This window comes from Mus musculus, chromosome 5, assembly GCF_000001635.26.
Source record: "Mus musculus strain C57BL/6J chromosome 5, GRCm38.p6 C57BL/6J".
Taxonomy (NCBI): Eukaryota; Metazoa; Chordata; class Mammalia; order Rodentia; family Muridae; genus Mus; species Mus musculus.
The window spans coordinates 22472002-22616180 of NC_000071.6; the positions used below are offsets into that span (position 1 = coordinate 22472002).

At 40.7% G+C, this 144179-nt stretch overlaps 1 protein-coding gene, 2 long non-coding RNA genes, 1 other non-coding gene and 3 pseudogenes across 7 annotated transcripts; 2 read left to right on the forward strand and 5 right to left on the reverse strand.

The window, feature by feature from the left end:
* Positions 1-14478: 14478 nt before the first annotated feature.
* Positions 14479-78337, reverse strand: Orc5 (origin recognition complex, subunit 5). 2 transcript variants are annotated; one of them, NM_011959.3, is made up of 14 exons: positions 78191-78337; positions 75923-76015; positions 74397-74597; positions 65521-65595; positions 61762-61873; positions 57154-57284; positions 54534-54582; positions 54362-54452; positions 52815-52867; positions 51515-51627; positions 50390-50437; positions 44703-44813; positions 27975-28087; positions 14479-15216 (listed from the first exon to the last, which is right to left on the reverse strand). In NM_011959.3, the coding sequence occupies exons 1-14, from the start codon at positions 78260-78262 to the stop codon at positions 15171-15173; spliced, it is 1308 nt and encodes a 435-aa protein (NP_036089.1). In that variant the 5' UTR covers positions 78263-78337; the 3' UTR covers positions 14479-15170. The 2 variants fall into 2 exon arrangements, with proteins under 2 accessions (NP_036089.1, XP_006535779.1); XM_006535716.4 differs by having other exon boundaries at positions 14483-15216; positions 74397-74503.
* Gm15421 (predicted gene 15421) lies at positions 56220-57029 on the reverse strand (annotated as a pseudogene). The gene has a single exon (NR_004442.1). The product of NR_004442.1 is annotated as a predicted gene 15421 (transcript).
* Gm22887 lies at positions 62736-62842 on the reverse strand. Its single transcript, XR_003956043.1, has one exon. It is a non-coding gene; the product is annotated as a U6 spliceosomal RNA (small nuclear RNA).
* A 74-nt stretch (positions 78338-78411) lies between the features above and the next one.
* Positions 78412-86170, forward strand: 6030443J06Rik (RIKEN cDNA 6030443J06 gene). Its single transcript, NR_102315.1, has 3 exons — positions 78412-78471; positions 81758-81836; positions 81986-86170. It is a non-coding gene; the product is annotated as an RIKEN cDNA 6030443J06 gene (long non-coding RNA).
* A 464-nt stretch (positions 86171-86634) lies between these two features.
* Positions 86635-117676, reverse strand: Gm42225. Its single transcript, XR_880870.2, has 3 exons — positions 117527-117676; positions 113959-114097; positions 86635-90624 (listed from the first exon to the last, which is right to left on the reverse strand). It is a non-coding gene; the product is annotated as a predicted gene, 42225 (long non-coding RNA).
* Gm9057 (predicted gene 9057) lies at positions 91778-92452 on the forward strand (annotated as a pseudogene). Its single transcript, NR_163852.1, has one exon. The product of NR_163852.1 is annotated as a predicted gene 9057 (transcript).
* Positions 117677-140589: 22913 nt separating the features above from the next.
* Positions 140590-141253, reverse strand: Rpl17-ps5 (ribosomal protein L17, pseudogene 5; annotated as a pseudogene).
* Positions 141254-144179: the final 2926 nt, after the last annotated feature.

A 144179-nucleotide genomic window follows, 5' to 3' on the forward strand; every position in this document is an offset into this window, starting at 1 on the left:
CTGGTTATTTGGTTAAGTCCTAAAACGTTAAGTTGAAAAATCCTCACCCAGTAAAAATAAATACTGCAACACGAAGGACGTGAGAGCCCATGGCACCCTTTAAAACCTCGCCAGAGCAGCAGCGTGGAGCTGAAGGGACCAGCAGGGCTGCAGCTTGAACGGAGGAGCCCATAGACTACAGCACGGGCCACAGCCCCATGGACCAAGGGACATTACCCTGGCCAGCTGCTTGTGACCTCCAAGGAGCCTAGCCGCCACAGCACACGCTCTGTCCCTGGGAAGCACACCATGATTGCAAAACAACTCTGTGTCCAAACAAAATCCCACAAACAAGAAAGCCGCTCTCGTCTGCAGGACACGGGATCCTGCGTGGCTCACAGCGGCAGCTGCCACTTCTCTGGCATGCCATGGCTGCACTGGACACAGGAGAAGGGGTACCAGTCACTGACGCCAGGCTGCTGTGCCACCCTGCAGCCCTCCCCAAGGAAGCAGAGACAAGGATGGCAGCGGGTGCTGCAGCAAGGGCTGCGCTTTATTGTGGGTGATCTGAAGGAACACGATTGGCCAGCAGAAGCTGGGCCTTGCTCTTGGTCCTGGCCACACAGCCCTCAACCACCATACATAAATAGGGACAGACTCTGCATAGATGGCCCCTCAGCCCCAGAGCAGCAGCCCACTGGTAAGGGGCCTTGCGCCCGGCCTGGCACTGAATCCGTCCCAGCGGTGCCGGCCATGGACATCTCCACGCTGGCCAGGCAGCTTCAGTCCAGCTCGATGGGGCTGCTGTCATCCTGGCTCTCTTCCCCCTCTTCCTGCTCTGAGGAGCCCATGAGGCTGCTCAGCAGGTTCCCTAGCAAGCCTCCATAGGAGGATGTCTGCTTTGGCGGCACACCGAAGAAGAGTTGTCCGATCCTGTCGAGGTACTCGTTGTACATGGGGTCCCTCCGCAGGGACGGCTGGTACTGCTCGCACAGCACCGTGAAGACAGCCAGCTGAGCAAAGCCAATCTTAGTACCTACTTATGCTATGTGTTCTCAACTCCTAAATACTTTAAAGACTTCAAGATTCCTTCCCATCTGAACAATGATGTGTGTGTATGTGTGTGTGTGTGTGTGTGTGTGTGTGTGTGTGTGTGTGTGTGTGTGTGTGTGTGTGTGTGTTGGTGTATGTGTGTGTGGCTGAGGTGCTTACGTGTGGCGATCAGAGGTTTACAATGGGTGTCCTCCTTAATTGTTCTCTACCTTACTTTTCCTGAGAGGTCTCTCACTGAACCTGGAACTCACCATTCAGCTAGACTAGTTCTGTAGCAAGTCCTAGATCATCCTGTCTCTGCCTTCCCAGTACAGGGATCACAGGCACACATTGGTTGCCACATCTGGCTTTTATTTGGATGCTAGAAATCAAACTGGGGTCCTGAATGGCAAACACTTATGAGACTGAGTCATCTCCCCAGACTGAAGTTTTGCTTGCATGTCTGCACTGTGTCTAATGGTGAATAAGGCAAATTCCTTGCTGTGTGGAGAAAGCCAAGGAGAGAAATAGCAAATGAATCTTTAGCCTCAGTGCAGACAGGGTGAGAGAAGCTTGGGGGAATGAAATGTTTGAGGCTAGAGACTGAAGAGGGCACAAGAGAGATTAGGAAAGACTTGTGATGCTTGACCTGTCATGTGGAAAGAGCAGGCCCATAGGAAATCTGTGTCCCAGCCTAGGGACAGTGAGCAAATGGGACAGACACAGGAGCTTGTTCATTTTCTGAGTCTCTGAAAGAGCAGAAAGCCAGGGGGAAGAGGCACAGGCAGCAGGTGGAGGATGACAGTAGGAGGTGAGGCAGGAAGACACCTCAGCACAGGGTCTCCGAGACAAGACTCCCTGTCCAACGGGACAAGGTCCCTTTGCATCACTGATATTTCCTTTTTATTAGATATTTTCTTTATTTACATGTCAAATGTTATCCCCTTTCCTGGTTTCCCCTCTGAAAACCCTCTATCTCCTCCCCACCTTGCTCTGCTCACCAAGCCACCCACTCCAGCTTCCTGGTCCTGGCATTTCCCCACACTGGGGCTTAGAGCCTTCACAGGACCAATGGCCTCGCCTCACACTGATGACAGACTAGGCCGTCCTCTGCTACATATGTGGCTGGAGCCATGAGTCCCACCATGTGTATGTACTCTTTGGTTAGTGGTTTAGTCCCAGGGAGCTCTGGAGGCTAGTTCATATTGTTGTTCCTCCTATGGGGCTGCAAACCCCTTCAGCTCCTTGGGTCCTTTCTCTAGCTCCTTCACTGGGGATCCTGTGCTCAGTCCAATGGATGGCTGTGATCATCCACTTCTATATTTGTCAGGCACTGGCAGAGCCTCTCAGGAGACAGCTATATCAGGGTCCTGTCAGCAAGCACTTGTTGGCATCAATAATAGTGTCTGGGTTTGGTAAATGTATATGGGATGGATCCCCAGATGAGGCAGTCTCTGGATGGTCCTTCTTTCAGTCTCTGTTCCACACTTTGTCTCTGTAACTCCTTCCATGGGTATTTTGTTCCCCCTTCTAGGAAGGATCGAAGTATCCACATTTTGGTCTTCCTTCTTGAGTTTCATGTGATTTGTGAACTGTATCTTGGGTATTCTGAGCTTCTGGACTAATATCCACGTATCAGTGAGTGCATACCACATGTGCTCTTTTGTGATTGGGTTACCTCACTCAGGGGATATCCTCCAGATCCATCCATTTGCCTAAGTATTGTCTTGTAATAAAGTGCTTAAGTGGTATAACCTTTATCAACAATTTAAATAATTATAATGCCCCAATTCTAGAAAAAAGTACGAATTCTATAATATTCATTTTTTTTCAGCTGTACCAAAAATTATGATGGATTAGGTAGATGCTTGTACTCGCCTACACTGTACACCAATAAGCTGATACCTTAGTGGCAATGAAAATGTCCACTGTCACTGTGAGTGCCAGGATCTCTACAGTGGTGAGTGGTAGTTGAATTCTAAATGGAAAAGAACAAACATCACATAAGGCCTGAAATAGCCGTATTATTGGGTTAATTATTACGTAGTAAAACCCTCTAAAAGTCAGCTTACATGTGAAACAGGCTTTGGGTTTAGTGTGAAGCTACAAATGACTAGATTTCTATTACTATAATTACTAAATTTCAGGATTTCCAAAGTCCTTGTTGTACACAGGGTAGTCCTCGGTCATGGGAGACTCCCCCGCCTGACATGCTCCCATCAGCTGCAGGAGATAACCACCTCCACATACAGCCACAGTGCCTGGCAGTGACCATAAAAGACACTGGGCTTTGGGTGTCACACAGCCAACACATTTTGTTCTATCCATTATGTGATGATGATAACGTTTTGTTTATACCCTGTGGAATGAAGTAGCCACTATCTATGGGCCACTAGTTAGCACTTGATATGTGGTTAGTAAAACCAAGGAAGTGAAGTTTTCATTTAATGTCCATTACTTGACTTTAGACAACTATAGTAGGTTACATGGATCACATAGACTACTGCAACTTTTCTTATAGCTGCTCACCCTCCTATTTAATTCTATAACTACATTCTTTGATTCTTCTGATGTAATCATGTTTGAGAAACTAACTTATTGGAAAAGTTGGACTTGGGGTGCTGAGTCAAGACTTAATGAGGGCCACATATATACATATAGTACTATATAATAGAGACTGCCCTCCAGGCCCTGCAACAGTTATGTGGTTCAGTTACCCAGAAAACCAGATGCCAGGATAGAGGCACATGTCACTCAAAAGGGGGACTGCAGCTAAGAGAAGAAAGAGCAGTCAGGAAAGTTAGAGGGACAATGAGAGGAATGACACAGAGCAGAGCAAGAGGTGGCTCGAGGTCTCATACAGTAAAATGAGGGGCCCTGGGAGACAGACTTCCAGTTAGGGTGTGTTCCGCATGAAACCTTCGTCTTACTGTTTCTGGGGGACACTCTGCCTGCTGCACACATTGCTCAGTATTACTAGTTCTGGGAAGGTAGCCCAGTGACTTAGAGTGCACTGGTTCTGTTCTTGTCCAGGTTATTGTTCAGGGGTGGAGCCTCTGACAGTCCTAGAGGACACAGCTGCACAGCAAACCCCCTCTTCTAGCCCTTACACCCTTTCTACCCCTTCTTGTGAAGTGATCCCTGAGCCTTAGGTATAGGAGTCATGTTGTAGATATATCAATCAGAGGGAGGGGAGGGAAAATGGTGTAACTATTCTAAAATCTCAAAAAAGGATTTTAAAATTAAATGAGTATCTTTAGATCATGAAAACATCAACAAAAGAATGCAACATTATTCTAGAAAAAGATCCAATTTCAGATCCGATAACCCACGTCGGGTGGTTCACAGCTGCCATAACTCCAGGCTCAGTGGACCAAACATATTCGGCTTCTTTGAGTGACTATACTCAGGTGTACATACCCATCTACAGAAATAGACAGAAACACACACACACACACACACACACACACACACACACACACACACACACACACTCCATGGAGGAGGGGAGAAAGGAGGAGACCAAGACAGAGACCACAGACACAGAGACAGACTGGGTGTCCTTATATACCTTAGGCTGGCCTCAAACTAAGGCTATTTCTGCCTAACCCTTGCAAGTGCTGAGATGAGAGGTGTGTCCCACTTGCACATATGCCTGGCTTGAGAGACAGATCTGGTCATTGGTATCTGTGATGCAAACATCTCTGGATATACTTCGGCTTCCCTTCATTTCACTACTCTTCTCTGCAGAACATCACTGATGGCCATGATTTTCTTTACAGTGCACACAGTGACAACTCCCAAGTCTACCACTGGCTCAGAATTCTGCCAGAAATACCATCTTAAAGACGACTCCCTGTTATAAGGGCAAGTCAAACACAGGGAGAACTGAGACTGAATAATCCCAAGTCGTAAATCATGAAGCCCTATGTCACTTGACAATATCAAATTGCTTTCAGGCCGTTACCAAATATGACTGACTTTTCTAAATAGTCCATACTTTACCCAAGAATTGCTTGCCAAGATTCTGTGTTTTATTTAGGCTACTCTAGGTATAGTGAGAAAAGCAAGTCAGCATCCTCACATAAGCTTCTCACCATTGAGCTGGGTGTACTGTTACTGATGTGAGGTGAAACCCTGAAGGGAAAGAACTAAATGGACTGATTATTACACATTACACTAAAAACTCTACGGCCCTGCCCCACCGACTGTGACAGCCAGTGTGCCCCTGGAGGGTGGCGTGCAAGTTCCCATCACCTGGCACATGTTGTGGCATTTCAGTTCCTGGATCTCCTCCAACCAGTAACAAATATTTAGTAGAACAAGGCTATAAAGACAGTGCCTATAAGTGACATCCCTGAATTCATCAAGGACATGGCTGGATGATCCTGAAAGTAAATTAATCTGTCATACCTAGAAAGACTGATGAGTGCCATTTTCCCCCTAATGTTCTTTGATTATTGTTTTTTTTTTTTAATTGGCTATTTTTTGTTATGGATTCTTCTCTCCTTCATTTTTAATTTCATTGCTGCTGCCCCTGCTTACAATCAGAATTGTCAAGTCACAACTGTTCCATTTATCTTGGGGAGTGTTTACAAGTCACCACTCACTTCATGGAGTGGTGACTTAAACCTCGGCCTCCAAAGCACAGCTCACCATTCAGTATGCTGCTGTTGAAGACTCACTATTTAATCAGTACACTTTCAGATGTATGAATTTTTTTCTTTTTTAATTTTTTATTAGGTATTTTCCTCATTTACATTTTCAATGCTACCCCAAAAGTCCCCCATACCCTCCCCCCATTCCCCTAATCCCACACTTCCACTTTTTGGCCCTGGCGTACCCCTGTACTGGGGCATATAAAGTTTGCATGACCAATGGGCCTCTCTTTCCACTGATGGCCGACTAGGCCATCTTCTACTACATATGCAGCTAGAGACAAGAGTTCTGGGGTACTGGTTAGTTCATATTGTTGTTCCACCTATAGGGTTGCAGATACCTTTAGCTCCTTGGGTACTTTCTCTAGCTCCTCCCTTGGGGGCCCTGTGATCCATCCAATAGCTGACTGTGAGCATCCACTTCTGTGTTTGCTAGGCCCCGACATAGTCTCACAAGAGACAGCTATATCAGGGTCCTTTCAGCAAAATCTTGCAAGTGTATGAAATGGTGTCAGCGTTTGGAGGCCGATTATGGGATGGATCCCTGGATATGGCAGTCTTTACATGGTCCATCCTTTTGTCTCTGCTCCAAACTTTGTCTCTGTAACTCCTTCCATGGGTGTTTTGTTTCCAATTCTAATAAGGGGCAAAGTGTCCACACTTTGGTCTTCGTTCTTCTTGAGTTTCATGTGTTTAGTAAATTGTATCTTATATCTTGGGTATTCTAAGTTTCTGGGCTAATATCCACTTATCAGTGAGTACATATCATTTGAGTTCTTCTGTGATTGGGTTACCTCACTCAGGATGATACCCTCCAGGTCCAACCATTTGCCTAGGAATTTCATAAATTCATTCTTTTTAATAGCTGAGTAGTACTCCATTGTGTATATGTACCACATTTTCTGTATCCATTCCTTTGTTGAGGGGCATCTGGGTTCTTTCCAGTTTCTGGCTATTATAAATAAGGCTGCTATGAACATAGTGGAACATGTGTCTTTCTTACTAGTTGGAACATCTTCTGGATATATGCCCAGGACAGATGTATGAATTTATGAGTTTTTTTTAAATCCATATGGTTTTATCCTAATATACATATCTAACAATTCTACTCATTATATCCATGAATCTACTGAGATATGGCATTCTGGAACTAATTTCCATGTCTTGCCGTGTTCTTAGGAAGTCCATTATGCTTTCTCAGCATTACAGATCACAGGTCTTTACAAGGAGTATGTTACACTGAATGCGGTTTCTTCCAATCTCTGCAAGTATCTAAAAATGAGATTCCCATGACAACTGAACCCCGTGGAGTCTCCACCTGTTGCCCTTGCCTTACTGAGACTGAATCTCAGTTGAGAGTCACTGCAGGCCTCCAGGCTTCAGTTGCAACCCCTTGCCTTAGCCAAGAGCAAGGCCAGACAAAGGAAAGGCACAGGACTGGTTTAAACAGGTCAGTGGTCAGCACTTCCCACATGCTTTCCTGTTTTTATTTTATATATTTTTTAAATAAAGTTTTTTGTTGTTGTTTTGAACCCTGAGCGAGTGGCACTCATGGACTCAGGGGCTGGTTCAATAGCAAGTCAACCACAGAACCACTGCTACAGTTAAGGTTTTGTGAGCCCAGAGTAGAGTAGATAATTGTAAAATGTATAGCTCAACTTCAGTGGCACCATTGTGATCACCACTTATCTCAAGATAACGGATAACTGTGCCACTCCAGAAAGTTGCTGTGTCCCCTTCCAGTCAATACCACCACCACCACCACCACCACCACCACCACCACCACCACGAGGATGACCACAGAATAAAATTCCCAGTTTCTGATTTGTTTATTTCTACATAATGTCTAGGAGGTTTACTTATGTTATATAACTGTCTTATAAGAACATGAGGTTTTAAAATTTATTCTATGAATATTTGGTTGTTTTCAGTTTTGACTATGATGAATGGAGCTGCAATAGACAGTCTTTCTGTGTAAGTGTTGAGGGAAGTATACAGGTAAGCATGCACGTGTGGGCATGTGTGGAGGTAAGATGTTGCCAAAGCTTTCCACCTTACCAGTCCAATCTCTTCCACACAACCTGAAGCACGTGCTCTACTAAGCGTGATTCAAAGAAGGAACAATCACCACACAGAAGCATCTGGATAAGAAAAGAGTTTGACAATAAAAAAACATTCCATGCTAAATCTACTTAGAGGGAAATATTATTTAATGGTAAAATTCAACATGTTTACACTTTCAGAATGGGGAGAATGTAAATACTTAGAAGTAAAGAGCACTTGGCATTGAATTAGCACATTCAATCTGTGAACTCAGTACTCATAAGCCATTCACTTGGGCTGGGCTTGGTGCACACTGATCCATCTGAGAACATGATCCACCCATTTATTCATGGCCACTTTCCCTTTTCTCAGTCCCACAAGGACTATCTGAAATTATAGTATTAGTATTTAATAACTCAATACTTGAACCCCTTATATTTAAAATTAGAATTGTAGATGAGCCCCACCTTCCCATGGAAAAGAATGACCACAGAATATCTTTTCTGCATCAACCTGCACCACCCTCCACCCTTTTCAGCCATTAAGGTACATTTTCCTTACATATTTACATCTAAGCAATGGTAACCCCATGGGTTTATTTCTCCTCTTTGCCTTTCTTCTGAACTTCAAATTTGTTTTGAGTCTCCATTTAGATACTCTGTTAAATCTGTGTGCCATTATAACAAAACACTGAATAGTTACAAATAAATATATTTCTCGCTCTTTGTGGGGCTGAGAAGTCTTAATACCCCAGCAGATGTGGTCTTTGGTGAGGGTTGCTCTCTACTTCCAAGATAGTGTCCTGTGCTGCACCCTCCAAAACAAAGTACTTTTACAATGTCTATACGAGAAGTGACAGAGGTTAAAAGAGATGATGCTATGTCCTCACGAGGTTCAAGGGACAGGAAGTCAAAATGGAGTGGGGAGCTCCCTACTTCACTGTAAGGTCTCTAACCCATTCATGACAACAGAAACCCAACTCTGCATCAGCATGCAGTTAAGTGAATGCATATAACGTACTTTTAGATATTCTACCAAATCCCTACTTCTTGATGGCTCATTCATTCACTGCTGGAAAATCGGTACCCTATTCAGAGCAGTTAATAGCCCACTCGAAGTGTTGCTATTTTAAGAGGAAAGATGTCTTTACGCCTTTCTTATCACATTAGTGATGAGTTTCAACAGGTGAATTTTGGAGGAATTAACCATAGTTGATTTTTCCCTGTCCATATTTAACTCTTTGTTAATCAGTCTTTCTCATTTCAGCTAGAGTCAACTGTCTTTCTAGATAACCAAGCTAAAAACTTAAAGTTACCAATTACCCTTTTCTTCACAATTAACATCCAGTTCTTTAAAAAGTTTCATTGAAATCTCTTTCAAATTATGTCCAGATTCAAACACCTCATCACAACCACTGCTGATACTTTTATCTTAGTCACTATTACTTCTCTGGCTTTCCAGCTTCCGATGGCTCTCGAAAGCATGCAATGATGCTTTGCAAAACCTAAGCGTGATGTATGACTGCTCTGCTCAAGCTCTCTACCTTCAACTCACACAACTGGATCCATACACAATGTCCCACCACCTCACTCAGAACCTGGCTTCTCTGACATGCATTCCCTTTGCTTTCCCTGGAATATCGACATTGATCTTTTTGCATCCCCTCTGTTAGGGAAGGCGGGGGGGGGGGGGGCACCTGGTGATTGTAGCAGGAATCTGCTGCTTCCATCAGTTGCAATATTGAGATGACATACTATTTTATGCTTTTCTATTTTAGCATAGTATGTTCTAGACTTAGCATGTCTACACATTCTTTTATAACCCTTTCATCATGAAGTGTTCTATTTGCTTTCCTTCTATGCAAGGGTGGTCTAGTTACTGCCCATCTGAAAGTGCTGCATGCTCCCAAAGTCCAGCTTCTGTGCTAGCATGCTGGCTCTCCCAGGTCATCACCCAGTCCTAAGAAAGATGAATAAGCACAGGAAACAGCCATGTGATCTAAGACTCTCTAAGGAACTAGGTTTATTTTTCCCTTTTGGGGCCATAAATAAGTAAACAGAGCTTACTAGTTTCTTATCATTACTTCATGAGCTGAAGGGAGTAGGGAGAGAAATAAATAGTGCAGAATTATGATTTCAAAAAGTATAGGTAATTTGCAGTTCTTGAAGAACAGTCACAGCTTCGTCAAACCTTCTATATGGTTTCCCCTAATCATGACATGGATATCGCTTCAAAGACTAACATATCTAAATCATGAAATAACTGCATCTATCTTGGCAGTTTTCTTTCTAATGCAGATCCAAGTAATCACTTCTCACAAGATTCTCAATGGCAACATGTCCAAAACTGAGCCCATAACCTCTACTCCACAGGCTCAGTGGTCCCCAGGAGGCTGTGTTTCAAAGGATGATTCTACCAACCTTACCAGCACCTATTTACAGACCTGCTTCCATCGCTTACGGTGGTACCCTTGCATGTAAAACATGGTGTGGCATGTAGCTGGTATTTAGTTTTTATGCATACATGCCACATTATGGAAACTGCCATATCAGACTTTTGAAAGTGCAATGAAAGATTTCTGTCTCCCAAACCCTAGCAGGTCTTTAATGCCTCTAAAGGCCAGGCTCTCCTCACCATCCCAAAGCTACTGCTATTTACTCAAACAGTTGGAATGCTGTTGAAAAGTCTCGTCATTACTGTGCATCAACATGCAGTTAAATGAATGAATTGATTATAATTTTCCCTGCTCTACCAAATCCCCACTTCTCACACTGTGCTTCATGAATGCACACCACTGCTGGAAAATGAGCACTAACGGTGTATTCAGGGCAGCTAATGGCAAATTTGAACAAAATGTTGCTGTCTTGATAGGAAAGATTTCTTTGAGCTCTACTAAGCATTTTTGAAAGCAAATTGTGTCAGCAGACTGACTGAAATTACATGCAAAATTATCAACACTATTCACACATGCTAGGCAACCATATGTAAAGATGAAACTTTCAAGATGCAGGAGATGGAGATGGATTATCTGCCTCTGTCTAATTGCCTCCAACCCAACATTCTGTTCTTGGGTAACGTGTGAACTACAAACAATTATGGTACACGACAGTGCGAGGCTTCATGTAGCAGTGCAGAAAGTGTCGCAGACTGCACATGTAGCCTTTCCTGTAGTCTACTGTTTTGAAACCTTGCTGGGTGTACGGTGTGATGAAGATGGATTGTTCCTGGGTCTGGTACACTGCCTTTTCTCTGTGTGGCATGAACAGAATGGTGCTTGCTGACCAGATTCTTCTGTTAGTTTCTCACTCACTAGAAAATATTAATTACCTATATGAGCAGTGTATCTGTTGGATATACAGTCATCACACTTGAAGGCAAACAATCAGTCCTAGGTTACCCGCTTCCTGATTTGACCTCTTAGCTAAAGTTTTCACATTCTTACTGGATCCTGAAAAGCAAGGAATGAAGTCTACACATGAAGTAGATAACTCTTCAGTTCTAACAATAAAGACACATGTTACTGTAACCACGAGCAACTCCAATGTTTTAAGAAATAATTTCTTGAGGTACAGGACTCCTTTGTATGAGGACAGGTAACACTAAGGGGAGAAAGGAGACCAGATAAAGCATTATGAATTAAAAAAACAAAACCAAAACCCTCCCAAAACCCATCAACTAAGGAAAAACCCCCCAACCCTCCATAAATACCACTGATTTTGTTTTATATCGTACTTCTAACTGCTGGGCTGGAGTCTGCCCGTAAGTGTGTTTTGTATACTCAATAAGATTTCATTGGAGAAAAATAATTTTTCTTTTGTGAGTGACTATTAATTGGAGATAGTCTCTGGGTTAGGTATGGGGGCTTGTGTCTGCTTCCCCTCACAGTGCTGGAACCCCATCTGTTAAGGCTACATGCATGCTGCCACAGTCTCTGTGACTGCATATATACATCAATCCTGTTGTATCTAGAAGGCCTTGTTTCCTTGGTGTCTTCCATCCCAATTGGCTTTTACAATCTTCCCATCTCTTCTACAGAGTTCCCTAAGCCCTGAAGAGAGGATTTGATGAAGACAACCATTTAGGACCAAGTGTTTGAAGGTCTCTTCTTCTCCGCTGTGGCTGTGTTTCTTCTCATCTATTGCAGGGGGAAGGAAGCTTCTCTAATCACAGGTGTGCAAGCCACTGACCTGATTATGGCAGGATGTCTTTAAAACTCATTGCTACATTCCTTTAACAGAACAATAGTATTTGGTTTTCCCCTACACCCATGGCCTATCTGTTTTACACAAGCAGTGTCAGGCAATGTGTTCCATCTCATGGTCAATTAAATGCAGTCAGAGTGGTCACTCCCATAAGCTTTGTGACACTATTGTACCAGTGTATACTGAAGGCAGGACACCACTGTAGACAAAAGGTTTGTAGCTGGGTTAGTGTTTACATTTTTCCTCTGGTAGCATGCAAGATACCCTCTAATACCATGAATACTAGTCAGTAGAGAGAAGGGCCTTAGGTAGACAACAGCTATACTTCTCTGTTTGGAAGTTCAGGAATACAGCCTTACCATCAGCTTGTGGAAATAACCAATGGTGCTGGCAATAGCCTAGTTGTTTAGAGGTTTCCATGAGGTCTCTTTGGTCAACAACTTGGTTAGTTGTAGCCCCTTCCTAGTACTGGAGGTTTCATTTGGTGTCGAGAGATATCTAGTTGGGGCTTTCTCTCAACTACTATTTGGTGACTAATTCTGATATAGAATGTATATTTTATTCTATTTAGCAACATCCCTAGCCTCTCTGCTCCCTACAAGCGATCCAACTAGACAAACTATCTAGAGAAAATGCTAAATATTTCCTGGCAGGCAAATCTGCCCCACTTGTGGGGGGGGGGGAACTGCTTTAGATAGCAGTTAATTATGTTAACCAACTCCATGAACTAACTATATTCTCCAGTCAGCTTTGCATTACTAGAACTAAATACCTTGAATGGACCAATGAAAAGAAAACAGGCTTATTGTAGCTTACTTTGAGAGTCTGGGCTCAGAGTTCAAGCCATTAGCCTAACTGTTTGGGGAATTTGTGGCTGAGCATCATACTACAGAAGGGCATTTGTGCTGAAGGAAGCTGCTCATTCATGACAACCAAGATGCAAAGACAGAGAAGGCAGCACAGTCCCAGCGTCACCTTCAAGGCCACACTTCCAGTGACCTAACTTCTTCCCACTCTGCTGGAGGTTACAGGTCCCACTACCTTGCAATAGTGCTCCAGGCTGGTGACTAAGCTTTTAATGAAAGCTGTGACACTTATCCCAAGCACAGCAATGAAAAACTAAGAGGTGCAAAAAGGTTAAATAATGTGGTTAGGGCCACAAAGAACAGTGATTTGGCTGTTCTCCCCGACCCCCACTCACAGTTGCCTGACTCCATGTCTTCGGAGCAAGTCCTACCTGCTGCCTTATGGAGACTTGGTCCTTCTATGACTTTCAGGTTTATTGCAGTGTGGCTTGGTATGCCACTGGCCTTTCCAGAGTTGTTGAAAAAGAATGCCCTCATTTATGAAGGCTGGTCATGGGTTGAAATGACAAGGAAGGAAGAGAGGAGGGTGGCCTTTAGCTGTGTGGTCTGGCTCTTGGTAAATTAAGAAATGTGTAAAGTGGAAGATTTACATAAGAAAACCTAAAAGCCCACAGTCACCATTCCCACCTCCACTTCTTTCAGATCAAGGTAGAGTACAAAGTATAAGCTGCCCCCTTAACAGAGATAGCTGCCTTACCAGCTAGCATGATTCTCAGTGTTAGATTTCTTCCTCTAATTGGAGAAATATGTCTTCTAAAGAGAAGATTTAATTTGCAGATGACCCTTGTTAAAATGCTAATATGTATATTAAGCTCTATTAGTCTTCATTTAAATAAATTGATCATATTACTGAGTCATTTAGCAAAGCTATTAGAAAGTAAATTACAAAACAGCAAACTTCTGAAGGCCCACATAGGGCAGGGAAAATGTAATTAGAGTATTGTTGAGGGAAGCTATTTCCAGGGCTAGTAATATGGTGTGATATGGTTCAGGACAGAAAATGTGCTATACAGGAGGCAGGTAACCAGCTGCCCTGAGGAGCAATGGTGTGGACACTAGAAACTCTGCCCCCTTCTCTTCCTATCTTCAGTTTCTCAGCTGCCAATTTCTGGTGTCAGTTTCTACCTCACACTTCAGCCTGAACCATGACTCAGCACCTGTGTAGCAAAACAGTAGGAGCCAAAATCTCATATCCCAGGAGGCACTGCTCCCAACGGCAACCTACAGGCCTGTCTCCTCTCCACAGAGCTCTGCATGTGGAAACCCAAGTGTGATTCTGTCCTGTGCTCAGCTCTTCCTGGGCACTGTCTTCACCAAACATGCTGTGAAGGGCAGGAAGAAACATGCTCACTGGCTGTGGTGCTGGCCTCCTGACTGTAAAGTTCCCATTTTACTCAGGAGACAAAACACAATTTTATTCCTCTTTGTATTCCTTACCTCAAATTAAGAGACAGAAATTAACTTGTTATTTTTGAAGAAGAAAGGGTCAGAAAATCACCACATGAAAAGACTTCGTACCTAGGAATGCTGACTGTGAGAATTTTTCTTCATAAAATGGAATGAAAGAGTAAAATATCTCCAAAATTTAAACTAAATTATAATTAAACTCTTTAAACCCATTCAGTTTTCAAGTATTCAGTGGTAACAGGAAACTATTTAGAAAATATGAACAAGTAAGGTGGTCAGAACCAAAGAACACAGCTAATGTAAGAGGAAGAATTTTATTGTGGCGCTCTCAAAATTCATCAACTCAAAAGAAAAATGGAAGGAAGGAACACAATACGTTGGTGAACTGGGAGTGACCAGTACTGTCAGGTTAGCAAGCAGAGTTAGACATGAAGCTGCTGTGTGCACAATGAACAAGCTGCCAGGTTTTGAGAAAACTAGGTAAGAAGATAAACATACACAGCACATACTTTAGCAACTATGATCTTTTAAAATAGTGGCCTTAGGAAATCTGCTTTGGCAAGAGCCAGCAGAGACTCCTGTGGAGAGGAAGTGAAAAGGCTGGGCAAATAAACAAGGGCTGCTGGCACGTTCAAAGCGCAGGGGATAGTTCATAGAGCAAAACACAGTCCTAAGTAAATGGGTTTCAGGCAATTTCAGTGTTAAGATAACATCATTAAGAGTAGAACAGATTGTGCTCAAACCCTGCTGTTTATAATTAACACGTTGCTTCCAAATACTCCTGGGCCCCTGGTAAACCGTCTTCTGCTCACAGCTACCCAGACCAATCAGAGGGTTTTCATCGGATTCCATGCTGGGCCAGCACCTGTTTGGACAAATCCAATCCAGCCAAAGAACTCCTTTCCCCGGCCAGCTGAGTATTTGGATGAACACAGCTTGGCTTAGTCATTGTCACAGTGTCCATATGGCTTTGAGGCTTGTTTTCACAAGAAATCATACAAGTATTTTATTATGTCAAAGTTCACCATCCTAGAAACAAAAACAGATAGCATGTTAGCCTCCCGTCTCGACTGCTCAGCTCTGAATGACTGCAAAGCAAACTACAACTGGACAATGCTGTCAGATGCACTAGAACTCATTTTGTTTTAAATGTAACTTACAAACACAACTTTTAAACCGTTTTGAGCCATTCATAAAGTACTTAAGACAAACACAAAGTCAGAGCCTCTCAACACTTTGTGTGTGAACTATACGGTACAAAGTTTAGACTTTATTTGAAAACTACTTGCTTTCTGCCTAATAATCAGGATGAAGTAATTAGAGATGCAGAAGTATTTAAATCTTGTTTGCTTCAGAACATTGTTTATCTTCCCAAACACCTGTTTTATCACCACATCATGCACAGCTCATCTGTCCTCATTTGTAGCTTTCATTATCTTCAGTCTTTTAGCAGCGGCTGACCTGTATGCGCATTTCAACTAAATCTGTATGATCCAAGAATATGGTACAACAGACGATGTAGATGTATATTTTTATACTCTGATGGCAGGCATTATAAAATAACAGAGGAAGAGACATATAATTATTTTCCTTTCTCCAAACTCATTCTTCACTATAAATATTCAGACTTGGAGGTTTATTATTTGAATAAATGTTCAAAATAATTAGATATAATGATCTAGCAATAAGTATAAAATTAAAGCCCTAAGTATTCAGTTCTGCAAGAATAATCATCCGCTTGAGAACAGCCTTTTCAAGTCACTAATTGCACATTCTTACTTATTAAACGATCATTAGTATTCTTTTTGTCTATCATTTTGTTATATACTTTCTAAAAAAGTTTCTACACAAATGACTGACAAGCCAAATATTTTTTAAATATATGGCTAGGGAATTATAAAGATTTTGAAACACATTTAAAAATAGCTCCATTTGTGAGATGCTCTGGCTACCGAGATACCCAACAGTGAAGAATACATTTACTATAACAAGTGCCTCCCTGAGAAATACGGAACCTTTCTAAGCAGCAAAACAGTGATCATTTCAATTAAGTCCTCTCAGGCACAAGGCTATAATGTGGCTATAATGTCACAACATGGTCCTTTCACTTACCTCTCAAACCTACTGCCAGTGAAGTCCCTATAGTAATGATCTTAAAATACCTTACAGTTAGTAACCTGACTTATGAATTGTCTTGAGGGAAACCAGAAATAGCAGGCTAGACTTTCTCATCCATGAGGAAGTGGAAAGGTGTATTTGTACAACTCTCTGAATACATTCCCCTGATGGCTTTGAATGGTCAACAAAGTAAAATCGATTTAATGCCTTACTTTTGCTTATTTGTTTGTTTTTGGTTTGGTTTTTTTGTTTTGTCCTTAGTGAAAACAAAAAGTCCTGAAGAAGTTAAAAAAAAAAAAAACCAACAAAAAACAACTAACACCAAACATAGGAGAATTTGTATATTCCAAAGCATATTATTCAATGGACTACTGCATGGGAGGCTAAATAATCAGTGTGACGACACATCTACAAGACTAGGAATGCACAGAGAACAGAGTCAAGAACACACAGGGAGGACACAGAGTCACAGTTTTGTGGCAGTAAACATTGAAAAATGTTTGCCCAAACAAATGAAAACAGATTACTTTGTGATAGGACTCTTTGTCTCAGTAAAAATTTGTGTTATTATGGCATAGTTTATACAACAAAATACTAATAGAATAAATGATATGATTTAAACACCTTAAGCAATTAAAAAAATTCATTTATAGACAATTCACTGTATTCTGTGTGTCTACTTTGTCAGTAAGCCATTCCTAAGAAAGCAAATCATACTATGTAATTTCTTCTTCTGAAAGATTTTTAGGACTGGGTTAAGAGCACACAGTGCTCTTGCAGAGGACCCGGGTTAGAGTTCTAACTCCCACACGTGGCTGGCTCACAACTACCTGTACATCTAGTTTCAGGGACCCATTACCTCTGGCTTCCGCAGTTATGTGCACTCATGTGCATATACCTGCACACAGGCACACACACCTAACTAAACAAAAGATTCATCTGTGGTCCCCACAAAGCCCAGAAGAGGGCGCTGAATCCACTGAAACTGAAGTATGAGCTGCCAGCCTGGCAGGTGATGGGAGCCTGAGCAAGGTCCTCTGCAAGAGCAGCAAATGCTCTTCCCTGCCCATGTGGTGAGATTTCATAGCTCCCCTCCAAAACCCAACAAATCATCAAGCAACAACAAAACCCAACATCTAAGTAACCAGGGAACTGTGTAGAAGATCACTACTTTATGCAGCATTTATCAAGCAAGGTATCCAATTACTTCCATGGTCCCCCCAGCTCTCAACAAACAGGTGACCTGCCAACTGACCCCTTATCTCTTCTGAAACAATTTAGAATTTCAACAGCATGACCACAGTGGCAATGCCAAGTACCAGGGTGCACACAGCACAGTAACTGAGGACAAACAAATCATGTTAAAGAAATCTTTGGTCTATGACAACTGTATACTTGCATTTGCTTCTGCCCTTTGAGTTTAGATGCACATTACACTCGTACACATACAATTTTAAGACTTCTGATAACATGCACATAGCCCAGGGTTCTGTTTCCCATGAAATACAAATTATTTTCTAAAGTAAGCAGCTAGAAAGAAATAGGATAAATACAATGTGAATGACAATTTCTCTAGGAGTAATTCTTTTTGTATCTATGAATATGTGGAAAATATGTACGTATGCAGGCTTGCACGTATATTAGCGCACATGTGCTGGCATGTGCACATGCAAGCTTGACATTGACACTGTGTGTCTCCCTTGATCAGGTTCTACTTTATTTACTGAGACTAAATCTAGTCCTCACCAATCCAGCTAGCCTAGCTAGGCAGCTCCACCCTGACATCATGACCCTGTCTCTCATGTGCTGGGATTACAGGCAGATGCCCCTTCTGCCCCGCCTTAGCCTGGTTCTGTTGTTCTGAACCTTTGTCCTGAAGCTTGCATGGAAATGCTTTACTCACTGAGATGCTGTCTCCCCAGCCCTCCTATGGGGAACTCTTAAATCAGAATTTATAAAAACAGAACTAAACCACATAACATACATTTAAGGGTTTAGTTTTATCTGTATCTTTTTATTTCACCTTGTAAATTCTTTTACTCATAGTAAAGACATTTTTGTCTCATGATTTTATACTTTGTGGCTAGTTTTGAAAATCTGTCTCTTTTGACAACTTTTGCCACTAACAAACTTTATCCTCCAGCCTTGAGGCATCCTGCAGTCTTTCCATCGACTATGGAGAACTGCAAATGCCTGCCTTTTGCCCCACAGTAAGGTCGTTCCATAGTCTCCCCCAGAACTCCTGGTTATATGTTCTCTTCACACTTCTACTCCACATTCTGATTTCTTCTTGGAAGCAGCTTCCTGTCTATAAGTTCTCTATATCTTCAGTCAATCTCCTTTCTCTCATTTGGGCAGTAACTAAAAACATGGCTCTCCCTGAAAAGCACAGTTTTCTCTTCAGTTCTTGCTAATAAAGATTCATCTCTCAAATGTATGTCAGAGAGTTCCGTCAGGTGAGGTTGGTGTCCTTGTGTAAGATCCCTGCCCTTGAGACCCAGCCCCTTCCAGTCACCAGCCTTCTATCTACCTTGTTACCATTTCTTAGTCATTGAATACAGTTAGCATGGAGTTTGGTTTCCTTTGCATCCCAAGACCTGGAATCTCACTATATATGTCATTTCATTCCTAATACTCTAAATAAATATACTCAGTAATATTCTACCTCTCAGAGCTTATCTACTGAGATGTTATTTGTTCCATTTCAAGTATCTGGGACACCTAGAGGACAATTAGACTACAGACCCCTTCATCTTATTCTGATCTACAAATACTGAGTGTTTGTGCTAGGCATGAAATTCTTGGCCCCTGGTGGTTTATCTTCCTTTCTGTCCAGTTCAGACTCCACAGCTCATCACACCAAGAGCTCACTTGCTAGCATCTACTGAGCTCATCTGGCAAAATCCCAGTACTATGTGATTTCAATTATTATTCTCAGCAGCCCTGGTATCTAGCATATGGAATGCTGCTGGAAAAGATCACAAGTCTCACAGACTGATGCCACTGTAAACTCAAGGTCAAGACTTCCAAACCCTCTCAGCATGCTGCTTTTCTTGTGAGCACTGGCTTCCATACCCACAGGCACTGATTCTGATAGGACTCACTGTTCTCAGTAAAAGCTGCTACTGTTTCTGCCTTTGGTAACAATTCTGCCTCTTCCTTAATGGAGAAGAGGGAAGAGATCAGGTGAGAAGTTCCTCACCTTTTTGCTACCAAGGTCAGCACCTGGATCTGCCCCGTTCAGTCTAGGCCCAAGTTCACTGCTGTCTCAACCTGAGTTTGACCAGCTCCTTGCTACATCCCAGGCTTACACAGCACTGCGAATATTTTGTGTTTTAATTTTACTTTGTTTTGTATCATTAACTTTCCTTTGTTTTTCCTCAGCATTTAAGTAGATTCTTATCTTCAAAATAAAAGCTAACCACATAAATGCACACAAGTTGTAGCGATGTCAGACTTGTTTCTGAGTGTCCAAAGACCAGCACTGTGTTTGTATACAACAGGATCATGAATGTTAAATGCATAAAAGAACAAAAGCCAAAGCTGTGCTTGCCGTATCTTCTTTCTTATCAATATCTCTGCAACAGAATGGACTGTGACACCTGCCTACGCCGACCTGCAGGTGCGTGCGTCTCATGCAATCAGGACTCTGATTCCCCTCACTGCTGAGCTTCTTAGTCTATATGCAGCTTCTTAGTCTATATGCAGCTTCTTAGTCTATATGCAGCTTCCTTAGTCTATATGCAGCTTCTTAGTCTATATGCAGCTTCTTAGTCTATATGCAGCTTCCTTAGTCTATATGCAGCTTCTTAGTCTATATGCAGCTTCTTAGTCTATATGCAGCTTCTTAGTCTATATGCAGCTTCCTTAGTCTATATGCAGCTTCTTAGTCTATATGCAGCTTCCTTAGTCTATATGCAGCTTCTTAGTCTATATGCAGCTTCTTAGTCTATATGCAGCTTCTTAGTCTATATGCAGCTTCTTAGTCTATATGCAGCTTCTTAGTCTATATGCAGCTTCCTTAGTCTATATGCAGCTTCTTAGTCTATATGCAGCTTCTTAGTCTATATGCAGCTTCCTTAGTCTATATGCAGCTTCTTAGTCTATATGCAGCTTCTTAGTCTATATGCAGCTTCTTAGTCTATATGCAGCTTCTTAGTCTATATGCAGCTTCTTAGTCTATATGCAGCTTCTTAGTCTATATGCAGCTTCTTAGTCTATATGCAGCTTCTTAGTCTATATGCAGCTTCTTAGTCTATATGCAGCTTCCTTAGTCTATATGCAGCTTCTTAGTCTATATGCAGCTTCCTTAGTCTATATGCAGCTTCTTAGTCTATATGCAGCTTCTTAGTCTATATGCAGCTTCTTAGTCTATATGCAGCTTCTTAGTCTATATGCAGCTTCTTAGTCTATATGCAGCTTCTTAGTCTATATGCAGCTTCTTAGTCTATATGCAGCTTCTTAGTCTATATGCAGCTTCCTTAGTCTATATGCAGCTTCCTTAGTCTATATGCAGCTTCTTAGTCTATATGCAGCTTCCTTAGTCTATATGCAGCTTCTTAGTCTATATGCAGCTTCTTAGTCTATATGCAGCTTCTTAGTCTATATGCAGCTTCTTAGTCTATATGCAGCTTCTTAGTCTATATGCAGCTTCTTAGTCTATATGCAGCTTCTTAGTCTATATGCAGCTTCTTAGTCTATATGCAGCTTCTTAGTCTATATGCAGCTTCTTAGTCTATATGCAGCTTCTTAGTCTATATGCAGCTTCTTAGTCTATATGCAGCTTCCTTAGTCTATATGCAGCTTCTTAGTCTATATGCAGCTTCTTAGTCTATATGCAGCTTCTTAGTCTATATGCAGCTTCTTAGTCTATATGCAGCTTCCTTAGTCTATATGCAGCTTCTTAGTCTATATGCAGCTTCCTTAGTCTATATGCAGCTTCTTAGTCTATATGCAGCTTCTTAGTCTATATGCAGCTTCCTTAGTCTATATGCAGCTTCTTAGTCTATATGCAGCTTCCTTAGTCTATATGCAGCTTCTTAGTCTATATGCAGCTTCTTAGTCTATATGCAGCTTCCTTAGTCTATATGCAGCTTCTTAGTCTATATGCAGCTTCTTAGTCTATATGCAGCTTCTTAGTCTATATGCAGCTTCTTAGTCTATATGCAGCTTCTTAGTCTATATGCAGCTTCTTAGTCTATATGCAGCTTCTTAGTCTATATGCAGCTTCTTAGTCTATATGCAGCTTCTTAGTCTATATGCAGCTTCCTTAGTCTATATGCAGCTTCTTAGTCTATATGCAGCTTCTTAGTCTATATGCAGTTTCCTTAGTCTATATGCAGCTTCTTAGTCTATATGCAGCTTCTTAGTCTATATGCAGCTTCTTAGTCTATATGCAGCTTCTTAGTCTATATGCAGCTTCCTTAGTCTATATGCAGCTTCTTAGTCTATATGCAGCTTCTTAGTCTATATGCAGCTTCTTAGTCTATATGCAGCTTCCTTAGTCTATATGCAGCTTCTTAGTCTATATGCAGCTTCCTTAGTCTATATGCAGCTTCTTAGTCTATATGCAGCTTCTTAGTCTATATGCAGCTTCTTAGTCTATATGCAGCTTCCTTAGTCTATATGCAGCTTCTTAGTCTATATGCAGCTTCTTAGTCTATATGCAGCTTCCTTAGTCTATATGCAGCTTCTTAGTCTATATGCAGCTTCTTAGTCTATATGCAGCTTCTTAGTCTATATGCAGCTTCTTAGTCTATATGCAGCTTCTTAGTCTATATGCAGCTTCTTAGTCTATATGCAGCTTCTTAGTCTATATGCAGCTTCTTAGTCTATATGCAGCTTCTTAGTCTATATGCAGCTTCTTAGTCTATATGCAGCTTCTTAGTCTATATGCAGCTTCCTTAGTCTATATGCAGCTTCTAGTCTATATGCAGCTTCCTTAGTCTATATGCAGCTTCTTAGTCTATATGCAGCTTCTTAGTCTATATGCAGCTTCTTAGTCTATATGCAGCTTCTTAGTCTATATGTAGCTTCTTAGTCTATATGCAGCTTCTTAGTCTATATGCAGCTTCTTAGTCTATATGCAGCTTCTTAGTCTATATGCAGCTTCCTTAGTCTATATGCAGCTTCTTAGTCTATATGCAGCTTCTTAGTCTATATGCAGCTTCCTTAGTCTATATGCAGCTTCTTAGTCTATATGCAGCTTCTTAGTCTATATGCAGCTTCTTAGTCTATATGCAGCTTCTTAGTCTATATGCAGCTTCTTAGTCTATATGCAGCTTCTTAGTCTATATGCAGCTTCTTAGTCTATATGCAGCTTCTTAGTCTATATGCAGCTTCTTAGTCTATATGCAGCTTCTTAGTCTATATGCAGCTTCTTAGTCTATATGCAGCTTCCTTAGTCTATATGCAGCTTCTTAGTCTATATGCAGCTTCTTAGTCTATATGCAGCTTCTTAGTCTATATGCAGCTTCTTAGTCTATATGCAGCTTCCTTAGTCTATATGCAGCTTCTTAGTCTATATGCAGCTTCCTTAGTCTATATGCAGCTTCTTAGTCTATATGCAGCTTCCTTAGTCTATATGCAGCTTCCTTAGTCTATATGCAGCTTCCTTAGTCTATATGCAGCTTCCTTAGTCTATATGCAGCTTCTTAGTCTATATGCAGCTTCCTTAGTCTATATGCAGCTTTCTTAGTCTATATGCAGCTTCTTAGTCTATATGCAGCTTCTTAGTCTATATGCAGCTTCTTAGTCTATATGCAGCTTCTTAGTCTATATGCAGCTTCTTAGTCTATATGCAGCTTCTTAGTCTATATGCAGCTTCTTAGTCTATATGCAGCTTCTTAGTCTATATGCAGCTTCTTAGTCTATATGCAGCTTCCTTAGTCTATATGCAGCTTCTTAGTCTATATGCAGCTTCTTAGTCTATATGCAGCTTCCTTAGTCTATATGCAGCTTCCTTAGTCTATATGCAGCTTCTTAGTCTATATGCAGCTTCCTTAGTCTATATGCAGCTTCTTAGTCTATATGCAGCTTCCTTAGTCTATATGCAGCTTCTTAGTCTATATGCAGCTTCTTAGTCTATATGCAGCTTCTTAGTCTATATGCAGTTTCCTTAGTCTATATGCAGCTTCTTAGTCTATATGCAGCTTCTTAGTCTATATGCAGCTTCCTTAGTCTATATGCAGCTTCTTAGTCTATATGCAGCTTCCTTAGTCTATATGCAGCTTCTTAGTCTATATGCGGCTTCTTAGTCTATATGCAGCTTCTTAGTCTATATGCAGCTTCTTAGTCTATATGCAGCTTCTTAGTCTATATGCAGCTTCTTAGTCTATATGCAGCTTCTTAGTCTATATGCAGCTTCTTAGTCTATATGCAGCTTCTTAGTCTATATGCAGCTTCTTAGTCTATATGCAGCTTCTTAGTCTATATGCAGCTTCTTAGTCTATATGCAGCTTCCTTAGTCTATATGCAGCTTCTTAGTCTATATGCAGCTTCTTAGTCTATATGCAGTTTCCTTAGTCTATATGCAGCTTCTTAGTCTATATGCAGCTTCTTAGTCTATATGCAGCTTCTTAGTCTATATGTAGCTTCTTAGTCTATATGCAGCTTCTTAGTCTATATGCAGCTTCTTAGTCTATATGCAGCTTCTTAGTCTATATGCAGCTTCCTTAGTCTATATGCAGCTTCTTAGTCTATATGCAGCTTCCTTAGTCTATATGCAGCTTCTTAGTCTATATGCAGCTTCCTTAGTCTATATGCAGCTTCTTAGTCTATATGCAGCTTCTTAGTCTATATGCAGCTTCCTTAGTCTATATGCAGCTTCTTAGTCTATATGCAGCTTCTTAGTCTATATGCAGCTTCCTTAGTCTATATGCAGCTTCTTAGTCTATATGCAGCTTCTTAGTCTATATGCAGCTTCCTTAGTCTATATGCAGCTTCTTAGTCTATATGCAGCTTCTTAGTCTATATGCAGCTTCCTTAGTCTATATGCAGCTTCTTAGTCTATATGCAGCTTCTTACTCTATATGCAGCTTCTTAGTCTATATGCAGCTTCTTAGTCTATATGCAGCTTCTTAGTCTATATGCAGCTTCTTAGTCTATATGCAGCTTCTTAGTCTATATGCAGCTTCTTAGTCTATATGCAGCTTCCTTAGTCTATATGCAGCTTCTTAGTCTATATGCAGCTTCTTAGTCTATATGCAGCTTCCTTAGTCTATATGCAGCTTCTTAGTCTATATGCAGCTTCCTTAGTCTATATGCAGCTTCTTAGTCTATATGCAGCTTCTTAGTCTATATGCAGCTTCTTAGTCTATATGCAGCTTCTTAGTCTATATGCAGCTTCCTTAGTCTATATGCAGCTTCTTAGTCTATATGCAGCTTCCTTAGTCTATATGCAGCTTCTTAGTCTATATGCAGCTTCCTTAGTCTATATGCAGCTTCCTTAGTCTATATGCAGCTTCTTAGTCTATATGCAGCTTCCTTAGTCTATATGCAGCTTCTTAGTCTATATGCAGCTTCTTAGTCTATATGCAGCTTCTTAGTCTATATGCAGCTTCCTTAGTCTATATGCAGCTTCTTAGTCTATATGCAGCTTCCTTAGTCTATATGCAGCTTCTTAGTCTATATGCAGCTTCCTTAGTCTATATGCAGCTTCTTAGTCTATATGCAGCTTCTTAGTCTATATGCAGCTTCTTAGTCTATATGCAGCTTCCTTAGTCTATATGCAGCTTCTTAGTCTATATGCAGCTTCTTAGTCTATATGCAGCTTCTTAGTCTATATGCAGCTTCTTAGTCTATATGCAGCTTCTTAGTCTATATGCAGCTTCTTAGTCTATATGCAGCTTCTTAGTCTATATGCAGCTTCTTAGTCTATATGCAGCTTCCTTAGTCTATATGCAGCTTCTTAGTCTATATGCAGCTTCTTAGTCTATATGCAGCTTCTTAGTCTATATGCAGCTTCTTAGTCTATATGCAGCTTCCTTAGTCTATATGCAGCTTCTTAGTCTATATGCAGCTTCTTAGTCTATATGCAGCTTCCTTAGTCTATATGCAGCTTCCTTAGTCTATATGCAGGGGAGAGTTCTACACACATGCAACTCCATATAACTACGTTATTTGCTTAAATTTGACTATGACCTCTTCCCTATGTTTTTTTCTTCAAAAGTAGAATTCTTAATAACTGCACAGTATCTTTCCTAAGAATATACATTATTGATTGATCTAGTAGTTTGTTCTTTAAAACTTTGCTGACTAGCTGTCACTGTTTTGCTCAACTTGACACAAACTAGAGTGATCAAGTGAAAAATACAGACCCCCAGATTAGTCTATAGATAAGGATATAGAGTTGTTTTTGTTTGTTTGTTTGTTTGTTTGTTTTGATTAATGATTGATATGGGTGGGCCCAGCCCACTCTGGTGACCCTAGGCAGATGGTCTTGGTGGTATAAAAAGCAGTACATGAGTCATGAAAAGCAAGCCAGTAGGAAGAGATTCCCATGGTCTCTGCATGACTTTCTACTTCCAGGTTCCTGCCCTGCTTGAGTTCCTAAGTTGGCTTCTCTCAATGGATGGAGTGTGATCAGGAGAGAGAGCCAAATAAGCCCTCTCCTCCCCAAGTTGCATTTGGCCATGATCTCTCTCAGAGCAATAGAAAGCAAATTAGGATAGCCACAGACGCCTCAAAGTAGACCCAGCCACTTCTCTGACAATCATCATAGGGACTTTCTCCTCCTACCATACCTCAATTTCGAGTGAGACTGTGTTCTTCACTCTTTTTCTTGATGTCACCTCCAAAACAAGCCCACATGGTTCCGTCCTACCTAAGGTTTTACTGAACTGGAAAGGACAAGAGTATTTTGACTTATATTTATCAGTGTAAATTGTAAGGTGAATAATTAGAGTTCATCTTCCTAAAACTCAGCCCAGAGGATGGAAAGTGATACAGGAAGTGGTGAGGATAGTGATGATATATCGGAAAAGGCTTCAGAAATACAAGGTCACAGTGAAATATAAGTGGAGAAAAGCTACATGCGAAATGGTGAATGTAAAAACCTAGAAAAGGCTCAAGTGTGAGTCCACAGGACGAAGGCCATATGTATGTAGGAAGATACAGGAGATTTGTGTCTAGGAGACTGAAGCTAATTGTTATAGATCTTTCTGACTGTAGTGAGGAGAGTGGGTTATATTTAGATAAGAGTAGAGACAATCAATTAGGAGGCTACTAAAGAGTGAGAGAACATCACTGAGTGGTAAAGCCACCAATGTGTGATCTACAGAAGGACTACAGACCTCACAGAACAGTGAGTAGACATGGACAGTACGGGAGAAAAGAACAAGGTCACTCTCAAATTCTAGGCCTCTGCAGCACGGCAGACCGCAGTGCTGACCGCTCAAACAGGACCAGGAAGGAAAGATCAGCCTTTCTTTTCTTGTTTATGCGTGAAAACAGATCAGACTTTCTGAATTCAGTCTTGAGTTGGACTATAATGTCTAATAAAGGTCAAAAATATGAAATATGAAAATGAAATGGCCTTTAACAATAATGGGACTTACTAATGGTTGTTGAAGTTGTAGGTATAGCTAAAATTGCTTAGGAGAAAAGTGTATTATGAGAAAAGAAGCTGGGATCAAGCCTCAAGGAACAACTAACTCCGTTTAAAGGTCAGGTAGAGAGAACAGGCTGGCAAATGAACCCCAGCAAAAACAGACAAAGAAACCAAGAGAAAAGCCAGCACCATGGAGTCAGGGTCTCCAGAAGAGGGCTTCAGAACCACTGGGAAAACAAGCAGCTGGGGAGGAGTGCCCTCTGGGGAAGTGGAGGGGGAGGCGTTCTGAACAAAGGCAGGTGAAGAATTCCTTAGGCAGGGAGGGTCCCCATGCCCACTCTACATACACTCAGGCAGGGAGATATAGATGGCCACCCGCAGTAATGGCACTGACAGGGTTCTAAACCAATGGCTTCAGTATTTCTGAATGAAGCATGGAAAGGGGAGCACAGGCGTCAGGATGTATAGTTTACTTACAGTCAGGAATCTAGTAGGCAGGACAGAATGCTATAAACTACACGCTAAACTGTCCTGGCTGGGAGTCTGAAGCAGGGTAATCATCCCTGAGGAGAACAAGGAAAGAGGAGGGGTCATGGGAATGATTTCATGACAGACAGCAAGCAGCCTTGGAGGATCTGCTGCCACTAGAGAGAGGGGTAGTCTAGGCAGTCAGTTAAGGACGTGAGGAAGAGGACTGGGGAAGGTGGTAGCACGTGGGATGGAGAGAGACAGAGCTCAAGCCAGCACCTGCTAGTGTGTGTCATAAGATGTCACGCGAGAGCAGGAGGGCTGATGAGGGAAGAGGATGCCCTTGTGGTGTGGAGTGTCATGTTTCCATACATATGAGCTTTGGTAGCCAATGATCTCTGGAATCCAACCTTCCTATATATAGTACTGCAGTCAATTCATTTCTGTCATCTAACACACTAGCTGCGACTTGTAACTTTACATCATTGATAAACTAGATTAGAGGATGCTACAATGGAACTTATTCAATCTTGGCAGCTAAATGATCTTTTCTTGTTTAAATGACTTTTTATTATATTAGGAAGGATACTTTTAGTTAGCATACAATTTGCATAACTGTGACATTTTACACAATCAGATAATCTACACTTACCGTGCAATAGCTCTGATGAAATCTAGAGAAACTGTGCATTTGTATTTTGGCCCATTAAGTTGATCTTCATGACCAACTATGGTTAACAGCTGTAGAGTCACTAGGGAGGTAATCTAAAAATGAAAGGATATTCTTATGAGAAAATTTAATGAGACTGAATGATACCTTTATTTACTTACAGTGCTATTAATAAAGACATAAATGAATCCATACAAATACAAGTATTGTAAACTCTGTACACCCAAATTTGTATGTGTGTTTGAAAACCTAGCTTAAGAACGATGGGTACTCACTAAAGAGTCCTGGATTGTTAACAGATGATTTAAAATATAACATTTTCTCACATAACCATCATTTGCATGTATACAGGTTCCTATGTTTGTGTGTGTGTGTGTGTGTGTGTGTGTGTGTGTATGTTTAGTACACTTAAGTATACGTGCGTGTGGAGGCCAAAGACAAACTCAGGTGTCATTCCCCAGAAGCCATTTATCTTTTTAATTTTTGAGACAGGGTCTCTCTTCTAAGGACCCAAGGTGTATTTACCACTTTGGCTAGGTTGGTAGGCCAGTGAGCTTCGGGGGTCTGCCTATCTCTGCTTCCCAGGCTCTGAGATCACAAATGGGTGCTATATTTTTGCTTTTAGTGTGTGTGCTAATGACCAAATCCAGGTCTTCATACATGCAAGCACTTTACTAAGTGAGCTAACTCCTGTCCTAAATAGAATGTGAAATGAATGGAAGAGTTAAGACATTCTCCCACGGCAAAGCTAAATTAACTGCAGCCCTGTTTTCCATAGGGATTCACTTCCTAAAATGCTTGAAAGTTTTACAAGCTCCTGGATTATTAAAGGCTGGTCTACTTTGTACTTCTTTTAATGTAAGAGAAAACATTAATTACCTCTTACTTTACCAGCAATTTTTTCCTTATACTTCTTATAACTTCTATTTTCCTATAAATTAAACACTATCTCATATTTAATTAGGTTCTTATATTGCCTATTATTCTTCATCCACCATTTTCACGGACAAACATCACATATGTCTTTAACTGAGCTAGGTTAAAATTTCAAACACATTTTCAGTTATCTAAGCTTATGCTTACAGGACAGTCACAGTGACTGTGCAAAGCTTGGAACAAATAAACCACTTTGAGATCACTTTCAGTTCTACCATTTATAAACCAATCAAGTAAAGCGTGCAAAAACATGATAATATCAGTCAAAGTCATTTCCGAAATATGAGTTTAATGATGATATCAGTTTTTAGGGAGCTAGGGGGCTGTTTTAAGAAAGCTAGTGTTAAACCATTCAAACCTAAACAAAATAATTCATCTAGACTTTGTATACAAAAAGCATAATTTCAGTGCTATTCATTCCACAACGTTGTCATTTGAGAACTAACAGTAACATATGAATACACAGTTCAGGAAAACACCTGTTATATAAAATAGTATAAAAAATACTGATGCTTTAAGAATACTTTGTTAAAAATTTTAAAAATTTCCCAGTTTATTATAAAGTTGCTAGAGTAAAATCAGAATATATCAAAGCACAAAAATAATTTATGGGCTTAATTCTTTAAATCTCAAACACATCAATTTAAAACTCTAAATCAAAACTTTTAGAAAAATGTAAGAAATTATTCCTAATTTTGCATAAATATAAGGACATTTACCCTTTCCATCATCTCATCCTTAATTATCTATTTTTATCCATTAAACTCTCGTGGACTTTCTCTAGAATGTGAACATTCAAAGATTACAACACAGAAAATAATTTTTCTTGTTTAACTTCAAATATTCCTAACAATCCAAGAGAAGCAGGTCTCCATGCTTACAGCTAACTAGCTTGAGGCCGTCAGTGTACACATCAGACATTGCTAGACACAGGAGCTCCCCTGCCTACTCCAGCACACACATAAGACAAAGACAAGATGGTCTTTCTCATCTAGCTCTTCAGGATTCACTGACAAATACGATACCCAAGGAAGAGATACAGAAGAGTCACTTCTGTCATTACACTGCTAGGAGCAGAAGCTGATTCATAGCTTCTCTAGTTTCAGCAAGGAAAGAGAGAAGAGTCTGTAGGTTATAAAGTAACATCTCAGAAGGACTTAATCTTCCTTGGAGAAAAGCTCACTAAACAATGACAAAACATCCTCTACTTGAACATTACAGGCAATCTATTTTTAGTACTTCTAGTTTACAGAAGGCTTGTCATTCAATTGAACTTTGAATTACCCTGAACATATTTCAAAATAAATGTTCAAAAGCTTTACAGGATTTAGAAAAGGATAACCACAGGAGAAGTAACTTCCAGTTCCAATAAGATGGCATAGATTCAGATATCCTGCTTCCCCTGGGAGTAACTAACACAGGGACAACCAAGGAGGCCAGGGAAGGACTGCGGCCAATGCAGGATGCCAGGCCCCGAGGAATAACACAGAGGTAAAAACTTGGAAATTCCTTGTCCAACAATAGAAAGTAAGTCAGGCTTAGCACTGCAGTGCATGAGCCAGCAACACCAGACTTATGGCTAGCCTTTTTCTCCCCATGGACAGAAGACAGTGCTGTGAAAATGAACTGAGAAGTCTGTGTCTGGCAAAACTACCATTTGCAAATTAAGTGGAAATGGACATTCTTAAACAAGAGAAAATTAGAGAATTTGCCACTGGCAAAGAATAGCCAAAAGAAAATTCTTCAAACAAAAGTATAAAAGGAGCAGCAAGCATCAAAAAAGGAAAAGAACAACAGAAAGCAAGTACGTAGAAAAATGCAACACATCCTGTGTCTAATACTTGATTAAAAATTATAGCAGCAGCATATATTTAGGCCAATGCTATTTAGTCAGTGTACATAGCAAGAGAACAGCTTCATATAAAAATCTGCAGACTAAATTCCAGAGTAGATTCATTTATAAAAGTTAAACCAAAAACCTCTACCAACCACCTCTAAACTAAAATACTTGAAAGAATGTATATGTCAAACGGGTTAATGTTTAAAAACCGGTACAGTCACATCACAGAGCACTAAGCAATAAAAACAAAGAAAGGGGCTGGGGAGATTGGTCAGTGGGTAAGTACTTGTTTAACAAGCATAAGGGACCTGAGAGGTGGTTAGGACTCCCTAGCACTCACACAAAAAGCTGGTGTGGCAATATGCACCTGCAATCACAACTCTGGGGAGAGTAAAGACAGGGATCCCAAGAGTGTGATGCTCAGCTAGTCTAGTAAAATGGCAAAAGATCATGCCTCAGAAAATAAGGCAGCGTGACAGAGGAAGACACCCAACACTGACTTCTGCCAGGGACACCTGTCACATCTACACAAAGGTACACGCACCTATACAGGAGCCCACACTATTGATACATGAAAGATGAATCTCAGCTACCACAGACTGGGAAAGACAAGGGAGACTTAAGGGTATAGCTGTCAATGAAAAATCGGTAGATCCTTATAATGATGAAAATGGTTTGTACCTTAATTGGAGGAGAAAATGTCTCTATGGCCAAATGTAGAGATGTATATAAGGATGAATAGATGTAGGGAGAAACACTTGGTGGTCTGTCCTCAGGGTTCTATCCTTAGTACCCAAACCAAACAAACATTTTAAAAATTAGCGGGCCTTGCTGCCCACCCACAAAACAACAACCCCAACAACACCAGTCATATAGCAAATGTGTATGAGAAGTGGGGCAGTTAGAATAAGATCAGCAGACTACATCAATGCCAACTTCCTGACTGGGATACTTTTAGCTGGACCTTGTGCAAAATGTCCCTGCTGAGCGAAGTCAGTGAAGGACACACAGGAAGACAAGGTCTGGAACACCATTTACAACTGTAGGTGAATGTATAATTATCTAGAAAGAAAGTTGAATGAAGAAAATATAAGTGAAACAACAATATGAACTAACCAGTACCCCCAGAGCTTGTGTCTCTAGCTGCATATGTATCAGAAGATGGCCTAGTCGGCCATCAGTGGAAAGAGAGGCCCCTAGGTCTTGTAAACTTTATATGCCTCAGTACAGGGGAATGCCAGGGCCAAGAAGTGGGAGTGGGTGGGTGGGGGAGTGGGTTGGGGAGGGTGTGGGGGACTTGTGGGATAGCATTGGAAATGTAAATGAAGTAAATACCTAATTAAAAAGAAAAAAAGAAAAATAAGTACATAAACGCTCTTCTGTTTCACCAGGGTGCTATGAGGAATAACTAATAAAAATGACATGAATGTAGCCGGGCAGTGGTGGTGCACGCCTTTAATCCCAGCACTCGGGAGGCAGAGGCAGGAGGATTTCTGAGTTCGAGGCCAGCCTGGTCTACAGAATGAGTTCCAGGACAGCCAGGGCCACACAGAGAAACCCTGTCTAAAAAACAAAAAAACAAAAACTGACATGAATGTACTTATATTAGAATGGAAGTGCCATATAAATACTAAATAATAAAAAATCATAAACATACAACAAGGGGTGTGTGCATAGCAAACAAGTATGCTTTTGAAATAACAGACAGTAAATACAACTTTTTTTTAAAGAAAGAAAGAAAGAAAGAAAATATAAACACTGATAAGATATTCAGAGACCCTAAAAACCATTACCTTTATTTCAAAATCTAGGAAGATACAAAAATCTTTCAAAATTAAAGCATGTTGGGACTATATTTATCAAGATTTCTAAAACGTTTGGGTACAATATGGCCTTAGGTGGGAAACAGTGATGTAGCACTGGAGTAGGTTTTTAAGCACATAAGATCTTCCACTTAAAGAACACAATTGGTTATGGTTTTGAAGCCTGCCCTCAAGTAGGGCTTTCAGTCAAACCCTCCATGCAGTGAGTCTACACTGCTTTTCACAACTCTGTCTGAGTCTGGAGCTATGAAACATTATTTATTTATTTATTTATTTATTATATGTAAGTACACTGTAGCTGACTTCAGACACTCCAGAAGAGGGAGCCAGATCTCATTACAGATGGTTGTGAGTCTGGAGCTATGAAACATTATTTATTTATTTATTTATTTATTTATTTATTTATTTATTAATTATATGTAAGTACACTGTAGCTGACTTCAGACACTCCAGAAGAGGGAGCCAGATCTCATTACAGATGGTTGTGAGCCACCATGTGGTTGCTGGGATTTGAACTCCGGACCTTCGGAAGAGCAGTCGGGTGCTCTTACCCACTGAGCCATCTCACTAGCCCCCGAAACATTATTTTTTAATACTACAGGAGGATTATAGTAAACCCAACCTGAGTGTTTCTCCCCCAGTTCTTACCTTTTATTCTATTCTTCAAAATGGCGATTTATTTAAGAGCTATAAAGACCACTTAGATTTTAAGTATATTAATAGAAAAATTTGTAGTGTAAAAATAATTACAAATTATTTTTGAAAAAAAGAAAATTCTGAGGCGACTGCTCCGGGCTAAGACACTTGCTACTCTCAACTCCAAGAAGCATACTGGGAGGTGCACAACAGTTACAGGAACCACATTTGCTCTTCTGGTCTCACTATGCACACTAGCACGCGCGCACACACACACACACACAAAATCAATACAGCTTTAAAAAGGAAAATTTGCACTGGCTCACAGGACATGGAAACCTTAAAAAGCATACCATAAAAGATGTTGAGGTCCCAACCAGCCACCCAAGGCCAACTAGTAAGTCTTAAGTACTTAATGTCTCCATCCAATGAAAAAGAATACAACATACACGCCATCCTGGGGGTTTACTAGAAACACTTTAGAGGTCTTCCATCAAGGCTTCAAGTTACGCATTCCACGTCAGGACTATTTTATACTACTAGTGCTTAGCCAAAACAGTGTCTGACTTTAGGTGCTGCAGACTATAGAAATGGTTTGCTGAGACTACTGGTTACAAAGACACCTTAGTGTTAGCCTGTTTTTCTCTTCTTTTCTCTCTCATCCTCCCTAGAATGAACATTTCATTAGGTACTTTATAATGAACTAGGAGACATATACGAAGATCTCTAACACAAATGGTCAGTATGTAGGCAAATAGATGCTTACTACCCAGATGTCACGATCGTACGCTGTACACATTGAATTATCACACTATATTCCATAAATATGCTGAACTATGTAGTGATTAAAAGTAAAATATTTAACATTAAAACCTGAAGTATATAACCTTTTTCCTTTACTTCCTCATATATTCACAAAGAAAATTTAAAAAATAAAAACCTCTCTATATATATACAATATTTTTGACGTATGTCTTAAATGGGGCCATGCAATCCTTGTTCAGTTCATCTCTGCTGTGTTATTGTGTTCTTTGTTCTCATCCAGGAAGGAGATGAGTTGGTTATTTATATCTTAACAATAGGAGTTCATGTACCACAGTGAAGAGTTTTTTCCTTAATCTGAGAGGCAGTCACTAACAAGCTTCAGCTGGAAATGCTTAATGTAAAAACAGTGTGAACCTGTTCCTGGGCTAATAAACTGTTCTTTCTGCCAACAAAAGGAAATCAATTTACAACTGTAATTAATTTTTAACAGGCTCTTTATTTTTATACCTTTATTGGATGGTATATAGGTCAACTGAATTATGAAATACCCCGTATCCTAATTGTTCTGAAAAACCTTTAAGATCCAAAACATATTATTTAAATAAACCTAATATACGAAGTATCAGTGTGTGAACTCCACACAATTCAGCAAGTGTCATAACTGGTTAGTATCAAAGGTTCTGATAGTTTGTAGCATAAGTTAACTATTCATTTTAGATTTTTAACACATACACAGAGACACACAGTGCACAAGTGTACACACACACACACACACACACACACACACACACGTGCAAAGTAAATGAAGCACTAGAAAGAGAGCAGTTCAGTTTAAAACTGCCACGGCTTTTTTATTTTTACCCTCGAAAAGGAGGAACATGGTCAAATAAGCCAAAAATGGTATGCAATTTATGTGTGTGTGTGTGCGTGCGTGCGTGCGTGCGTGCGTGCGTGCGTGCGTGTGTGTGTGTGTGTGTATGAATGAACTAAAAGAAATGCCTCTAATCCCTGGAAATGGTTGGTAAGCTTTAATAGCTGGGAAGGTCCTAAGAATACATAAGGAGAATGGAAGTCATTCATTTAGGGACACTGCACATGGAAAAGTCTACACATTCAGGAAAGCTGGAGAATACACAGTAAATGGCAGCACTTAGGTGTGCATGCTCCGCCAAGGACACATGATTCTGGAGTAGGGATGGATCTATGAGCAAACGGGGCAAAGTGTGCACTTCCTGAGACATGCCATGAAGGGGACAGACCATGAAGCATAAACGAATTCAACAGTGACAGAACACTGAATGGCAGCAAGACAAAGACAAAGAAACTTAATATGACATCAGAGAGGAAACAGCTTCTTGTGAATGGGGTGGAGAAGAAAAATGGGGGGTCAGACTGAACAGGGACTTACAAGAAAGACTATGTAATGGAGAGGTAGTTCTTTAGATAATGTAACATGTTAAAAAGTATAAGCAGAAAACAACAGCAAACATACAAGAAGAAAGCAACAGGAATCAAATTCAGTTTGTAGGGTTTATGCTGGTGCCTTTGTGTGAGGAGTGTGGTGGCGAGGAGATCAGACAGGAAGCTGGTGTGTCCTAAGAAGTGCCACCAACCACTCAAGGCGCGTGCTCGGAAGCAGAGTAAGGGGTACTGAGCATCTAGGAGAACGCTCATCAGATGTGGTCAGTTAAAAGAAAAACTCAAGTTATTTCTCCATTTGCTAAACTAAAAACTGAAAACATACTCTTACTTTTTTCCCTTTCCAGGGGCACGGACACACACACACACACACACACACACATGCTCAGTAGAGGGTGGATGAAGGAAGAGTGCCAGTTTTACTTTATTTCCTTAATGTGCAAATTTGTTTATTTTTATGACCAGTTTTGAAATATAAGACTGAAACTCCACAGAACGTAAGGAATGGCCAGATTTATCACACCACTGTAAGATATACTCGGGATGTTCAGATCATTTCAAGTTCAGTCACTAATGTGGACGGAGAACTTGAGAAGAAGGGACAGAAACACAGTGTCCACACACAACCCACACCCAAGCAGCATCTGACACCAGGGAATATGAGAGGCAGCTCGGCCTAAGCTCATTCTTAGTCTGAACAATCAGCTTGTTTACCGACCACTCTAAGGATTCAACTGTTTACCAACATGCCGAGGGTCTGAGGCTGAGAGAGCAACTAGTTTCTAAAAGTGACTTGGGCCCAAGAACCTTAATTTTCTATCCAGGAGAAAGGCCAGCAGTACTATGTCTATGAATGTGCTGGTGTGGTAAGTCTATCGATGCCTGGTGTGACCAATCTCCAAAGAAAGAACTCCAATGAGCTGTATGCTAAAATATCACGGGAAACTCCCATAAGGAGCACCAGTTACTCTATCATGTATTTACAAGTATTTGAAAATGTAGCATACATTTCCATAATGGAGATTATCCCTAATCATTTCTCCCAATTCAAACTCCCTTTTCTCTTTTAAAACAATCTAGTTCTAGTCACTCTAGCAATAGTATGGAATCTCTTAGATATGCATGTTATCCTGTGCCCGGAGCATAATGTTAACGAACAATATTAGCATTCCTTAAAACGACAGTAGAGCTAGTGAAAAATCATATATCAACTTCACCATTTCCAATCAAAAGATATCCACATCCTGCTTTAGAACAGCCTTCTGAGGTAAGGAGCCTGCTGCACACTGGTGGGTGGTACAACAGTAATATGCCCACGCCACGGGTAGAAGGAGAGTTGAGAATCTCATCTGCTGCACTAGCGGAGGCTGAGCATCCTAAGTGGTGGCTCTCTTAGCTGCCAGAGAAGGGCCAGCCTCTTTCAAACAGCATCCCTGCTGACCTAATTCTTTATCAGCAAAGTAGACATTAAGTGAGAGCCTCTGCAGTACTCTATATGGAGTGGATGCTACACACATCTCTGCTGTGGCTAGGGGGTTGGGGGGTGGGGAAGATGTAGTAAGCTTAGGATAAGTTAGCATTTAGCTATTTTTCTGTGACTCACACAAATTCACCTGAATAGCTCAAGCACTTGAGTGAAGCAGAGAAATAACAGAGAGCACTCTCTACCTCATCTTCATGCTTAGTATCAACACAAGTACTTTTAAAGATGGTCTCCACTTACGTCACCAAAGTTTAAAGTCTAAAAAGATAATGCTCTGACTCAAAACAGTTTATATGAACATCTGACAGCAAGATTTTAGAATGTTATCTTTTGTATGTACAAGGTAATATACCATATGTCAATATATGTACTAGGCAGTCTTTTAATATATTATTTCTAGTGTTGCCTGATAGGACTTAATAAATATAATTACTTTTTATAGAAATATTCCAAGAACTACCATATAATATGTAAATTATTTTTTAGGAGAAGTAAACTACTTATAAAAATCAATTATTTGGTTAAAGTGCTTTTGGCAAAAGATTAAAGATACCTGAAATATTTTCAATGAGGTTAAGAATCTAATTTTCATCCTAAGCTCTGAAACAGTAATGCAGCCTTCTAAGGAAAGCTATCAAATGCATACTAAATCATGCAAAAAAGGTTGTTTATATTTCTATAGTCTATAATTTATTATATATAATTTAAAAGCTCCAAATATCAACTGAAATTGTTTGATGACATAAATGTATACGAGCATTAACAAGCCTTAGTTGTAACACAACTGTCAAACAGTTGCTGCCCCAAACACTACACTCAGGCCTGTCGGAGGGAAGACTGAACAGATTGATCACTCCACAAGACTTGATTCTCTAAGCCACCAAATGTCAGGGACTACTGAAGTAAAGGAAAAAGCCTCTAATACTAAATTCACCCAGTCCTTAAGCAGGGCAGGGGCTGATTTCTAGTGTTTGGGTGCTGTATCCTTCAGCATTGTTCTGCTCTCTACAGAGCAGATGAAAGGCTGAGAAAGCCACAGACACAATTGGCTCCTCTTTTATTTTCTTTATCCAATACAGTGAAGTGTAGCAGACACAAATATCTATTAGATAAAATTTTAAGCGAACAAAAAAATTCAATTACAAGCAGGAAGAGGTGTTAACTTTGAAATCTAATTAAATTTTATATGCTTCAGGACAGGAAAAAAAATTAAATAGCTCCCATTTAAAACAAATCTTAAAATAAAACAAATACAATGCATATGTATGTGCATTTGAAGGAAAATGTCAAACTTTTTTTTTGGGGGTAAAATATCATGTCAGCTCTTGCAGCAGCAAAGAAGTCTTCCTTGCAGTTATGGTGAGTGAAGGACAGAGCCCCTGCCTGACACTCTGCTAGTAAAATGCTAGCGCCATTCTGTGCTCTGAGCTAATAAGTCAGATGAGCAGAAATCTTAAGTTTATTTAAATACAATTAATTGAACCTTTGGGAGAAAAGATTAAGCTTTTAGTACAAAAAAAGAAGTGTAGCAAATAAATGCAAATATATCCTAATACATAGGATAATGTTAAATAAAAACAGAGAAAGCAGAAAAATCTATTTTAATAAAAATAAAAATTTATATAGTAATTCATGTTCCAAACTGTTTTCAATAATTTTTCCATAAATAAAAATAAATCTACAGGAAATTCTGAATGTTTTTATTAAATTATGTACAACTCAATATGAAATCATGCAGAAACTGCATATAACTGAAAATACACCTGCCAGCCGGCATGCTGCATGAAACTGTTTTAAAAGATTTTATTGTTCCCTTACCTTTCACCTGTTTCTTGATATTAACTCTTAGCACATCTTTATAACTGCCATGCTAAATAATTACATGTACGAATCACAATATTATCTTAAATTTATTGTTCAAAAATGAATAAAATAAGATCAATGTTTATGTAAATATGTACAGTTCAACGTTTCTACTTCTTAAAAAAAAAAAATCACAATTTTCCGTTTCAGAATCACCTTTACAGCTTGGTGAGGATGGCTGTAGAAATGAACGAGCAGCTCCACCCTTAGAGAGAGAGCGAAGCAATGCAGCTTTAGATTGTAAAGTAAGTAAGACGTGACGGCTGGGAAGAACTGCACTTCTGTTCCTGTTTTAAAAACAAATGTTCCACATTTTCCCAATAAGTTAATAATTTTTCATCAAACAAGGGAGAAGAAAAAAAAAACAGAAAAAAAAATCATAACGCGGATTTAATATGCTTGTGGAGAAAATAACTTGATATTTTATCTTTGAAGAGGGCCTTTAAAGGTCCTACCTGATCAGATTAAAAATGTGAAGGCCACCGGGCAGTGGTAGCACATGCACTTGGGAGGCAGAGGCAGGAGGATTTCTGAGTTCCAGGCCAGCCTGGTCTTCAGAGTGAGTTCTAGGACAGCCAGGGCTACACAGATGAAGGCAGTGCCCATAAGGTTTCCCCATTTGCTGAATGGATGTGGTGTGATGGCATGGCACATCTGTTCCAAGCATGGGACCAAGGAGAACAAGATAAGACAGCAGTGCACATCTCTGTCAGCCGCACCATCCGCACAATGGGAAGGCGTGCACACTTACCTTACTGAGAACTCTCAAGCTCAGCCTAAGAATGACTAAGAGGTGCATAAGGATAAAGATCAGGTGTGACTAACATCTACAGGTCTCAAACACTCGAAAGGTTTGCAAAATACAGGAAATCCCAACACCCACCCACACAATTTAAAATGCTCAGTGTGCTCCTCCCGCTGCTCATCAGACATGAAAGCATTATAAAGTATACTTGCTACACTGAGTAGTATTACTGTCAAGAACTATTTTCAGATCCCAAAACCTTAAATCTTACTTACACGTTATTTTTGTGGTTTCAATACAGAAGTGATTCAAATGAAATAAAATAAAAATCAATTTATCTTTGTGCTAACTTTAAATGTATATACCATAAATGATTCTGCTTTCACTCAAACAAGCCAAATGTGGAAAAATTTCAAAATCACTTTCTTTATAAATACCAGGGACAATGTTAAGTTAAAGCTGGGTTCTACAGAAACTTAAAGCTACAATACAACAACACTGCCATCTAGAGTCCATATCAAAACGACCGTCCAATACAAATGTTGGTGATGTGTGTTAAGTTTAAATTGTGCTTCTGGTGGGCAAGCGTATTTGACAGATGAATAAAAGGAGAAAGAAGGAAACGGAGCCGCGCTGACATTACTGCTGACCGAAGGCAAAGGGAAGTGACACAACCTCCTTGCTGTCTCACGACCAGATTCTGTTCTTGAACACTGGGCATGTTTTTTCTTTTCTCAGATAATTTATTGACCAGGCAGAAGCAAAGGTCAAATCCTTAAGCCTAGGTATATTTAACCTCTTGGTTTTTCCTATATTTTATATCCTAATAATTAGAATGACCAAGTTCCAAAAAGATTTTATAAACAAATATATATGCATATTCATTTATATGCTTTCACTATCCGAAACACTATAAATACTAAATGTTAATAAGAAGAGGTAACAAAAGATGAACAACTTCCACTGCCACAAGTTACCAGATAAAGACACACTCTGAGCCAAGCTGTTCCTAACTATGTTAGTACCAGTGATGTACACACAAGGATCGGCGACACTGGTTATACTGTTCATTAGAGTCAAGACCCAGAACTTGGTAAATCTCTACATCAGAAACCTCTCACTGTATGTAACTTTTATTTTTCCTTAGAGAGTAAAACTGCTGAGTCTATTTCTAAACAAATAAGATGCCCTGGTAACTCGAGGCACAGTATACAAGGCACAAGGTGTGCTGTGTGGCAGGGTGACACCTGGAACAGCAATAGTAGCAGAAGTGTTGCAATGACGGCTACACAGACACTATTACCACACAGCCACATCCAATGCCACCCAAGCTCCTAGAACAGCAGCCACGGACAAGTGTTTCCTTGCTTAGTCCCCTAACTTTGGTCCTCCCTCCGACCTCTGCCCTTCTCTGAACTGTATCTAAATGTCAACTGACTGCATTGCCTTTCCTTTCCGCACAGTTACTGTTTAAGTCGGCTCAAGCTTTCCAGTCACGCTCCACCCTTCACCTTAGCTGCCACATCTTTCCTACAATGCAGAAGTAACCCTTTTCTGCTTTTAGTCTCTCATGAGCCTCTCCAGCCTCCCACACGCTCCTTTACAGCCTTTTAATACTATTTTTATGTATCCTCCCCTTCACTCTCCCTCTTGCCCAATTAAATTGCAAACTCCCAAAGGAAAAGTTTAAAAAACGTATCCTTGTTTAGTTCTCAAAAAGGTAATTGGGGGAATCTAAGAATTATAGTCACATACACTGTTAACGCTGCTTCTTTTCTGCTAGGAAGTCCTCTTTCTTCTCTTCTAGCTAAGCTGACTTTGTTTAAAGGTAACAGTAGCACCTGACGTCCATTTCAGTTACTGTAGTAGCAGAAACAAATAAAAACCATGCATGTTGTATAGAGAAAGTTGCTAGCAGTAATAAAGGCTGGACATGTGCTACAAACGTAGGAATCCAGAACTCAGAAGTTTGGAGATGCCAGTACCATGAGATGACCACCAAGAGCAGCAGCAGCAGTGGAGTACAGGCATCTGGAGCCTAGAGGATGACGCGTGTGCTACAAAGGGCATGGCTGGAGAAGTGACCCAAGCCCTTGGAGGAGCCCAGAAGATCGTAAGTTGGATCCCAGACATTGGACGGTTGGAGCTTGACTTTTGCTTTTGATTGTGGCTGTGCCCTGATATTTTCCCTCTTGAAGGAAGAAACTGTTTTAGTGGAGCCCACAGTTAAGAGACTTTTAATTGTAAAAAGACTTTGGATTTTAAAAGAGATGGATATTTTAAAGAAATTGAAATTTTAAGAATATGTAAAGACTGTGGGACTTCTAAAGTTATTTAGGTCTAATCCTTAAGCCTAGGTATATTTAACCTCTTGGTTTTTCCTATATTTTATATCCTAATAATTAGAATGACCAAGTTCCAAAAAGATTTTATAAACAAATATATATGCATATTCATTTATATGCTTTCACTATCCGAAACACTATAAATACTAAATGTTAATAAGAAGAGGTAACAAAAGATGAACAACTTCCACTGCCACAAGTTACCAGATAAAGACACACTCTGAGCCAAGCTGTTCCTAACTATGTTAGTACCAGTGATGTACACACAAGGATCGGCGACACTGGTTATACTGTTCATTAGAGTCAAGACCCAGAACTTGGTAAATCTCTACATCAGAAACCTCTCACTGTATGTAACTTTTATTTTTCCTTAGAGAGTAAAACTGCTGAGTCTATTTCTAAACAAATAAGATGCCCTGGTAACTCGAGGCACAGTATACAAGGCACAAGGTGTGCTGTGTGGCAGGGTGACACCTGGAACAGCAATAGTAGCAGAAGTGTTGCAATGACGGCTACACAGACACTATTACCACACAGCCACATCCAATGCCACCCAAGCTCCTAGAACAGCAGCCACGGACAAGTGTTTCCTTGCTTAGTCCCCTAACTTTGGTCCTCCCTCCGACCTCTGCCCTTCTCTGAACTGTATCTAAATGTCAACTGACTGCATTGCCTTTCCTTTCCGCACAGTTACTGTTTAAGTCGGCTCAAGCTTTCCAGTCACGCTCCACCCTTCACCTTAGCTGCCACATCTTTCCTACAATGCAGAAGTAACCCTTTTCTGCTTTTAGTCTCTCATGAGCCTCTCCAGCCTCCCACACGCTCCTTTACAGCCTTTTAATACTATTTTTATGTATCCTCCCCTTCACTCTCCCTCTTGCCCAATTAAATTGCAAACTCCCAAAGGAAAAGTTTAAAAAACGTATCCTTGTTTAGTTCTCAAAAAGGTAATTGGGGGAATCTAAGAATTATAGTCACATACACTGTTAACGCTGCTTCTTTTCTGCTAGGAAGTCCTCTTTCTTCTCTTCTAGCTAAGCTGACTTTGTTTAAAGGTAACAGTAGCACCTGACGTCCATTTCAGTTACTGTAGTAGCAGAAACAAATAAAAACCATGCATGTTGTATAGAGAAAGTTGCTAGCAGTAATAAAGGCTGGACATGTGCTACAAACGTAGGAATCCAGAACTCAGAAGGGAAAGGCAGAAGGATGGTAAATATAGTAGGGGCAACATGACAAAACCCTTTGTCAACAAAAGAATCAAGCGGGAAGGTACTAATGACGTCTATGCTTGAGTAAATAAGGACCAGAGCTTCAGAAACCGCAAGTTTAAAAAAAAAAAAGCACAGAAAAAACCTTTTAACACAGATTAAAGATGAATTAAGTTCTTAAAACTTTCAGCACCTGCTAATTGTTTATACAGCCTAACAACTGACTAGAATACCTTCCTTCAACTTCAGACTCTGTACACACTAACTTTCTATAGATGTTCATATAAAGTCTTATGTTATAAAGACAATGATCTAGATCCGATGTCAACAATGTTGAGACTACAATCTATTTTTGGTACTTTAAGTCTTTAATAATTAAAAGCTACTATCACATGTTGTAAAATCTGACATCTATCCTGAGATCAAATTTATAGTGAAATAATTATTATGTAAGTTTAACTACTTACATATTACCAGCCATAAAAAAAATCCCTTCATACAAACTGCTTAGTGCATCTGACTTGACTGTATTCTAAGAGAAGTCATTTACATCAATTTGCCTTTTTTACTCATAATACTCACCAAGTCTTTCTGAGACATTTAAGAAATCTAGCATGACTAAACTTACAGAATTTTCTTTAAAAGTGAATGAACTACTTAAAAACAAAATCCCGCCAGGCAGTGGTGGCGCATGCCTTTAATCCCAGCACTTGGGAGGCAGAGGCAAGAGGATTTCTGAGTTCGAGGACAGCCTGGTCTACAGAGTGAGTTCCAGGACAGCTAGGGCTACACAGAGAAACTCTGTCTCGAAAAACAAAACAAAACAAAAAAATCCCCAAACCAAAATACTCATTTTCTATTTCTGAGCTTATGCTGCCATCTAGTGAAATGCTGAGAATTTAGCTATTCTGCTGCAAAACAGACCAAATAACAGTAATAGCATACCAACCGTTAGAGTATATTTATGAGAAATAAAGACATTATAGATCATTTTCCAACACATTTAAAAGATGCTTCCATTAAATTATGCTTATATATTTTAATTCATTAATTTAATCATCAAGCTACTTGTTTAATCAGCAATAATTTTAAAAATTACTGAAAAAAAATGAATCAGAAACATTAAATTAATTTTTTATCATTTATAAATTCTGTGATGAGTCCCAAAGAGCCTGTGTCTGGAATTGTTAATAGAGCTGCCCCTCAGCACGTCCCGAGGATGCAGGACCCCATACATGCCAAGGTGAGAATGCACAAGCATATATAAGACAGCATATGTTTACATACAATGAACAGCATCTTCAATATACTTTAAATCATCCATCACTTATAAAACATAACTTAACGTAAGTGCTGTATAAACAGTTGTTACATTATATTCACATTTGTATTAAATAACAACAAGAAATGGCCTGTATATGCTCAGCATAGAAGAGAGTCACTGTCTTTTTTTTCTCACTATAGTTGGTTGAATGCATGAATTCCAAACCTAGCTCTAAAAAGGGCCAACTGTACTTACTAAAACCAATATTCATTGTATAGTTAAAATATTAACATTTGTTGAGCAAAAATCTCTATGTAGACTTCCATACTACCTGAAGAACTGACTGGGGATGGTAGGGAAGAAGCCAGCATGAGGCCTACCTGGGAGAAGATATTTGCTGTTGGAGCCACTCTGCTGTCCACTATACTATACAATATTGCTAATAATCTGTCCAGTGGAAAGGGCTTTGGTCCAAGAAGATGATTGCTTGTCTGTAGAGAAAAGAGAACATAAGACTTTTTGGCATGCTTATTAGCATCCATTAATTAGACCTAACAATGGGTTTCATGATAATATTCTGCTACACATAGATAATGCAGTTGATCCCATTCACACACACCATTTGCACTCTCTTACTGCCCCCCCCCCCACTCCTACAGACCCTCTTCTTCCTGTCTAGTCTTCCTTTATGTCCATAATTGTGTTAGCCCAATGAGCTTCATTTCAGGGTTGTTGGAGCATGGCCAGCCGCTGAAGAAATCTCTCTCCCTCGTCAGGAAGGGCAGTCAAGCACCCCTGCCAATTCCCTGCTGCAGGCCTACCTTGTGCAGATAATGCCACCTTTTATAAATGACCTTAAATTTCCCTTGTACCAATAAACATGAAAAAACTCAGCTATTTGCAGTCTTGACACTGTTATCCTGTTGCACACATTCCCAAATGATTTTTCAAGGTAATGTATAACCAAAACTAAGACTTTAAAAAAAAAAATGTATGTGTATGTGAGTGCCTGAAAAGTATGGGTGTGCACTGGGGCATGCTGGGGGGTGCAGAGGGTGATGGGGTGGAAGAGTTCCTGAAACTGGAGTTCCACGGCTGGGATCACTATGGGGAGCACCAGATGCTCTTCACAGCTGAGCATCTCTCTAGCTCCCACACCGGGTTCTTAATTGCTGGACTAGAACACATTACTTATTTCCCACCTCTTCAGACCAATTCTTGGAAAAAGTTCAATATAGTTTTGAAAAGACAGAGAACTAAAAATACCATTTTAATTTAGCAAAGTAATAAAGTTGTATAATTCATAAATAAGCTGTTAGCATAAAATAATTTTATAAAAACTCTAAAGACAGAAAATGTTCATAGTTTTAGATATTCATATGGTACAATCACATGTCATTAGAGAAATTACAGCACTGGAATTCCATTCTTAGCAGATAACTTTAAAAGCAGGTTAAAAATATAAGGACTTCCTATTAACAGTAGAAAATAAATTAGGAAAGTATATCCCTAAGAGTAAATACATATTTAAAAGAATAATGTAACAAAAAAAGCCCAAAACCCAATTAAAGTACACAAAAGCAGTGTTAACTTCACTTATTTACAGAGTTCAGAGATTATTTTCCTGTTCTTAAATTTTGCATGCTCTTTCTAACAAATACTTCAAACATTGAGAAAAGCAGAGGCTTAATACAACAAATACTAATGTACTCACTACCCAATTTTATCAAATTCAAATATTATACAATACATACAGAGAAATAAAATCTTAGACCGTGTTACTGATTAGTTGGAGTCCACTGAACCCTTTCCTACCTCACAACAGTGCTGCTCATGTACTAGAGACGTGAGCACCATACGACCTGAGTTCCTTGTAAGTTGTACCATTTTGGATGCAGCTTTATACCACACTGCCTTTTCCCTTTAACACTACGTTTTCTTAGATTTGCCTATATTTTATATATTTTACAGCACTAAAGTGGAAATTTCTGGTTTCTTTGGAGACTCGGTTGAGTCATGTGATATTTTTCTGGAAACTGTCTTATGAGATGATGGTTTTGTTGAAGCAGACACATGAGAGGATATTTTGCTGAGAAAAGATGTGTTTTTCTGGAAGCAGCCTGGAAAAAGGGCATGTGATGTTTTGCTAGAGCAGACACTTGAGAGAACAGGTAATGTTTGGAAAAAGGATAAATGTAACCCAACAGACAGTGGACAACACTGTGTGGTATTGGTTTGCCTGGCCTTCTTTGCTGATCATTTTTTGTTATGACTTCATAGAGAAAAACACACCAAAGAAGTTCTGGTGGTGTCTGGAGACATCTTGCCACTTCCAAGGACTCGGGCAGATTGGCAGAGCCTTATTGTTTCTCTGGATAGAATTAGCATTGCTGATCTGTGAATGGCATTTGCAAGGAGACTGAACGACTGCTGCTAATTAACATTAACGTGAACTGAACTGCTGCTATCCTGACAGTGAGGAATGGATTCATCCCAAAGAAGTATTTCTAAACAGGGCCACAGCTTCCTTTGCCTTTCCACTACCTCTGGTGGGTGGTGGGCTAGAAGGGAGGTTTTTGCTTTTTTGGTTTTTTTTTTTTTGGTTTTTCGAGACAGGGTTTCTCTGTGTAGCCCTGGCTGTCCTGGAACTCACTTTGTAACCCGCCCGCCTCTGCCTCTCAAGTGCTGGGATTAAAGGCATGATCACCACTGCCCAGCTAGAAGGGAGGTTAAAACATTTAAATACGGGATCCAATGCCCTCTTCTGGTGTGTCCTAAGACAGCTACAGCGTACTTATATAAATAAAATAAATTAAAAAAAAAAAAAGAAAAAGAATTTAAAGTAGGTTTTGAAAAATATAAGCCTACACAGCACTAATCTATTTTTAAACTTTTCCATTTTTATGACTATATCACTACCATATTTACTTCTTAAGAAAGCCATTACTACTATAGATATGTTGCAATCGACAATCCTGCACCTCTCTCCTTGTGTACACACATGCACATGTACTTCTGCAGGGCCACTGCCAGGAGTTTGTCAACAGCATTATTTGTTTGTCTTCCCTTCTTGAGCACATAGGAAGACTTAATGTCTCCATTTTTTGCAGATGGATGGAGGCCATTTAGCTGAGTTCTGGCTACTGGGATATGAGCAGAAGTGATGTAAGTACTTCCAAGAAAAGACTTCAAACTACTGGTCCTCTCCCTCTTCCTTGCTCCCTTTGCTGTTAGTTCAGGCCAGTGTGTTTCCCCTGGCATCACTGTTGGATGGCAGAAGCCATGCAACTCTAATTTGGTTACACTGTGAGCAACATATAAGTTCTGGTCTGGTTAGCCATTCACAGAGTCTTGGGATTTCTTTTTCCTGCAGTGCAACCTAGCCTTAGCCTTGACCAATACACACACATTTTGTTTGTATGTAATTTGATGACATACTGTCAACCTACAGAGTAGGCAGCCTTTGTTTTATAGACTGATTTATGTGTCATTTGAAAGCTAGAATTATCAGTCTTTAGTTCTGTCAATCCAAGACTACAATGTTGTACTGCGGTTGTAATGTACATTCCCTGTTAGTATTCGAGTTTCTGTTTGTATCACTTCCTCTTTGTCATTCTGTAATGGGTTTGTAAAACTGCTCACACATTCTAATGTCCTACTGTATGAGTTCAAGAGAGCAGGAAACATTATTAAAGGCTTTGGTGTTGACCCTAGAATTGGATCCTGGTTCAAACTATAAAAAGGTGGGGAAATTATTGAATTTCTTCAAAACTGAAGAAAAGACAAAGCTGAAAAAAATTACTCTTGGAATAAAGTATACAGAGGCAAAAGAACACGAAAGAATGGCTTTGTTTTGTTTTTTTGAGACAGGGTTTCTCTGTGTAGTCTGGGCTGTCCTGGAACTCACTCCGTAGACCAGGCTGGCCTCGAACTCAGAAATCTGCCTACCTCTGCCTCCCAAGTGCTGGGATTAAAGGCATACGCCACCACAGCCTGGCGAAAGAATGGCTTTGAAAAGAACAAAATATCTAATGAATCTATCCACTCAGTACCTCAAGAAGACAAATCAGATAAAGGGGAGAAGCAGCAACATATGAAATGTCAATGTTCAGAGGCAAAACTAATTCAAGATAATGAGAAGCCCAACCCCAGATTAACTACAGCACAACTGTAACAGTAACAACAGACATCATGAAGAGCAGTGAGAGCATACACACCTCAGAAAGAGAGAGGCGGAGGCCTTTCTATACCAGCAACAATGAAAGGCAAAAGACAATGAAATAAAGCTTTGCTTCTTAAAGTCCTGACAAGCCACCATTAGCTCAGAAGAGTGGGAAGAGCTCATCCCCAGTGGGCTGCAGTCCTAGCTCCCCACTCAGCCCGGAGTCAGCCGCAGCTCCAGGCCACAGAGCAGCCGCAGCTCTCTACCTTTTAAATCTAGTCACTGGTTTTAAGCTGACTCACTAAACCCCTGTTAAAAGTACTCAGTGATAATCCCAGCACTCGGGGGGCAGAGGCAGGCGGGTTTCTGAGTTCGAGGCCAGCCTGGTCTACAGAGTGAGTTCCAGGACAGCTGGGGCTACACAGAGAAACCCTGTCTCGAAAAACAAAAAAAAGAAAGAAAAAGAAAAAAGAAAAAGAAAGGACTCAGTGAGTTAATAACTGAGCTTTTCTAGAATCTTCAGACAAAATTAGTTTGGTTTTGAATTGTGGTTTAAACTCCCTTTGATCTGCTTATGGATATTCATCTACTCTGAGAAGTCTCATACATGTTCCCACGTGAGATTCCTTTCTTTATATTGGAGCTTTGCTTTGTTTTGTTTGAGACAGAACCTCACTATGCAGCCCTGGCTGGCTGAACACTCTGTGTAGATCAGACTGGCCTTGAACTCATAGGGATCTGTCTGCCTCTTTGCCTCCTGCGTGAAAGTCCTGGGACTAAGTACATTAAAAAGGTACACAAATCATTTGCTTATAATAATCATAAATAAATTCATTTAAAACCACCCTTTGTCGAGATCTTACCATTTATTAAAGACAAACTAATTTGTATACTAATGAGATATATGTTTACATAAAAAATTAAATCTTTGCTGAATATATGATGCAAGATGTAGAGTGGTTTCAATGTTTTGCAAAGTTGATCAGTATCATTGTGGTGAGACCATCATTTTACAAACACACAGCAGACAAAACGGCAGAAGCATTTGGAAGGGATTTTCTGGAATGCTTGAATTTCTGTCTTAAGCCCAATCTAAATTTCATTTTACTCAAACAAGCAGGTCAAACAATAATTTTTAAAAGTCAAGTATTCTAAACTGAAATAATCCAAAGATAAACTAAATTGATATTACATGCTGAGAAACAATGGTAGAAAAATACTGAAGATTTTATTTCCTGTAATTAAGCTATTATATTCTTTAGAAGCAGGAAACTTTCTACGTGTAGTAAAAACACTGCAATCTGTAACCAACAATTGTCTCAAATCTGAACATATGTGCTTCACACTGCATGATGTCATGCCGAGTTCTGCGATGACATGGGTCAACCCTCAGATGATTGCAGGTTTGATTTTAAATTAATGTTTGGTTGTTGAATGTTTAGGAATCTTCTACTACAGACATAGGAAGTCAAGACCCATATTATAAAAAGTTTTGTACTCTTCACTTCCAAATTTCACATCGCTGAAATCAAATCTCTTAGCTGCTTAAGTGTTTATGGTTCCTCATTTCTATTTCACCAATGGATTTGGGGAGAAGGGGATTGTAAAGTGGAAAGGAAGAAAGTAACTGAGTTTAATCCACTGTGTTTATCTAAACAATCCAGATAGAACTTTTCCACCAAGAAAGTTATTAAAAGTTCTGTCAACTCAGTTTTATCTCTAGCACCCACTTCTTTCAGTTTGCTTTCAAACAGTGTATTTAATAAAATATCATTACATGGTAACATTACCAACAGAAAAGGTTCTTATATGCACATACAATTACACATTCACCTACTTCCTTCATGATCTTACATGCAAACGTTTTTCTAAATTCAAAAGTTAAGAGAATTTAAACATGAATACCTTCTCATGCTTCTTTAGAAAGTTAGTCTTCTTGATTTTCCCATGATGCTGTAAGTAAGAAAAATTATTTTTTAGACAAAGAAGCTTAAACTAGAATAAACAATTTGTTGAAAATATGGTATACATTTCATTTTACTTTCTCTCTCTCTCTCTTTTTCTCTCTCCCTCTCCCTTTTTCAGAAGTCAGGAGTTAGTTACCCTTGCCAAAAAAAGACTAGAAACAAATGACCTAAAAAACAAACCCCAAAACCCCAAATCAAAAAAAAAAAAAAAAAAAACAAATAAAAACTTAATACTTTAAGTTTCATGTCCATACAAATGTTTCCAGTGCAGAGACGGAAGCAGAGTCAGGCTCAGTGTTCCATGATGGCTGGAGTTCAGATGCCCAGAACTTACATAAACATACATGCTGATGGGTTTGGCAGCCTGCCTGTAATTCCAGCCTTGGAAAGAGGAAACAGGGATGCCCAGAGCAAGCTGGCTAGAAAAATTCACTAGTCTGTGAGTTTGGGGTTTGATGGACCCAGGACGACTTCAACGTCCACATGTGTGTACATAGATATGCATATTCAACTTGTCCACACACATACGCACACAATATGAATATATGCACACATACATAAAAATAGAAGAAAAAAAAGAATGTTTTGAGGGAGTGAAATGTTTTAGACTAACAACTTGAACCCTATTTGCTCTCTTCTGTAAACTACCTACTTTCTCCCCCAGTTCAGACTGTGATTGTAGAGCTATTAACAGGTCCAGATTGTGTATTTAGCATCCTAGTCTAATCTCTCTGCCCCTTACACATTTACAGATACAGAGGAACTTCAGTACTCTGTGAATACCATTCACACAGCACCACACTCCATAGATATTCACGTTCCTTATGAAAAAAATAAGTGTGCCAGTTATATAATACACTCTGTTCTTTGAATCATCTTTAGATTAGCCAATACAATTTAAATGCTCTAAAAATAATTAAAATTGTACATTATTTTTAGAATAATGACCAGAAAATTGTTTTTCATGTTCAGTATATATACAACAGTTTTGAAGCTTGTATCTCTGAACCTGCAAGAACAACTGTACTTCTAGGATTTTCAAAAACACAGATGTTACTATTACCTTAAGGAAGAACCTCTTATCAGTTCTCGCTGGGTTATAAGAGGCAAGGTATGCAGCAATAAGAATAAACTTGGAGTAATATGGAAGTTCCATGTGGGTGTACGCCGAGAGACCTATATAACAGAACACCAGAAGAGCATTCATCAGGTGCCATTAGGTGTTTTATACCTTTTCCAGGTTCCCCTTTGCCCACCTCAGCTGTGCTCAGCTACTGCTCTGGATACTGGTACTATCGAGCTGAACCTTATCGATGGCATGCTTTGCTTGCTCTATTTGACTGTCTCTTCCCAATTTGGAGTCTAAACGCTACTATTTCTTCCTTTAAGATTATTTTCTTCATTAAACTCTCCCTGAAGACCTTATATGACCACAAAATAGGAGATTTTACCTCTATTTCAATTCTCCCCCATACATACAAAACCCATGTAATAATATATGTTAAAAGCTACTTAAGATAAAAATAATAACCCCTATCAACAGAACTATCCACTGAAGCCATATCTAGTATGCACATAATGCCAATTTCATGTGCACAAAACAGGCTCTGATACTTCTGTGTATCAGTCTGTGGGAAGTCACTTAAGACCTCTGAAAGGATTGAAAGCCAGCTCGTCCTCTCACCTTAAACATGACCAACAGCTCAGTCTGAAGCACGGGAGCAGTTCAACTACATTATAGCACTGCTCTAACTCTAGTCCTTTCTCTCTCTTTCCTACAGTATACTACTCGCAGTCACTTGTAAATCACCTCAAGTGCTTAGAAACCAAGAGAAGAAACAAGAAACAGAAACCAAAAAGCTCAATACCACTACATTATACCCCCCGCCACTTTGTTTCTGTTTTTTTTTTTTTTTTCTAGACAGGTTTTTCTCTTTGTAGCCCTGGCTGTCCTAGAACTCCCTCTGTAGACCAAGCTGGCCTCTGCCTCCCGAGTGCTGGGATTAAAGGCGTGCGCCACCACTGCCTGGCACATCATGCCCTTCTTAAAAGAAAACAAAAGCATTTGAAACATAACCACTGAAGAACCTGAGTTATTATAATCATAAAACTCATGAAATATTCCATGTGCTAAGTTAAAGCTGTATCATAAAATTGGATTATTTAGGTGACAACACCAAAAGAAATAACAGATTTTTCATATAATAGAATCTAATACTTAAAAAAATAAAAAATTGGTATTTAGTTGAAGAAAAATTACTAATGAAAGTGTTGTAACTTGGCATTTGCTACTGACGGCTCTCTAACAGCACGTCCAGCAGTATGAGCAGAGGCCTGTAATCGCCACAGGGTTGCTTTGATACCTTTCAGTTGTCCTGGGTCTGTGTTATCTTTCTGTAACTTTTCCCACTGGGAACTAAAACAAAACAGAAGAGCACAAACAGATTGAAAGACACAAGAAATCAATATACAGTAATAAAGAGCCCCACAGAACCTACCACTTCCATTAGAAAATAGAAAAGTAATACATACATGTCTATGTTTGTACATGTACAAAGTCATTTGATATATAGTAACAGTCTGACAAAATACTCAAATGTTAATGTTTTAATAATCCTTTTACTCTGATCATAGGTGTAAAACTATCAAAATTACAATAAATATATAGCAGCCACTCTGTAAGCTTCCAACAGCTCAAATCATCATACTGGATACAACTGTACATTAATCTATGGAACAATCAACTGAAGTGTATATAGTCAATCAGAATATTGAGACCTAAAGATTAAGTCCTCCAAGAACACACAAAAGCAGAATTAATATATATGAATCTGTATTTTTCAAAAGTTTACCTCTGAGTGCTGAGATTTAAAGTGTGTGCCACCAAACCTGGCCCTCTTGCCATTTTTTTTTAAAGATGGCATCATATCATGTATCATATAATTGCTTATCAAGCAATCTATACTCTCATACTGCTCTATACTGTGTTTGCCCTTATTTTCATTTAGATAAAACTAAATTCATTTTTTGCTATCAATCTTTTAGGTAGGCTTTGCTGCTGTCTCCGTTGTGTCCAGACTGTCCCCAGCAGATCTCAGAGGGGCTTTATGAAATGTCCCTGTTTCAATAGCTTTAATACTTGAATGACAGGTTGAAAATACAAATATTTTGGCTTCACTTCTCTGAGTTTCTCAAAAATCCTGATCAATTTGCAAGTTTTATTAACTTTCTTTTGTAAGTGACTTTTTGCTTAGAACACTAAAGATGTTTTTCTTTTCTTTTAAAACAGTTTCCAAGTCTTAATAGTAGACTTAATGATTCTTTCAAAGATGTTGAAAGTAATTATGTTGTTTTATGTGAGGAAAAGTAGCAGGTATGACAGAGTCAGATACTGAGACTAGAACTTCTAGGGATTATTCAAGTAGTCCAGGAGGAAGAATAGGTCCTAGAGAAGAGACTACGCTTGAGTGCTGACTGAGAGATGCAGTGAGAAACCACAATCTGACGACAACAGCTACTAGATGTGGCAAGAAGGTATGGTAACTTATTAGAATGCAGCAGACAAGTAGAGTCTCTGAATTGACCACTCTAGAGAACCTGGACTATCAACACTTCTGGTACAGAAATGCATCTTCTTTTATTTCCCAGATGTTTGCTTTACTCTGGTTTGGAGGTTTATAACTACTCATTGTTTCCTATCTCCATGGGTACCTTATTATATATGCTTTTTCTATCATACGTGAAGAAGGAAAGGAAAACATGCATACATTGGTTTTATATGAAATTTAAGTAGTTTAGAAATTTGAAGTATTCTGGACTTTAGATTTTTGGATAAGGGAGCTTAATCACCTGTACCATTTCTAGTTCTAGCACTCTGGATGAGCAATATTTAATAGGTAAACACAGTTACCTTGAGATCTCCCTGAGATACACAGTCTGCATTGCCTTCTTCAGGTGAGGTTCAATATTTCTCCACAGTTTGCGAGTATCACGTTCACCTGCTACTCCCAGGAGAGAATTTCAATAATTTAAATCTTGTATAAATGCTCTCACATGAAATATTAATAATGATAGTCAGTTACCTTCTCCTTTAACTACAGGTTCACAGTATTTGGGGAAATTAAGCACTGCCTATGAATTTAAAAAGAGAGAGACAAAAAGCAGGAAACAATTATAATTAGAAACCTTTTCATAAAATTTATTACAAATTATACAATTTTACTTAAATTTTAAGTAAAGTGTCATTTTATAAAACAATATCAATAATGGTAGTATACCAGCAAACATGCTATTGACTAAATCCTATCTCATACATTAGGCTCAAATAAAATAGCAAGGCATAATTTGTACTCTTAGTCATAATGATATTTAATAAAAAAGATCAGGGCCAGACCATTAACTATCTTCCAGCATGTGAACACCATCATAATTTAAGCACTACCTAATTAAGGATGACTTAAAGTGTTCTCGCTGGTCGCTGCACATATGAGTTCTTGGCACTATCCCAGGCATGCCAAGTCAACTGGAACATTTCATACCCAAGAATCATGTTTTAACAATGTCTCTAGAAATTCTATGCAGTAACGGTACCATCCTACTGAAATATAATTTTAGTGAATTGATAAAATGTGTGTGTATGTTTACATACAGAGATAGAATTTATTAACATGAATTTGATCTTAAGTATTTTATGATGAAATGATTTAGTAGTAGAGCCTAGAGAAAAGACAGACATAATGATATTGCTGTGCAAATTCAAATTCAGGGGACAATATTAAGTACTAAAATTAACTTCAGAGAGAAAAGAATAAAAGAGAGCTATTTGGTTCAGCCAACTTCTTGCCTTAATTTTAGATTTTCAGACCTAGGCAGAGAACATAATTACTAAGGCATCACGTCAACAAAGCCAAATAGCCCAGACAAAATGTACTGCTCTCCAGCATCATGCCCGTTTCTCCTACATTTCTTTCTCCAATATCAGCAAATTTCTCCTACTTTGTATTAGAATTTTTGTCTTAGTTAATTTTCTATTAATGGGACAAAGCACCATAATCAAAGCAACGTATAGAAGAAAGTATTTAACTTGGGGCTCGTATCTGCAGCGGGTTAGTGCATGATCACCATGTGGGGAGCATGGCAGCTTGGTGGGCATGGCACTGGGGCAGCGGCTGAGAGGAGGAGACAGAGAGTGAGCTGACTCAAAATGATGTGGACTTTTTAGAACCTCAAAGCCCACCCCTAGTGACACACCTCTTCCAATAAGACCACCCCTCCTAAGCCTTTCCCAGATAGTTCCACCAACTGCAGACTAAATATTCAAACATGTGAGCCTATGGAGGCCATTCTCTCACACCACCACAGACTTACTACAGTGAAGCAGAAACTCAAACTCACTAGGACCTTAAGCAGTGTTGCTAGTTTCTAAGAAAAACAAAGCAATAAGGCTGCACTTTTAGAGCACTTTGGTAGAAACATTAAGTGGTGGCTATGGCATAGTTGGCAAATCTCAACTAGTTGGAAGCAAATTTGAACTTTTGTTAGGTGAAAAATTAGTTTTGTTAGTTTATTCCAAAAAGGTTTTTATCTACAGTCAGGATGTTAGGCCTGAGACAGTTGGGGTGGGCATGGGGGTGAAGGAATGAACATTCAATGGGCTTTAGCCTAAGGCAGGTTGTAATTACGTTCTGGACCTGCAACATTCCACACTCTCCATAGTTTCTGAAACTTCCATTAGTCAATTAGTACCTACAGACACAGGTTCCTTCTAGGAATTTTTTTTTTTATAGAGTGAAATGACTTTTATTTTCTCATAAAGTCCAATTTTATATTTCTTTAGAATACTTTCATTGTATTACAAGCAGAGGCCAATTAGTCCTCAGGCTCTGAACCATCTTCATCTTGACTAATCTGGAAATAACGAAGTTCGTAAGTCTCCTTGTCAGATGCGACCACACGTAGCCAATCACGGAGATTATTCTTCTTAAGGTATTTCTTGGTAAGATATTTCAAATACCTTTTGGAGAACTGTTTCTCAGAAACAACTGTGATTTTATTCTTCAGGCGTTCAATGTGAACAACATTGCCAAGATTTCCAGTTTTCCCATTGACTTTAACCTTCTCCCGTAGAAACTGTTCAAAATTTCCAGAGTCAAAAATTCCATCTTCTACTGGATGAGTAAGGTCCAAATGAAACCTCCAGGTGGACTTCTTAGGCTTCTTGTCTTTCTGCGGCGCCATGTTGAGCTGCAGCCGTGGGAAGAGAATGCCCTTCTAGGAATTTTTAACCACAGAGATGAAGTATTAAATATTAACTGAAGTTTGTGTTTGTTGAGACAGGGTCTCTGGATGCTAGACTGCCAGCAGGCCTTGGCATCACCTGTCTCCACCTTCAGTGAGTCACCTCCCTCAGTGCCTTCACTGAAGCTTTCTAAAAGGGAACCAGTCATCCTTGCCTCCTTCCTTTCACAACTCTAAGACACATTCATAATAACGGAAAGGTATAACTAACAATGAATATACGATTTTCTTATCAGATCGCAGCAGGTGCTAACACACAGACAGAAATCCATTAGCCTCAAAGTGCCTTTTCCAAATTTCTGACACATATTCTCAGCTAGAAGCTTGTCTTAAAATTTTCTAACAGATATGCACACACATATATTGTATGTGATGTGTGTGTGCACACACAAAATGTTCGCTCACCAGGTGTCTGAGTTCTTTCAGATCCCGACAGACAGTGTAGAAAACTCCAAGGAGAATGTTAATGTAGGCAGCGTAAAAATCCGCTGAATACTCTGGAGGATGATCATGGGACAGGATCTTTTGAAGGTTTCCTGTTCACAGGACACAAAACTAACTTAAATGATCAACACAGAACCACAATCATTATGCTCCAGAATCTTATAAATGTTTTTAAAAAACAAATATTTAGGTCCAACAATAATTAAGAAAAATAAAGTGGTTATCAGTTAGAAAAGAGTAATTATGTAATAGAATAATTTGTATTTCTTTTTCTTCCTAGCACGAATTTCATAAATGATGGGTTAAGCATCTCCGGCTAAGTCCCTCCTAAACAAACTGGAGCTTACACTAATGAGGTGACCTGACTGAGCCTCTAATAGCTTACAAGTGACAGCAGTTGCTAGGGTCCCTACTTCCTAGCCTTTAGGCTGAAGGCCAAGTTCATCCCCCCAGGCAAAGACTTAGTTATAACTGGACCTATTTAGAGGGGGCTCCATGCACACCCCTAAGTGATGGAGTGCAAGCAGTACAGACTGCCAGTGTACCCACGAGCTGGGTGGAAACACACCCCATCATGGCCATGGAGTGCAGACAGTACAGACTGCCAGTGTACCTACGCACTGGGTGGACACACACCCCACCATGGCCACAGGGTCAGCTTCTAGGCTTGACACCTCCTTGAACCTCAATTTTGCATTTTTCATACAACTGTTCATGTCTGGCTTTTTCTCAGTCTTTCACAATCTGATGGTAGTCAGTACAGTAGTAAGAAAGGAAATGCTTTGAGTTCTGTGAGCCCTACAGGCAAACCAAGAAACCAGAGGGGAGGACCACAGGAACCCTAGTGTACAGTCAGCTTTTAGAAGCCAGGTCTGTAATGGAGCTGGCATCTGCAGGAGAGGCAGCTCTGTGAGACAGAGTCTTTAACCTGTGAGTTCTACACCAAGTCCTGGAAGATGGTTCCAATGGAATTGACATATGATTGGCACACTGGGCCAAACAACTGAAGAATAGATTGCTGGATGAATTAAAAACAAAACAAAACCTGCAGTATTTGTTATCAGAAAGTGTTCTCAGTAGAAATAATCCAGATATTGCCAGTGGCCCATTTCAGCCATGAGGAACACTCCAAGAATCAAACTTCTCAGTGAACTGCTATAAAAACAAGCAGTTGCTTGAGTACAGACTACATACACAATAACTAAGGCCTAAAGCACCCAAGGCATGTCTGATCTAATAGCCTGGGATTACTCAAAGTTATGAAAAAAAAAATCATGCCTAACAAAAGCTGAACTACTACATAGCACATGAAGAGAAAAACATTTTGATTGGCCTGAGTGTCCTATAATTTTGCTTTTAAGGCATGACCTATCACAGAAAAAGCCACCCTAACATAGACAGAACTTTTCTGTAATGAACAATTAACTGTAAATGAATATACTCAAACATCAAACAAAAAGCAATAAAAGGCTGTGGTACCAGAAAAAGCTAAAATTAGCCCTGGAATAATAAAACAGGTGAGTCCCACCATCAACCCAGTTTGCGTTCCTTCCTTCCCTTCCTCCCTCCTTCCCCCCTCCCTTTCTCCCTCCCTCCCTTCCTTCTTCACCCTAGGGTCTCTTTGTGTAGCCTTGGCTGTCTTAAAACTCTCTATATAGACCAGACTGGCTTTGAATTCAGAGATTAGTCTGTGTCTGCCTCCACAGTGTTGGGATCAGAATAGTGCACCACTATATCTGGCTCAATCGGGTGAGCCTGAAGGAGCTCAGTAGTCTGTCTGAGCTGAGGAGAATAATGATGGTGTGGAGTTAAGACAGCTGGATTTGCAGGCAGTGTATTCAAGGACATAGAGCCATCCTAAAGCGATGGAAACATCATATGGCCAAGTAAGAACAATTTCTGTGGATCAGAAGGAAGTGGGAACAAACAATTATTGAGAACTAAAGGTTAGACAACACCCAGCTCACATGGGTTAATTCTTCATGTTACTTTTAGTCAGAATGCACAAACCATGATGAATATGAGGCACTCAGTGAGATTCCAAAGGTGCTAGGTCTTAGAAAATTAGCCCTGGAATAAAAATTATTCTAGATCCTTTCTCCCAAAACATATGAAATATAGCCTAAGAATGTTCAAATCACAATATCTATAATTAATTTTTTAAAAAGGTAGCTAGATGGAGCTTAATACTCGGGGAGGGGGAGGGAGAGTTAACAGAAAGAAAACCAAAATGGAAAAGTAACAGGTTAGATTATTATTATAAATATGTTTATATGTTCAATGGTACAGAGAAAGGGGCTCTATGATGAAAAATTCCAAAGGAGGGCAAGATTAACTTCAGGGAAAAACAAAACAAAAACAAACAAAAGATGAATTTAAAGACAGAAAAAAAACTACGCCAAAAAAAGTCAAGTCAGGGGCTGGTGAGATGGCTCAGTGGGTAAGAGCACCCGACTGCTCTTCCGAAGGTCAGGAGTTCAAATCCCAGCAACCACATGGTGGCTCACAACCATCCGATCACGAGATCTGACTCCCTCTTCTGGAGTGTCTGAAGACAACTACATAGTGTACTTACATATAATAAATAAATAAATCTTTAAAAAAAAAAAAAAAAAAAAGTCAAGTCAAGGACTTTTAGTTTAAATAAACTGCAGTGGGACAGGCTCACATGGCCTACAACAACTAATACAGTCCCAGGGAAAATGAAAGCTGTGAATGAGGTCAAGTGTACGGAGCAATAATGACTAAGTCCGCTTAGATCAGTGGTTCTCAACCTGTGGGTTGTGACCCCTTTGCAGGTTGAAAATCCTTTCACAGGGGTAGCCTAAGCCCATCAGAAAACACAGGACACCTTACAATTCATAACAGTGACAAAATTACAGTTATGAAGGAGCAATGAATTTTATGGTGGGGGTCACAACATGAGGTGTATTATAGATAGCATTAGGAAGGCTGAGAACCACTGATTTAGATGAAACTACATTTATGTATCTAGACTAACAAAAACACACTAGACAGAATAGATGATGAAAGCTATTTTCTTTCTCATATTTATATTTCATTAAAACCAAAAGATTATTACAGGCTCCTAGTAAGCAGAACCAAGGGCCATATAATAATGAAGGAAACAGAGAATATGGGTGGAACACATAGCGAGTGAGGTAGGAAATTATGTCACTGAAAATTTCAAATTGTTACAGAGCAGGCAGGCCTTACCTTATGCTGATAGTAACTAAACCAAATCTAATCTTATTTCTACACTGCAACACTACAAAGATTGCTAGTTAATTTTGTCCTGAAATTTCAACCATGTTTTACATCTTAAAACAAAAAACAAAAAAACCCCAGACTCTACAATATTGTATCCTTTGATCTAAACCTCTTTCCTATTCTTCTCCCATTTTTCTTTTGTGTGTGTGTGTGATTTTTATGGATGAGAACTATTAAAAATAAGGTCTTTATCTATTTTGAGTTCCTCTAAATAAAAAACAGTTAATTAGCTAAACCAGGAGGTGTTACTTGGCTTCTGTTCTTGTGAAAACAGGCAACAATGTGTTGTTCTCAGCAACGAATGCTTATAGCTCATTAGACGAGCGGGGCAGTGTTAACAAGGCCGAGGTCATGGGATGCTGTTTCCTCCCAGCCTGCTACACCACCTTATGCTTCACAGTTATAGTCTTTAAATTGGAGGGATCTTCTCTGTATAGTGATAGCTCAAAATTCAATAATCTACAAGACTATTAAACAATATAGAAGGACCGTGAAGTACCATGTTCTTCCAAAGAGAAAAATTATTAAACCATAAAATTTAAGATTAAATATACCCACCTAAAATAGACAAGAGAACTAGTATTTGTTAGAGTAATAGTTACAGCAATGACAAATAAATATATAGAATCAAGAAACAGTCACCATGGGACTTAATTCAAGTATATGACAAAGATTTCTCCCCAATTCTCCTCAATGTATGTTACCAGTCTAGTGTGATTCTTATTTGTGTGGATGTTATCATCAGTGTGTGTGTGTGTGTGTGTGTGTGTGTGTGTGTGTGTGTGTGTATGCATGTATGTATGTATGTTTACATCTTAAAAAAAAAAACAAAAACAAAAAAACCCCAGACTCTACAATATTGTATCCTTTGATCTAAACCTCTTTACTATTCTTCTCCCATTTTTCTTTTGTGTGTGTGTGTGATTTTTATGGATGAGAAGCTATTAAAAATATGGTCTTTATCTATTTTGAGTTCCTCTAAATAAAACAGTTAATTATGCATGTATGTATGTATGTATGTATGTGTGTGTATATATATATATATACACATATACATATATGTGTATTATATATGTATATATATATGCTGTTAAAAGTATACTATTAATAAACACATAAGACCTGCTCATTTAGTAACTATGAGAATTGCTCCCTTCACAGTTGTAAAATGCAGAAATAGAAGCATTTTATTTGAGACTGACAGCAACAGTTGATGATATTTCAATCTAACATTCTGTAGCTTAACATTTTGAATAAAAATCTTAACAAGGATTATTTGCTCAAACAATTGAAACTTACCTATGCTATAGTCAGGGAAATATAAGACAAATGGCTCAAAGCATCCAGTATTTGGACGAAATTTTTCCCAAATAATCTCACTGAGAAAGATAACAGTCACATTTCTGTCAGTCTATAAATAAACAGGAAGAAAAGTAACTTAGTATTTAACAATCCCAGGGCAGTAATTCCCTTTGGATTTATCTTCAACTAAATTCAGCAAAGCTTAATATATGTAACAAATTATTTGCATATTAATAAACTGTATTTAGAAAACCTAATCAGAGAGCTCAACCATTTGTAAATTTTCATACATAATTGCTTAGAATTTCCATTAAACTGTAGGTTAATCAACATTTTAGTTATTCATGAACACTAGAGCAGTCATACAGAACTTATTTTGTAGATATTAAGAAACACATCTGTTGGAAAAATTAAGACAAAATCTTTCTATGAGAATTTTTAAAAATCATAGGCTTTCAATCAATTGACAACAGAAAAAGAAAATTTAGCACTTTCCATTATTAAAACAGTTACAGCAACTCAGAGAAAAGGAAACATGGAGTTGGATCAAAGTAGATCTGCCATATTGTATAACTTCATATTATATTTTTATTAGATAGTTTATTTAAATTTAAAATATTATCCCCTTTCCTGGTTTCCCCTCCGAAAACCCCCATACCTTCCCTCTCCCCCTGCTTACCAGCCCACCCACTCCCGCTTCCTGGCCCTGGCATTCCCCTACACTGGGGCATAGAGCCTTCACAGACCCAGGGCCCTCTCCTCCCACTGATGTCTAACTTGGCCATCCTCTGCTGCATATGCAGCTGGAGCCATGAGTCCCACCATGTGTACTCTTTGGTGGTTTAGTCCCTGGGAGCTCTGGGGGTACTGGCTAGTTCATATTGTTGTTCCTCCTATGGAACTGTAAACTCCTTCAACTCCTTGGGTCCTTTCTCTAGCTCCTTCGTTAGGGACCTTGTGGATGACTGTGAAAAAATATGGAATGCTTCACAAATTTGCACTTCATCCTTGTGCAGGGGCCATGCTAATCTTCTCTGTATTGTTCCAACCTCAGTATGTGTGCTGCCGAAGTGAGCACATAAGTTATTATTAAGAAATATTAAAGCTTTCTGTTTCTTTTGTTATAGAGGCAAGACCTCACCCTATTTCCTCAGAATATTTATCCCAGATTCTTCCCTCCCTAGACCATTACCCATCCTTAGGGGAGATGCCATGTGTACTTGATGGCCTCCTGACTCTATGCTATTGGTCAGAGACCAATACTATATTCTAGGCCTTTAAGCTATAGAACCCACCCTCATGGTCACGTATACTTTGCAAAAGAGTTTCTATGTAGTCACACCTTAAGCTTTATTGTGCACATGAAACTAGACTGACTGGACTTACTATTACCTGGAAGCCTTTCCCCAAATTGTACTCTGTATTAAATATTCTAAGAATGAGCTGCCCGACTTTGGACTTCATTAGAGTCTGACCTAGTTGGTGAAGGCACTGGGGCTCATTTTCATGTCTTCACAGGATTAGCTTTCCTGCCTGGACACCGGCAGAGAACCCTCTCAGGAAAGACTCTATTTCTCATAAATACAATGCCAAGGTTCTACTACTGAGCTATACACCAGCCCCCAAAGAAAGGACTTTCAAAACACTTTCTTTTTAGAAATTCACTGATTTTTTTAAAAATTAATTCTGAATTTATTTAGACTTACAAAGTATGCTCTATCCACATTCTTGATGATAAAGCTCGTGGAAAACCAACAGATTTATTTGTATTTATTTAGTGTGCTCACGTATATAGCACCACTTGACTATCACACATGGCTGTGGAGATCAGAGGACAACCTGTGGAGTTGGGTCTCCATGAGCATGTTGGTTTCAGGCAAAGAACTTGGGTCACCAGGCTTGGGGGCAAGAACTCCTAACACTGAGCCTTCTTGCTAGGTAAAAGGCATTTTATAAAATTAGTTAAACACGTATAGAAGTTGACAAGAACAAAGATCAATGATTTTAAACTGGTAATATTTCCAACTGTTCATCTTAAAAATCTTCCAGTATACAATGGGTTTTATTACAACTTAAATTTCCTTTGACTTAGATACTTAATGTAAAAAACAGGAAGTGTTTACTAAGTTAACCTTAAATTTTTTTCCAAATAGTTTCTATAGTTAAAACTAAGACACAAGTAAAAGGCCTAATACTGCCAAGGTCACCTGAACACGATTACTAGGTATAAGGAGAAAACAACAGGAAAGACTATGACAAGAATGAGAGACAATGAGAGCAGCCATTTAAAACCCCACACAGCCACAAAAACTAACAAAATGAAAGGAGGACCAAGCACAGGCAGGTACCTCAATACAGTACTGACCTCACACCTACCCCCTAGAGTGCTCCCCACCCTACCCTCCTCCCCAACTCTCTACTATATAGGTGAACCTTCTTCCTCCCCAATTCTTTACTATAGGTGAACCTCGAGAGAACACAACTGTGAACCACGAGAAAACCACTGTCTCTTGGGAGACAATGATTTCAGTGGCACCTGGGAGTCCCTCAAACTTTCAGCATTGCAATCATTTGAATCAGAATTATCTCTAATAGGCTCATGTATATGAACAACTGGCCTTCAGTTGGGAAGGTGCGGAGCCTTTAGGGGCAGGGCCTTACAGAAGGCAGTAAGGAAATATGCCACTGGTTAAGCCTTAAGGCCCCACTTTCCATTTCTTTCTTTCTCTCTCCCCTTCCTTCCTGTATAGGGATGGAACAACTTGGCTTCCCAACTGCCAGGCTGGCCTCACACTCCTGCTGCCGTGCTCTCCCACCCCATGAGGGACAGGATGTCTTGTGGAACTGTAAGGCTTAAAACCCCTTTCTCCCCAAGGTTACTGTTCTATCACAACAACAGAACAGGAACTAGAACAAGCAGTTTCTCCTGTTTTAATACTGTATGCAACTTTCAAAGGGGAAGACTGCCCTGGTTCTTACTACAATGTTATACTTAACACTTTAATACAAAAAGCATACAGCTAGGAAGTATGTTCAAAACACTATGTTCAAACCACTGATAATAAAACCAAACTAAACATTTAAAGCAACCACAAAATTTAAATTACTCTTAAGTAAAAAGAGCAAACAGTACTTGTCTGCTTAGCTAGCTCTCTGCTGTTGGTGAATAAAATTTCAACAGGAAATAAGCATAACTATTATGAATCTAACATTCCTACATGAACACTGGTAAAGACTGAATTCTCTCATCAATTTTATCAAATTATTCAAATGTTTGTGCTTTTCCCCTATGATAACTACTCTCTAATCTGATGCACGTGCTTATTAAATCTTCCTGCTCTTTCTGCATTACATGGCAATTACAGCTGCTTTAAAACTATTCGATGATAACACACAGTAAAGTGGAGAGTTGCATGGTGACACTGTATGGCTAGTGGACAGAAATCCAGATGATCAGAAAAAGCACAGCATGACATGGTAGATGTAAATGAAAAGATATTTAAGAATTATTGTAGAATCCAATGTCTAGCCCTCTCTCACTAATGAGTGAACGCTTAAAATTCTTTAACAGATAAGAATTACTTTATAATTGAAAATGAAAAGCTAAAATAATTTAATAAGTCTATCAAGTCATAAATTAATATTACTATGGGTAACCGAACTGTGATCATGATAGAGAAACCCGAGACTATAACATACTGGGTAGGGACAGACCTGGTCTATGCCAAGGGAAAGTCACTCTCACTCACTACTCACCAATTCTTGCAGCCTAAGGAGCCCAGGCAAAAGATTTGCTTCCATGTCTCTTAGATACTCAGCTTTATCCAGAACCTTTAGAGAGAGACAGCTATTTGAAAACCAGTTCATAATCTACTTCATAAAGTACAACACATTGTAAGACTTTTTAAATTTTTCCATGCTACAAAGAAAAGTTGTAACTTTTTAAGAGTAAATTTGAATTTACTTCCAAACGGCTATTGTTTGTAAAAATATTTTAAACAGATTAAGGTAAAAAACCTAGATTACTAATAGCATAATTTAATCTAAATAGTCAAAGAGAAAACATGCCACTGCTGTGTTTAAAGGCTGTTCTCTAATTGCTCTACCCAACACACAGTATAAAGTTCTGACTTCATTCCCCACTTTAAAAACAACACAAAACAAAACAAAAAACCCCACCTAAAACCCTGCAAGTCTTTATTGCCCAAGGAAGACAGAAATATATTCTAAAATTCATCGCAGAAATTTTCCTGATAAAACTTTACAGCTACACATACAATGTAATGTTTAAACTGCTGGAAAACTCAAAGACTGAGTTTTGTTCAGTGTTATAATGCTTGTGTTGTAACATTTTCCTAAAACACAGACCTACGTGGTAAACACTTATGGATAACATCACAATATATAAGAGCAAAATGGTGATGAGTTTGGTCACATTAATGACTATTAAGACTGACTAATGAGGCCATAGGTCTTTTAAAAAAAATATAACCAGCCACAGTATCATACATTTAAAAATTTAATGATAATACTCAAATTTCTTCAAACTTGTCCCAAAAAGTCACATTAGTTTCATGGGTGATTAAAGCTTCATGATTGTATGAGTTCATATAGGACAAAAGGAAAAATACTTGATTTCCCCAATTACCAATTTTTCTGAGTTTGTGCTGTTTTTATATTATTAAGATAGACCTAAAGGCTTAAAATTTATTTTTTCACAGTTCTTGAAGGTCGAAATCCTAAAGACCCTCTCACCGAGCATCACAACAATAACTCCAATGGTTCCTAGAGCAAATTCATTTCCTGCCCTTCCCAGCTTCTTCTGGTCCCCTGGGAACAACATTCTAATCTTAAAGGCAAATAAACATCCTCCAATGTCCGCCTGATTTGCTGCAGTGTTCTCTGTCTGGCCTTGCCCACCTGTATAGTGCACTCAAGTTTCCTTCTGAGCCTCTTATGGACTGACATTTAGGATTGGGGTCTGTTTTCCTCCCAGATAACTGGGTAAATCTCCTTACCTTAAGAGCCTTCACTTAGTTTTATGTGTGAAGATCCTTTTTCCAGGTAAAGTAGTATTTCAGGGTTCAGAAACTAGGACCTGATATCTTCTTGGGGCTATGACTTGCCTAACTTGTAGTGCAGTAAATGACATTCTCAAGGGAACCAATGAATTGGCGGTCCATGATTTAACTCTTTATCCAATGTTTCTGCTCACTAACTCCTGGAAGGTTTCCAAGGTCAGTCTTTGAGAACTTGGTACATGCATACAATGCATTTTCACCATGGACCTCCCTCACTTCTCAGACTCCTGGGCTGCCAGTTACCCACACTATGCAAGCTTCATGCTTTGTTCTCCCTTGTTCTTTGAAATACCCGAGTCCAGTTAGTGCTGCCTATGCTCATGACTGTGAGGGTGCTCACTGGAGCATGGGCAACCGACCAGGGGTCACAGGTCTGAAGAAAACTAGCTCAAGAAAACCAGTCATCAACGGCCATTACCTCCTCAGTTAGGGGCAGGGACCTCGTGAGCTCCTCCCTCATCCATGGTGGAATGCTGGCTGGGCTTAATTCTGTGCAGATGACTAAAACTGCGGTCAGTTCATGATTTCAACGGCTGCTGTATTCAGAAGACACAGCTTTGTCCCTGGCTTTCCCAACCTTTGGCTCTTTCCCAATTCCATTGTTCTCTGAGCCTTGTATGGAGGCATTATGATACAGATGTCCTTTTTAGGGACACCTTCTCTCATGAGTTCTCAGCTGTGCTAATCTATTGGTATAGAGGTAAGTACTTAGACGGCAGTTTGATATTATGTTCATTTAGAAAGGAAAAAATAATAGGTTCTCCCTTTGGGTCTATTATTATCTTCAGCCACGGGTTCTGACCAAGCTTAAATAGTTTCCTCCTCAAAAATAGGCCTTAAATCTAGTTGAGAAGGCTAGGCTGACTCCATGGCAGGCTTCAAACTGGCAGTTTAAGAGACTAGGCCTAAGAACTAGGCAAGTCTAGGCAAGGACATACAAGTCAGTTACTAGAAAAAACAACCCAGTTTCTAGCCCCACACCCTGATAATGGTTCTAAAATCCTAGAGATAAAATAAGATAAAGCTTGCCCACCCGGAAATTCCCCTAATGTGCTTTAAATTGGGTCTACCAGCACATTTGGTTGTCTCTCTTGGTAATGGGAGATCCCAACGTGCTGGACTTCTACTCTTTATATACTATTTAAGTCCAGGATATCATTCTTCAGCGAATTACAGACCCTTATATTTGGGGGCTCATCTGGGATTCCCTAGAGACCCCCCCACCCCCGACCCAAATAGTAAAGTGTTTTTCCAGTTGGTAAGTTAGGGTTCCCAGCTGTCTTTTTTCTTATACATCTCTGTGTTTCTGTTTTGGGTTTAACCTAGAGGCTGAGAGGGACAAAGCTGACACGTATTTTGTCACCGAGCCAGGGGCAATGGAGGACCCTCCCGACCTCCTACCAGAGGCAGGAGAACTTGCTAGTTCTCATCTAGATTCTGTACTGGCTGTGGCCTCACATGCACAGTAGGAAGTCTGTCTGAGACAGCCTTATGGTTTGTTTTTGTTTTCCTGGGAATGCCTTCTGTGTTTGTCTGTGTGTATTGTTTGTTCTCTTGTACAAATTTTCCTTAGATTCCTAAGATGGGATAAGCACAAAGCACCCCACTGGGCCTGGGCCTGACCATTTTAAGGACTTTCCCTGAGTCACAGAAGATTTGGGTCTGGTTGTTCAACCCACACACATTAACCATCTTTTGCATGAATAAATGGCCCACCTATGGCCTGAGGACAGGACTTTATATCTCCCCATCATTTACAGGGTAAATGTTTAGTTTATGAGGCTTGGGGCCAACTGAACCAAGTGCCATATATCACCATGTGACAATACCTGGTTAAAAAGCCCCGTTTGAATGAGATCTTTTTTGTTGCAGGCCTCGCCACTCCCAAGCCTCGGGCTCTTGCCTTGCCCCCCATTTCTGCTCCCGAGGAGGATCTCTGAACCCCTCCTTATGTTCCTGCTGCCCCTGCCCAGCCAGCACGAAGAGCAGCACTGCCCCCCCCCCCCCCCCCCCCGTGACTCTCCTGATTCCACCTGGAGTCCACCTCACTCAGGCCTGCAGTGCCAAGAGGGCCAACTCTACTACTGACTTACCCCTCTGGACTACAGGATCACCAGATGCTCAGGGGAGACAGTTTATGACATATGTGCCATTTGTGAGTAATGATCTTTACAACTAGAAGTTGCAAAACTCTCCGTTTTTAGAAAGACCATCAGCTCTCACGGGTCTTCTAGATTCAATCCTGCTGACTCATATACCCATCTGAGATGATTATCAACAATTGTTCCAGGTCCTCTTCACGACAGAAGAGAGAAAAAAGATCGTGAGAGCCACCAGGAAATTGATTCCAGGAACAAATGGGCTGCCTACTCAAGTCCGGGCTGATATTGATACAGCCTTTCCTTTGACTCGACCTGATTGGGATTTTAACACTACTAAAGGTAAAGAGAGGCTCTGGGTCAGATTCTGATAAGGGGCCTCTGAGAGGCCGTCAGACAGTCCACAAATTTATCTAAGGTGAGCCAAGTGATACAGAGAAAAAAAATAAAAACCCCAGCAAACATCTAAAAAACTTTTTAAGCTTGTAAGACCTATACTCCTTTTGACCCAAAGCCAGAGAACACCAGTCAGCTGTACACATGACTTTTGTTAACCAATCTGCCCCTGGCATCCCTTAGAAGCTTCAGCCACACTCAGTAACTTTGCGGCCTCTGGCACCCAAAAGCCAGCCTCTATTTGCTTTTAAATAGCCAAGATTTAGAGAGAGGCTTCAAAGGACAACTGACTTAGACACATATGCCTGCCTCAAAGATTCAAGAACTCACCCACCAACTTTAAGGAGATACTTCATAAGACTCTAGAACCTTCCTGGAAAGACCTCACACCCTGATCTGACCACACCTATGGCTGTTAAGGTGGACGAGACCAAGCCGTGGATACATCACTTCCACATTAGGCCTGCCAGGAGAGGGAGGATCTAGCAGTTGAGGTCCCGGCAGAAGAGACTTCCAGGTGAACCGACACAAGAATGATGAAAGGTCACCCCGGACCCCACTGATTTGCTGAAACTGTGACTCCAGCGCTCCTGATCCTGCTCCTTGCTCCTCATGCTCTGCGACACCAACCACTAGCCTCCCTTGCTCTCGGGTACCCAGGGAGGTAATGCAACAAACCTGTCATCAAGCTCACAGTGGCTGGCAAGAAGGCTGGTTAGACTGCTGGTTCTTAACTCCTCTCGCCCTGGACTTAACAGAACTCCTGGTTACTGGACAGGGACTCTGCCTATTCTCACCTCTACAACCACATGCAATCCCTACTGTTACAGGATACATGTTACCCCCAGAGAATGCTTGGTGGGCTTGTACCTTGGGACTTACGCCATTCATTTATGGAAATACAACTAAAGATTTTTATGTTCTAGCTCGGCTGGTATCCAGAGTGACTTATTACTCTAGAGAGGATGTCTTCAACTAGTTAACACCTCCAAACAATGGAGTTAAAAAGGGTGGCCATTTGCATTGTGCTATTAGATTCTCTCCTTGACACAGGACTGGTGGGAGCTGCTAGAGTAGGGGCCTCAACCCTATAAGGCACTACAGATGATGATAGATACAAATACATAAGAGATTTTTTAAAAAGTCCATCATGGCCCTACAGGATTCCCTATCCTCCCTGATAAAAAGTCTTATAAAACAAAAGAGGTCTAGACTTGCTGTTTCTCCAACAAAGAGAACTCTGTACAGCCTTAAATAAAAAATGTTATTTCTATGTGGACCACTCAGGGGTGGTCAAAAAAAAAAAAAAAAAAAAATCAATGGCCTTAGTCAAAAGTAAGAAGACAGATCCTACTGATGTTAACTTTGACTTATGGTCCCTACATAATTAATACTTTAATTAGGTTTGTTAAAGAACAGATTTATTAAACGTCACAAAGATTCAAGATGGCCCAAAACTAAAAGAGAAAATAAAAAGACTACGCTGACTCCATAACAGGCTCAAGTTGACAGTTTAAGAGACTAGGCCTAAGAACTGGGCAAGTCCAGACAAGCCCAGGCAAGTCAGTTATTAGAAAAACCCCAGTTTCTAGGCCCCACACACCAGTAATGGTTCAAAAATGCCTAGAGATAAAAATAAGATAAAGCTCACCCATCCCAAAATTCCCCTAATGTACTTTAAATCCAGCCTACAAACTCACTTGGTTTATCTTGGTAATGGGAGACCCCAACATGAGAGACTTCTACAGAACAAAACACTCCTTATATTTACATACTCTTTAAGACCAGGATATCATTTTTTGGTGAATCATAGACCTTTATGTAATCAGATAGTGACGGGATATTCCCAAAGTCTGCAACAGTACCTGCTTGCTTAACTCAGTTTTTAATTGTCAAACTGTTGATCCTCCTCAAATTGGCTCCCACGTTTTCCAGTCATTGATAGCTTCCTAGCTTTAAAACCTGACAAGATGGTCTATGTTATCTGATACATTTTCTACAGAGAACTAAAGTCCCCCTTTCTACTAAGGAGCCCGCCTTTCTTATATCATAAACATTTACCTCTACTAAAAGATCTTATTGTAAATTACATAATCATTTAAATTAGGAATAAAATTAAAATTCAGGATATATAGTTTTCCTGAATAATTCAGATATTTTATATGCATTTTACAGAGGGCTTGTAACAGTGTATGAGAATAGTCATATTTAAAATATGTAATTCCTAGTTAACTTAGACAAACTAAAACTATAATTTACTGCAATAAATATATAAATTAGTGTTCCTACTACACATTCTCACTAGGAAATTTCCCATCAATCTCCATATAAATAATTCTAATCTACAACACAGACTAACTTAAAAAAATCGTTCACTCTTATGAAAAAATGTTCTACCCCAAATGCCCGTACACTTTTGTACCTTTATGCTCAGCTAAGTGACAAATGCTTGTTGGGTACATTCTCTGGTCTATGGGATCTGAAACATGAAGCCTCCCATCCTCACCCTGGCTCTCTCTCCCTTCTCATCTCAGCAGCCCTGCAAATTCTATTTGCTAAAGTTAGTCATACAGTCTGGGGCCAATCCTCCTTATTGTCTATCAGTTACATCTTTGAATCATCCTTCTCTAAGACAACTTCTGTATATTTAGATATTTCAACATCTACAGAGATGGTCTTCATTTGGTTGTTACATTATGAAACTATTTTTATAGTACTAAAATGCTATTTGTCTTTTCCCATCATTTTTAACATTTTCACTGTTGGTATAAAAGCAACAGTGAGTTAAACAAGAGTCACCTTAGAATACATCAAAGAAATGGTAATGATTATTAGCAATCACTGCATTCTTTACTAGCATTTGCTAAACATTTACAAACTGACTTGGGGCTAGAAAGATGGCTCAGAGGTTAAGAGCACTTGGTGCTCTTCCAGATGACCTGGATTGAATTCCCAGCACCCACATGAAAGCTTACAACCAACTTTAGTTCCAGGGGATATAATGTTCTCTTCTGACCAATGTAGGTTCAGGGCATGCATGTGGTGCATAGATTTACATGCTGGCAACATTTAAAAAAAATAGACTTTCTCTCCTTACAAGACAAAAAAGATGTGTTTTGTCCTTGTCTTGCCAGGGTTTGTATTCTTGCACAAAACATCATGACCAAGAAACAAGTTGGGGCTCTTTAAGCCCTCACCTTTCTTACTCTCCTCTCTAACCCTCCTTCCCCCCGCCCCCGTCTCTCCACATAGCCATGGCTGGTCTCTCTCTTTCTACCTTCTCTCCTTCTTCTGCCTTTCTACAATAAAGCTCTAAAACCATAAAAAAAAGAAAGAAAGAAAGAAACAAACAAACAAACTAGTTGGGGAGGAAAGGGTTTACTCAGCTTCCATTTCCACACTGCTGTTCATCACCAAAAGAAGTCAGGGCTGGAACTCAACCAGGTTAGGAAGCAGGAGCTCATGCAGAGGTCGTGGAGGGATGTTACTTACTGGCTTGCTTCCTCTGGGTTGCTCAGCCTGCTTTCTTATAGAACCCATGACTATCAAGCCCAGGGATGGCACCACCCCTAATGGGCCCTCCCCACTTGATCACTAATTGAGAAAAGGCTGGATCTCATGGAGGTATTTCCTCAACAGAGATTTCTTTCTCTGTGATAACCTCAGCTTGTGTCAAGTTGACACACAAAACCAGCCAGTACAGTCCTGATTGCTAAGTCAAACTAAGAAGACTGAATATTCTATAAAACAAAGAAACCTCTGAAACATACAGAGAAAAAGCAGAGCTCACCTTAGAGCATTTTCTTATCACCTGGCTTGTAGCTTTGTCTCACACATTTCAGACAATTTCTGAAGATGCTAGCAATGAATGAAAGCCAGTGGGTGCACACCAAAAGAACCCCAACAAGAAAGTGCTCTCTTGGGCTAAAAGAGCAGGAAAGGGAAGGCCTGGCAAAGCTTCTAAGGTACTGCACACTCTTTTTGGCCTTGAGGGTTGTGGGGAATCCCTGTACAGTGGGCAATTTTGTATTGAGTGCAGAAGGTTTTGGAATTGAGAGCTAGTAAAGGTAGGGCCAGTGTCAGTTTTATCTGTTGAGGAATGTGGATGGTGGCTTGTTATCTATTTGAAGGTTACTTTTGGGTGGGAGGCTTTTGAGATCTCACACACCCATCAGGCTTCTATGGGAGCAGTTATCTCTTACTGTTGGAAGGCTGCACCCTCTTAAGTTTAAAGGCTTTAGTGGTTTACCATTTTTATCATGCAGGGAGGTACAATGTTTTCTCCAGTGGAAACCTTTGTGACACTGGGGACAGACTGTCTTAGGGGCATTAGGATCTTTTATGGGAAGGGAGTTTTGTGGGCATTCATTCCTTGTGTCCTGTCTCTCTACATTTAAAGCAGACTCCTTCTGTTTTTATTGCTGTACTAAAGCCTGAGCCACAGATGTAATCTGGTGTGTAGACTTACCATATCGCTAACTTCTCAGTCTTCATGTGTGTTCTTTCTTATCTCCCATTCTCTGAATACTGGAATGTTCACATAAACCCATGCAATGCCACAGGACTCATCTGTATCATAGCTACCTGTACTGGTAACTTAATCCAGTCTCAGAGTTTTATATAGTGCCTATACATACGTTTACCACTCCAAAACAAAAATCATCATGCTGGATCATTAAACCAAAACCAACCTGTCCTTCTCATTGTTTCGTACTTGGTCCCAACGATGAGAAAACCAACTGATAATCCGATTCATTCTCTTCGGTCTGTCTCAAATCTTACCACTCATGAAGCTATACATGGTCATGAACATTAGTACTTGGCATATCATGGCTACCACTTATTGTAGTCTGCATGTTGTCTTATGTGAATATGTGTTATATATAACTCTTCTGTTAGGCAAAGCTCCTTTTTAACAGCAGCTCTAACACATTTTTATATCACAAAAGTACCTTCCACAGAGCACTATACAAAATAAGATTCAAAATAAATATATGGAAGTGTATCTACTGCAGTTTTCAAATTAAAGATAATATGATCATATCAAATTACTTACAATATACACAGTCTGGTCCTTGAGATGTTCAGCACTGGTCACTTGCTTAAATAACTGAACAAAGTCATTAAATGTTTCACAGGTCATTTCTGTAGAACACCCTGCATCTGAAGAATTAAGATGACTCAGCTTGTTTAAAATTTGTTCCAAAAGTAGCCTCGAAGTAAAACATTCAACACAATTCACAAAGGCATGCGGCAGCTGAAAACAAAACAGCACAGCAGGGTAAACAGAACATACACAGTGCAGTGTCTGCTGGGTGGCTTCTAATGGCCTCAGTGAGTCTACACCCTACTGTTCTCTATGTGCCCTGTGCCCCAGAGCCTGACCATGTAAAGTGTATCACCAGGTCCTGGGTGGAGAAGTCACAGGAGGTAGCAGCTAGGGCCTGAAGCAGGGCGGTGAGGGAAGCAGCTCGTTGTTATTTCAGGGTCTACATTGTGCTGTAAAGGCCAGCGCTCCAGCTGGGTTCAGCTTCTGTAAAGCAGCTAGTCTTGCCAGTTTTGGCAACAGTGTCCCTAAGATCCCTTGAGGTCTGGGGGAGATAAATGCCATGATGAATATTGTCCCTTCTAAGTCCCTTGAGACTTCCTCAGCCTTTGTAGATAGTTCCTTACTCAAACTCACTTCAGTGATTTGAGTTTTTCATTTGTTTTCCTCTAGCACCCAAAGTAAACTTGTATTTTTCTCTCGAAATATTATTATAAAGAAACCAAACTACTTTTGAATGTTGAAACTCCTAGTGAGAACTTTATTTACTAGAGAAGATTACTTACATTAAATAAATGTTACATTTATTTAGTAGGAAGATACCAACAATATTTGCTTTCACATTCATTTCCTTATGTAGAACACTCATAATGTCTGTTAAAAATAAGTATCTTGCTTATTTTTGTGCTATTTTTGACTCAAATAATAGTATTTTTTCTAAGCATGTATTTGGGCATCTATAACAGAAACAAATCTCTTCTTACATTAAGTGATTGCAAAAAGTAATAAAGTATTAAAAATATAATACATTCCTTAAACATAAAACTCCTTACTGGATTTTCATGCTTTTATTCAACAATTATCTCCAGGATACTTCATAGACAAGTTTTCAAATGCAAGTTTTCAGAGCAACTCAGCAGGCCATCTTAAATATGCATCCTCGGAGCTAAGGCAAGACCAGAGTTAGCAACCTGAAGCTGTGGCCTGCACATCTGTTTCTGTGTACACACTTGCTGCAGATCACAGCCATACCTTCTCAAATAGATATGGCTTACTGCTGGCTTAGGACATAAGTAGGTATATGATAATATTCATAAATAAATAGCATCTAAAATACTTCTATAACTGTTTATAATAAGAACTGCAATTCATTTTTCATGCGTTAACATTTAGTACCTAACAATCCCAAAGCTGACTCTACTTGCCCTGGTTTGCAGATAGAGAAGGCACTGGGTGGTGAAATAAATTGTCTCGATTCATTCCGTCTCTAGTGACGTAAGAATAAAGGTCCACATCAGGGTTAGGGTTATTCTTACCTCTAAAGTTTTCAACAATGTTTGTGTTACATAGGTCTTCCCACTGGCAGTGTGTCCATAAATAAAGATGGACGGAAAGCTGAAATGATGTCTCTAAGAAAGAAAAGACAGGATAACACTAAATCCAAGTTATTTCAGTGGTATATACATATTCTTTTTTTTATTATTATTATTTGGTTTTTTGAGACAGGGTTTCTCTGTGTAGCCCTGTAGTTCCTGGCTGTCCTGGAACTCACTTTGTAGACCAGGCTGGCCTCGAACTCAGATATCCGCCTGCCTCTGCCTCCCGAGTGCTGGGATTAAAGGCGTGTGCCTAATACTTTAAGTTGAACTTAAATTCAACTCAACGTGTGTCCCCTTATGGAATTATCCTATAAAATTATAAGCGACTGAGCAGCACAGATACCAGTGTCAAACAGGGTAGACTCTGATGGCTTCAAACATCTACTGGGGAGACATAAATTTTTAAAATAATTTCAGGTATCATTTCATAAGCAAAAAGGAAGCTCATGACTTTTTGTTTTTCTTTCTTTCCAAAGCTAGATGAAATCTGGAATCCCATCACACTTGTATACATCTACTCTTTGGAGCCTACTACAGTATTCCCTGCCCATACAAGCTTCCATTGCCGTGATTAATAGCATGCTCAGAGGCGTCCTGTGGAGGAAAGGGTTTACTTCAGCTTGACGGTTATAGTTCATCATGAAGGAAAGTTGGGGCAGGAATTCCAGGCAAGAACCTAGAAGCAGAAACTGAAGCAGAGGCCACGGAGGAAGGTGTCTTAATGACTTACTCAGCTTGCTTTCTTCCCTGGAGTTGTACCATTCCCAGTGGGCTGGGCCCTCCCACATCAATCATTAATCAAGAAAATGTCCTACAGACTTGCCTACTGACTATCTGTTGGAGGCATATTTGTTTTCAGTTATGTTCTCTCTTCCCACGAGGGCAAAACTAACCAGCATGCTCCCCTTTTAAACAACGTTCACATTGTCACCTAGAGTTGAAATGAACTCTGACTCCACTGTCACTTAACTTTTCCCCAACATGTGCCACAAGACTGAATCTGGCACAGTGCCACACACAGAGCCAGTGCTCAGAAAATACACACTTGCTAAACATATAAATTAGTCTTCTACGAGCATAGCTAGCTCTTTTTTCTTCTGTAGCTATTTGCTATAGTGGTTCTTTGTATTTCCCACATGCAAACTTCCTTGAAGAAAAATATTGTTTTTGTTAGATGTAGTATTAAATAAGAGCAAAGGTGAAGCCTTTTCTGGGACCCACTGCTAAATCAGCCCTACCTATCTTATTTTGCTAATAAAGTATTCCTCAAAAAAAGAGGAGTACTTTTGGTTAGAATAATCTGGGTTTATCAAGTCCAATGAAGGAATGTACAGAGCATAAACAATTATACATTTCAATAATATAGGTAACTATAACTGAAAGCATTATAACTAGGAACTACAGATGCAGCTGACCTCTAGAATTGCTAACATGACGCCTTTTAGATGGAGGGAAGTACTTTTCCATGACTATTTCATCTGCCACCACAGACGCACTGGATCCGACACTCTGCTGGATGAAAGTACATTTCTAAAGGAAGACTAAATGGCTATTTGTATTTGCTCATCTCCCAGATAAGATCCAAGTGCAATCAATTCTAATTAATGAGCACAATGCAAGGCAACTGAGAGAAATGAATGTTACTTCAGCCTGTGTTCACTTCAGAGGCTAACCTCTCCCCTCTAAATCATCTCATCTGGTCGGCAGGGAGAGAAACCCAAGCGAGACTTCTCCTGGCTTTTATAATTCTAGAAAAGCTGAAGGATTTTAAAGGCTAAACCACAGCGTTACCCTAATTGGCCTTGAAGCCAATCACCTCTCTGTATTTGACCCAATCTATACCTCACTACAACGGGCGAACTGGCGTTTAGTAAACACTCTGCAAACAGACTTCCTACCCAAACCCTGTTCTGCAGCAACTTGCAGTAGCTATTTGGGGCTCACATAATCTCCAAAGTGTGGTCCAAGTAAAAGGAGCACTTCCTAGCCGACGTCCTGTAGAGCAGGCCAGCTCTTCCTCTGCAGTCTCCTTTAAAATAGACTGAGAAGTTTCTTTGGGTAAGTGTGGGGCAGTCATACCGCACCTCCATCTTAACATAAGGGGGATAGCCTACCGCCTCGCAATCCACACAGTACTCCCCCCAAACGGAACGGATCCAGGACGCATTCGCCTCTGGCATTTGGGAAGCAGTCTGACTACAATACCTCTCCAAACAGGGACTGCAAAGTGGACACTTGGGCCTCTCGACAGAGGACCATGCTCTCCAAGTGAGACATTTTGGCGGGCACCACCTGATACTGCAGAGCAGTTGGCCTCCGGTCAGCCCTGCGCCACTCAGGCGTGGTTCACGTAGAACAACCGCAAGCTTTCCGGCCGGAAGCCTGGGCTGGGGGCGGAGCCAGCGCGGTCGAGTGACGTCAGGGAGCCGCGCGACAACGTGGGCCGCTCTAGTCTCCAGGCGGCGGTGCTCAGTGGTCGGTTACTGGTAAGTGGTTATCGCTTCCCACTCTGGCCTGAGCTTTCCAGCCTGAAACCCTTACACAAGCTGAAGGGCGACCTGGGGGCACCTCACCGCCCACCTTCTGTGTCTTCAGTTCCCTCCAGAAAGCCGCACACATAAAAGTACCGACAGAAACGAGTATTCTTTAAAAAAAAATTGGTTTTCCTCTGGCAAGAAAGTGGACAATGGGAACTCTGTGGAACTAACTAAATAAAATCATTTGTTTGTCTTTGCAAGCTTGAAACTAGATGTGGAAGTATTCGAGTGTTAGTGAGGGTAATCAGTAAAATTAACGTTGTCCTTGCACATTTATAGGACACCTGGAAGAAGAAAAGCCTTGAAATGAAAGAATGTATAGGAATAAGAAAATTCGTGTCCAAAGAGAGGGCTTTGGGTCCTGAAAAAAAAATTTGGTCTGGAAACATTGACTCAACTTTTTCTGAATTTTGAGATGTTGGGAGAATCTTTGAACCGTTTATTTATAAACTTCCTTATATAGAACATAAGGACTATAGTAGAGTATTTTTAAGAATAAAAGATAATGTACGCAGTGTCTGCTACACATAGATTTCATAAACAGTGCAAAAAGACAAGGAAAACACGGCACCCATATTAGAAAGAGGCCCATTATGTATTATTGAACAATACAACTGCCTGTGGAGGAAATCTAATTACCACACACACACACACACACTTTGGTTCCAAAGTGGTTGTACAAGTTTGAATTACTACCTGCAATGAAGAAGTATTCCCCTTACTCCACAGCCTCTACCATAAGTAGTTAGTGACAATCCTTTCCCAATCTGTAGGCTGCTGTTTGGTCCTGTTGATAGAGCCCTTTGCCTTACAGAAGCTTTTCAGTTTCATGAGGTCCCATTTATCAATATTTGATCTTAGAGCCTGAGCCACTGGTGTTCTATTCAGGACATTTTCCCTATGCCAGCGTGTTCATGGCTCTTCCCCACTTTCTCTTCTATTAGACTCAATGTATCCGGTTTTATGTTGAGATCCTTGATCCACTTGGACTTGAGGTTTGTGCAAGATGATAAATATGGATCTATTTTCATTCTTCTACATACAGACTGCCAGTTAGACCAGCACCATTTATTGAAGGTGCTTGCTTTCTTTCTTTCTTTCTTTCTTTCTTTCTTTCTTTCTTTCTTTCTTTCTTTCTTTCTTTTTCACTGTATAATTTTGGCTTCTTTTTCAAAGATCAAGTGTTCATAGGTATGTGAGTTTGTTTCTGGGTCTTTGATTCATTTACTTTGATCTGTGAGTCTGTTTTTGTATCAGTATCACACAGGTGTTTTGTATCACTGTTGCTCTTTATTACAGCCTGAGGTCAGGGACTGTGACTCTTCTGGAAGTTCTTTCATTGCTCAGGATTGTTTTGGCTCTCCTGTGGTTTTTGTTTGTTTGTTTGTTTGTTTGTTTCTTATGAAGTTGAGAATTGCTTGTTCAAGGTCTATAAAAAATTGTGTTGGAATCTGTAAATTGCCTTCGGTAGGATGGTCATTTTCACTATTTTAATCCTGCCTATCCTTGAGCATGGGAGAGTTTACATCTAACTGATATCTTCTTCAATTTCTTTCTTTAGGGTGTTGTTTCCCTATTTTTTTTCTCAGACAGTTTATCATTTGTGTAAAGGAAGTCTATTGATTTCTTTGAGCTAATTTTTTATCCAGCCACTTTGCTGAAGTTGTTGATCAGCTGTAGGAGTTCTTTGCTAGAAGTTTGGGGATTGCTTATATATACAATCATATTGAGAGGCCAAGCATACTCCATATTGGGACTGGACTTGATCTAAAAGAAAAAAAAGTTTAAGCACTTGATCTGTAGCTGAACCCAAGTACCAGGAAGGACTCCATGGCTTTTCCTTGGACATGAGTTCCTCTGGTTCCAACCCAGCTCAAACCGGTCAAGTCCAGTTCAGTCTGGTTCAAACCAGTTCATTCTGGCATCCACCGCCCACCACCAAGTCTTGCACATTCCTTTGCCCTCTTCCTCAACTCTTCATGTCCTGGGGTGTTTTCCTGATGGGGCCACGGTGGGGCTTTTGGTGTGGGAATCGAACTCGTGACCCAGTTCGCCAGCCTGTCTGCCCTCTTGATGTCGTTCCCCGCGTGGCGTCAGGTGGAGAGGGCACGGCTTGCAGTGCATCTCTTGGCACTACTGTCCTTCTTGTAGTAGAGTGTAGCGAAGGCAAAGATGTTGAGGAAGGCTCCCACCGTTAATCCTCATGCTCAACTCCTTTGAGTAATCATACTAGAGCCGTCTGGGCCCAGGTCGGGATCCCCAGCCAGGCATCCCTACCTGGGCAGTTTTGAACCCGGAGCGATGGAGGACGAGAACGCGGAGGATGACTTTACAGCAGGGCACCTTGTGGCCTGGCGCGGGAGCCAGGGTGGGGGGAGCATCATGGTACTGAGGTGCCGGACCAGCTCCAGCCAGAACCCCACTTTGGTAGCGCGGTAGTGGTCCTCCTTGCGAGGCTTCTTGATGTGCAGGTACAGCTGAACCACGCGACCTCCTCAAACTGGTTGGGGTGCATATGGATGAACTTGGTGTCCTGGGGCCCTGGTTAGTTGGGGTTGTTGTAGTTCCAAAAGATCCTTACTCACAAGGACCACAGAGACTGCCGCCATCGCAGCAAAACACATGAGGATTTTTATTGATCCAACATGTTGGGGACTCCCCTCTCAGCATGCGGGCCAGAGGAGAGACCAAGAACAAAGAAAGAACACACTTTTTATACCATTTTAAGGGGCAGATTTGAGCAACATGGTTCTCATTGGTGTAGCAAGTAACCCTTTTAGGCATTGGTTGGTTTGTATAGTGACTAAGTAACCCTTTGGCCTAGTGACTCACTTTGCTTGCCCCCATGGTGGGTTATTATGATTTGGTCAGCAAAGTAATAGTACATTTTGAACTTATGGATCAGCTATTAACGTCACAGCTATTAACATAAGGGGAATTCTCGCAACAAGATCAGGGTGGTTTGTGGTCTTTGTCAGAATTCAGTGTGGGGTAGGGGGCAGGAGAATTGCTAATCTTGTTATGGTTATTTCTCTAAGAACAGCTAATACTGTTTTGGTAGCTTCAGGCTTAATCATTTTGACCGCTAAAACTATGTTTTTACATTTATTTAGTCAGCCAGCTTCCTTATCTGGCTCTGTACTTTGCCTGCTAGTTCAGTTTGAAAAGTCCTTTTCTTTCTTTTTTTCTTTCTTTCTTTTTTTTTTTAGTAAATTACATTTTATTTCATTTGCAGAGGGGCCTTGTGGCAACAAGGTGACATAGGACAAACAGCACTCAGGTGAGCACCTGGAAAAGGCTGTTGAAGCACACAGGTGAGCTTGATGCAGCTGCCGGTGAGCAGGCCCGGGGTGGGAGTGGGAGTGGGAGTGGGGGTGGGGGAGGGGGAGGGGAGATGAGGGGAGGAGAGGCAGGTAGGAAGGAAGGCACAGGCTTAGAGAAGCTTCTCTCTGCTTCCCTCCAGGTTGGGACTTTCGAGAGTAGCGCACCCCACCTGAAAACCTGACAGCAGGTGTGTGGACAGTGAGGTCTGCCCTCTCTCTGTTCCACAGGTGGGAGAATTAAACATCACAATGCCCAGTGCCTGCTAGATGAGAACTGATTCCAGCAATGCCGGTCACGCTCTGCTTACGCCTACATCTGCACAGTTCTAGGTGGCTGTTCCATCCCCTCCCCACCCTGGAGTACCCATGGTGAACCTCAGATCCTAAGCGTGACCGTGGTGTTTGGGTGCCATTTCCAGGCTGCTGCTTGGAAGGTCCTTTTTGAAGGGGGAAGGTACTGGATGGTCTTGAATTCATTTTGGATATTACAGGGTCCCCTCCCCCCTTCCTCTTGGGGAAGTTGGTCCAGTAGGTCACGATGTCCTGCAGCTATGGAGCGTGAGAAATAGATGATATTGCCGACTGCCATTGTAAGACCCCCAAAGCTGGGCCTCTGCTCAAGTCCTGGGATGAGCTGGCCAGCACCCCAATGACTCGAGAGAAAACCACACCTGATGCAAACTGCAAGAGGTTTTATTATCAGCTAGCTGAGGACGAACTCCTTGTGCTTCGCAGGGCAGGGGAGTTCGACCCCGAGCAGTAACAGTAGGGGGCTTTCAACAGCTAGCTGAGGAATTGGGAGGAGTTGGGCTACAGCTCTTCTCTGCCAGGTATCCTTGGTAAAATTACAATTATCGCATCTCTGGTTGTAAAGTATAGAAACAAAAAGGCTTTTTGCTGGCTATAGAGAACAAAGAGCTTCTTTCTGGCTGTATTTTTAGAGATCTGGGAAAACAAGCTTGGGGAATGTCCAGGGGCTTTACCTTCCAGGGAGAAACGCTCTAAGTTGGGGTCTCACACCATCAGCAGTAGTTGATATTGGGTACCATCAGTGACCACTTTAAGCCAGGAGCCATCAACTCTGGCTTTTATTGCTTGTTACCATCAGCAGAGGCTGATATTAGGTGCCATCAGTGACTAGCTGTTCTGTTGGGCGTTAACAGCACCCATCTCAGGTCAGAAGCCATCAGTTCTGGGTTGTGTGCATTTCATGTGTGTCTCTCAGGATGGGACAAAGTAAATCTACAGACAGAGAGTTACTTACAGATGTTATTAAGCATACTGTTAAAGAAAAAGGCATTGAAGTTAACACTAGCCAGCTGACTGACTTCAGTTTGTACAAACTTAGTCCAGCTAGTCCTTGTTTTCCAGGAAAAAGAACTCCAGAGGTAGATAGGTAGATACATGAGAGAAAGGATTAGATATTTAAAACTGGTTTTCAGAGACTGGAGGCGTGCCCCTTACAGCGTTTGCTATTTGGAATGTGCTTAGGACGGCATTGGCAGACGGCAAAAAAGCCATATGTGCTCAGGAGACAGTAGGTTTACCTCCTTGTGAGGGTACTCCATCACTACAGTCTCCCTCAGGATCTAAGGACAATGTTTATTTCTCAACAGAAAAGTCTGAGAAAAGTAGCTCAGGAGAGGTTAGTTATGAATCAGAAGAGGAGAAATCAACCTTAGAGGAGGAGTCTGACTCAGAAAAGATGATCAGTGATGGGCCCAACTTGGGGTCCACCTCATGAGCAGGTACCAAACACTGACACTATTACTGATGTTGTGCTCTCAGACAGGAGCCTAGCATGGCTGGCATCTGGGTTTTTGGAGGTTGCAATATATCTGTCTAAGCCCTTCTAGCTTTTACAGTCTCTGTTGAGACGTCAGGTGCAACTCTGATAGGTCTGCCTTTGTATGTTACCTGGCCCCCTTTACTTACTGCTTTTAATATTGTTTCTTTGTTCTGTAGATTTTTGTGTTTTGATTATTATGTGACAGGAGGATTTTTTTCTGGTCCAGCCTAATTGGTGTTCTCTAAGATTCTTGTATAGGTCTATAGAAATCTCTTTAGGTTGGGACCTTTCTTCCTTCCTTTCTTTCTTTCTTTCTTTCTTTCTTTCTTTTTTCTGTGATTTAGTTGAAAATATTTTCTGGGCCTTGGAGCTCTGACTCTACCTTCTTCTATTTCAATTATTTTTATGTTAGGACTTGTCACGGTATCCCAGGTTTCCTGGATGTTTTGTGTCAGAATGTTTTAGATTTAACATTATTTTCTCACTGATGTATCAGTTTGTCCTGTTATATCTTGCATGCCTGAGATTCTCCCATCTCCTGAGTTACGTTGGTGATGCTTGTATTTGTTGTTCTTTTCCCTAGATTTTCCATCTCTAGGATTTCCTCTTTATTGCTTCTCTTTTCACTTTCAGGTCTTGCACAGTTTTATGAAGGAAATACTTCACCTGTTTAATTGTATTTTCCTGTATGTCTTTAAGGGATTCATTTGTTTCCACTTTAAAGACCTCTACCTGTTTGATTGTATTTTCTTGTATTTCTTTAAGGGATTTGTTCATTTGCTCTTTAAAGGCCTCTGTCATCTTTATAAGATTGGATTTAAGGTCATTTTCTTGTGCTTGAGTTGTGTTAGGATATCCAGGGCTTGCTGTAGGAGGGCATGTGTGCTCTGAAAGTGTCATATTACCCTGGCTTTTGTTGATTTTTTTTTGAGGGCCTTTAGCCATCTGGATGGCTTTGGTCCCTGGATGCTCCTGTTGTAATAGATATTGGGAGGGAGGTTAACCTTGATGCTGCTGATTTGCCAGGCCTCTAATGGGTATCCGTGGGTTGTATGGTTCCATATCTGCAGGTCTGTTTGGTTCAGGATCTGTAGATCCCACAAAGGTGGGCAGAGGTGGATGGAGAGTGGAGGTCCTCCTGTGCCATCAGGCTGCTCAGGGCAGCTCGGCTGGCTCCAGAGGTCTCAGCAAGCAGGGAAGAAAAGTCTGGGAAGGGAAGCTTCCCTGTATGGCTTAGGATCCACAGGTCTGATGAAGGTGGGCGGAGAGGAGGGTGGAGAATGGAGGCCCTCCTGGGCTAGCAGGCTGCTCAGGGCAACTCGGCGGGCTCCAGAGCAGGTTAATATTTCTTGTTTGCTGTCTCTGATATGTAACTGCTTTCTCACTTACAGTTACTCTTTTTCTTTTCTCTTTCTTTTTCTTTTTCTTTTTCAACATTTACTATCAGTATCCAAATTTAATTATTATCAAATGAATGGTGTCTTGCCTTCAAGGACCATCAGAGGCTTATATTCTTAGCTGCTTGCCTTCAAACTCTACTTGAACCTGCCCAGCTCCATCTCTGAAACCTTTTACAATTAGCATTAAGCTGGGCTGTCCTAAACATCTTTTAATGAAAAGGAAAAGTTATTTTCATACAATTTATTTTGACCATGCTTTCCCTTCTCCCAATCCCCCCAGATCCTCCCCACTTACCCACTCACTAGCATCCTGCCCTTTCTTTATCTTAAAAAAAAAGAAGAAACACACACACAAAACCACAAAAATCACCAGGCAGTGGTGGTGCATGCTTTTAATCCCAGCACTTGGGAGGCAGAGGCAGGTGGGTTTCTGAGTTTGAGGCCAGCCTGGTCTACAGAGTGAGTTCTAGGACAGCCTGGGCTACACAGAGAAACCCTGTCTTGAAAAAAAAAAGAGTCCAACAACAACAACAAAACAAAATCCAGTTCATTTTGTGTTAGCCATCTATTCCCCAGCGAGGGACTCTGACAGAGCATCTCCTTATCCACAAACAGTTGTCCTTTTATCAGTCATCCAGGCACCCTGAACAGCTATCAGAGGGGACAGCCCAGACATGATGGAAAGTCAGTGGGATTAATTTCTTGTGGTGACACATTTAACCAGTCAGATACAGTACATTGCAGGACAGCAGGCAGACACATTTCCATCCTTTGAATCTACACAGTCACATAGATAAGTGTTATGGGTTTTTCCCATGGGCTGCCCTGAAATACTCGGTACGGTAGCCTGGAAAAATGTCACACGAGGAGGAGATATTATGAAACTTAGGGCATTACATTTAATTGCATAGCAAGCATATAACCAGACAGCCATCTCTCTGGTCCTTCACCTACTGTTTGTATCCATTTTAAAAGGAGTTTTGGCCTTTCCCTTGGAATTTATAACATTCTTAGTTAATCATTATGCACATTTATTGCTTGAAGAATACTGCAAAAATTTAGCCTTCACTTTCAAATTTTGTACTTTTATTGTAGTATCTTTTGTTTTTTAATGTGTAATAAAAACATAAAACACATGCTACAATTTTGCTTTAAATAAGTGTTAAAAGTAGTGGGAATATGAAGAAAATGAAGATATCTAGTAAGCCACTTGCCCATTTAAATGTTGGTAATCATACTGATATCCAGGATTTATTCTAAAAAGATTGATTTATTTATTTTATGTGTGAGTGCTCTATCTGCATGTACACCCTAATGCCAGAAGAGAGCATCAGTTCTCATTACAGATGGCTGTGAGCCACCATGTGGATGCTGGGAGTTGAACTCAGGACCTCTGGAAGAGCAACCAGTGCTCTTAACCACTGAGCCATCTCTCCAGCCCGGTTGCCAGAATTTTTACTCTCTAAAATATAATTAAATTGTACTGCTACCCCATGACTTGTCTTATATATTGAACATCACACATTTTGGTAGTTAAATATCTTGGAATGACTACAATAAAAACATCAAATGCATTTATATTAGCATTTATATTATATTTATATTATGTAACTATTTCTGCTAGTTCTTTGGGCAAATCTGACTTTTTGCTTGGTTGGTTCATCTGTTTTAATACAGATGTATTCAACATGTCCTCTCAGCTTTTGTTTGAGAAGAAACCCACGTTCACTTTCAGTTCTAGCAGGTATTTTAGCTGAGCTTAGCATTTGGAAGACTTTTGTTTCCTCAGCATTTAAAATTATCATTTTACTGATTTCTAGTTGAATGGTTTGGGACGGAAAATAATAGTTATTTTTCCACCTAATGTATATATTTTTTTTAGCTATCTTCAAAATGTTCTTCTTGTGTGATTTTCAGCATTTTGGACGTGATGATCATAACTTTTAATTTTGTTTTTGTTGTTAATGATTCTCAGAGATTATGGGATCTTTAATTTGATATGTTTTGATCTTTTAAAAGAAATCCTTAGTCATTCTCTCTTCAAATAGTTCTATTTTCTTTCTCTTCTCTTCTGAAATTTCACTTACACATGATTCTGTTGAGTACGTTCCCTTTCGGTGCTTTAGTCCATCAGCCACACTCTCAGTCGATGCCTTTTCAAATCTGGTCATTTCTGTTGGTCCATAGTCAAGGTTCTGCTGCTATGTTCTTCCTTCGGTTTATCAGATATGCTGATGAAGCTATCAAACGCGCCCACTGTCTGTCACTGTGTGTGTGAATGTTACTATTCTCCTTCTGTTACCACACACCTGACAGGAAGCACATTTCAGGCTTGCTTGTTTGGGCTCAGGGTTTGTGGGTACATTTTAAAATGATGGGGTAAGCATGGCAGCAGGACCCGTGGAGGCAGGGACGTGAGGCTTGTATCTGAGCGAATCAGGAAGTAGGGCTCACAGAGTTACATGACACAGGGCTAACCTCCTCAGGGATCTGCTCCCTCCAGGTGACCCCTGCTTCTCAAACAGTGTCATCATCTGGAAACCGATTCAACACAGGAGCCTTTGTTGACATTTTATATCCAAACTACGATACAGATGGAGTGCTCTTAATATGTCTATTTCATTTTTTTCCCTTAAAAGTTCTCATCTGTTGTTTATCTTTATATCATTTTACAAATTCTTTAGCTTATTAATCAGAGCTTTAGTTTGTTTTGCTTTGCTTTGTTTTTGTTTATTTGTTTGAGACAGTTTCACCATGTGGTCCTGACTGGCTTGAAACTGGCTGTGTAAACCAGACTACACTTGGATTCACAGAGATCAATCTGCCTCTGCCTCCTGAGTGCTGGAATTAAAGGTGGTGAGTCACCATATCTCTTAATCCGTATTTAAATTCCACATCTGATGTCTTACACACCTTATTCATCTCAGCAATCTTGTTGCTTTCCTGTCTTTTACAGTGACTTGTTTCATCCTGCTCTACCAAAGAATCTCTTACATAGGTATGCTGGTACATAGTTGGAATTCCAGAGCTCAGGAAAGTGAGGTAGGAGGATTACGATTATAAAGCCAGCCTGAGTTAGCAAGATCACATCAATCAATCAATCAATCAATCAATCAAACAAACAAAAATTTGAAAACTGTGGCTGACTTGTACATTTTTATTGAACAATATCCATCATGTTCTGAGCAGTCGAGATTGGAGTAAATGGTATTTGTACATGAGGATTAATGTGAGAAACTCAATCATATAATCAAGATTAAGTTAGACTACTTTCATCTTCAAAATTGTCCTAGTGTTCCTTAGGCTTACAGTGAGGAGTGAAGAACTGGAGACAAGGTTTGTTGACTTTCTGACAAAGGCTCATGATTGTTTTCTATAGAGGACAGGGGTTCAAGCAAGGCTTTCAAATTTTGATTTGTGTGTGTGTGTATGTGTGTGAATAAGATGTGCACAAGCATGCATGGGTTAGGGTACATATGTGTGTGTGTGCAGAAGCATATGTGCTCCTGTTGAGACCAGAGCACACTCTCAGATGTTGTCCTCAGGAAATCTATCTTTCTCCATTGAGAAAGTATATCTTATTGGTCTGCTTTGGCTTGGAGCTTAACAATAACTTTAGACTGGCTAGCTATTGAGTCCCTGTTGTCCCCTCCCCAACACTGGGATTAACAGTGCAAGTGACCACACATTATTTATTTCATTGTTTTATCCAGTGTTTCAGCTGCATGTATGTGTGTACCATGTGCATGCCTTGCACTCTTGGTGGTTGCTACATCTACTCCAGTAGTGACACGCATGACAGGCCTGAAAGCCTGGAAGCAGTCACGAGGCAAAGAGTTCCAATGAAACTTTGCCTCTTGGAACCTTGGCATTCCCATAGCCCATATACTCAAAACCTGTCCTCACGTTAGTCTGGTGTATGGATCCGTGTGCTCTCTTTCAATATTGTTTTAATATAAGTGCCTTTTAGGATTGATTTTGACATATAGCTAAGCCTTCCTCAGTGTTCCAATGTCCCAGGCAATCCTAGAAGCCGACCCTGAGCTTGGAATTCAATTAGAATGTTACCTATTCAGTAACATTCAAATTCACTTCTAGTAGAGACAGTGAAACTAATTAGGCATTACAATTTACTTGAACAGAGCTAGAAAAGCTCAGGGCTAGTCTGCATAGTGATTACTTAGGACAATAGCCGAGTCACACCCAAACACAGGACTACACAATGGCCTAGGAAATAGGTGGGTTGTAGCATGAAAGGGTTAGTAGAAGGGAATTCCCCTGGTGCAGGTTTTTTCACTAGGCCCAGAGGAATAGCATAATCAGGTATTTACTAAAGGACCCCTGATGATGGGTTTAACAATAGACTAGCATTGTATCAGAGCATTCACCTGGCTCCTGTGTTTAGCTGATCTTAATTACAGTTGTTCCTATTCTCAGTTGTAAACACAGCCTGGCGTCTGCCATCTTTTTAATGTATGCTTTCTTTTTGTGTGTGTGTGTCAATGTAACTTGGCGGATGTGTTCCCCTGGCTTTCTTGTTTTTTGTTTGTTTGTTTGGTTGGTTGGTTTTTTTTTCGTTTTTTTCTGTATTAAAAGTCTGGTGTTTGCTTGGAAAAACTTACATTCAGATTCAGCACTCCCTTGTGTCTGTGTCTGTTTGTCAGTGACCCTTGCTCACCTGTTCCCTGCAGATCAGAGACCCAATAGAGGTTCATCTGTAGCAAGTGGTTAGGAAAGGGTATTGGATCTCCTGGAGCTAGGCTTGCAGATGATTTCAAGGCAAGGACTTTGCCAGCTGAGCTAATTCTTCATAAGGTGACCAGTCATTCTTTTTCTTCCAGACCTGCTGTGGTAGAGCTTCTCTCTTCCTCCATTCTCAATGTTTCTTGTGAGCATCCAGTGGAGGTCACGAAGATAAGCTGCTTGCTGTCTATGTCTTCATGGTAGCCACTGCAGACTTCTACTTTAAACTGAGTGCTTTAACTTGTCCGTATGGTATATATAGGTTATTTCTTCATCTTTTTTGCCATAGGTAAGAGAGTGCCTCAGGACAACTCTATCTCTGTGAGCCTGTTTATTTTCAAATTTTAAACCACTTTGTTTCTGTATGATCTCAGCTATTCAATGGCCTAAAGAATAAATATAGCATTTATCTAGCTTTATTTGTTAGGTGGGGGGAATAGTCTTTCCAGGTTTTCACATTCTAGATAATGTGACCAGCTACTTTTAAATATAGGCTCATATGTCTTCTTTTGTCTCATGTTCCCCTTTATGCATCCTTCTACTCTTGGTTAGTGTAGGCTTAGACTTTTCTTCCAAACCTACTTTATCTATGGTTCTTAAATGCTTCAACCTCCTTTCTAGCCCACTGACCTGAAGTAGGGGATTGTGGACCTGTTTAATGGTAGTTCTTTGGGTTGATTCCACTCTTTATTTCAGGATATCAGCAGCTCAATTCAATAGCAAACACCAAAGATGAATCAGTAGTGGCAGCATGATCCAGCAGAAACAGCAAGGCTTCACTGAATTGTCAGTGGAAGTAGCCAGAGTCAACCAGAATACCATGAGAAGTTCTTTGGCGCATTTCTCTCTACAAAGTAAAGACCAGTGAAGAAGTAAGGCTAGCAAAGAAGTGAAGTGTTGCACAGTGTAGCAATGCAAGAGCACTCTCCCACTGTTTGTGGGGTTCTAGTTATATTCTTTCTAAATATCACATGTCTGAAGAGTCTGTTTTCAGCAACAAGACAGCTTCCAGAAAAACATCACATGACATAACTGAGTTGTTAAGAAACTAAACATTTCCACCTCAGGTTAGAACTTTGAAATAACTTTGATTGTTGATTAAGAAATCCTTAAGTTTTTTTCCATTCACAACCCCTTTATTCTCACAAATTTTTTATGTCCTTTCTGTATATAAATCAATATATAGAGTAGATTCACTAATTAAACATTTAATGATAGTGATAAAGAAATGTATTTAAAACAATTCTTTGAGGTAAATATAATCTCATCACTTTTTAAAGACAAAAGTAAACTTGTACCATGATGCAATGGATTTGCTGCTTAGTTTTGATATGAACAATTAAGTCTTGACAAAACATTTGATACCTAACATTTCCCAGAGTTAAAAAGTGGTCAAGATTTTGATTTTACAGGTTGTCAATGCTGAGACTGCCATTTCCCATATATGTAGCAGCAGAAGTGTGTCTAGGAACATCTCAGAAATTGTTGGATAGTCTGTTCTTGTCCTAAGCAAAAATGTATTTTATACCTTTTTATATAAAAATAAAATTACCAGCTCACACAGTAATTTTAAATATCAAAATTCTCTGATCCAAAGTTATGCAATTTTGATACTATCATTTCAAGGAATAGCAAAAAAAAAATACGTGTTATTTTCAGTAGTAAACCATTATGTTTCTATAAGAGCAGAAAATTTTGTGTGCACACTAAAACACTTCAGTATATAAAATAAGACATGTTAACTCTGAGTGGAGGCAGTGTTGATGGTGTTGTATAGTGTTCTGCTCAGTGCAGATGATCATCTTGTGTGTTGAGAACGAAGCCTGCAGTGAGTTGAACTATACAAAGTCTGTGAGTGCTGCCAGAGATGTCTCAGCTTCATTGTAAGTTTGATTTTGAATTAAGTTTTGTCCATTGCACATTCAGAAAACCTACAGTTGGCATTTGCTTGTGTGGCCTCATATGGGTCATGACCTATAGTTTAAGAAGCTGAACTCTAGATTTTTGGGAAAGCAGCAGCACCAGATCCAAGATGGCGGCCAGCAGGAGGCTGATGAAGGAGCTTGAAGAGATCCGCAAATGTGGAATGAAAAACTTCCGTAACATCCAGGTTGATGAAGCTAATTTATTGACTTGGCAAGGGCTTATTGTTCCAGACAACCCTCCATGTGATAAGGGAGCCTTCCAGCAGAGTATCCATTCAAACCACCCAAGATCACATTTAAAACAAAGATCTACCACCCTAACATCGATGAGAAGGGGCAGGTCTGTCTGCCAGTCATTAGTGCTGAAAACTGGAAGCCAACCACCAAGGCTGACCAAGTAATCCAGTCCCTCACAGCACTGGTGCATGACCCCCAGCTTGAGCACCCACTCCGACTGACCTAGCTGAAGAATACTCTAAGGACTGTAAAAAGTTCTGTAAGAATGCTGAAGAGTTTACAAAGAAATATGGGGGAAAGCGACCTGTGGACTAAAATGCCATGAGTGATTCCAGCAAGTTTGAGCAGAGACCCCAGCAGTGCATTCAGACACCCCACAAAGCAGGACTCTGTGGAAATTGACACGTGCCACCAACTGGCATCCGCTTGTGGCAGTTACTAACTTTCTACAGTTTTCTTAATCAAAAGTGATCTAGGTAACCTGTAAAGAAGGATTAAAAAATTCAGATGTTCTAAAAAAAAAAAGAAGAAGAAGAAGAAGAAGAAGAAGGTGAACTCTAGGAAACCAAACCTAAGAAATTCATGGCCACGCTCCAACGTCATGAAACTTCTCCAACTTCCTCAAAACAAGAACCAAAAAAACACAACAAATCTCCCAAGTGTTGTAACGGTTGTCTATATTCACATCACATCTAAAATTTTGACCTTGCGTTCTGCTTGAGTTTTGGGTCTCCAACTAAATCAAAACATCCTAATTTGTTTCCACTTTCCCTCACTTACTAATGTGGCATTTACTGAGGAACAGGCATATATTGTACCAGGATGCTTTGTAGCCAAGAGAAACATTGTAACTGTTCTCACAAACCCTCCAGTCACATGAGAAGATGGACTGAAGATGGAGAAATGCTTATTGAGGGCAAATCATCTTCAGCCCCAGTAAACAGCAGTTGTTTAATACATGTGTGAAATACCGATTTTGTGTAATTACTTTCCTCTTCATTTTACATTTGGTTTAAGACATAGTGTCCCCGATATTATTATTATTTTGGAGATTCATTCAATATAGTCCCATAAAACATTTGTTTTTGTTGAGCAAATTGTAAAAATGTAGTTTTGATGTATCTTTATTGTAGGACCACAGTTTCCATATGTCGTATTTTCTGAGAAGTACTAATATTTATTAAAAGTCTTATATCCCAATGAATACTGAAAGATTTTTTTCAGTTCATCTCAACTCAAATTTATTCAAATGATACCGTTTTAAAATTTTAATCTCAGAAAAGAAAGAAGGGCTGGGTAGTGGGGGCTCATGCTTTTAGTCCCAGCACTTGGGAAGCAGAGGTAGGCGGATTTCTGAGTTTGAGGCCAACCTGGTCTACAGAGTGAGTTCCAGGACAGCCAATGCTATACAGAGAAACCCTGTCTCGAAAAACCAAAACAACAACAAGAAGAACAAAACAAAACATACACAAACAAAAAACGAAAAAAGGTAATGCAATAAATGGACAGCCAAAGTGATCTAGATTTCTTCAACAACAGATTCAAAATATTTCTAAAACGATGCTTGTTCAGTTGCTATTCAAGATTACTAGTCCCTGGCTCCCCAGCCAGAGGCTTGTGAGTCTCAGTTCTGCCCTGCTGTTGAAGGTTAAATTCACACTAAAGACTTCAATGCCCCCAATCAGCAGGAAATACTCTAATGATAATTCTGTTCCCTTTCCAAACCCCTGGTTGTTTATTAATAATAAACAAAAAAAGGAGGAAATGTAGGGTACAGGGGGCAAGTCCACTTCTGGGTTTGAAAACCTACCAAAACCCCACCAATTCCTTAGCATGAAATCCCATCAATCCCAGAACTCAAAATCCCAGCAATCCCTGGGCTTGGCTTGAAATCTCACCAATCTCTGCTCTGGAAAACTCTCCCCAAGGAAGCCCTATATAAGCCTGCCTCCCGCTGAGTTCCTTGATGTTCCTATTCAGCAAAGGCAGCCATCTCTTGTGTCTTTTTTTTTTTTTTTGGTGGGTGGGTGAGGTTTTTTTGTGCGGTGTGACTTTGTGTTACTGCTTAGTGCTGGACTGCTGAGATACCTTTCCTCTCAAAGCTGTAACACTTCCACTAACAATGAATGCTCCTGCTGTGAGCAGTTGGTGAAAACATCTCTATGTATAATCCACCTGTAGTGGCTATTCCTGGTTGTCAACTTGACAATATTTGGAATGAACTACAATCCGGAATTGGAAGGCTCACCAGTGACCCTTATCTGGAGGCTTGGAGATCCTTATCTGGATCTTGGTTTGAAGATCTTGAGCCATAGTGGCTATGGATTCCAGAAGATTGAATCTCCGAGTTAAGGAACACACCTTTAATCTGGGCTATGCCTTTCATCTGGGATTAAAGGTGTGGTGGAACACACCTTTAATCTGGGCTACACCTTTTGCTGGAGACAATATAAGGACATTGGAAGAAGGGAGTCTAGCTCTTGCTCTTGCTCCTTCGCCTGCTTGCTGCGTGAGACTGAGTAACTGCTAGATCCTTGGACTTCCATTCACAGCTGCGACTGAACCATTGTTGGGAATTGGGCTGCCGACTGTAAGTCATCAATAAATTCCTTTACTATTTAGAAATTATCCATAAGTTCTGTGACTCTAGAGAACCCTGACTAATACAGAAGTTGGTACCAGGAGTGGTTCTAGAGTAACAGAAGTACAAGGATGAATCTTTTAAAATACTGGAATTGGCTTGTTGATCCACCAGCACTTTCAACTATTGAAACCTCTCCAGATTCTCTCCCTCCTGGGAGCTCAGAGAATTTTGAAGACCCATGGTTGAAACTATATTCCGAACTTAAAGAAGCTAATGCCCTTGATTTTCTTAATGAATTAGGTGATTCAGTGCACAAAGCTTTCTACAAGATGGGGAAAAAATCGAAAAATGATTTTACTGGCTGGCTGCTCTTAGTATATGTGGAAAAAATGATGAATGAAAGGAAGGAGTTGTGTGATAAAATCGAAAGGCTCCAGACACAAGTAAACGATCTAAAAGTTGCTAAGTGTGTCCTTGAGGAGAATCTTCTCTCTTGTAGCAATAGAGCTCAAGTTGCAGAAAATCAAACAGAAACTCTCATTGTAAGGTTGGCTGAACTACAGAGAAAATTCAAGTCTCAGCCTCAGAGTGTGTCGACAGTTAAAGTAAGGGCTCTAATTGGCAAAGAATGGGATCCTACAACATGGGACGGGGATGTGTGGGAAGACCATGTTGAAGCTGAGAATTTTGAATCCTCAGATTCTCAAGGGTTTGCCCCACCTGAGGAAGTAGTACCCTCAGCCCCACCTCTTGAAATAATGCCTTCCCCACATGAGGAAATTAATTTTGCAGAGTCTGCTCACGGCCCACCAATAGTTTCTTCTAGACCTGTAACCAGACTCAAAGCAAAACAGGCTCCTAGAGGGGAGGTAGAAAGTATAGTCCATGAGGAAATTCGCTACACTACTAAGGAGCTTAATGAGTTTGCTAATTCATTCAAGCAGAAACCTGGTGAATATGTGTGGGAATGGATTTTAAGGGTGTGGGATAAGGGTGGAAGGAACATAAAACTAGAGCAGGCTGAGTTTATTGACATGGGTCCTCTGAGTAGAGATTCTAGGTTTAATATGGAAGCTCGCATAGTTAAAAAAGGTGTCAAAAGTTTGTTTGAATGGTTGGCTGAGGTGTTTATCAAAAGATGGCCTACTGGAAATGACTTGGAGATGCCTGATATTCCGTGGCTTAGTGTTGATGAAGGGATTTTAAGACTTAGGGAAATTGCAATGCTAGAGTGGATATATTGTGTAAAGCATAATTGTCCACAATGGGAAGGTCCAGAAGATATGCCTTTCACCAGCTCTATAAGACGCAAATTGGTGAGAGGGGCACCAGCACATTTGAAGGGTTTTGTTCTTTCCCTTTTCCTTGTGCCAGATCTTAGCATTGGAGATGCTTCTGCTCAATTAGATGAATTAAATTCACTGGGTTTAGTTGGATCCCGAGGTAACAAGGGCCAGGTGGCAGCATTGAATCGCCGGAGACAAGGTGATCCTAGTTATTATAATGGACAGCGTAGACAAAAGAATGTTTATAATAACATACCCAGTAATGGTCAGCACAGGAGAGGTGAAATTTATAATGGCATGACTCGCTTGGACCTTTGGCACTGGCTAATCAATCATGGTGTTTCCAGGAATGAAATACATAGGAAGCCTACTGCATATTTGTTTGATCTGTATAAGCAGAAAAATTCTCAAACAAATGAAAGAAAGGCTACATTAGATCGTGGTAAACAGCAATCTCGGCCAGTGAATCAATTTCCAGACTTGAGACAGTTTGCAGATCCGGAACCCCTTGAATGAAGGGGTGGCCAGGTTCCTCTGAGGAAGGATCTTGATAAGACACTCAAAGGTTTTGCTGTTACCCTTTCTCCAGTTCTTCCCCAGAGGGACCTACGGCCTTTTACAAGGGTAACTGTACACTGGGGAAAAGGAAATAATCAGACTTTTCGGGGTCTGCTGGATACTGGTTCTGAGTTGACACTGATCCCAGGGGATCCCAAGAAACATTGTGGCCCTCCAGTTAAAGTAGGGGCTTATGGAGGGCAGGTGATTAATGGAGTTTTGACTGATGTCCGACTCACAGTAGGTCCAGTAGGTCCCCGGACACATCCTGTGGTGATTTCCCCAGTTCCAGAATGTATAATTGGGATAGATATACTCAGAAATTGGCAGAATTCTCATATTGGTTCCCTGAACTGTAGAGTGAGGGCTATTATGGTTGGAAAGGCCAAATGGAAGCCTTTAGAGTTGCCTCTGCCAAAGAAAATAGTGAATCAAAAACAGTATCGTATTCCTGGAGGAATTGCAGAAATTACTGCCACTATCAAGGACTTGAAAGATGCAGGGGTGGTGGTTCCCACCACATCTCCATTTAACTCTCCTATCTGGCCAGTGCAGAAAACAGATGGATCATGGAGAATGACAGTTGATTACCGAAAACTAAATCAGGTAGTAACTCCAATTGCAGCTGCTGTACCAGATGTAGTTTCCTTACTTGAGCAAATTAACACATCTCCTGGCACCTGGTATGCGGCTATTGATCTGGCAAATGCCTTCTTCTCAGTACCTGTCCATAAGGACCACCAGAAGCAATTTGCTTTCAGTTGGCAAGGCCAACAGTATACCTTCACAGTTTTGCCTCAAGGATATATTAACTCTCCTGCCCTGTGTCATAATTTAGTTAGAAGGGATCTTGATCGTTTGGATCTTCCACAAAATATCACATTGGTGCACTATATTAATGACATTATGCTGATTGGACCAAGTGAGCAGGAAGTAGCAACCACTTTGGACTCATTGGTAACACATATGCGTATCAGAGGATGGGAAATAAATCCAACCAAAATTCAAGGACCATCTACCTCAGTGAAATTCTTAGGAGTCCAGTGGTGTGGGGCATGCAGAGATATTCCTTCTAAGGTGAAAGATAAGTTATTGCACCTGGCCCCTCCTACAACCAAGAAAGAAGCACAACGTTTAGTGGGTCTATTTGGATTCTGGAGACAACACATCCCTCACTTGGGTGTGTTACTTAGGCCTATTTACCAAGTGACTCGGAAAGCTGCTAGCTTTGTGTGGGGCCTGGAACAGGAGAAGGCCCTTCAACAGGTCCAGGCTGCTGTGCAGGCTGCTCTACCACTTGGACCATATGACCCAGCAGACCCGATGGTACTTGAGGTGTCTGTGGCTGATAGAGATGCTGTTTGGAGCCTCTGGCAGGCCCCTGTAGGTGAATCACAGAAAAGACCTTTGGGATTTTGGAGCAAAGCTCTGCCATCATCTGCAGACAACTATTCTCCCTTTGAAAAACAGCTCTTGGCCTGCTATTGGGCCTTAGTGGAAACTGAACGTTTGACAATAGGACACCAAGTTACTATGCGACCTGAACTACCCATCATGAGCTGGGTACTATCAGACCCTGCAAGTCATAAAGTGGGACGCGCACAGCAGCAGTCTATTATCAAATGGAAGTGGTATATACGTGATCGGGCCAGAGCAGGTCCTGAAGGCACAAGCAAGTTACATGAAGAAGTTGCTCAAATGCCTATGGTTTCTACTCCTCTGTTACAATGCCATCTGCTGCCAAGCATGCACCTATAGCCTCATGGGGTGTTCCCTATGATCAACTGACCGAAGAGGAGAAGACTAGAGCCTGGTTTACTGATGGCTCTGCACGTTATGCAGGCACCACCCAGAAGTGGACAGCTGCAGCATTACAACCCCTTTCTGGGACAACCCTGAAAGACACAGGTGAAGGGAAATCTTCACAGTGGGCAGAACTTCGGGCAGTACACATGGTATTACAGTTTGTTTGTAAGAAGAAGTGGCCAGATGTACGATTATTCACTGACTCATGGGCTGTAGCCAATGGATTGGCTGGATGGTCAGGGACTTGGAAAGATCACAATTGGAAAATTGGTGAGAAAGACATCTGGGGAAGAAGTATGTGGATAGATCTCTCCAAATGGGCAAAGGATGTGAAGATATTTGTGTCCCATGTAAATGCTCACCAAAAGGTGACTTCAGCTGAGGAGGAGTTCAATAATCAAGTGGATAAGATGACCCGTTCTGTGGACAATCAGCCTCTCTCCCCAGCCATCCCTGTCATTGCTCAATGGGCACATGAACAAAGTGGCCATGGTGGTCGAGATGGAGGTTATGCTTGGGCTCAGCAACATGGGCTTCCACTCACCAAGGCTGACCTGGCTACAGCTGCTGCTGATTGCCAGATCTGCCAACAGCAGAAACCAACACTGAGCCCCAGATATGGCACCATTCCTCGAGGTGACCAGCCAGCAACCTGGTGGCAGGTTGACTACATTGGACCACTTCCTTCGTGGAAAGGACAGCGTTTTGTTCTTACTGGAGTAGATACTTATTCTGGTTATGGATTTGCCTTTCCTGCACGTAATGCCTCTGCTAAAACCACCATTCACGGACTGACAGAATGCCTCATCTATCGTCATGGTATTCCACACAGTATTGCTTCTGACCAAGGAACTCATTTCACAGCCAGAGAAGTACGACAGTGGGCTCACGATCATGGAATTCACTGGTCTTACCACATTCCCCATCATCCTGAAGCAGCTGGGCTGATAGAAAGATGGAATGGCCTTTTGAAGACGCAGTTACAGCGCCAATTAGGTGGTAACAGCTTGGAAGGCTGGGGCAGAGTTCTTCAGAAGGCAGTATATGCTTTGAATCAGCGCTCGATATATAGTACAGTTTCACCCATAGCCAGGATTCATGGGTCCAGGAATCAAGGGGTGGAAAACGGAATAGTTCCACTTACTATCACTCCTAGTGACCCTCTAGGAAAATTTTTGCTTCCTGTACCCATAACTCTAGGTTCTGCTGGCTTAGAAGTTTTGGCTCCAGAGAGGGGAGTGCTCCTACCAGGAGCTACAACAAACATTTCATTGAACTGGAAGCTCAGACTTCCCCCTGGTCATTTTGGGCTTCTAATGCCCTTAAACCAACAGGCTAAAAAAGGAATAACAGTGTTAGGAGGGGTGATAGATCCAGATTACCATGGGGAAATTGGATTACCTCTTCACAATGGTGGTAAGCAAGATTATGTCTGGAGTGCAGGAGATCCCTTAGGGCGTCTCTTAGTACTACCATGTCCTGTGATTAAAGTCAATGGGAAACTACAACAGCCTAATCCAAGCAGGATGACAAAGGACGCAGACCCATCAGGAATGAAGGTATGGGTCAATCCTCCAGGAAAAGAGCCAAGACCTGCTGAGGTGCTGGCTGAAGGTGAAGGAAATACAGAATGGGTAGTAGAGGAAGGTAGTTATAAATACCAATTAAGGCCACGTAACCAGTTGCAGAAACGAGGATTATAAAGTAATATGAATGCCCATTGTAAATTTACTAATGCGTTTGCGATTGTACGAGGGATAGTTATATCATGTTAGGCGTATTTACAACCTTGTTATTGTTTCATGTGAACATGAGATATTATTTGTGTCAAGTTGACAAGGGGTGGATTGTAGTGGCTATTCCTGGTTGTCAACTTGACAATATTTGGAATGAACTACAATCCGGAATTGGAAGGCTCACCAGTGACCCTTATCTGGAGGCTTGGAGATCCTTATCTGGATCTTGGTTTGAAGATCTTGAGCCATAGTGGCTATGGATTCCAGAAGATTGAATCTCCGAGTTAAGGAACACACCTTTAATCTGGGCTATGCCTTTCATCTGGGATTAAAGGTGTGGTGGAACACACCTTTAATCTGGGCTACACCTTTTGCTGGAGACAATATAAGGACATTGGAAGAAGGGAGTCTAGCTCTTGCTCTTGCTCCTTCGCCTGCTTGCTGCGTGAGACTGAGTAACTGCTAGATCCTTGGACTTCCATTCACAGCTGCGACTGAACCATTGTTGGGAATTGGGCTGCCGACTGTAAGTCATCAATAAATTCCTTTACTATTTAGAAATTATCCATAAGTTCTGTGACTCTAGAGAACCCTGACTAATACACCACCTGTGTGGACGAGAACCTAGCTCTTCCTTCCTTGGGGAGTAGGATTGTGACTGTGTAACTCAAGTCTCTCTTTTCACGACTTTTACATGTGAGATTGACAGAATGACTGAATACATTGTTCATTCCTTATCTGGGACACTAACTGGTGCTTCCTCCCACCCCCTTTAAAATAAAAAACAAAAGACAGAAGTCTGCAAAAAGTCTCATGACTAAGCAAGTTAAAAGGATTCTAAGGAACGCCTCTCTAAGCTCTGCTTAAGTTCACTTATCAGTTATTTCTTGAGAGCAGAAGAGTGCAGCTATTTTATTGATCTTAGATGGCTGATTAAGTCTTCTTTCTGACAGATATAAGTAAAATTAATTTTTTAAAAATTCAATTATATTTGCTTATTTCGCGCGCGCGCGTGTGTGTGTGTGTGTGTGTGTGTGTGTGTCTTTGTGTATACACAAGCTTTTGGAGGACACACTTAGTCAGCAGACAGTTTGTAGGCATTGTTCTCCTCCACCAAGTGGTTTTTAGCATGGGAGGAAGGGTTGTCAGTCCTTTACCTGCTGAGCCCTCCTGCTGGCCTCATAAGAAGGTAAATTCTTACATGACAACAGCCAAATGGGTGGAGGTTTCTGAGGGCTCCACACTCTGCCAGTCAATCCAACACCAAGGACAGATTTGAAATGAAGACCAAAAAAACACATAGTAAGTAGAAAGCTATTTAGAAGGCAGAATTGAAAGGTTCATTTAAAGAGGAGACAAGAATGATGATGTTCAAGATTCTGAGAGGAGCCGGTGACCATCACTGAATGAGGGGATGCAAACAAACAAACAAACACTTCGGAGAGGACAGAGATGGAAGAGTTCAATTTCTAGCAGGCAGAATTGTAGGGACCTGGAAAGCTTCCAAATGGTAGTGCTGCCTTGGCTAAATGGGTCTAGAGCTTAGGGAAAGCCATTTAAGTTAAACACTCAGATTTGAGTCATTAACATTTAGGTGGTTGTTAAATTCACATAGGCCAACTCATGAAGGGGAATGAATTCACAGGGAAGTTAGAAGGTTAGTTTGGGAACCAATATGACATTTAGCTGAACCCAGGACATCTGCTTTGAACCAGGGAGTACGGGATGCAGTGAGTGGTCACAAGTCAGTAATGCTGCCTGGCTGGCTCCAGTTACTCTGTAAAGATTGTCCCACAGGTAAAAGTGTTTGCTGCAGAAGCCTCATGACCCAAATCTGATCCCCAGCACCCACACACCATGAGCACACATACAAGAATAAAGTGTCATAAAAATTAAAACCATCTGAGAATGACTCAATAGATTACTCTCAACCAGTTACAGAGCCTGCCACTGCATAAATCACATTGTGTAAATCGTCAGACTGGCCAGTGTGGATGAGCAGGCACATCCTCCTAGTTCTCAGGCTAGGGATTTTCAGCTTGAGGCTATGCCATCTGCAGCATCTTGTCAAGAAGTAAATTCCCCAATCAAGCAGAGGGACTGTTGAGTTTCTGAACCTGGGCAGAATTCCTTGGACATTTCTAGGCGGCCACAGCTGTAGCAAGGAGAAAGAAAGCACAGAAAGAATGAGAGAAGTGTCTGGGCAAGTGTTGCTGGGCTGGAGAAGTAAGTGAGAAAGACAAAGGGTAGTTTTCAGAAAATCTGCAACCTTGTGGAAGGCCAGTAATGAGGAAGAAAGCCATGAGAAAGACCTTCACAACAGAGGTTAGATTGAGAACTTCTGTCCCCTTTAGGATGAGGGCACATTGTTCTGGCCTTCCAAGGAATTGCCCCCTTGTCCAGGAAGATGACAGTAACCCACTCAGATGTTGTACTGTCTTGCAAACTAGTGCCAGCAGGCAGCCTGAGGACCCCCACCTTGCTCCAGCCTGTTTAGACTAGAGAAGGACAAGGGTGGGGGCTTGGTTGCCTGCCAGCCTCATCCTGCATCCCTAAAATGCTGCTGCTTTCTTCCTTGAGGTAATACTGACTCAATTCAGTATTGAGATATAGCTTGGAGTCTTTTGGAACTGTGACAGTCACCGTGGTTCCTAGATAATGTTTTATTTGCATGGAGAGCTGTCTGTATGAAATGAAGTCTGAATTGCAAAGTAGTCAGAAATGTCCCTGTCACCTGAAAGGAGACTTCAGCCTGAGGGACTGGGGCAGGGGAGGTAGCCTCAAAACTGAATTTCTCCATCTCTAGATGTCGCTCTTGGTATCAAAATAACAATTCCTGGATCTAGAAAGAGTTCCTTATTCCAAGAAAAGGCAGCAGAAGCTCGCCCCTGGAAACAAGAGAAAAGCCTAAACGCAAATGACTGCTTCCTTAGTCAGATATGTGACAAGAAAGATTAGCATGTGGAGCTGCAGCTCAGTAACTGAATTGGCTGAAACATTGGGAGTCTGTCTTTCTCATGGGTTCCAGGTTGGCTGGGAGCTACTATGACTTCCAATCAAAGAGCATCCAAGTCGTTAAGCTTCTCAGAAACTCCTGTAACACCCAGTGTGTGAATTAGCATTTCCTGAATGCTCAACCATCATTGTTCACTGAGAAAATTCTCAAGTTTGCCCTAAGAAGAGAGAGAAGGTTCTTCACTCTAACACATTTTGCCCCATGTGGCCTCAGGACACTCTGCTCTCTGGACTCAGTACAGCTTATTGCTTATCCTTTAACCAGGCCATATGTTGAATTCACTATTTGGTACATCACCACACTGCCAAATATGCAAAGATCATTAAACCAGGAAGAAAAAACCAGGCAGACATCTAACTGAAGTGGCTATTAGTAGACTGCTCCCTAAGCAATGACTATCAGAAGAAAGGATTTTTTAAAGTAGAGAGAGAAAATGCCCTCTCAGACTGTATAACCAGAAGCAATTCTTCCAAAAATGACAGAAAAATAATTATCTTTGATTTAAAAAAAAAAAAGACTTTTTTTATTGTTGTTGGTTACCCCCCCCCCCCACCTCCCGAGACAGGGTTTCTCTGTGTAGCCCCTGGCTGTTCTGGAACTCACTTTGTAGACCAGACTGGCCTCCAACTCAGAAATCCGCCTGCCTCTGCCTCCCAAGTGCTGGGATTAAAGGTGTGCGCCACCACGCCCGGCAAAAAAAAAAAAAAAAAAAAAAAAAAAAAAGACCTTGATTTTTTAAAAAAAGTTTGTTACTGTTGTGCTTATAAAAAGATAAAGAGAAGGGTGTAGTCTATGCAGGTGCAGTCAGGTATGGGGGAGGGGGTGCCTTGGCAGCCCATGCCAAGGTATCCCTTCCCCTTGAGGGACCAGCCACAAGACTGAAGTTGCTACTACAATCTATATGATGACTAAAACTGTCACCTCATGACAATTTATTATGACTCTTCTTTATATGCTGATATTCTCTGTTCCAGGTCAAGTTCACCACTGATCTGTTGCTGTGACTAAAGATTAGGTTGCATTTTCTAGAGTTATATATAAATAGACTTGTACTTGTTTAAATGGACCTGGGTTATTTATAAAATTAGTACCTTTATTTTACGTACATATACGTATATATTATGATTCTTTGTGAGTTTCACATCATGCACCCCTACTCCACTCATCTCCCAGTCCCACTGTATCCACCCCCTGCCCTTGCAACCTCCTCGCTCAAAAGAAAATAAAAAGCACAAACAAAAAAAAAACAAAACAAAACAAAACAAAACAAAAAACACAGACAACTTCTTGTCATGGAAGCTGTAGTGTGTCACAGTGTGTTCCACAGTGTACCCCTCTGTCCACACATCTTCACTTGGGAATGTTGGTCTGGTTCAAGGACTTGGGCTTCTGTGACATCACCAATATTGGATCCTCACCTGGTTTCCTCCCAGTTATCCTGTTGTTACCCTGAGTCGTGGAGACTCTGCAGCTTTAGATCAGCAGGACCTTACCCTTCTCATGCTCAAACAGTTCACACGTGGTGTAGATTTTGGGGCGGGCCAACTCAAAGCCTTAGGTCTGAGCCTGGGTGGTACCTGAGTTGGTCAACATGCAGGCTCTCCTGCATCTGTACAACTCAGGTGAGCTCTGCAGCACTGCTTGGGCTAGGCCACCCAGTGCATAGTAGCTTTTGAACTGGCCTTTTGCATTTAGCATAATTATTTTAAAATTCATTCATGTTACAGTTGATGAAAGAGAGTGTTCCTTCTATATTATTAACAAATACTAGTCTTTTTCTGTTACATATAAAACAAAGATGTTTAGGATTCAGTCTGAATATTTTGGTTTATGATTTGAATTGTGGGTTTAGATTAATAATTAGAGCGACTGCTTCATTATAAAATTTAAAAATAAAAAGCTTAGAATTTCCTAGTTTGTTTACATGGAGTTCCATGGCCTCTGTTGTTGGAGAGAGTTAATCCCTGTAGAGCATTGGGCTTTGCTGTCTCCATTTCTGCATATTTCATTTTATGTCTTGCACTAATATATAATTTTTAATAAAAGTTTTCCTTTTCATTTTCACTCTATTTGTATGAATTATAAATTTAGGATAATTATTGACAACAATCTTCATACACACACACACGTACACACACACACATATATATATATATAAAACCAACTAAGTTATGATGTACATTTTCATTTCTGCTCTGGATTTTTATAGATATCAGCAATACTACAATACAGTAACCAGTCCTCACTTTGGACAGTTATAATCTACACAAGTACAAGTTGCACACTTTATTTAAAAGCAAGTTCCTAACAATTTGGCTTCAGTTTCAGTTTCCAAGGAAAGTTAACTGTGAGCAGTGCATACATGCACAGTTCACAAGTCAGTTCATGAAGATACACAGACATCGTAATCAGTGATTAACCCCAGGATTAACATAAACAGAAGAGCATACAGATGCATTTACTGCTTTCTAGTCTCCCAGTGACAAACCCACATGACATTTTACAAATGGGTACTTAAGAGACGGAGTTTGCTCAACAAACAAGAAAGTGCGGGGGAAGAAGTGAAGTCAGGGGTGAGAAAGTAAAAAGAGTCACCCATCAGAGAATGGAAATTGTGTGGATGGTGATGTTACAAGAGACTGTAAGGCAATTCAGGCAGGTGAATTCTGTGAAGGTGGCTTACAGATATCAACAATGATGGACAATGAGAAGTGTGTGGGTGTCCCAGAGGAAGGGACACTGGCAAGAAAACAGACAAACAAGCAAGCAAAACAACCTCATTACCTTTAAAGGAACACCCAGAGATGCTTCCCAACATTGAAACCACAAAGGGTGAAGGTCAGGAATATTTTCACACAAAAGTAGCAGTATAAAAATATAATTTGAAAAGATATTGTTGCAAAAGTGACAATGGTAATAGGTTTCCAGCAATGTATTTAATAAAAATGTAGGAAGAATGTTAAGAAACCATGAGCTCATCTGAAAATGAATATATAGACATAAAAACATATGTGAAACATTGGGGGTCACTTGCTCCAGTTGAAATCACGTGAAAACTACACCTGCATAGCCCTGAGGATCATTTGCAGAAAGCTTGCTCTAGAGGATGAGAAAGTAGGCTGAAAAGTCTTAGTATAAATATCGGGACTTTTTCTCTCTTGGGGAAAGACTACAGACTATGCATTGCTTCTTGTTAACAGCAGTTCCTGGGAAAACATCTGTGGCCCATTAGGGATGTGGAATGATAGCTGGAGAATCTGCCGATGGCATCTTCATAGGCTATAAGTGTCTGTGATGTCTTGGGAATGTTCTGCCTTCAGACAGCTTTAACATATAACTACTAAGGCTCAACACTTCATCTGTCTTAGCCCTGAAAAGCTATAACACTACCTAGTAATGCTGGGTATCTTTTCAGCTGCGGATTTATTGAAAAAAAAAAAAAACCCAAAAAACCCATCACCCTCCTTTCAAATCTCCCACTGTCATTTGCTGTTAACCCAACATCAACATGTATAGACCTACCAATTGCCCAGTCCCATACTGGGTTCCTGAAGCCACACTCCAGGCCAAGCCAGAGCCCCACTTGGGAGAGGAAACAGTTGTCAGTGGTCTCCAGTAGAAACACACACAGTGTGCTTTACTGGTCTGTTTGGTTTACTGCTCCATATTATACAAAGCCAATTGTGGCTTTCAAATGTTCATCTAGTTTTGTCCTATTGGGTCAGTTCAGTGCATTGTGAGATAGTTTGCTCTTCACAAAGAAGAGAGAATAGCATAATGGAAGAAATAAAAGGAAGTGGAAAATATAAAAATGTAAAATGTATATCACTTGTAGATTTTCAAATCAGGGGGGTCATAGGCCTGTAAATAAGCAGACAAAATACTTTTAGAAGCAAGAGACAGAGTTTGATAAACTAATAACAAGTACGAACCACACACCAAATGGACAAGATCATCGACTCAGTTGACTTTTAATCTTATTTCATATAATTTTATCTCCAATTAATAGATCATTTCATTCCAGTCATACTGAAGTGTCTCATATTCCTCATCCCTTGAAGTTCATGAGGAAACTTATATTTAAGTATAGGTGGTCCCCATTTTCTTTAGTCCACCCAGCTTACAAGAGCCCACTGTCCCATTGGACTTTAGCAAGACTCTTCCCATTCCTTTTTGCTTGTTTGCTTTAGCTTTTAAAATATTTATTTACATATATTTATATGTTTGCTTGCTTGTATATCTGTGCACCACATGTGTGAAGTACCTGTAGAGTCCCATGGAACTGGAGTGAAGGATGGTTGTGAGCCCAGACTGGTGCTAGGAACTGAGTCTGGGTCCTCTGCAAAAGCAGCAAGTACCTTTAACTGTTGAGCCATTTCTTCATCCTCTTTGTCTAATTCTTTGGACATGTGAATCTCTGCCAAAGCTAGGCAACAAGGCAGAAAGTCTCCCTCTCAGCTTCTGTTACCACCCATAATCCAACCTCAAATCCCTACTGCAGAGCCTGTTGATTTCCAGTTTTTCTCCTGGCTTTGCGGGGGGGAAATCCACCCCATTACTCAGTCACTAAAACTATCCCTTTTCATTTGTTTCCAAACCAAGCTTTTAGAAAAAAAAATATAAGCACTGTGGGTTATCTATACACACAGCCTTCTTGGAACTGGATTGGAGAAATCTCTGAATAACGTTCTAAGTTAACATCTCAAAAATATTGTTTACATTAAATTCAGAGGAATATTGCATAATCCAGCCAGATAAGTAAGCCACTGTTCTATGACACAGGATTCAGTCCTTAAGTTTCTCAGACTCCCAAGCACTGCAGGTAGGCAAAGACTGTCCATTGCATTGTAACCATTGCATCTGTTACAGTACCAGCCATGCAAAACCCTCGGCAGACACTTGGCCAAACCTGGTCAAATCCCCAACCACTGCAACTGGCACTGGTCAGCAGTTCATTAGTACCTTCAGTCTTTCATACAGGCCTGCAGCTTAGAAAATACAGAGTAAGCTCTGAAAACTGAAACTTTATGTCATTTGCAAGAAACAGTTAACCTGCCTTGAAGCCATGTATATTCTTTGTTTGATTTATGCCATGTAACTAGCTTTCTATCTTGCTGGAAAAAAAGAAGAGCAGTGTGTTTTGTTATTATGTGATGTCCCAGACTTTCTAGAAGTATTAAATCATGTATGGTCTGCATACTATATTTCTTTATACAATCCTTAAAATTATGAATTTCAAAAGATTTAACTATGAAGATTTTTTTTTCTGGCTGGCACACAAAATATTTCTTCCAGATAAACTTAAGTCACCATTTCTAATAAAACAACCAAGCAGAGGTGAAGGATAATCACTCTGGAGGTTAGTGAATATGGAAGCTTAGGGCAAAACCTTGTGAGGGGAGGTAGTGTGCGGCTGGGCATCCTGGGCTCTCTATGGAGCAAATGAACCTACTAGCCAAGGAGACAACACATGTCTGTTGGCTAAACTATTCAGGCACTGGGAAATGAAGTGGAAACAGAGGTACTACTCTATGACATTGAAGAGAGGGTCAAGGGGGAGGAGAAGTGAGTATTCAGTCATTGTGATCCAGCCTGCAGCTTATTAGTAGAAAGAAGTATTTCAGGATTTGGAACAAAAATCAAGGTCTTGTAGCTGCTGAGTGTGACAGACTATACTGTTAATTTATATAAAAAGAAGTAGTAGCTGGGAAAAAGAAATGACTGAAGAAAATTGAGTAGGATCACATTTCTGTCCGAGAAGGTTTAATTCTCATGGAGAAGACTAGAGCTAACATTCCAAGTGATAGTCCAAGAGGATGTACACAAGAACCCAAGAGAACCAAGGAAGGGGTGCTGACAGAGTGGTCCTCAAAGCTGTTTCAGAGCATGGAACCTAGGGATTGGCCTCACAGCGTGAGGATGCACATACCAAGTGAAGACCATTTTACGAGGAAGTTTTAAGTTCCCTCCTTCCAATGCTCTGGTGAGCCGGGTAGATATAAATAGACTACAAGTATGATTTAAAAATATCTACCATAACATATAACATAAGCAAGCAGTATGTTTCTTATGTAGTAACGTTACTCTGTTCTGCAAAATATTCTCTGCAGAGTTGGCCAGCTTCAGGTCTCTCGTCACCATAGGACCTAGAAATGTGTCTGCCTGCAGACACTGTTGTACTCTAGTGTTTGCTGCCACATGATGCCCACTCTCATGAAGCAGACAGAGAAAGAAGTGGAGTCATTACCTTGGATGTGTCCCCCCACCCCCAGCACTCCCTTCCCCCTGAGAGGTCCCCTGCAGCTTTCCAGGACAAGCTGTAGAATGGGCCCTTGACCTACTTTCACAAGGTGCCAGGCTCTTGGCTGACATCACATCCAGCATCTTGCTAATGTCATTACTTTCTGCTTCTGGCTGTTTTCTCACTGTGTTGGCTGTCCCTGAGATTGCTATCTGTTCACCCTTGCTTTGTGTTTTGCTCTCTGATTAGCATTCTATACTGTACTATCCTACCCAATGCCTCCTTTCTTATTTACACATCCAGAGACCAGAGACTGTCATATAATTCCCTTAAAGTCTGTATGATGCACACTACATGACTCATTGAATTTTTGACAAATTGAAAATCAGACCAGACAAATAAGTTTCTACATTGTTCCCCACCAGTTACGATATTAAAGTATTGAAAACGCTTTAATGGGTGAGAGCTGCATATTTTTAAATTTTTTACAAAATGAAATAGGACATGATAGAGAGAAGGATGTCACCAAGTATTGTAAAACAGAATATTATTTTGTGAAACTCCTGCTTCATAAAAGTTGAGTGTCGATGAATAAAAGTTTTTTAAATAACATAAGCTATAAAAGAACTTTGGAAGGCAGTGATGTTTAATCCTGACTGTCAACTTGATGGGGTCAGTATACAACTGGGGTGCACATCTCTGGGTTGTTGTATAAGAGTATTTTTAGAAAGAATTAACAGAACAGAGAGGATCCCTGAGAAATAAGCACATCTGAGTGGGTGCTATAGAGAGATACAGGGAGGTCTGAGAAGAGAGCGTGCTATTTGTTTGATTTTTGTTGGTGAGACCACCTATCCATACTGTTGTAGCTGATGCTTTCCTTTGGTGACATCAGACTCTGGCCTCCTTCTGGGAACCAAAGACTAGCAACTTCACTTGTTGCTAGTCTTGTTGGCATTGTTGGGACACCCAGTCTTTAGGACTAAGCAGATCCTAGGTTTTCAGATCCTCTAGCATGAAGATGGATGGTATTAGGCTACCTAGCCTCTATCACACTAGCCAGTCTAATACTCCCCATCCCTGTATACAGATGTGTGTGCTCACTTTATCAGTTTCGTTTCTCTGGACAACCCTTACTAATATAAAGGTCATGAATTATATTGCATAGTGGGTTAGATATTAAGTCGATATCTGTTCATTTTGTATATCTAATTTCTTGTCATACTTTATTTCAGGCACTAGAACTACTTTATGAGCATAATTCCTTGGACCATAATCGTCACCTGAGGAAGCCGCGTGAGACACCAGTCTTAGGGTAAGTTTAAGGCTACCTGTGGATATATTGGTGAGAATTGGTAAGAAATCCCAGTTCTCTCTCTCCCTTCCTGAACTTTAAACGGTTTACTTTGGATCTTTCCCCCTTTGCAATCCAGAGTCCTAGCCAATATAAAAGAACATGGAAGGAAGAGTTGGAAAATCTGGGTTTGGGCCACACAGCCCTCACACTGGATGTATGATTGGAAAATCACTCTCACCAGCAGTTTATTTCTTGTCTACAGTAAGGGAAGCGGCTCAGGTTGGTAGTTCACCAGCCTTGCTTATTCTCACAGTTCCCAGTTATTCCAAAATGAAGATGGGAAAGCAGAGATGCCAAGCTCCAGGCTAGGCTCTTCTGAATCAAACACAGTGTCAGTGTAGATAGAACAGGCACTTGTAATGATTTTTTTTTATTCTATGCATATGGGTGTTTTTGTACTACATGTGTGCCTTTTGCTCTTAGAGACCAGGGAAGGGTCTTGGATCTGCTAGACCTGGAGTTGCACATGGCTGTCAATTGTCAAGTAGGTGCTGGGAAATGAACATGGTTCCTCTGGAAGAGAAGTCAGTAACTTTAACTACTGAGCCATTTTTTTTCAGACCCAACCACCTTAGATGGTTCTGACTAACCACCAAGCTAGATAAATCGGAACTATATAATTTCTATAGAGTTTCCACATTTAATAACACTCAGTGCTCTGTATTCCTGGAGATCACGCAGTTTGACTGAATTCTTAGCAATTGATATAGTGACACATATAGAATATGAACTTTGTTTTTGTTGACTGGCTAAGACAAATGGTGCAATGAAGATGGTGGTGATGATGAGTGAGGATATATCCTGAGGGTATTGCTGAGGATATGTGCTGAGGGTATATGCAGAGGGTATGTGCTGGGGATATGTGCTGAGGGATATGTTCTGAGGGTATGTGATGAGGGTATGTGATAAGGGTATTGCTGAGGGTATGTACTGAGGGTATGTACTGAGGGTATGTGCTGAGGGTATGTGCTGGGGATATGTGCTGAGGGTATGTGCTGAGAGGTATGTGCTAAGGGTATTGCTGAGGGTATGTGCTGAGGATATGTGTTGAGGGTATGTGCTGAGGATATATGCTATTACTATGTCAATAAGGTGTCTAGAAAAGTAATACCAATAAATGAATTAAAATTTCTCAGTGTACCTAACATGTAGGATGGTCTGCACAATTACAAATGTTTATTCAAGTAGTAAGGATATTTAAAGACAGCAATGTAGAAGCAAAGGTGGAAAGTACAGAGAAACTGGGTGACTACATTTGTTTTGTGTCATTACTGAGATTTATAGTATCCAGAAGTGTCATATTTCTTGTGTCAGAACATAAATATAAATTAGAGATGTGAGACAAATGATAATACAAGGCCTTGGTGATCTTTCTTAAGTAATTTTCTCCTGCCCAAAGTTTTCACTCTGTATGAAAAATCACATATTTCTGTCATTAATTTACGAAAACCCACAGAGATAAGCCTCATTACCCCAATGGATATGTGTCTATTTCCCTCTGTAATATGCTTCAGAATAATTTATTAGTCTGTTCCTTGTTTTTTTTTTTTCAAGAACATTAGCATGACAGGCAGACTTGACACCCTCTGCCTGGGAGATGGGTGTCTCAGTACATTTTCATTATGTTTCTCTCTCTGCTCCCCTTAGTGGGAACTGCAAAGAGTAATGGGATATTTGGAAAGACAAACACACTGACATCAAGAATGGAGACTCATCTCTTCTGTGTCCTGGGGGCTCTGAGGTCGTGGCCACAGAGGCGAGAAGAGTGTGTAGTGTCCATTTGTGAAGAGTTAGGATAGACCTTTTGGGAGAAGAGAGGCAGGTGCACCCGGACAGTCGAGTAGGCAGAGTAGGGTAGGGGAGCAGGAGTTATTTTATACCTAAGGAAGTAACTATTTTTGAAACATTAGAGTAGCTTGTCAGCCTTGACTTTCTTTTTTTTTTTTTTTTTTCAGATTCCCAAGACACTAGACTAGGATGAGTAATTCTAGGCAATGACTGTCATTGTCAGGATAGCTCCATAATTAGAGAAATACAAACCATGTCTCAGTCAGAGTTACCACAAATAGAGCTGCTTCGGTAGCTGTCAATTAGCAAAGGTTAATAAAGTCAGAACAGCCAGATGGTGGAGAAGTTGAAGACTGTAAATGTTTCTTTTGCTTCAGCAAACCCAAAAGAAATGGGTCCTGAATTCTGCAGTAAAGTTGATGGGATTTCTGTGGGTATCCACCAGAGAGCGCTGCTTGAACATTGGTTTAAGCCAATAGAAAGCCATCATATTAGCCTTTTCAAGGTGAGCTTTTGAGCACAAAAACCATGTTCTGGGTTGACATACTTCAGTTAACAACAACAGTTAGCCTGAAGCAGAACTATAGAAGCTAAAAAGCAAGGTTAGTACATTTTGAGACTTTCCCAGAACCATTAACTTGGTTGGATTAGGCCTTTGTTTTAGTGTTGGCAGGTGGTGCTGTCTACATGCTGAGTGATACAGCCTGAATAGTACTTCCATCACGGAGTCAGTTGTGCTATGGTCTGGGACCCTTTTACATGTTAAAAATTTTCCTTTAGATTCATAATGCAGTTGGAATCTCTCTTCACTTGTGAAAATGTCACAAAATGGCTTAAGCAGGGAACCTTGCTATCTTAGCTGCTTTTCCGGATGCTGTGATAAAATATTGCAACAAAAGCAGCTGCAGGCAGAGACAGTTTATTTTGGCTTACAAATTCCCAGGAAAGTCTATCATGACAGAGAAGCCTTAGCCCGTTAAATTCCTCCAAGGATGCTGGGGAATCTAGGTGTATTGCATCTATAGTTAGGAAGCAGAGAGTGGTGAATGCTGACACTTCTTTTCATGCATCTGAGGAATTATGCTCAGGGAAGGCTATCGGCCATTATTTGGATGGGTTTTCCCACCTCAACTAACTTAATGAAGATGATATAGCACAGTTATGGCCAGAGGCCCTCCATTGGAGTACCCAGCAGCATGTCACCTACACAATTCTCATATCTAGTTGATAATTAATATTAGCCATTGCATTGTCTAAACTGTTTTAATAAGCTGGAGGTTAAAAAAAATTCTGTTCCCCAATTTGAAAAATAAACCAGAGATATTTATCCAAGAAAGTAGACACCTGTGAACCAAGGTGCTATTCGGAGAACCAACGTGCTATTCGGAGTTATGTAATTATTTCCTTCACAAATAGAAGTGGTTGAATACAGCTGCCTACAGGCATCAGGCTCAAATTACTGATGCTTAAATACACATCCTGTACACTAAGAAACAGACACATTCAGTTATCTTATCTGTTGCATTGCGTGCATAGTTTTGTTTTATTTCAAAATCTAGAAAAACCTCTTATTTTTAGCACACAAATCACAGGAACTTAAGAGAATATACCTTTAGCTTTTAATACAATCATATGCTTAAAACTTACATAATATTTGAAAAGTTCATAGTAGCTGGAGTTTGATACAAAGCCTGGTGTGATGGTTTCTCTTTCCCTTTCACATCTCTCCACTCCTTTATGTCGTATATTTAGGATATGAAGTCTGTATAAGTAAGATGTGAGAACTCTGTGAAGATTAGATAAAAATAAAGTTTTGCTCAAGACAGCTTTATTCATCAGCTACAAATAGATGTGATATTTAAATACCAACAATCATATTGTAGTTTGCACATAAGAATCATTTTAGAAGTTAAGTTTAAAAAGGAAACACAATTGTCAAAATTTCTGTTGACAGAAGGTATCTGCCCACGTGTAAATTTTTCCATTCTCCTTAATATACGGTGTAACAGCGGCGCCTGCTTTCATTCTGTTCTTAAGTCAGTGACGACAGCAGCACTCAGCTTTATCAGGTGATTGCATTACCTGCCAGGAGGTCCCTGCAGAGCTAGTTGAATATTCCTAAAGGTCAGTGTGTAATTGTGGTTGTGATTTCCCAAAGCAGAAATAGCTAGCATTTACATTGTTGCAACCTAGTATGTCGATTAAGTTTAGCATCTCTGGTTCAAACAGAAATGTTAATTACTTGCAAAAAAAAGTGAAAATGGTGTACTTCATAATTACAAACTTGTATTTGCAAGCCTTTGGCACGAAGTACCTTTGGATATGTTCTATTTCTGCTGATTGACCTTCTCCACTCAGAAGCTGGGAAATTACATCTATAGATAGCTAAATATAATTTCAAGGTTTTTCCATCTGCAAACACGCGGGAGCTGCTCTTTCATTCCTCAGACAGACACTGAGATACTGGGGTAGAAGAAGGAAAATACAATGGTCTCTCTTATTAAGAAGTCCCAAATTTAGTCAGGAAAGACATTTGCAAATATGTGTGTGTAAGGTCATACACGGAAATATATCTGGATGCTGAAGAAGCCTAATTCTTGGTGGATGGGCAGGCAGTCTCACAAACAGATAGAGGTGTTCCAGAAATATGTAGGGTTTGCATAAAGACAAGAGTGTTTGAGAGTAGCAAGAAGTTGAGTTTAGGTTTAGACTGAGTTGAAGGATTAGAGAGGAACCAAAGAGGAGAAGGGAAAGATGGATGGAAACCAGGTACCTTGGCCATGACGCTGAGCCTCAGGAAATACACGCATATCAGACCACACACACAAGATCAATACTATTCATACACTTTCTTCATATTTCTCACATTCTGCCAAAGTCTTCAGGTTATCAACTACTGAGCTGCTAAAGGCAGTGAAGAATAATACTGCAGGATTTTGAGATACAATGTAGAACAAACCTATGTTTCTATGACAATATGGAGACTCTTAAGTAATAACCTTGCATGTATCAGGTTCGAAGAGGGACTGGTTAGAGACTACAGATGTGCAACAATACCACATCCAGTTCAGGATTTTCAAATCTGTCCACGGGTAGTCAGGACATTTAGATTACAGGTTGTACACGTGGATCTTTGGTTTCTAGCACAGTTTCTTTAACCTGTCACACCAGTTGAAGGCCCTCCTGACCCCTGACTTTTTGAGTCACTGCCATTGCAATTAAGATTTCCCATTTGGCAGGAAACTGCAGAGGACTAATCAGTTGCCAGCTTCATTTTGGCTCAACCTCAAGACTTTTCACATCAATGTGTTTGTCTCATGTCTGGCTCATACCAGATTTCTCTAGTCCTTTGATCTAGTTTCAGACAGGAAAGAGGTGAGTTTACTGTAGGTAAAAGCTGACACAAGAGTAAACAGACAGCGATTCTGTGGTTTCTGCCCATATAACTGGTAGAGCAAGACTCACCAATCAGATGGTGAGAATGAAGGTCATAATGGTGAGGCTTGGTGACTTCTAGGTTGAGAGACTGAAATACTTAGAAAAAAATCAAAGGGAAAGGCTCTTCAGCTTATCAGGGTCAGGAGCCATGTGCTGCTTGTCTGTTAAATACTGATGAGTTCTGAGGTCATGTTTGCTTTTCTTATTTCATCTTTTAGACTTTGTGCAATAGCATCCATTCTTGTGGCTCCAACCTTACTGCTTGTGTGCTGGTCTCTTTGCTATGAGAATTTTCCCACTCCATCTAGGTAATAAGAACTCAATGAGTATTCACTGGATAGATGAATTGTGCTTGAGTTGCTCATCTTGCATATTTTCTAAGAGTTATTATGCTGTATATTATACTAAATATATGATCTATATACATATATATAGAATATGTATATACTATGTATATACAATATATGCGTATTCTAATGTAATATATACATTAGCCTATTTTCTAACATGAAAACATTTATGAGACTGAAATGTAAGATTATAGTCATTTTTAAGTTGAGAGTCATTGGTGGCAAATGGATGAATACAATATCAGCAATGAATTAGAAAATACATGGAGAAGAAAGGCAGTAAGATGTCAATAATACTGATGAATTAAGTATAGGAAAACAAAATAGAGTAAGTTCTCAAGAAAAGAAGAAAGGGGAAGGCAAGATAAAATCAGGGAATAAGGATGGAAATCATTTAGATGAAAGGGTCTTAGCCTACTGGCCATCCCCAAACCTCAGGATGTTACAGTTTGAATATAAAGCATAGGCTTACATACTTGAACACCTAGTCTACAAGTTGGTGGTACTGATTTGAAAAAGCTGAGATGCTTCTAAGAGGTGGAACCTCATTGGAAAAGGAGAGTTGTTGAGAACAGGTCTTGAGATCATACAGCCATCATCTCTTCCTGTCTATGCTCTGTCTGCTCTGGTGCAGTGTGACTAGCTTACCTCATATCACCCTACTACCATGTCTTACTGGTCATGCCAGACTGTATACCTTCTCAAACTATAAGCTAAACCAAACCAAAGCTTCCTTAAGTTGCTTCTGTCCAGTATTTTGTAACAGTCATGAGAAAAGTAACCTATAAAATGACTAGCTGACGTGTGAACTTGGAGTCTGTATTTTACAGTGACTGAGTGTGTAGGAGAATTTAACAGGCTTCTGTGTTCCCAGAAGGAAGGGCAGATGGTCCTGACAATGAATAGGTATGAGCATGAGTGGAGTGACTGTGTTTGGTGCCAATCCTGAGTGACTGTCACCACTTTCCATGTGAGGTATTTGGTATGTCACGCCCATACAATGGCAATCTTTATAGATTTAGAGCTACTGATTCGGAAAGGAAAAATATGTCCACTATAAAACAAACAAACAAACAAACAAACAAACAGTCTGTTTTACTGCAAACTGTGACTGTGGTTTGGGCACCTCTGAGAGTGCCCATGATGGAGAATCACCATGTGGGCAGTGGCAGTTGACTCTGATTTTAGAAGAAGGTGATGCTGCAGAATTGATGCATGGAAAGATCTATCTGAAATGTAGACAGCTCACTCTGACATCCTTTGGTACTTCTGTGCCCGGCTTTAATGCTGAATGAGAAGCTGTAGCAACCTTCTCAGAGTGCTACACCACCAAGAGCAGCAGACCAAGGATGAATGGATAGTGAGGAAAGGCTGTGGTGGCATTGTGGCCACTTTGATACCAGAGAAGCAATAGGGTCATGACTCACCAGGCTGGTTGTCTTGCTATGTTTCCCCATGTGTCATAGTCCATCAGAGCTGGGAGGGCTATTTTAGAAACATATGAACTAGGAGATCCAGGTAGTAGCAGTTGTCCCTGGATTAGGTTCCTGGAGACACTGCTCAGACTGCTCTTTAGAGGTTTGTTGAGCTACTTGCCAGGAATGCTATTTGCAGAGGGTGTTGACCTCTAGGCCCCTTCAAGGATTGGCTCAGCTGTCCTCAGGAGTGTCACTCAAGGTCATGACTCTTTCTAGCCCAGTTAATCATTAATTTACTTAGAAATATAAAGGTCTGGGCATCTTTACCCAACCCAGGTCATGTGGAAGGTCTGTTCTAGCCTCAGTATTTCTTGTGTGGTTAGCCAAAGCTGACACTAGGCCTTCACCACAGCCTCAAACTCCTTCATTCCTGACCTGCTTCCTGCTTTTACCTTGACAGTTTCTAATATCAAGGATTCTTCTTCTTTTTTATTTTTTGACTTTTTTTTTATTAGATATTTTCTTTATTTACATTTCAAATGCTATCCCGAAAGTTTCCAATACCCTTCCCCCGCCCTGCTCCCCTACCCACCCACTCCCACTTCTTGGCCCTTTCATTCCCCTGTACTGGGGCATAAAAAGTTTGCAATACCAAGGGGTCTCTCTGATGGCCGACTAGGCCATCTTCTGCTACATATGCAGAAAGAGACACAAGCTCTGGGGGTACTGGTTAGTTCATATTGTTGTTCCACCTATAGGGTTGCAGACCCCTTCAGCTCCTTGGGTGCTTTCTCTAGCTTCTCCATTGAGGGCCCTGTGTTCCATCCTATAGATGACTGTGAGCATCCACTTCTGTATTTGCTAGGCACTGGCATAGCCTCATATGAGACAACTATAACAGGGTCCTTTCAGCAAAATCTTTCTGGCATATGCAATAGTGTCTGGGTTTGGTGGCTGAATATGGGATGGACCCCTGGGTAGGGTAGTCTCTCGATAGTCCATCCTTTCGTCTTAGCTACAAACATTGTCTCTGTAACTCCTTTCATGGGTATTTTGTTCCCTATTCTAAGGAGGAATGAAGTATACACCCATTGGTCCTCCCTCTTGATTTTCTTGTGTTTTGCAAATTATATCTTGGATGTTCTATGTTTCTGGGCTAATATCCACTTATCAGTGAGTGCATATCTAATGACTTCTTTTGTGATTGGGTTACCTCACTCAGGATGATATCCTCCAGATACATCCATTTGTCTAAGTATTTCATAAATCCATTGTTTTTTAATAGCTGAGTAGTACTTCATTGTGTAAATGTACCACATTTTCTGTATCCATTCTTCTGTTGAGGGAAATCTGGGTTCTTACCAGCTTCTGGCTATTATGAATAAAGCTGCTATGAACATAGTAGAGCATGTGTTCTTATTGGAAGTTCTTCTAGGTATATGCCCTGGAGAGGTAGTGCTGGATCTTCAAGTAGTATTATGTCCAATTTTCTGAGGAACCTCCAGACTGACTTCCAGAGTGGTTGTACAAGCTTGCAATCCCACCAACAGTGGAGGAATGTTCCTCTTTCTCCACATCCTCGCCAGCATCTGCTGTCACCTGAATTTTTGATCTTAGCCATTCTGACTGGTGTGAGCTGGAATGTCAAGGTTGTTTTGATTTGCATTTCTCTGATGATTAAGGATGTTGAATATTTTTTCAGGTGCTTCTCAGCCATTCAGTATTCCTCGGGTAAGAATTCTTTGTTTAGCTCGGCACCCCATTTTTTCCCTTTTTTAAAATTAGGTATTTTCATCATTTACATTTCTAATGCTATCCCAAAAGTCCCCCATGCCTCCCCCCACCCCACCCCTACCCACCCACTCCCACTTCTTGGCCCTGGTGTTACCCTGAACTGACGCATATAAAGTTTGCAAGACCAATGGGCCTCTCTTTCCACTGATGGCCGACTAGGCCATCTTCTGCTACATATGCAGCTAGAGAGGAGGGTACTGGTTAGATCATATTGTTGTTCCACCTATAGGGTTGCAGATCCCATTAGCTCCTTGGGTACTTTCGGTAGCTCCTCCATTGGGGGCCCTGTGATCCATCCAATAGCTGACTTCCCTGGCATACATAGCCTCACAAAAGACAGTTATATCAGGGTCCTTTCAGCAAAATCTTGCTAGTATATGCAATGGTGTCAGCATTTGGAGGCTGATTATGGAATGGATCCCCAGGTATGGCAGTCTCTAGATGGTCCATCCTTTCGTGTCAGCTCCAAACTTTGTCTCTGTAACTCCTTCCATGTGTGTTCTGTTCCCAATTATAAGAAGGGGCAAAGTGTCTACACTTTGGTCTTCGTTCTTCTTGAGTTTCATATGTTTTGCAAATTGAATCTTATATCTTGAGTATTCTAAGTTTCTGGGCTAATATCCACTTATTAGTGAGTACATATCATGTGAGTTCTTTTGTGATTATGTTACCTCACTCAGGATGATGCACTCCAGGTCCAACCATTTGCCTAGGGATTTCATAAAATTCATTGTTTTTAATAGCTGAGTAGTCCTCCATTGTGTAAATGTACCACATTTTTCTGTATCCATTCCTCTGTTGAGGGACATCTGGGTTCTTTCCAGCTTCTGGCTATTATAAATAAGGCTGCTATGATCATAGTGGAGCATGTGTCCTTTTTACCGGTTGGAACATCTTCAGGATATATGCCCAGGAGAGGTATTGCAGGATCCTCCAGTAGTACTAGGTCCAATTTTCTGAGGAACCACCAGAATGATTTCCAGAGTGGTTGTACAAGCTTGCAATCCCACCAACAATGGAAGAGTGTTCCTCTTTCTCCACATCCTCGCCAGCATCTGCTGTCACCTGAATTTTTGATCTTAGCCATTCTGACTGGTGTGAGGTGGAATCTCAGGGTTGTTTTGATTTGCATTTCCCTGATGATTAAGGATGTTGAACATTTTTTCAGGTGCTTTTCAGACATTGGTTATTCCTCAGGTGAGAATTCTTTGTTTAGCTCTGAGCCCCATTTTTTAATGGGGTTATTTGATTTTCTGGAGTCCACCTTCTTGAGTTATTTATATATATTGGATATTAGTCCCCTATCTGATTGAGGATAGGTAAAGATCCTTTCCAAATCTGTTGGTGGCCTTTTTGTCTTATTGACGGTGTCTTTTGCCTTACAGAAGCTTTGCAATTTTATGAGGTCCCATTTAGTGCTGGTTTCTGATGATGGTGAGTGGTCTTGTTTTCTGTTAGTAAGATTCTTATGTTTGCCTTTTGCCATCTGGTAATCTCTGGAGTTAGTTGTTATAGTTGTCTCTGGTTGGAGCTTTTTTCTCCTGTGATTCTGTTAGCCTCTGTCAGCAGACCTGGGAGTCTAGCTCTCTCCTGAGTGTCAGTGGTCAGAGTACTCTGTGCAGGAAAGCTCTCCTTTTGTAGGGAAGATGCACAGATATCTGGCATTTGGACCTGCCTCCTGGCTGAAGATGAAGGCCTAAAACAGGACCTGTCCCAGAAGCTGTGTCATTTCTGTAGTCTGCACTCTCACCTGCACAGGCTACTCCAGCTTGTTTCTTCAGACCATTTGCTTGGAAAATTGTTTTCCAGCCTTTCACTCTGAGGTAGTGTCTGTCTTTTTCCCTGAGATGGGTTTCCTGTAAGCAGCAGAATGTTGGGTCCTGTTTATGTAGCCAGTCTGTTAGTCTATGTCTTTTTATTGGGGAATTGAGTCCATTGATATTAAGAGATATTAAGGAAAAGTAATTGTTGCTTCCTGTTATTTTTGTTGTTAGAGTTGGCATTCTATTCTTGTGGCTGTCTTCTTTTTGGTTTGTTGAGGGATTACTTTCTTGCTTGTTCTAGGGCGTGATTTCCATCCTTGTATTGCTTCTTTTCTGTTATTATCCTTTGAAGGGCTGGATTTGTGGAAAGATAATGTGTGAATTTGGTTTTGTCGTGGAATACTTTGGTTTCTCCATCTATGGTAATTGAGAGTTTGGCCGGGTATAGTAGCCTGGGCTGGCATTTGTGTTCTCTTAGTGTCTGTATAACATCTGTCCAGGCTCTTCTGGCTTTCATAGTCTCTGGTGAAAAGTCTGGTGTAATTCTGATAGGCCTTCCTTTATATGTTACTTGACCTTTCTCCCTTACTGCTTTTAATATTCTATCTTTATTTAGTGCATTTGTTGTTCTGATTATTATGTGTCGGGAGGAATTTCTTTTCTGGTCCAGTCTATTTGGAGTTCTGTAGGCTTCTTGTATGATCATGGGCATCTCTTTCTTTATGTTTGGGAAGTTTTCTTCTATTATTTTGTTGAAGATATTAGCTGGCCCTTTAAGTTGAAAATCTTCATTCTCACCAATTCCTATTATCCGTAGGTTTGGTCTTCTCATTGTGTCCTGGATTTCCTGGATGTTTTGAGTTAGGATCCTTTTGCATTTTGTATTTTCTTTGACTGTTGTGTCGATGATCTCTATGGAATCTTCTGCACCTGAGATTCTCTCTTCCATTTCTTGTATTCTGTTGCTGATGTCGCATCTATGGTTCCAGATCTCTTTTCTAGGGTTTCTATCTCCAGCGTTGCCTCACTTTGGGTTTTCTTTATTGTGTCTACTTCCCTTTTTAGTTCTAGTATGGTTTTGTTCATTTCCATCACCTGTTTGGATGTGTTTTCCTGTTTTTCTTTAAGGACTTCTACCTGTTTGGTTGTGTTTTCCTGCTTTTCTTTAAGGGCCTGTAACTCTTTAGCAGTGCTCTCCTGTAATTCTTTAAGTGACTTATGAAAGTCCTTCTTGATGTCCTCTATCATCATCATGAGAAATGTTTTTAAATCTGGGTCTAGATTTTCGGTTGTGTTGGGGTGCCCAGGACTAGGTTGGGTGGGAGTGCTGTGTTCTGATGATGGTGAGTGGTCTTGATTTCTGTTAGTAGGATTCTTATGTTTGCCTTTCGCCACTTGGTAATCTCTGAAGCTAGCTGTTTTAGTTGTCACTGTTAAGAGCTTGTTCTTCAGGTGACTCTGTTAGCCTCTATAAGCAGACCTGGGAGGGTAGCACTCTCCTTAGTTTCAGTGGGCAGAGTATTCTCTGCAGGCAAGCTCTCTTCTTGCAGGGAAGGTACCCAGATATCTGGTGTTCAAACCCGATTCCTGGCAGAAGTTGTGTTCCACTCACCAGAGGTCTTAGGATCCCGTAGGCAATCCTGTGTGGGTCCTTGCGGGTGTCAGACGACTCCGCTGGCAAGGTAGCCCGGGGCTCGAGTGGAGAGGAAGGGGCTTATGAGTTCCTTTTATTACAAAAACAAAAACATAAAACTAATGGCCTTGGTCACAAAACTCACAGTCACATTTGCTTTTGATGAAACTGTGTTTTAAATTTTTTCTCAAATGAATGACAGTCCTCTATGGACTTAATGCCTGCCATAAGCTGCTCTTTTGGCTTTTGAGTTTGTAGACTTGCTTAAGGAAATGTAAACTACTATTGTTGTTGTTAATATTTTAAAGGAAACTCTTATTATTATAATGATATATACAACATTACAAATGTCTAATCAAGTACTCATAATTGTCTATATATAGACGTCAAATTGCTGTTTGTTGGTAAGCTCACAGAGAACTGATGTAGTGTCATACTATTCATTGCTCAGTCTCAGAAGCCCAAGCAAGTGTCTAGGACACTGTTCATTCTCTACGAGTATTTGCTGGGCCTAATTCAGCCATATGGGAAACAAAGTAGGTCATTAAGATAGGGTAAACATTAAGGAGAAGCAGATACAGAACTGAAGAGAATAATAAAAGTAAAATAAATGTGGAAATTAAGTGGCCAAGTAGAACTTGTAATTAATCTCAATAAGAGAAAATAGAGACATTTGAAGTAGCAAAGACTCAACACCATCTGGACACAGCATCAATCTCCAGAGCACCCAAGACTCCAGTAGATGCGGTTCTAGGAAGAGAAAATGGAATACGTTTCTCAAAGCCCCAAACAACAAATCGTGAAGGGCCCATATTAAGAAAGAACAGCCTCTTCTTCATCTGCTACGGCACTTGGGAGAGTGGGCCCTGTACCTCCCCTGGGAAGCACAGGAGAGCTGGCCCTGGATGTGGGGGCTGCAGGCTCTAAGGGCGGGAGTGTGGGGGCAGGCCCTGCCTTTTCTGCTGGGAGGTGGCATAGGTGAGAGAGGGATACTCCCTTCTCTCCCTTTTGCCTTCAACACCAGGGGTATGGGGTGGGAATCAGGGAGAGTTATGAGAACAGGAGAGCAGGCCCTGGTCCTCACCTGGTCAGTACTCCAGTAGAGCTGGCCCTGGATGTGGGGGTTGCAGGTAAGCCAGCCCTGAGGGAGTGAGTGTGGGAGAGCTGGCCCTGCCTTTTGTCTGTTGGGTGGAGGTGTGGACTAGGGAGACATCATCCTCTCCTCCTCATCCCTCTCCATTTATGGCAGGTGGGAAAGCTGGATCCTGGGGTCATGAGAGTGGGAGAACTGCCCATGTCCCTCACTGGCTGCAACACTTGGGAAAGAACATCCTGTACTTTGCCTGGGCAGCAATGTCAGGGTTTGTCAGTGAGGTGGCTCCCTTGGGATAGGATAACAGAAGAGCCAGTGGGCCGACCAGTTTAGATACCCCTCAGGCCCACATCCAGGACTTTAAGTTGGCACACCCCAACATCTACCCCATTGATGAACTGCTGGAGTGCATGAAGAGAACAGTCTTACAGAGCCAAACCTAGAATCTCCATGACACAGGTCACCAACAGAATAACCCAGGGGAGTTACAGTGAGGTTCTAGTATTGATGGAGTAGCAGAAGCCAGAGGCCTTGTACTAGACCAATAACTCATAGCAATGAACATTGGTAAGCAAGTGTAGACAAGAAGGTATACTGTGGGACACACTGTGACACACTATAGCTTCTACAGGAGTTTTTTTTTCTCTGTTGGTGGGGAGGTGAAAAGGATGGAGGGCAGGTATGAGGGGATGCGGAGATGAGTGGGATTGGGGATCATGATGGAAACCCACAAAGAATCAATAAACAAACAAATAAAAGCCGAGCCTCTGAGTATTACTCTTTGCCATACAATACCTGGGAATACTAGAGAAGTCATTTGCTATATGTTTGCACCAGATTGAGAATTATGATATTAGCTAACTGGTTGCTGGCATGAGATGACCATCAAGAGATGGTAGCATTTGGTTCATTTCTGCACTATAAATGAATTGACTGGTTGGGATTATGTCACCCAATAAAGTCTGACCAGGTGTGGGCAGACTAGGCAGACTGGACAAGCTTATCAGCTTCTAAACTTTCTCTTACATTTGGCGTCTCATCTGTAATTCACCAGAGTCTTTTGATTACCCTGTGGATTAAGCCTCAACCTTGATTGGAGTACTGCTTTCCTCCAGCTATGCCTACACTAACTAATCTAGCTCTCTCTGGCCTTTCAGAATCCAACTTCTTTCTACACCAAATTCATTTCTGTTACATGGTCCCTACTTGAGTTTCGAGTCAAATTAAAATTCCTACCGCAATGATCCATCCTGTCTTGTGTGAGGCGCCATTCATCAGGCTGTTCTCAGGCCATCAGGCTGTACTTTCCCTAAATCTGAATTTACTCTTTTCCTCATTTGCAAGGAACTCTTCATTTTAACAGTCATTTTTATTTTGAAAAACAGTGTGCGGTTTATGGAAATCCTAGCATAAGAATGCAGTGACTCATTGTCCTACTTAGCTATTGCTGTGATGAAACACCATGACCAAAAGCAAGGGGAGGACAGGCTTATACTTCCACATTGTAGTGGAATTCAATGATAATTGAAGGAAGTCAGGACAGAAACTCACACAGGGTAGGAACCTGGAGACAAGAACTGATCCAGAGACCATAGAAAAGCCTACTGGCTTGTTCAGCCTTCATTTGTAGAACTCAGGACTACCAGCCCAGGGATAGCACTACCACAATGGATCAGACCCTTCTCCACCAACAATGCATTAAGAACATGTCTATCAGGCCTGTCTATAGCCTGATCTTATGGAGGCATCTTTTCAACTGAGGCCCCACCTCTCTTATGACTCTAGCTTGTGTCAAGTTGACATAAAACTAGCTAGGACAGTCATGTTTGCTGTATGGCTTCATACTTTCTGTAATGACATGCATCCTGTAGTAAGCAAAAAACAGATGCCCTCATATTCCACTGTATTTGTCATCAATTAGGTTGGCTCTTTGAACCAGGACAATTTATTTGTTCAAGTATTATTCATGTCTGTTTTCATGTAATAGTAGTAATACTAAATGCAAGAGACACCATATGGACCAGAAAGCATGATATTAAAGTTGTAAAGTCAAGCTCTGAACAGAAAATGTTTGCTGACACAGGACTAGAGCTTTCTTCATTGTTTCAGACTGTCTGGACTTCCATTAGAACAGAGGCTGCTGAAAGGCATTTGGGTTTCCTGTACTGCAACCCATTACAGAGATGATGTGGAATTTCTGTTTGAATGACAGGCATTCATCCAAGAAACATTTTTAAGTGTTCCAGTTGAGCAGTAAAATCTAGGCATGATGTATATTTTATGTGATGGAAAGGGTGTTCCCATGCCTCCTCTTCTCAACGTGTTGATTCTTACTTAACTCCACTAGAATACTGTCATAAAAATTTCTCAAACTTTCTTGAGGAAGTTTTAAGGAGCTTCCTTCCTTGAGTCTGCCCTACGGCTGGGCTTGGCACAGAGGTGTCACGAGACAGACAGTAGTAGTGAAGTGAAAACTGATTGAATGAGCTTTCTTTTTTGGTTGCAGATAATTTTATTTAAAATATGTTGTTTGATAACATATGTAAAAAAAAAAGAAAACATATGTAAACTTGAATTTCACAATGTTCATAGCTCCATGGTTAATTAAATAACACTCAGGCACATGTTTAGAGAACACTGTCATATTTTCAGGGAGATTATCTAAAAGCAGAAACAGATACAAGGGTCTCACTGGGCCATTCTGTTATACTGCAAAGAATTCTAGCCTTCCCAAGAAACAAGAAGAGTCCAAGGGTCAAGAGAAGCAGAGGCAGCCTCTACATAGAATACAAGCTGTGTTTCAGACATTTGCTCTGACCTACATTTTTATTTTCTTTTTCTTGTGTCTTCTTCTTCTTCTTCTTTTTTTTTATTTTTTATTTTTATTTTTTTTATTAGGTATTTTCCTCATTTACATTTAAATGCTATCCCAAAGGTCCCCCATACCCACCCCCCCAATCCCCTACCCACCCACTCCCCCTTTTTGGCCCTGGCGTTCCCCTGTACTGGGGCATATAAAGTTTGCAAGTCCAATGGGCCTCTCTTTGCAGTGATGGCCGACTAGGCCATCTTTTGATACATATGCAGCTAAAGACAAGAGCTCCTGGGTACTGGTTAGTTCATATTGTTGTTCCACCTATAGGGTTGCAGTTCCCTATAGCTCCTTGGGTAATTTCTCTAGCTCCTCCATTAGGGGCCGTGTGACCCATCCAATAGCTGACTGTGATCATCCACTTCTGTGTTTGCTAGGCCCCGGCATAGTCTCACAAGAGAGAGCTATAACTGGGTCCTTTCAGCGAAATCTTGCTAGTGTATGCAATGGTGTCAGCATTTGGAAGCTGATTATGGGATGGATCCCTGCATATGGCAGTCACTAGATGGTCCATCCTTTTGTCACAGCTCCAAATTTTGTCTCCGTAGCTCCTTCTTTGGGTGTTTTGTTCCCATTTCTAAGAAAGGGTAAAGTGTCCACACTTTGGTCTTCGTTCTTCTTGAATTTCATGCGTTTGGCAAGTTGTATCTTATATCTTGGGTATCCTAAGTTTCTGGGCTATTATCCACTTATAAGTGAGTACATATTGTACGAGTTCCTTTGTGATTGGGTTACTTCACTCAGGATGATACCCTCCAGGTCCATCCATTTGCCTAGGAATTTCATAAATTCATTTTTTTAATAGCAGAGTAGTATTCCATTGTGTAAATGTACCATATTTTCTGTATCCATTCCTCTGTTGAGGGGCATCTGGGTTCTTTCCAGCTTCTGGCTATTATAAACAAGGCTGCTATGATCATAGTGGAGCATGTGTTCTTCTTACCGGTTGGGACATCTTCTGGATATATGCCCAGGAGAGGTATTGCGGGATCCTCCGGTAGTACTGTGTCCAATTTTTTGAGGAACCGCCAGACTGATTTCCAGAGTGGTTGTACAAGCTTGCAATCCCACCAACAATGGAGGAGTGTTCCCCTTTCTCCACATCCTCGCCAACATCTGCTGTCACCTGAGTTTTTGATCTTAGCCATTCTGACTGGAGTGAAGTGGAATCTCAGTGTTGTTTTGATTTGCATTTCCCTGATGATTAAGGATGTTGAACATTTTTCAGGTGAGGAATACATTCGGTATTCCTCAGGTGAGAATTCTTTGTTCAGCTCTGAGCCCCATTTTTTTCCATTTTTTATTAGGTATTTAGCTCATTTACATTTCCAATGCTATACCAAAAGTCCCCCATACCCACCCACCCCCACTCCCCTACCCGCCCACTCCCCCTTTTTGGCCCTGGCGTTCCCCTGTACTGGGGCATATAAAGTTTGCGTGTCCAATGGGCCTCTCTTTCCAGTGATGGCCGACTAGGCCATCTTTTGATACATATGCAGCTAGAGTCAAGAGCTCCGGGGTACTGGTTAGTTCATAATGTTGTTCCACCTATAGGGTTGCAGATCCCTTTAGCTCCTTGGGTACTTTCTCTAGCTCCTCCATTGGGAGCCCTGTGATCCATCCATTAGCTGACTGTGAGCATCCACTTCTGTGTTTGCTAGGCCCCGGCATAGTCTCACAAGAGACAGCTACATCTGGGTCCTTTCGATAAAATCTTGCTAGTGTATGCAATGGTGTCAGCGTTTGGATGCTGATTATGGGATGGATCCCCGGATATGGCACTCTCTACATGGTCCATCCTTTCATCTCAGCTCCAAACTTTGTCTCTGTAACTCCTTCCAAGGGTATTTTGTTCCCACTTCTAAGGAGGGGCATAGTGTCCACACTTCAGTCTTCATTTTTCTTGAGTTTCATGTGTTTAGGAAATTGTATCTTATATCTTGGGTATCCTAGGTTTTGGGCTGAGCCCCATTTTTTAATGGGGTTATTTGATTTTCTGGAGTCCACCTTCTTGAGTTCTTTATATATATTGGATATTAGTCCCCTATTCGATTTGGGATAGGTAAAGATCCTTTTCCAATCTGTTGGTGGCCTTTTGTCTTATTGACGGTGTCTTTTGCTTTGCAGAAGCTTTGCAATTTTATGAGGTCCCATTTATCGATTCTTGATCTTACTGCACAAGCCATTGCTGTTCTATTCAGGAATTTTCCCCCTGTACCCATATCTTCGAGGCTTTTCCCTACTTTATCCTCTATAAGTTTCAGTGTCTCTGGTTTTATGTGGAGTTCCTTAATCCACTTAGATTTGACCTTAGTACAAGGAGATAGGAATGGATCAATTCGCATTCTTCTACATGATAACCGCCAGTTGTGCCAGCACCATTTGTTGAAAATGCTGTCTTTTTTCCACTGGATGGTTTTAGCTCCCTTGTCAAAGATCAAGTGACCATCGGTGTGTGGGTTCATTTCTGGGTCTTCAATTCTGTTCCATTGATCTACTTGTCTGTCACTATACCACTACCATGCAGTTTTTATCACAATTGCTCTGTAGTACAGTTTTAGGTCCGGCATGGTGATTCCACCAGAGGTTCTTTTATCCTTGAGAAGAGTTTTTGCTATCCTCGGTTTTTTGTTATTCCAGATGAATCTGCAGATTGCCCTTTCTAATTCGTTGAAGAATTGAGTTGGAATTTTGATGGGGATTGCATTGAATCTGTAGATTGCTTTTGGCAAGATAGCCATTTTTACTATATTGATCCTGCCAATCCATGAGCATGGGAGATCTTTCCATCTTCTGAGATCTTCTTTAATTTCTTTCTTTAGAGACATTAAGTTCTTATCATACAGATCTTTCACTTCCTTAGTTAGAGTCATGTCAAGGTATTTTATATGATTTGTGACTATTGAGAAGTGTTTTGTTTCCCTAATTTCTTTCTCAGCCTGTTTATGCTTTGTATACAGAAAGGCCATTGACTTGTGTGAGTTAATTTTATATCCAGCTACTTCACTGAAGGTGTTTATCAGGCTTAGGAGTTCTCTGGTGGAATTTTTAGGGTCACTTATATATACTATCATATCATCTGCAAAAAGTGATATTTTGACTTCTTCCTTTCCAATTTGTATGCCCTTGATCTCCTTTTGTTGTCTAATTGCTCTGGCTAGGACTTCAAGTACAATGTTGAATAGGTAGCTAGAGAGTGGACAGCCTTGTTTAGTCCCTGATTTTAGTGGGATTGCTTCCAGCTTCTCACCATTTACTTTGATGTTGGCTATTGGTTTGCTGTAGATTGCTTTTATCATGTTTAGGTATGGGCCTTGAATTCCTGATCTTTCCAAGACTTTTATCATGAATGGGTGTTGGATTTTGTCAAATGCTTTCTCAGCATCTAACGAGATGATCATGTGGTTTTTGTCTTTGAGTTTGTTTATATAATGGATTACATTGATGGATTTCAGTATATTAAACCATCCCTGCATCCCTGGGATGAAACCTACTTGGTCAGGATGGATGATTGTTTTGATGTGTTCTTGGATTCGGTTAGCAAGAACTTTATTGAGGATTTTTGCATTGATATTCATAAGGGAAATTGGTCTGAAGTTCTCTATCTTTGTTGGGTCTTTTTGTGGTTTAGGTATCAGAGTAATTGTGGCTTCATAGAATGAGTTGGGTAGAGTACCTTCCGTTTCTATTTTGTGGAATAGTTTGTGAAGAACTGGAATTAGGTCTTCTTTGAAGGTCTGATAGAATTCTGCACTAAACCCATTTGGTCCTGGGTTTTTTTGGGTGGGAGACTATTAATAACTGCTTCTATTTCTTTAGGGGATATGGGACTGTTTAGATGGTCAACTTGATCCTGATTCAACTTTGGTACCTGGTATCTGACCAGAAATTTGTCCATTTCGTCCAGGTTTTCCAGTTTTGTTGAGTATAGCCTTTTGTAGAAGGATCTGATGGTGTTTTGGATTTCTTCAGGATCTGTTGTCATGTCTCCCTTTCCATGTCTGATTTTGTTAATTAGGATGCTTTCCCTGTGCCCTCTAGTGAGTCTGGCTAAGGGTTTATCTATCTTGTTGATTTTCTCAAAGAACAAACTCCTCGTTTGGTTAATTCTTTGAATAGTTCTTCTTGTTTCCACTTGGTTGATTTCACCCCAGAGTTTGATTATTTCCTGCCTTCTACTCCTCTTGGGTGAATTTGCTTCCTTTTCTTCTAGACCTTTTAGGTGTGTTGTCAAGCTGCTAATGTGTGCTCTCTCTAGTTTCTTTTTGGAGGCACTCAGAGCTATGAGTTTTCCTCTTAGGAATGCTTTCATTGTGTCCCATAAGTTTGGGTATGTTGTGGCTTCATTTTCATTAAACTCCAAAAAGTCCTTAATTTCTTTCTTTATTCCTTCCTTGACCAAGGTATCATTGAGAAGAGTGTTGTTTAGTTTCCACGTGAATGTTGGCTTTCTATTATTTATTTTGTTATTGAAGATCAGCCTTAGTCCATGGTGATCTGATAGGATGCATGGGACAATTTCAATATTTTTGTATATGTTGAGGCTTGTTTTGTGACCAATTATGTGGTCAATTTTAGAGAAGGTACCATGAGGTGCTGAGAAGAAGGTATATCCTTTTGTTTTAGGATAAAATGTTCTGTTGATATCTGTTAAGTCCATTTGTTTCATCACTTTTGTTAGTTTCACTGTGTTCCTGTTTAGTTTCTGTTTCCATGATCTGTCCATTGGTGAAAGTGGTGTGTTGAAGTCTCCCACTATTATTGTGTGAGGTGCAATGTGTGCTTTGAGCTTTACTAAAGTTTCTTTAATGAATGTGGCTGCCCTTGTATTTGGAGCATAGATATTCAGAATTGAGAGTTCCTCTTGGAGGATTTTACCTTTGATGAGTATGAAGTGCCCCTCCTTGTCTTTTTTGATGACTTTGGGTTGGAAGTCAATCTTATCAGATATTAGGATGGCTACTCCAGCTTGTTTCTTCATACCATTTGCTTGGAAAATTGTTTTCCAGCCTTTCATTCTGAGGTAGTGTCTATCTTTTTCTCTGAGATGAGTTTCCTGTAAGCAGCAAAATGTTGGGTCTTGTTTGTGTACCCAGTTTGTTAGTCTATGTCTTTTTATTGGGGAGTTGAGACCATTGATATTAAGAGATATTAAGGAAAAGTAATTGTTGCTTCCTGTTATTTTTGTTGTTAAAGTTGGCATTCTGTTCTTGTGGCTGTCTTCTTTTAGTTTTGTTGCGGGATTATCTTCTTGTTTTTTCTATGGCGTGGTTCCCGTCCTTGTATTGGTTTTTTTCTGTTATTATCCTTTGAAGGGCTGGATTCGTGGAGAGATAATGGGTGAATTTAGTTTTGTCGTGGAATACTTTGGTTTCTCCATCTATGGTAATTGAGAGTTTGGCTGGGTATAGTAGCCTGGGCTGGAATTTGTGTTCTCTTAGTGTCTGTATAACATCTGTCCAGGCTCTTCTGGCTTTCATAATCTCTGGTGAAAAATCTGGTGTAATTCTGATAGGCTTGCCTTTATATGTTACTTGACCTTTTTCCCTTACTGCTTTTAGTATTCTATCTTTATTTAGTGCATTTGATGTTCTGATTATTATGTGTCGGGAGGAATTTCTTTTCTGGTCCAGTCTATATGGAGTTCTGTAGGCTTCTTGTATATTCATGGGCATCTCTTTCTTTAGATTTGGGAAGTTTTCTTCAATAATTTTGTTGAAGATGTTTGCTGGTCCTTTGAGTTGAAAATCTTTATTCTCATCCACTCCTATTATCCGTAGGTTTGGTCTTCTCATTGTGTCCTGGATTTCCTGGATGTTTTGTGTTAGGATCTTTTTGCATTTTCCATTTTCTTTGATTGTTGTGCCGATGTTCTCTATGGAATCTTCTGCACCTGAGATTCTCTCTTCCATCTCTTGTATTCTGTTGCTGATGCTGGCATCTATGGTTCCAGATTTCTCTCCTAGGATTTTATCTCCAGCGTTGCCTCACTTTGGGTTTTCTTTATTGTGTCTACTTCCCTTTTTAGTTCTAGTATGGTTTTGTTCATTTCCATCACCTGTTTGGATGTGTTTTCCTGTTTTTCTATAAGGACTTCTACCTGTTTGGTTGTGTTTTCCTGTTTTTCTTTAAGGACTTGTAACTCTTTAGCAGTGTTCTCCTGTATTTCTTTAAGTGAGTTATTAAATTCCTTCTTTATGTCCTCTACCATCATCATGAGATATGCTCTTAAATCCAGGTCTACCTTTTCAGGTGTGTTAGGGTACCCTGTACTGGGCGATGTGGGCGTTCTGGGTTCTGATGATGGTGAGTGGTCCTAGTTTCTGTTAGTAGGATTCTTACGTTTACCTTTCACCATCTGGCAATCTCTGGAGTTAGTTGTTATAGTTGTCTTTGTTTAGAGATTGTTCCTCTGTTGATTTTGTTACCCTCTATCAGCAGACGTGGGAGACTAGATCTCTCCTCTGAGTTTCAGTGGTCAGAGCAGTCTCTGCAGGCAAGCTCTCCTCTTTCAGGGAAGATGCACAGTTATCTGGTGTTTGGACCTCCTCCTGGCTGACGATGAAGGCCCAAAACAGGATCTTTCCCAGAAGCTGTGTTGCTTTGGCCAGGAAGGTGGCCGGTTGTCTGGAGCCGAAGATGGCGCCGCCTCAGAAGCTCTGTTGCTCTCGCCTGTCCCAGAAACGGCTGGCCTCTGTATTCCACACCATCACCCGTGCAGCCTGCCCTCCGCGGATTCCCGGAGCCAAGGAGGCTCCTGCTGGGGCCTGAGGCAGAAACCTCTCAGGCCGGGTGGACCCCTGTGCTCTCACCAGGAAGGTGGCCGGTTGTCTGGAGTGGAAGATGGCGCCGCCTCAGAAGCTCTGTGGCTCTCACCTGTCCCAGAAATGGCTGGCCTCTGTATTCCACACCGTCACCCGTGCAGCCTGCCCTCTGAGGAGTCCCGGAGCCAAGGAGGCTCCTGCTGGGGCCTGAGGCAGAAACCTTCTAGAGCCGGGCGGACCCCTGTGCTCTCACCAGGAATGTGGCCGGTTGTCTGGAGCCGAAGATGGCGCCACCCTCTTCTTCTTCTTCTTCTTCTTCTTCTTCTTTTTCTTCTTCTTCTTCTTCTTCTTCTTCTTCTTCTTCTTCTTCTTCTTCTTCTTCTTCTTCTTCTTCTTCTTCTTCTCCTCCTCCTCCTCCTCCTCCTCCTCCTCCTCCTCCTCCTCCTCCCCCCTCCTCCTCCCCCCCCTCCTCCTCCTCCTCCTCCTCCTTCTTCTTCTTCTTCTTCTTCTTCTTCTTCTTCTTCTTCTTCCTCCCCTCTCTCCCTCCCTTCCTCCCTCCCTTCCTTCCTTTCCTTCTTTCCTTCTTTCCTTCTGTCTTTCAGTGTCTTTTTCTATTTTCTTTGTCTTTAAAGACATGTTTTTGGCTGTTCTAGAACTTGCTCTGTAGACCAGGCTAGCCTTAAACTAGGAAAGCTGCCTGCTTCTACATCTAGAGTAGCTAGGCATTGGTGGAGCATGCCTTTGAGAGGATCTGTGAGTTGACCAGAGCTGGTCAACTAATCGAGTTGCTGGACAGTTAGGGCTACACAGAGAAGCCCATTTCAAAAAACAACGAACAAAACAAAATAATTAATTATTTTTTCATGGATGTATCTTCTAAGGAATGGCTAGATTCTAATTCATTGTGTGTGGCCGGAAGGGCTGTGAAGGAAACAAATCATCCACCTTGGCCAGGTTATTCTCTACTGCTGAGTCTCTGGGTTTCTCTTGTAATTGTTTATTACATTTGAAAAATGGGGGAATGCTTTTGAGGTAAATAAATGTGATTAAGTAAAAAACTGATTTTGATTATTCTTGACACAGTTTATTTTCTCTCTCTCTCTCTCTCTCTCTCTCTTTCTTTTCTTTTCCCGGGCATTGAAATTCCTCCTACCTTTCTGACAGGAAACCCACCCGACCAGCTGCTGGGGTTTGTTCCGGTTGGTGCCAGCACAGCCCACCTTGGGCGCGAACTCAGCAGACAGTCCCACGGTCCCCAGAGGACTCTCCACACCGAAGGTGCCCTAGTATACCCAGGATCTTAGGATCACTGAGGAGAGTCAGCCTCCAGAGAGGGCTCTGACTCAGGAACTCAGGTGAGAGTGCCATCTTGTGTCCTGGGTCTCTCAGAGACCAGTCTGCTCAGGAGAACACATGGGCCACAGAAGCAACAGAACCTCTTGAACAGGGTCCCTTCCGGCCTTCATCCTCAGCTAGGAGGCAGAGCTGAGCTCCAGACCTCTGTGCACATTCCCTGCAAGAAGAGAGCTTCCTGCAGAGAGTTCTCTGACCACTGGGACTCGGGAGAGAGTTGGACTCCCAGGAGTGGTGACAGAGGCTAATAGAATCACAGGAGGAACAAGCTGCAGCCAGAGTCAGCTAGAAATCTAACATGAGAGATTAACAGATGGCGAAAGACAAATGTAAAAATCTTACTAAAAGAAACCAAGACCACTTGGCATCATGAGAACCCAGTATTCCCACCACAGCAAGTTCTGGATACCCCAACACATCTGAAAAGTAAGATTCAGATTTAAAAATTATATCACATGATGGTGGTAGAGGATTTTAAGAAGGGCATTAATAACTCACTTAAAGAAATACAGGAGAACACTGCTAAACAGGTAGAAGTCCTTAAAGAGGAAGTACAAAAATCCCTCAAAGAATTACAGGAAAACACAACCAAACAGGTGATGGAATTGAACAAAACCATCTAGGATCTAAAAATGGAAGTAGAAACAATTAAGAAATCACGAAGGGAGATGACTCTGGAGATCGAAATCCTAGGAAAGAAATCAGGAACCATAGATGCAAACATCAGCAACAGAATACAAGAGATGGAAGAGAGAATCTCAGGTACAGAAGATTCCATAGAAAACATGGACACAACAATCAAATAAAATACAAAATGCAAAAAGCTCCTAGCCCAAAACATACAGGAAATCCAGGACACAATGAGAAGACCAAACCTAAGGATATTAAGTATAGACAAGAGTGAAGATTTTCAACTTAAAGGGCCAGTAAATATCTTCAACAAAATTATAGAAGAAAACTTCTCTAACGTAAAGAAAGAGATGCCCATGAACATATAAGAAGACTACAGAACTCCGAATAGACTGGACAAGAAAAGAAATTCCTCCCGACACATAATAATCAGAAAAACAATGCACTAAATAAAGATAGAATATTAAAAACAGTAAGAGAAAAAGGTCAAGTAACATATAAAGGCAGACCTATTAGAATAACACCAGACCATGAAAGCCAGAAGATCCTGGACAGATATTATACAGATCCTAAGAGAACACAAATTCCAGCCCAGGCTACTATACCCAACAAAACTCTAAATTACCATAGATGGAGAAACCAAAGTATTCCATGACAAAACCAAATTCACACAATACCTTTTCATGAATCCAGCCCTTCAAAGGATAATAAAGAGAAAACTCCAACACAAGGAGGGAAATTATGCCCTAAAAAAAGCAAGAAAGTAATCCTTCAACAAACCTAAAAGAAGATAGCCACAAGAACAGAATCCTAACTCTTAACTACAAAAATAAGAGGAAGCAACAATTACTTTTCCTTAATATCTCTTAATATCAATGGACTCAATTCCCCAATAAAAAGACATAGACTAACAGACTGGCTACACAAACAGGACCCAACATTTTGCTGCATACAGGAAACCCACCTCAGGGACAAAGACAGATACTACCTCAGAGTAAAAGGCTGGAAAACAATTTTCCAAGCAAATGGTATGAAGAAACAAGCTGGAGTAGCTATTCTAATATCGAATAAAATTTACTTCCAACCCAAAGTTATCAAAAAAGACAAGGAGGGGCACTTCATACTCATCAAAGGTAAAATCTTCCAAGATGAACTCTCAATTCTAAATATCTATGCTCCAAATGCAAGGGCATCCACATTTATTGAGGAAACTCTAGTAAAGCTCAAACCACACATTGCACCTCACACAATAATAGTGGAAGACTTCAACACCCCACTCTCATCAATGGACAGATCCTGGAAACAGAAACTAAACAGAGACACATTGAAACTAACAGAAGTTATGAAACAAATGGATTTAACAGATATCTACAGAACACTTTATCCTAAAACAAAAGGATATACCTTCTTCTCAGCACCTCATGGTACCTTCTCCAAAACTGACCGTATAATCAGTCACAAAACAGGTCTCAACAGATAAAACAATATTGAAATTATCTCATGTATCCTATCAGATCACCATGGACTAAGGCTGATATTCAATAACAACATAAATAATAAAATGCCCACATACATGTGGAAGCTGAACAACACTCTATTCAATGATAATTTGGCCAAGGAAGAAATAAAGAAAGAGATTAAAGACTTTTTTAGAGTTTAATAAAAATGAAGCTACAACATGCCCAAACTTATGGAACACAATGCAAGCAGTCCTAAGAGTATCTCTCTCTGTCTCTATGTCTCTCTCTTTCTGTGTGTCCTTCTATATCTTTACTTTATTTGCTCTATGACTCTGTCTGCCTCTACCCCTTCTCCAGTTCCTCACTCCCCTCCCTTCCCTCACAATAAATCCCCCTTATACCAGGTCTGTCTCATGTCATGGTTTCTCAGGGGGACACCTTGGCATAGGCCCACCAGGTACCCCCTAACCCTCGCCACTTTTGTGTTGTATTTCATAACATTGAGGCTAACCTGGTCTATAGGGCAAGTTCTAGGACAGCCACAGTCACACAGAGAATGTTGGGTTTCTGAAATTGCCCTTAAAGCATGCAAACACAGATTTCAGTCAGACAGGAATGGTTTTTTGAATGCATACCTTAAGAATGACTGATAGAATTCTGGGCTGAGGCTACAGTGATAAGCATTTCTCAGGGCTGGCTTATAAAGGAAAAACTACAATGAGCTCAAGTGTGGGTTCAGGAAGTGCTGCCCAGTGGTTGGCTCTGACTCATGCTCTTTGGGTTGGCTTGACAGAACGGTTCTAACTGACCTTTATTCTGATTGGCCCTACGTGGAGCTTACAGTTGTTAAATTTCTTAAGATTCACAAACCTCAGAACACACAGTAATAACAAGGTATATGGTCAGCATGACCCCATTCTGAGTCAGGTTATTTTTCTGCATCTATGACTGGCAGAAATATTAAAGCAATACAATGAAATAGCTGTTGGGCATGGAACAAAATGGCTAAAGCTATGCTGGGGTAGGTAGTGGAGGGGGCAGATCTCAATAGAGAAATCCTGTCTTAGAAAACACAAAACAAAACAAAAATAAAAAGATGTACTAATAATGTTGGCTGTGAGCTGGAGTGTTCAGTTGTTGTAATAGAGAGTCTGGGCTCCTTTTGTCAGTGATGGCCAGGGGCCAAGGTCAAGAGCAGAGGGCATCCCCAGTGTCTCAAATATCCAATAGGGAGATTTCTGTGAGTGAGGGGTTGTCTCCCAAGTTCCATCACTAAGAGAGGGACACAAGAGAGGATCCATTGTCTTTATTTCCCAGTGGTTAAGAAAGGACACTGGATTCCTGCAGAAGGCCATCAAAAGTAAAAGAAAAATTTCCAACCAAGTAGAACTGGATAGAGATTCAAGGCAATCCACTGAGGCTGCTGAGAGCTGTGTCGGGGTGCGTTCTCACCCTGACAAGATGGTGTGGGGATGCCAGATACTCAATGGTCTTGGGATGTTTAGGATGGATAGTAAGGGAAAACTCACCAATTAGCCACTGCTGGATGACATGAACTGGCATTGGCTGGCTGGAAAGCTCAAGAATTAGGTTGGGGATTCTAGGCTGATCTGAGTTATGACCTGATCCGAGTTACAACACCAATGTGAGGGGTTGTGTGGGTTCCCTGGAGTCAGTACAAGACAGACCCAGATACCAAATTCTCAGCACAAAGATTTATTATCCTGGAAGAGCAAGCCAGGTAGAGAGTCTGTCTCTGGATTAGACAAAGGCAGATGTAAGCAACAACACCATCAGTTGGGTTTTTTTTTTTTTCAGGAGTGGGTGTTCAAGGAGAAAAGGGGGTAGGACATGCTAGGGCGAGGTCATAAATCCTGACAGAACAGTTTAGCCAGTATAGCCAAATTATGAATTTTGGTGTTGGAACTTGGTGCTTTGACTCAGGAATGAGTCAGTGACGAAATAAGGAATAGACTTTGAAGACTAGCTTTAACAATGCGCTCTAATGATATAGCATGGGAGAGAGAAAGAGGCAAAAGGGCAAAACCTCTACCCATATTTGCCATGCCATGACTGGAGCTGTTAGAGAGCCCTTCAGTTGTGACCAGTTTGTTATGCTCATGTTCTGCTTCTGTAACTCTGCCTGCTTGCCTGCCAATTTCCCCCATTTGGAAGCCCCAAACTCATTAACTATAAAAACCCTGCCTTACTCATGTTCAATTCTGATCTCTCAAGCCCCACTGTAAGGGAGAGACATCTTTTTACATGATTTTTTTAAAGCTTGCTTTAATCAATCATTTGGTTTAATTAATTTACTATGCTTTAGATCAGTGGTCTTTTCTCTCAAATCTGTTTGATTAACATCAGGAGCAATCAAATTATAATGCAAAGAGAAAGGAGAAAGTGCCTCTCTTGTTCTACTTTTAAAGTGGCCTCCTATGCTGGAGGGAAAGCCTGGGACAGGGATGAGATAGTCATCTCTAACCCCAGCTCTGGGGAGACAAGTGGCCTCTTGGAACTAACTGGCCAGCCAGCCTAAGCAATGAGTGAGCCCAGGTTCAGTGAAAAACGTACAGTGAAAAACGTCTTACCAAGACTACCTAACACCCCGCTATCCAATGCTTCCCTGCCCCCCACCCCATGCTCTAGATAATGAATACCCTGAGGTTTCAGTTTGTAGGTGGTCTCCATCAAAGCAAGCACAGCCTCACTCCCTGATCTCTGCTTTTCTGTACTTGTGTCATTCTCTAGCTGCCCCATCAGGTTTCCAGGACTAAGGCAGTGGAGAACAACTGAGGCAGACCTCTTAATATTGATCTCTGGCCTCTTCATGTACCTGTGCATATGTTTACACACACACACACACACACACACACACACACACACACACACACACACACACCTCTCTGTTTCTCACTTCAGCATTGGATTGTCTTGTCTGGGAGGCTGCCGTTCAGTTCTATGCTTGAGTTTCTGTGACAAATGGCTCTGGAAACACCCTGATCTGTGTGTTCTTTTCTGGGGAGAGGTTGTTGGCACACACTAGGTCTCCCAAGAGTAATGCTCTGTAACTCCAGGATGGTTATGAACCTCGGCTCTCAGATGTAGATCTGTCTATACTGCATACCCTTAGATCTTCTCAGAGCTTCCCACTATCAGCACCACACTCTGGAGGACCCTTGGTGCTGTGAGATGGGAGCACTGACAGCAAAGGGAAGGCACTTTCTATTTCTCAGGGACTTACTTAAAATGTAATGTTCCCATATAAGATGTACAAACTCTCACTGGAGAAAAGTTAGAAGCTGAGGAGAAATAGGAAGAAATAATAAAATGCGTGTGTGTGTGTGTGTGTGTGTGTGTGTGTGTGTGTGTGTGAGTGTGTACACCATTTTAGTAGCTAGGTGGCTATGGTTAAAAAGCACAGTTTCCTCACTTTCAAAATGGGCATGTGAACAGCATCTATACCATATGGCACTGCCTCTGCACTTGGCAAAGTCTGCTGTATGGTTGGCACTTAATATATTAACTACACTCATATTCCTGTGTTCTTCTGTCTATAAAGTTGGGACAATTTTCCATAATTTGAATACTACTTATTACATAGTACTTTCCCTCATGTAGCTGGTAATTTATAAAATGATTTCTTAATAACTAAGAATCACTGGTAGGGTTTTTTTTGTTTGTTTGTTTGTTTTGTTTTGTTTTGTTTTGACCTTTAACTTTATCTGCCTTTATTTTATGCTGAATTTATTCCCGGGCCATGAGTTTTTGTTTCTTCAGTTTCTTCTGGGATATCTTTTTCTTCTGTGCAACCTCCTCTTCTGGCTTTGGAACGATCTGTTCCTTCTCAGTGAGGATCATCTCAATGTGGCAGGGGGAGCTCATGTATGGGTTAATCCGGCCATGAGCTCTGTAGGTTCGTCGGCGCATCTTAGGTGCCTTGTTCACCTGGATGTGTTCAATGACTAGAGAATCTACGTCTAAACCCTTAAGTTCAGCGTTACTCTCGGCATTTTTAAGCATGTGCAGCAAAAATTCAGCACTCTTTTTTGGCCACCGACCCTGTGTCCAGCCCCACTGTTTGGCCTGGGCGCACCTACCAACTCCACCATTATACCGTCGGAATGGCACACATTGCTTCTTTAAGGTGACATCCTTCAGATACTTGGTGGCTTTGCGGATATGCATTCCCTTGATGGCCTGGGCAGTTTCCCGGGTGTTCTTAAAGTGAACACGAAGGTTTGACCCTCTTGATTTGCATGATTTTGTGGGGTTTTCTGGGTCAAGAGAGTAGCGAACCATCTTGGCAGGTGACCTCTGGCCGCTTACAGGAAGAGGAAGCGCGAAGGCTACTGGGAGAATTCATGAGACCTCCGGTAGGGTTTTAAATATGAAAAAGTCCCAATCTAAAGTTTAATATCCCTCAATTCCAAGCCCAGATACATGAAGCAGTAGGCAAATAGTAGCTCTAACAATGCTTGGTGACTGTGGTGGAGTCTTTGCAGCAAAGCATGGAAGCTGGCTTTTCCTAAAGGTGCCGTGTGTGTGTGTGTGTGTGTGTGTGTGTGTGTGTGTGTATCTGTATCTGTGTGTGTCTCTGTGTGTGGTGTACATGGTGGATGGTGGATCCACACATATTTTGTGGGTATATGTGACTAGGTGCACACAGGCCAGAGGAGGACATTGGGTGTCCTGAAGTATTACCCTCTACTTTATTCACTCAAAACAGAGTCTCTCCCTTATTCTAGATCTAGAGTAGAGGCCAAGCCTGGGGATTTTCCCCATCTTCACCCCCACAACTCTGTGCTTACAGATGTGGGCACTCACACCTGACTTTTCTTTCTAATACCTTTAATCACAATTTTCCTTCCCCCTTCTCTGAGATCCACCCCCATCTCCTCACCTATCCAATGCCACATCTTCTTTCTCTCTCTTTTTAGGAACAAAACAGGTCAATCAAAAACCAAACAAACGCTGGGCAGTGGTGGCGTACGCCCTTAATCTCAGCACTTGGGAGGCAGAGGCAGGCCAATTTCTGAGTTTAAGGCCAGCCTGGTCTACAGAGTGAGTTTCAGGAAAGCCAGGGCTACACAGAGAAACCCTGTCTCGAAAAACCAAGAAAAGAAACCAAACAAACACCAAACAAATAAATGAACAAACAAACCAGAATAAAACAAGGCAAACAGAGAAAAAATAACAAAGAAAAATCACAAGAAACACACACACCAACCAACCAAACACACACCTATAAAAACAGAAATTTGGAAACCATAATAGATAGGCAATAGACAAGTAAGGTAAAAATGTCCAAACAAGGCGTTATAAGAAAAAAAATCTCCTAAAATATTGAGTTCATCATGGAGCCTTCCCTTAAGTGTAGTTTGTATGTTCAGTGAGATTCCATTGAAGAAAACTATTTTGTCCTTTGTGAGCAGTTGTCCATTGGAGATAGATTCTGGGTTATGGACAAAGGGTTGTATCCACTTCTCCACTTAACATTAGGACTCCAGCTGTCTTGGACCCATACCTGACTTATTACAGGACTGTTGAGACCTGAATTCAGGTCTTTATGCTTTTGCCCATGGAGCCATTTCCCCAGCTCCAAAAACTACTTTAAAATAGAATCTCTACCTTGCATTATTTTTCCAATTTTAATCCCCAGTTGTGATCTGGAGCACTGTTCCTATGATGGTGAGGTGCAGAACACAGGAAGCAGGCTAATGGCCTTGAGCTCATCTTTTTCTTTTATTGATCTTGAGTCTTTGAACTTGGCAATCAGAAGTGTTTCTGTTCTTTTACCAGACCCATTGTTAAGAATGAAAGGCTTAAAGAGGCTGCAGCTGCCAACTTCTTCTGGTTAGGTATTTTAAAGAATACTCTTGGGGGCTGGAGAGATGGCTCAGCAGTTAAGAGCACTGACTGCTCTTCCAGAGGTCCCGGGTTCAATTCCCAGCATCCACATGGTGCCTCACAGCCACCTGTAATAGGATCTGATGCCCTGTTCTGGTATGTCTGAAAAGAATGACTCACATATATAAAATAAATAAAATGCTTTAAAAACAGAATACTCTTGGCATCTGATAAAATGGTTATTTTCCCATCTCCTGTGTTGAAATATGAACATTGTGAGGTTCCTGGAGGTATAGCACATGGAACTGTGGGGTTTCTCTATCACTGATTTCTAGCAGTTTCTCAGCTCAGACCAATTCATACTTGCTTGAAATTGTAAATGTTGACACTTAATGTTCTCTCTGTGGGGTTAAGAAAGGTGGTGAAGCCGGGTGTGGTGGCGCACGCCTTTAATCCCAGCACTTGGGAGGCAGAGGCAGGCGGATTTCTGAGTTCGAGGCCAGCCTCTGGTCTACAAAGTGAGTTCCAGGACAGCCAGGGCTACACAGAGAAACCCTGTCTCGAAAAACCAAAAAAAAAAAAAAAAAAAAAAAAAAAGAAAGGTGGTGAAATGTGAGTTTGTTACACCTCGTCCTTGTCAGGATGGAAGTGATGAGTTCCTGGTCCTTTCATAGTTAGCCCTGAAATAGGAATTTTCCCTATTTGGTTCTTATTAACCTTGAGCAGCAATCTATAAGCAACTCTACTTTCAGTCTTCACATCCCTGACTCCCAAATTCTGTCTTTAGATTAACATAGTTTAGAATTTCAATATGTATTTCTTTATCTATTCTCTGTCCACTCGTTTATTGGGTAGGGTCTTACTTTATAGCCCAGGCTGGCCTAGAATTTATGGCTCCATCTATTCTTAAGCATGTCTTACTTTCTATCCTACCGTATGCTCCAAATGTCATATACATTTATTACTTTGATTAATATTTCAAAATAAGCTACTTTAGCTTCCTATATTTGTCCTGCATTCAAGAATACATGTGGTGATGGCCAGTTTGGGTTGTGAAGTTGACAAATCTGCAAAGAGGGAAGGAATTTCATCTGAGACAGACCTCTGTCAGATAGGCTTGTGGGCATGTCTGAGGTGTTTTGATTAGTGATTCATATAGGGAGGCCCATCCCACTGGGGAAATACCAATGAGGGAAGGTGGTCCTGGGCTGCAAAAGTAAAGTAGCTGAGGAAGCCCGTAAGCAGCATTCCTTATTGCCTCTGCTTCAGTTCCCACCTCCAGTTTCCCAGGCTGGGCTATGTCCTGGCTTCCCTAGATGATGGGCTGTAAGCTGTAAGCCAGGTGAACCCTTTCCCTCCCCAAGCTGCTTTTGGTCAATGTTTCATCATATCAAAAGAGAAAGCAAACTAGAACACATCAGTCATAGTTAGGGCTTTACTGCTGTGAGCA

Excerpts from the sequence above, each read along its gene's own strand:
- Orc5 (NM_011959.3), bottom strand. The coding sequence starts at position 78,262 with ATGTCTCACTTGGAGAGCATGGTCCTCTGTCGAGAGGCCCAAGTGTCC. Across the intron at positions 54,583-57,153 it reads TGAAAGAACTCAGACACCTG|GCAGTGCTTAATTTCCCCAA; the intron begins GTGAGCGAACAT and ends TTAAATTCATAG. Across the intron at positions 15,217-27,974 it reads TTCATCAGAGCTATTGCACG|GATGGTGAACTTTGACATAA; the intron begins GTAAGTGTAGAT and ends TTTTGTTTCTAG.